General features: G+C 34.4%; 1 protein-coding gene across 1 annotated transcript; it reads left to right on the top strand.

Moving 5' to 3' along the window:
* Positions 1 to 411: 411 nt before the first annotated feature.
* On the top strand, positions 412 to 87598 carry LOC129220347 (TWiK family of potassium channels protein 7-like). Its single transcript, XM_054854752.1, has 3 exons — positions 412 to 2529; positions 85331 to 85552; positions 87025 to 87598. The coding sequence occupies exons 1-3, from the start codon at positions 2028 to 2030 to the stop codon at positions 87573 to 87575; spliced, it is 1275 nt and encodes a 424-aa protein (XP_054710727.1). The 5' UTR covers positions 412 to 2027; the 3' UTR covers positions 87576 to 87598.
* The last annotated feature ends 31793 nt before the right edge of the window (positions 87599 to 119391 follow it).

Genomic DNA, 119391 nt, shown 5'->3' on the forward strand with positions numbered 1-119391 from the left:
ATATCAACTCCATAAGTGCTAAAATTTCGTCTGACGATTCGGCAAAAATATCATTCAGCGAAATTCGGAGTTCCATTCAGCACAATTATCATCATTTGGCAAATTTTGGAGGTTCATTCGGCAAATTGAGAAATTTCGCTCTTCCAAAAATTTAAGCTCAGAGCACCCCATATAATTGTTTTCTTCAAATCATCGTTACATTATGAAATAATTTCCCCGAGAAAACTTCCAACTCTTCTAGACAGAGGGCGTAATAGTTCTGCTGCCGACATCATAATGTGCCAACAAACTAAACAAAACAAATATAAAATATAAAAAGAACGAAGAACGAATCTTTTCCCCTCACTGTCTCTTCCTGCTAGAGTAGCTACGGAATGGAGTAAATCGTTTTAACTCGGTAGCAAGCGCCAAGTTTTAAGTTTTTCTCCTCTTTGTTTTTAATTGTCTCCGGAGAACAGTTAATTCGTTGCACATCTTTAAAGCAGAACACGTGGTAAAACATGCGCGACATCCTCTGAAATACTCTGCAGTGGTCTGTAGAAGAATGGTGCTCATCTTAAAAGATGTTTTGTTGCTTGTGTTTACGTGCGTTTTATTTAGAACATTTTCGTGTGGTGAATTTTTTTCTAGTTGACTTCAAATAATTTTTGTTCGTACACCAATAATTCGAAGAAATTACGCATCTAAGTTTGTTGTTTAATTGAAAAGACTTGCGTACTAAAAGTAATAAATGAGAATAATTATCAACTATTGCGTTTAGAGTTGATCTTAAGAATTCATCGTATTTCTTATTACTGGTAAGCTCTATGCACTTTCACTCGGAACACACATCATTTGCTTCTTAGAAAGCACACGAAAATATTTTTTGGAATAATTATTTATGAGCTGAATAAAGAAAAAACCATTCAGTTCTTCTGAAACTGCGTGTACTGAAATAATTTAATTTTTTATGTGTACAAAGTCGAAATATAAGGAAAAATATTAAATGACTCTGATCATCATAGTTAAATTTCATGCAATTTATCTTCCAATGCTGATTTACTATTTGTATATAACCGTACATGTTATGATTCTGTATCACATTATTGCAATTATACCAAATCGAGGCTATATTTATAACTTTGTTAGAAGTAGATCACAGTAATAATTATTTATGTTTCAAGTGTTTCATTGATGAGAGTTTCCTAATCGAGACTATTTATCATCTTATCAGAAGCAGATCGCAGTAATAATTATTTATGTTTCAAGTGTTTCATTGATGAGAGTTTCCTAATCGAGACTATTTATCATCTTATCAGAAGCAGATCGCAGTAGTAATTATTTATGTTTCAAGTGTTTCATTAATGCGTATTCGATTACATTTATCATTTTGTCAGAAGAAAATGGCAGTAAAAATTATTTATGTTTCAAGTTTTTTATTAATGAGTATTTCTTAACTCAGACTTTCGTTATCATTTTATCAGAAGCAGATTGCAGTAATAATTATTTATGTTTCAAGTGTTTCATTAAAAATACTTTCCTAATCGAGACTATATTTATAATTTTGCCAGAAGCAGATCGTAGTAATAATTGTTTACCTTTCAAATATTTCTTTAATGAGTATTTGATTATATTTATCACTTTGTCAGAAGCATATGGCAGTAATAATTATTAATGTTTCAAGTTTTTCATTATTGAGTACACCCTAACAGAGACTATATTTATCACTTCGTTAGAGCAAATAAGTAATATATTGCTCATTTAGATGGAATTTGCTATCAATTTTTAACTGAGTTTATTTCGGTTGAAGTAATTTTTAATTCCAGATTTTGTCGATGCATTTCGTCTTTAATTTTATAAATACCTTTACCCATTCAAAGAGGCAATGAAGAAAATTTCAATCACATTACTAATGGACGCTTTAAAATTTAATTATTTATTCTTGGTAAAATACGTATCAAATTTTTAGCATAGGCATCATTTTGTGTGCATCGTTAAGATTTCATTCTTTTACAATGCATTGAAACAAAAAACACCAAGACTATTTGATGTGTTCAAAAATTTATAAGCTAAGCGCAAAAATATTCGAGCCAGAAAAAAGCTCTGATCAAATGCTTCAGAAACCCGATAACAGAATGGCAAATTGTAAGAACGCTTCTAAATTAGCCAAGTGCAGACATTACTTCCGCGTGTTCATCACGCACTTATTTTCACATGTCGGACTTTGTGGCTTGGTTGTCGGATACGCCATCGTCGGGGCTCTAACTTTTGAATCTCTGGAAGCACCCAATGAGATCAATCAGAGATCCACCATCCAGAAAGACCGAGAAAAATGTTTAAAAGATCTGTGGAATATTACAGTCAACCTGAATGTTCTGTATGAGGAGAACTGGACGATTTTGGTTGGCTCGAGGCTGAAACTCTTCGAGCAAGAAGTGGTGAATGCGGTGAAAAACGAAGGTTACGATGGTAAGGAGAGCAACGACGACGAGCTGCAGTGGTCATTTTCGGGTGCTTTACTGTACTGCATCACAGTGATTACGACAATTGGTAAGTTTTCTTTGAAGATTTTTGCATGCAACAATTTCAGATGAACGGGTTAGAATCTTAGAGCAGAAATTAGTAAATGGAGTGAGCTAGTCCAATCATTTGCTTAGAAAAAAACAGACAAAAACCTCAAATCACGTGACTCAACGACGACGAATGGTTGACACGCTTTGCATGAAACTAGGGAATGAAACCTGACTTCTTCCAAAGCTTTGCTTTGAAGTCTACCACGTGACTTGGGGTCTTGGCTTCACGAATGAAAGTCTTCACATCCTAAATTTTATCTCTTCGCGATGGTTAGAATGATACAGGGCTGGCCAAATTATTAGGCCAAAGAGTTTTTTTTTTTTTTTTGTACACTATTTGCACTAAAATACTATTTATTTTACTGTTAAAGTACAGTACATACTGTACACTGATTATTACGTTATTTTAGCATAATTTAATGTTTGCAGGTGGCAGCACTGTCTGCTTTGTTTATGTTCTTTGTTTGTCTACCTACCAGGAACATAAAATCAATCAGCTTAAACAGTTCACTACTCCTTTTTATTAGTGTGTTCCGTTATATTTAAAGTTAGCTTTAGGTAATTAGTGAGTATGTGTATTGTGAGTATATATAATAGGTAGTCTAAACTATTTTTTATCTCCTTTTTTAAAAAGTTAAGAAGTGGTGTAAACCTTGTGAAAAGTATGCCAAAAAGAATTAAAATGCTCATCAAGAACAAGGGAATGCATACTAAATATTAGATAATTATTTCACTGTTCGTTAATGTGTCTATAGTTATGTAATCAATAAAGAATTTGCTTTTAAAACAGTCTTAGTCTAATAATTTGGCCAGCACTGTAGTTGTGTAAGTCAAAAATGTTATAATTCCAGTTATGGATTTGTGCGCTAGTGTGTGTGTGGATTCCTCGTTAGATAACTCTGTGAAATGTACCAATTGCACGAAAACCTGATAAAATATATTGTCCTCTAGCCGAGTATGAAAATTGACCATTAACCTAAACAGCTGATAAGATTAGATTGGCAACGGTGTGAGTCGATTTTTTGATTTTTGAATATCACTCAACTGTGCTTTCTTAAGTACTGATACATAATAAATTACAGGGTAAGGTAATGGATTGTTGCATCTTTCCAATGTGGTACTGCTGATGTTTCTTTCTAACTTTTCTTTTTTTTTTCTTTCTTTCTTTTTTTTTTTTTTTTTGTTCTTAAATTGAAAGATTTTTTCTCTCCTGATTTTGGTCTTTACATAGCAAAGTAGGTATCGATTTACATGCGGCAAGCTTGGTTGGGAGGTTATCTTGACCTACGCAGCCACATTTCATACCTACTGATCATGATGTTGCAGTATGTAGTTTATGGAGGCTTTTGTTTTATGTACAAAGAGTAACGAATGGAAGTAGAGCTGCAATAAAATGTAATAGAGGAAATTTTGCTTTTACGCTTCTATCACACATGATTTGACATTTTGCCGTGAACCGGTATTTTCTAACCTTAATGTGAGGATTTCCTGTTTTTCTTTCTTTCTTTTTTTGAGCAATCCCATTGCTTATTGTTCTCATTTGACTGTTTTGAATTCTTATGATCTTATTCCCCCCCCCCGCCTTCCTCTGCAGCACCACCGTCGACGGACCGCGGCCTCTCGATGCTGCTCCTCTAGCGAAAATCGTTTCCAGGTTGCGTCCACATCCTACACACACACACACTTACATACATACACACACACGCACACACACACGCACGCACACACACACATACACACTCATGCCTGCACACAGACACAAACACACACGCCTACACACACATACACACACACAAACATACACACACGCACACAGATATACACACACACAGACATACACACAGGCGCACAAGGACATATACATACACACACGCACATATACATACGCACACACTCATGCCTGCACACAGACACAAACACACACGCTTACACACACACACACATACACTCGTGATTGCGAAAAACATAATTTGAATACAAGATGTCAAGATTCAAATTATTATTCCCCCCCCCCCCCCATCTTCAGGGAGCTATCCAAGAATGAGTTGTTGGATGATCTTGATATTCGATGATTTCCTTTTTTAAATTACGAACATTTGTTCATTCCTTTTTTTTCTTGCATGTTTTCCGAAATATTTTAAAAGTCAAACTAACCACTTAACTGTTTCGGTTGTTGATTATATTGTGTCCGAAAATAAGTACATTTTTAATAAATAATTTTGTGTTTGAATAAATTACATAAACTCAAAGCTGCGGTCAAAATGCATCAAATATTGCATTGATTTATTAATGTTAATAACTGACTACGCTGAGTTTTAACTCAGCGTAATTTAATTAACCTTGAAGTTAGTTTTCAGTAATTTTCCGATCAATAATTTCTGGAAAACTATAGACATCGACTGAAAACACTGTAAACTAAAAAAAACTGGACAACAACGGGTAAATCGACGGAACAGAGGTTTCTTACTCCCGAACTTTAATTTTTGTGACGAGGAATTCTTAATTAACTAAGTGAAATTACGAACTTAACGGAATGATAATTTTCGAGCATGCTGGCATGATTACTTTACATCTGATGAAAAGCGACATGGAGTATCATTGTTTGAAAAAAAATAAAATAATAATGCAGCATTGTAACACTGGTATCAATTTTGCCGAATAAGGAATTTTTGGAGAAGCTGCAGAGGCATCCTATCAGGATGTCCCTGCAATAGAATGGTGTTAAAAAAAAATAATAATAATTAATTTGAATTCTGACATTTTCAATTCAAATTATATATTTCGCAATCACGAGTTGCATCAGGGCCTTTACTCATTGGAGTTATTGTTTCTAGAAACGGCTCCCGCCCCCCTCCCCCCACCAAGTGTGCCCCTCCTCCTGGGCGGTTATGTGTGTATAGTTGCGTGTGTGTGTGCGTGCGTAGACGCGCGTGCATGCATGTGTAGGTTTGTGTGTGTGTGCGTAGACCTGAGTGTATGCACGAAGGCGTGCGTGTATATGTGAGTGTGTATGTGTGTGAGCATGTGTGTGTACAGGACATGGACGCCTCCGACCAGGAAAAGCGGATTCCGACGCGCCTGCATAGGCCGGTGGGTGGTGGTGCTGCAGAGGCCCCTGGTCCAAGCTGAAAAAGGAACCATAACGCCAAGGACGATCAAGTGAGAGCAATAAGCAATCGTGATTGCTCAAAAAAAAGGGGGGGGGGGGGGTTCCTTACCTGTATTCGGGCAGAAAAAGACTTTTATTGTGACAACCGAACGATGTTCGGGCAAAAAAATTTAAGTCGTTAATGGTGAATTAGAGGAATGCCACATAAATAAATCAATGTTTAGAATGGCACTAATTATGAGTTGCTATAGGGGAAGGGGAGAATCGACATTTTAAGGACTGGTCATGGCCAAAAAAAGTCTAGATCCACAGCCGAAGACAGCAATAGTGCATTGCAATAGTAGTTAGAGCTTGACGGAGAGATGGAGGATGACCTTGAAACGAAAACATCATTTGCAATAGGTTGTTTGTTATTATTTTGTAATAGTAATGATCAGCGAGAACCCGCCGCTTACTACTCGACGCTTTCTCGCTGATTCTACCAATTACAAAAGATGTTTCTGTTTCAAGGTCATCCACCATCTCCCCGTGGTCAAGCTTCACTTCATATTCTCAATTTGATTTTTCAAGATTTTGAACATGAAGCTTTTTTCCTCCCATAAAATTGAAAGTTTTTGAGTTTATTTTTTTATTACGCATTTTTAAATACTTAAAACTTATCTTTTTTTTACAGAGTTAAAATATCTTTCTTAAAAAACAACCAATTTGAAAATTTAAACTGCGTTTCTTGAAAATTAAAAAATTTTGAAAGCTCAAATGGAACTAAAAAAAAAGATTATATCTAAAACTTTAATATAAACGCAGCGATGAACTAGTTCGAGATAGTGAAAACCTTTTTACATTTTTTCAGATTAGACTTCGAGGTAAAAGAAAAATCGAGACATACATATAGTGTCCACACAATATTATTCTCACGCTGATTTGCGTGTTCATTTTTGACTTGACTGTTGTTCAATAAGAAAGCAAGATCAGAAGCTCATGAATACATTCATAATTGAATAAATCATGCGCAATAAAAGGAAACGGTTTGCCTATAGATACATGTTCTGCGAAATTCCGTGACCGTTTATGAGCAGTAAAAATGCAAGTTTAAAAGTATTTTTCCGAAGCAATACTCTGCTTTCAAAGCAGTAGCTTTATCAGACAAAAAATAGATCGTTGTAAAATGGTGACAGAAATGAACTTTCGGTCCTCAAACCCCAAAACGTAAAATTAAATATAAAGTTTTGTATAAGGGTCATTCCATGCGAAATGAGCAAATCAGCTGTGGCTGACATGTCACAGATTTCAATGAAAATTTTTATTTAGGTAAACCATGCATATCTCCGAGGGAATGCAAAGTATGGAAGCTTAAAAACTGTTTGTTGCTTTGTTATTGAAATTAGAAGTTGATGCTTACGCTATGCCTAAACTTTCAGAGTTCATTGCTGCCAGTTTGTGACTCAATAACTCCATAAGTTATAAACGTACACTTAAAAAAATAAATATTTCCGCATTCTATAAACAATTCTCTATTTAGAAAAAGCAAAGTAAAATTTATTCGGATCTTTTTATGAATCTGAGATATTAACAAAGATTGAAATTTTGCCAATTTACTTCAGATTTTAAATCACTCTTCTAGCTCTTTTAATGAAAAAATAAGAGTAAAAATGATTCAGATTGAAAAACTATCTATAAGTAACTATCTGCTCTAATTTAGAAACTGTTTATGAATTTTTTAATGACGAAATTGTACTTTAAAAAATCGAAAATTTCCAAAAATTTCATTTTTTCCTCTATTTCGATGTTTTTTTGAAGATGAGGGAATGCTCTAAATTTACTCATTTTTTTACGTAACATATTGAAGTGTCTTTTAGATACTACTAAATTTTAATCATTGGTATCAGCGTATTTTGTTAATAGAGTAACTTGACTAAGGTAAAATTCCATTAGTTACTTCTTTTTATTTTGTAAGTTTAGCAAACCTAACCATTTCTTTCGTGTTTCATTTTCTCAAAAGCATGTTTATGAAGTACATGCTGAAATATACATTTTTTTTAAATTGAAATAAATGTTAGTTTTACTTGCTTTTGCATCATTTAGTCGTTTATCTAGTTCTTTGAATTCTCATAATTTCACATAATTGTTAATCCATACAGGTTCCATACAGTATAAACTACTAATCCATGCCCAAATATTTCTAAGTTATCAAATTAAAATAATTATTTTGAAAATTACAGTGTTTTTTCAGTATAATGTATTATATAGGGCACATAGGTAATTTAAGAAGGTGCCATGACGTTTTTACATTTTTACTTTCTTCTATATCTAATATATAGAAGAAAGTATTGTTTATTTCTGTTTTAGTGTGTGAATTGACTAGCAAAATTGCTAATTTCAAAGACCTAAATCTTTTTTACAAACCAAATAAAAAAAAAATACTGTGCATAACATGTATAGTACTTGAACGGAATATTCAATTGGCCAGGAAATTTTATTTTTAATTCCATCCCCTTTTGGTTTACAGGGGTCTAAAAATGTCATTTTTTTCATTTTTCTGATTTTTGAGGGACTGTAATCTATAAAGGGTACACAAACACACAGCAACAGTAACACATTCTTTTTAGCATGGTTTCAGTGATCAGTTTTTGTCGTACTTCATTTTGTGTTTCCGTCCCCTGCGTGAGTTATCTCCCCTTTGAAATAAGTAAAATTTTTACATTTGGCTTTGAACTTTAACCTGTTGCCATTATTTCAATTATTAACTTACAGCTACGTAACTCAGCATGTAAGACTATCAACTTATGCACTTTAACATCAAAGCGTTAAATTAACTGTCATAAATGTAATTCAAATAGATTTTGGCCAAAATGCAAAGGTCTAAAAGTCCCATTTTTGACTACGAAAATCACTTTTGATGACCTTTAAAAAATCAAAGGTCCAGTTGAGAGAAAAAATAAAAGTGGTTTCAAACATCTTTCATATGCAGCTTTTAGGAATATGAATTTCAAAAAAAAATTTTAAATGGTCGAGCGCACCCATCCGTCAAACACATATGGATTGACCCATAAAACAGAAAAAAAAATGCTGCTTTTCTGAATTTTATTTTACGTTTGGAAATCAAAAACCAATTTCGAGTTTCTTCAAGCAAATAGTAGAAACACAACTCTATATTCTTGTAAAATTTTAAAGTTGTCTGAATTTTCCCTCATTTGAATTTTTGTGTGTATGTGAAGGGGAAAATCATCATTTTACAAAATGTCACTAAGTTTGAAACTGATTTTGAAGACAAAGGAGTTAAAATACAACTTCAAAAGTAAGGTATTTCTTTTATGATACTTAGCATATTATTGGGTATTAATTTCATCAAAGCTATCTCATTCCTTAAAGATTGAGATTAAAAAATAAAATGCTTAATTATGAGAAAATTGAAATATTTTCAGTTTTTGAAACTCGGTTAAAAGTTAACTATAATAACTTTGAAAATTTTACTGATATCAGATTGATTACCCTACTTCATAGATTGCAACAACATATAACTTTTATGTTTTCATTAAATAGTTAATAATATACAATCCTTCAAAAGTGAAACATTTAGCATTGTAACTATTCAAATAAAAAATTTGAAGCAAAAATATTTTAGATATTTTTATATAGGCATAAAAGGAACCTGTATACCAAATTTCATAAAAATCTGTTACCATGCGGCCACCACTTTTTCGCGAATTTTACTCATTTCGTATGGAATGACCCATAAAGTAAATTAAATAGTGTTTATCTTATATTGAGTATATAAGTTACGTACAATATGCTTGTGGCAATATAATCTAGTTATGATGTTTTTTTACTTTATTTTACGTAGTAAAGGAGTTATTTTAAAAGCGGAAAAATTTCCCCTCAAATTTCGGTTTAAATTTCCATTTTACTCATCCTCGAATGAGTAATGTGCATATGCACCTTTGAACGTTAGGGCAGCCAAAATATCCATTTCGACCATCCCCGAGATAATTACTACGAGTATTCGCGTGATGTCTGTTTGTACATACATATGTATGTATGTGGGCATGTGTTTATGTATGTATCTGGCACAACTCAAAATGGTATGTCGTAGAACGTTGAAATTTTGAATGTGACTTTGAGTGGGGTCTAGCTGTGCACCTTCCCTTGTGATTGAATTCGGATGTTTCAAAAAGGGATTTTTACTGAATTTTATGCAGTTTTAGATCACAGCTGCTAATAAAAATTAACATTACTTTTAAAAGTAGAATTATCTACGTTTACCAGTTTAATATGTGTAGAAAAATTTCTAAGAAGTTATTTTTTCAAGAAGTGTTGCTTTTATTACTCGTTCATGAGTATAATCTTTTGAGCTATTAAAAAACTTTGATTATCTACTAGACTTAAAAGGAAGAAGTGTAGGTCCACACCAGATTTTTCTTTCCAGTCATATTGGTGAGCATAGAGGAAAAATTGGCACACGAAACAAACTGTCATGTTCTTCTTTATTTTTCACTTTTTGATGTAATTTAAGTAATTCCTTAAAAAAGTTTTTTAAAAAGCATGAATTTGTTTCAGATAAACTCAAGTTTTCACAATCAAGGATTGTAACAAGATTTTTGTTTTCTTCGATATGTTTTTTTTTATTTACTTATTTATTTTCTGTGTGCTTTGCAGTTGATTAATTTGTGATTCTTACAGCATAATTTTGCATTAATTTCGGTCTATCTCCTCAGATTTTTTTATTTACTCTATCATACGAAAACAACAGCGAAGAATTGCAATATTTTAATAGATTTACCATAATACATGACGTAATGCTCGAAAAATAAATTCAATAGGCAATAAAAGACGTGCCACTCTCTCATTGCACAGTTGTATTATAAAATAAAGCATATGGTGAAAACATTTATGATTGAAAAAAAAAAAAACCTATTTATTTTAAAACACACAAAATGAAAATGAAAAACATATTCTAAATAAAAACATTTAAACATTTTTGATATAAGAAACTCTTAATTTAGATGGGATGAAAATAATAATCACTCATATTTATCGTATCTAAGCGTTTTTCAAATATGTACGGAAATAAATAAAGATTACACAATCCGAAAGAAATGGCACCCCCACACATTTTGCCATTATTTTTAAAAGCTTTGTAATATTTGCTCTGTCGTCAGGTCCAGATTTAGACTTAACGTGGCTCTAAGCTATTTCAGGTATGGAGCCCTTTTTTTAGTTTGAACAACGTTTCTCTCGGTGGTGTAAGAGGCAATCCTCCCCCCCCCCCCCATTTACTATGTTTGTCTCTTTCCTCTGATACATACAGCAATACTTTTATTTTGTTGATTGTGTTTCAATATGTTTTCCCTGATATCCTGTTTGGATTAACCTTAAGCGAGGGAATGGTACCAGAGAGTGACTTAAGACTCCCCATTAAGTGGAGTGTAGAATATTCCAATTGAAGGGGGCCAGGGGTTTCTACACCGGAGGAAATTTTGAAAAATAGATGTAAAATTCTGCGTTTTATAAAAGCCTTATAAGATGTAGTTGGAACTACAAAAATATCAGGACAGAAATAGGCAAACAAAACTTTTTAAAAGTTATATACTCTTTTGAAAATTTAGATAATACACTAAAAATTGTTTTTGATTCGACAATTCAATGACAGCAGTTGGCAGAGAAAGAGCGCAGGAAGAGAAAAGACTATGCAAATGCATTGTTACTTACTCACATTGGCTTTCGGTACAATTAGTTTTTAATCACACCTCCAACTCACCGACAAATACAACAATGAATTAAATATAAAATGATCATTAGTAGAAAATGATTTAAAAGAAATGGTGTACAGTTTCAGAAAATAAGTAAAAAGAGATGGACATACTGCCCCTTTGAACAACTCATAATTTATACACTGGATTAGAAATAAATTTGAAGTCCACTTTGCTTTGGATTTTCAAAGACTTATCTAATTATTGTCAAGGACTCTAGAGCAATCAAAACTTTTAACGCACTTCATTTGTACTTTCCAGTCTCTGATGTTTTAGTACTTGATTGTAAATTTTTACAGTCCTGTTCTAACTTTGTAAGAAACAGCTATCCGAAATTTAAAAGGAAAAAGAAACTACAGATTTCTCGTGACAACAACTTTGCTTCAGTTGCAAGTGGGGCAGAAAACGAAAAGGAATCATTTTATCATTTTTTTTCCCGTGCTAAACAGATTGACTATATGCAGAAGAAGTAAGCTAAAAGCAAGCAATAACAAAAGAATTTCCAAAATACTGCATTCGGAATTGCATAAATAGCAAGATATGAAACGCGTGAATCACAAAAGTTTGCAACATGTCTCAGAATTGTGAGAACCATGGTTTTTACACTTTTGGTGCAGGATGTAGCATGGGGCGGAACTTAACATATATTGGCATTCCTTCTCCCTACCCCCTCCTATTCATGGTTTGTAGCCACACTTTACCAAATTTCACCCTTTTTCCAGAACTAGAAAATAAAATAAATTTTTTAAGTACTTTTCTTTTCTTTTTTTTTTATATTTTGAAACGCTAATCAATGCTAATTTTCAGGAGTTGGGGGCCCCTAACAAAGCAGGGGCCCTAAGCTATAGCTTGCTTAAATTGTACGTAAATCTTAGCCTGTCTGTCGTGTTAACAGTTCAACCGGGACTTATTTATTGTTACCAAAACCAACCTTACGTGGTGACTGTACGTTCAGACCCGCAACACTTACAAATCATTTTTTTAAGCTAAAAAAACTGCATACTTCGATACATAATGTGTTCCTCAGACTCAAATATGACCCAATGGGGTTATTTCCTTCAGTCAAAAGTACTACTTTTAGTCACTGAAGTTGATACAGTATATTCCAATCTAAGTTGGCACTGAAGGGAAAGGTACGAGATGTGTTACTCCGCGATGAGAAGTAGTTCTAGTAAATTTGGAGGTTTAAACGGGTGTAAATTCCCAAATGATGTAAAAAAAATAGAGATTGTATGTGGTTGAGACATATAGTTGAAGTTGTTGTGTGTTAAATATACTTAATTTATAAGAATTTGATTACGAAAGGAAAATCAAAGCGCCGTAACTCGACTTTGTCTTGGCGAAGACTTGAGTTTTCAAGGTTAACCTTGGCGGGCTTCCTGTGGAACGGCAAACCCCCCAGAACTCGTTTCTCCCCACTTCGCATCGCCCAAGGAAAAACATCTGATTGTCATTATGACTCTTGAAAGAACTCTCCTTATTGTGGTCAAAGCATTTCTGCCTGGTCTTTTTTCTCATTTATGCTTTCCATCGTTATTTCCAAGCAATTGAATACATTTTTAAAAACAGTTTTCGTGAGTAAGAAATAAAAAATGAAATGAAAATATTAATTTTCAATTATTTACTTGCTGCAATTACAAATACAATGGGATTTTTTTTCTTTGAATTCGAGATTTATTTTACTTGGTAGTTTTAAATAGCTTTCGTTTCTTACATAATGAGCCCAAACTTCAAGAAAATTATTGTGAAAAAATGAAAGAAACCCGAATTTTGTTTGAATGTAACGAATACTTGTTGTGTACAAATCCTTGCTACGGCAAAAGTCGTTTTTTTCTTCTTTTCTTTTTTGGATCGTTTGAAACGTTTATGGAGGAAAAAAATATAATGCTCTTACACACGTATGTACAGATTCACTATTACAAATTTACACCGATGAACTGCTGGATGAAGAAGTTTTGCTTTTTCACTTTAAATTTGAAACATACACATCTCCCTTGAAATACGAAATTAATTCGCCCCACCCTCCCCAGGTTTAGAACCCCTGCCTTAAATTAATTTTTTATATTAAGTAAATTTACTCATTCCCAAAATATACCTATAAAGTAGGCTACATTAACTACGCTAAGGGTTAGTAAAATAATTTTTAATAAACTGAGTTTCGGGGTTAATCATATACTTTCACAGTCACGCAAAATTGAGAGCCATAACTTTTCTATTTGCACAAACCTCGATGCATTTTCGTTTATTATTTTTAACTTTTTTCATAAATAAGTTGAGCTTAAAATCGACCTTTTTTTTTTTTTTTTTGAAAAATTCAAAATTAATATCTTCTCTGAGCTCCGAAATGCAGTAATAGCTAATTGTTCCCATGAAGTTTCTAAAATTTTTTATTTGAATAAATTATTTTAGAAAGGGCAATCTTTTTCTTTTTTTTTCGAAAACTGGTTATTTAATCTTGGATCTTCACCGTTATTACTAGAGTATAAAAGGAAAACGCGTGTACAGGGTTGAAGTATGTTATTTTAGATAATAAAACAACGCTGAGTTAGACAAATTTGCCGAGAATTGCAGACAGGTGTTTCGGGGTTTCAAGGAACACCCAGTTTTAATGCAGAAAAGTGAGCACGATCTTTTTTTTTTTCTCGATGAAAAATGGGATCCTTGAAACCTCAAAACAGGTGTCTGTAACGAATTATCATTGTTACATTTTCTTTTACTTTTCTGCACAAAGGTACTTCTTTGATTTATATACATATGTATAAAAAGACACAATGGCACCTTTTCCGAATTCCGAAGAAATGGTTGGCATTGGCACAGTTGGATTTTTAAATCAGAGGGATTATGGAAAATAATCTATAAACATTAAGAGTTCCTTTTTTGTTGCAAAGATTTAAACGAACTTAGGATGCATTTCTCAACTCCAGAGAGCAAGTCGAGTTCATGTGAAAAATTAAAGAGAAGTTATTCAAAACAGAGGTAAAGAATATGGGGGGTAACAAAGGTTGCAGATTATTTCTAATATGCAATCAATTTTGTCCCGAAAGCTAAGTTTTATTTTTAAATGGCAATTTCAGTTTGATTTAGTCATTTTTTCTGAAAGCACAAGTTGTAAAGAAGATAGATTTATATATACATAAGATATGGATAAGAGGAGGCACATATGGAATACCATTTCCATGTCAGAGGCAGGGTAAAAGATCCACTTCTTAACAAACTAATAAAATTGCAGGCAAGGACTGAAAATTAACTTTTTTTTTTTTTCCGCTAAAGGCTTGTTGATGAACAGCCTTTAGCGAATTCTGAGGATCTGCAATAGAAAAACGAAGATGCGCTTTGGAGAACATGCATGATAGTTTTTCATTTGTTATACTTCTGAAAAGAACGCGGTTCTTTTCTATGCCTTTGGTACCCATTATTACTATGGATAAATGTTCACAGCTGTGTGCTAACGTTCTCCTTACATATATCAACTTCGGTCGTCTTATTTTTCCTTTTGAAATAGATGATATATACATACTGGATGGTCCGTATTTTGACGAGAGGGCACATGCTTTTTATCAGCGAACGAAGAAATCACCAGAGACAGAGTATGCGTCTTTCAGAGCATATTCTCTTCTTTTAATTATTACTTTTTATTTGTTTTCCTGCTAATTTTTTAATCATTCAGAATTATTTGTTAATTACTTTATGACCGATAGCTCTCCGCCGCCCGCTGTAAAATGAAATCCCATTCACAGCCTTGCATTTGTGATAAAAATATGATGAAATATATTTGAGACAAATGTAATTTCTTTGAAAACTTCAAGGATAGTTGTTTCGTTCTTGGTATTTTATATTTTATTTTTCCCTCGCCAAATTCGGCAAGTCGCGCCGCTGACTGGCACGCGCCCTACGCAGAGTAACCTCGTTTCCTTGACAACGGCTGCAATTCGGCTCGCCTAGCTTTCCCTTCAGTGCCAACTTACTGTGAAACGAAGTATAGAATGAGCAAAAACAAATAACATGGACCCAGAAAATATTTTCATTTTCCCAACATGGAACTTTTAATTACTTTTTTTTTAAATGTCCGATTTTTCAAACAAAGCGTGATCTTTTTATGACGTCCCAAGTGATGTCCTTCGGCGTGCAATCCACTGGCGAGCTGAATGCTTACGTTTGCTGTCTACCGCGTTTCCAGGTTATGATAATTCAGAAGCGAATTAAACATTGCGCTCTACGCTTGCTATCAACCATATCGTTGTCACTACATATGAGTAAAGAAGCGAATTAAATATTGTGCTCTGCGCTTATGGCATCAGTGAATGGCATTTCATCACTTGTGATGTCATGTGCAGAAGCGTAAAAAAAATCCTATTCCTATTCCTATTCCTATTCAGAGTCACAACTGACTACAACTGTATTTATGTCGAGGACTGCATACTTAGTGCCTTGCCTCCATTATTTTATATACCGATAGATGGCAGCACCATCACCGGATCGAACAGTTTATGAGAATTTAGAACTAGTGCAGGAGCTAATAGCTACCTGGTGCTAGCACCCCCCAGAGGTATCGTTTCACTTGGAGGACATTGAGACCACGAGCATATTTAACGTCGCCCAGTCCCCTTTAATGACGACGGTGGGTCTTCGACCATCGAGGTTCGAACTCAGGACCCTCCGGCCCCGAATCCGACACTCTACCGATCGAGCTACCACGGCCCCAAGCGTAAAAAAAATGAAATTAAATCTGCGCACTGATTAAAATAATTATTAAAAAATACTAAACTTTGTCAAATAATTTAAAAAATGGTCAAATCCTACGTTTTTAAGCATGCTCTTTCAGAAAAAAATACCTTTAAAATTTCGGAAACGACCACATTAGAAGCCAAAGTTTAAAGTTCCAGGATTGCGCAGTGAGTCCACGTACGAATACATTTTCTTTTAAACTAACTATACAAAGTGACTGAGCATAACAGAATAAGTTAGCGTTGAATGCAGTCAATTATTTTGCCGGTCGGAGTGTAATAAACTCACCTTACCTAGCGTGAAAAAAAAATCCTATTTTGTGTGTGTGTAACTTTTACAATACTCTTTTTTTTAATTTAAATATTTTTTTTTCCGTATGAAATAGTTAATTTGTAATTTCGTCTTCTCATTTTTTCATTATAAAAATTGCAAAATCTTTTTTTTTTCTCCCAGAAACTGTATGATATTTACATAAATAGCTTCATATGTATACTAGCGGCACTCGCACGGCTTTGCCCGTATAAGAAAATTAAAAGATTGTTTGCTTCACCTGTATATTTACAAAGTATGAATGATGAATTTCTCGCCAATTTGCTATGTTAGTTTGCTTACCTATGTTATGGTAATTTGCTCGCCTATGTTATGGTAATTTGCTCATCCACGTTATGGTAATTTGTTCGTTCATGTTATGGTAATTTACTTGTCCATGTTATGATAATTTGCTCGGTAAAATAGGCTTAAAATTGGAATTAAAAAAAAATCGAATTTTCGAAAAATCGCTTCGAGGTGCACATCTCCATGCTACAAACTAATTTTGTATCAAATTTCGTGAAAATCGGCCGAACAATTTAGACGCTATGCTTGCCACAGAGATCCAGTTAGCCAGACAAATTTTGAGCTTTATTATTAGTAAAGATGTAATTACACCTAAGGAATTATTTCAATAGCATTTATATAAATATAATTCAGACATTGATTCGGAGTTATTTGGCATTTTTCTTCTTCAATTTGCCAAACTCTGTAAAGTGCACACAAGGGGTGCATTCGGAAACAACTATCGGTCGCCTCGGTGCAACCGCAATCGTTCGGAAACGCTTGCGGTGGAACCGGTGACGTCACTTAACCGCGTTCGGAAACGCTGCGGTCGTTTTCTGGCGGTCGATTTGGTAGCAACCTGTCGCACCGCTGTCTGGAAACGGTTTTAGCGAGATCACAAACGTCAAAGTCTGTGTTGGCCAATCCGGTCGTGTTTCTTGTTTTGATCGTAACGCACGTGACTTTCCTATTATGAAAGTCACGTTTTGATTGGAGTGTCGTTTGCTGCTGAACTAAAACTACCGCGGTTTAACCACGAGCGTTTGGAAACATAGCTGTTCTAGCGGAATTGCGAGAGAATTTCCAAATACGTCATAACCACACCGGGTTAACCACGCGGTGTAACCGGTGGATCATTTGCGAACGCAGCCAAGATGTGTTGTAATGTTGGAGTTTTGCATACCCCACTTCCCCTGTTACGTGTGTGTTTAACAAAAAAAAAAAAAACTCACCACAACAGTTACATGTTAAATATCCCTGATCCATCTGTTTTTTATGCGTCAAAATCTTTTGGGACTCGATAGTGTTCGAAAATTGCGAATAAGCAAGCTACTTAATATAGAATCAGGTGCAAAATATATGAAACTTGTTGGCACGTTTTCAGAGCGAATAGAAAGTAAACAATATTGAGAGTATTTTCTTATTTTTCATTTATTTTTAAGGCACGCTGGTGTGGTTTTTAAAAGTTAAAATTGGTTCTGCGCTAGATATACATCCGTTAGCAAAACTCTTTCTTTACCAAATGGATCGTCAAATTATTGGTACTCTTCCGACTTTCCTTTTCAAACGGAAATGATTACGTAGTGAACAGATTAGAGGTGATATTACGAATAACGTGATGCTCAAGGGCGATAGTAGTTGCAGGTTTCAAACCAAACAAATAAATAAAGTAAAATAAAAAATCAAATAAAAATAATATCAAAAATTTAAATTAAAGTAAATAAAATTAAAAATAAATAAATAAATAAAAATAATAACATTTGTAATAACAATACTAATGTTAAATCAATATTGGGGAAAAAAAAACAGACTTACGTCATGTTACTTGTAACTGATTTACTCTCAAGTACTACTATATGCACAAACTAATTGTTTATAGGATAGTTAAAAAATTTTCATCTATGTAAATTGATTTTTTCATGAAGTTCTACCCTTTCTTACATATGGCGTTTATTGAGTCTTCCACAGAAAAAGAAAATTCATTTAAAAATATCTACTACAGATTTTAAACTTAAAAAAAAAATGTTTATACTTATCTCAACAAGTTTAGTTAAGTTTCCTCATTTCCTTCTTTATTTGAGAACTTTTATAATCAATGTCTAGAGATCTCAACAGTTTTTATGCTTGAAATAATTTTTATGTCTTTACAAATTTCGCACATTTCATTCGTTGTTCGTGAGATAATGATGAAATTTTACTTGAAAAATTAGTCGATGTTGAAAATTGTCTAATTTTCTTCCTTCCTACATAGCTTTTGTATTTGATATTACGATGTATTAAACGTTTCATTTATTGGGATTTTATTACAAAACTTTTATCTTTTAACTTCGATTACGCTTTTTTCGTTGTTTTGACCTTCAGATATCCTAAATTACTTAGTTATTTTAAATGTATCATTTGTAGTTTTCGTTGAACTAATAATTTTAATCTTCAGTTTTGAAAGTTGGCTTAATTGTTTATATGTTTGTAATGACATTTTTATACAGATTGTGTGACATACCTACCAAGAGTTTTAGTTTCCATGACCAAATTTTGTGTTAAATTAAATTCCAAACATTTCATTCGTCTCTCTTAACCTCATTTTTAGCCTACTTTCCTAGTAAAAGTCAGAGAAAGAAGAAAAAAGCTTGCAAGAAGGCTTAATGCATCTTAAAATTTCGCAAAAAAAAAAAAAAAAAAAAGTCAAAAATAAATGTAATAATTGAATAAATATCGAAAACTAAAAAATTGGAAAGTATGGTATTGAAATGGGGAAACAATGTCTGTCTGTATCCCCCGCCCCCTTAATAACCTTTGAATAAATAGTCCGATTCGATTTTTCTGTTCGAAAGATTTCAGAGAGGACACCTTTCTCCCGTGTATCATTTTTTTTGATTTGAACAGTTTTTCGTTCGATTCAAAAAAAAAAACCTTAACATTAGCGCCTAAGGGGAAATTCAAGGAAATTATAAATCCTGAACATAGAGGCGAATTTGCTTTAAACAAATTTTGTACCAAAAAGTTTTTGAAGAAGAACGTGCATAGAAAATAGTTTTTTGGTTTGAACAATGTTACGTTCAATTTGAACAGTTTAAATCCCTTAACATTAGCGTTTTAGGGCCGTCGACTGCGAATCCGACTTCATGAAATTTAAGTTAAAACAGTCTGTGGTTTGATTTTATTCATATTTTTTCATTGTTTATCTTAAGCAGACTTTACATTAAAAAGGGGGGGGGGGTGAAACTACGTTTTTCAGGGGGGAAAATGCCTAATAGATGAACTTAAACAGTAAAACTTCATCTAAATACAAAATTTCAGGATTACTAATTCCCATCATTTAAAATTGATAAGAAATAAAAATACCACAGAGGTACATACTGTAAATATAATTTTTATAATAAGTGTAGGGTAAACCGGGGCACGTTTACGTGGATTTTTTTTTCCATGATATTCTAAATTTTATGTTTTAACTTAGGAAATTTTAGACATTGCGGTTTTATGAAGAAGTTGAAGGAGTATAAAATGGTATATTCATTTGTTGCTCAGTTTGTGTTCTTAACCGGTAAAAAAAATGTTTTTGAGTCCAAGTCGGTTGAGTAAAATTGCCCTGGACACGGGACACGTTTACGCATATTTATTTTGACACCTAACGTGGTTCTGTTTGTGTTCTGAACATAATGTTTTACCATCGTTAAAAAAAAAGCAAATTTATTACAGACTAAGTAGTGTATAAAGTAAAAGCTGAACGGGCATGAAGACAGCACTACATGATTGTAAGCTGTAAGATACGAATTTGCAACGCAATTAAAAATTAAATGGTGATTTTCAAAACTAAATAGCCTGAAAATACTAAAAAGTTCTAAGATAGTTCGGAGCGAAAAAAGCGCCAGGGCACATTTAGAAGTAAGACACAGTAAGAACGTGCGTATAAAGGTGCTCAGACGTCAACGCGTAAACGTGCCCCGTCACCACGTTTAGATTTATTTTTAACGTGCAAACAAAGTTAATAACATTTCAGTTCATACAAATACAATTCTCAAAAACGGATAAAATTCTGCTACTTTTTATATATTTATTTTTTCTTAACAAAGTATTATTTATTCGCAATAAGCTTCAAAATGTTCAACTCAAAAATTTACTCGACTTGATAGAAAACAGATTATTATTTCTGTATGCTAGACCGAAGCTTGACAGATGTGTCTCAAAAACTTGTGAAGATGTTTGCTAGGAAGCAGCATCAATATGTTATGACTGTTGGCTCTCCAGTTATAACTCGTTTTGAAAAAAGGGCACTGTGTAAACGTGCCCCGGTCCACTCCACTGGTAGATATCGGCATAAAATCTTTATCTTTATTTTCTAACCACCGTTTCTTTTTTTTATGGATATGCCTCGTATTACCTATTCTAGAAAATCACCAGACATAATATCACGGGTGCAAATTTCTTGCAGTGAAATTCCATTTGCAGAAACAAGAAACTCAACGAGTAGGGTCCTATCAGAATACGTGATTGTAAAAAACATAATTTGAATGCAAGACGTCAAAATTCAAATGATTCTTTTTATTATAATAACATTTTTATTCTATTAAGTTATTCCAAATGTGGCTGTAAAAACTTTACTGTTATAATGACTTTTCCATGTTTATTACTTGATGCCCCAAATGTAATTTGTTCCTTTGGGACATTATTTTTTTTTATTTATTATGTTTTCCAAGCGCAGCATTTTTGACATTTTTATCTTTAACAGCATAGTCTCTTGAATGTTTTTTATTATCATATGTCAACTATTTCATTTTAAAATTAGGTTAAATGCAATATTTCCTTTTTAGCCCTTCTTTTATTTTACTGTTTTGATATAAATGTTTTTCCCTAATAGTTTGTGGTGACAAGTATATCTTTCGTGACTTCGTGTTTGCGTGAAAAGTTTTGTATTATATATGATGTTGTTCGAAGAATTTCTACCCATGAGTTCGTGACCAATTTTTCATTTTGTTTTAGGTTCTCCCTAGCATTTATTTCAGTATTTTGTTGGTTTGATTTATTCTAAATGATAGTGTATTACAGAATAAATAAAGGAAATCGGAACAGTTCTGAAATTATTTGGTTATTCGGTAAGAGTATAGTATAGGGCTACATTGGAGCTTGGAAACTAAATATGTACAAATGCATAAGTTACATCCAGAAGCAGGCTCTGAGTCTAGAAAGACGATCTCAGTCAGTTTGTCATTCTCCAATGAAGATCAAGAACCCTCTTAAAACTATTTAAGCCATTGCAAGTTACTGCTGTTCCTGGTTAACTATTCGAAATGCTTGCAACCCTGTTGAAGAAGTAAGTTTTCCTGATATCAAGATTAGCTTGTGATCTAAAAAGCTCCAAAAAATGACCCCTAACTTAGCCATCTTTAAAAACATTTAGCCTATAAATATTCTTCATTTAAATAAACTTAAATAGTTGGATCATTTCCCTTTTTACTGTCCTTTGCTCAAGATTATACACATTAAGCTTTCTTAGCTTGAAATCATATTCTAAATTAGAAAGCCCATTTACTTACGTGTTTATTTTCTAACGTGGTGAAAGCAAAAATATCAATATTGGGGTGGCTCTGATATGTTGAGCTGTGACCTTGACACTGTTTACTTATTTTTGGGGAGTTAAATGAAAATGGGATACACTACACATGTATTGGAATATTTTAGGAAAACTTCTAAGAAAATAATGCAACACAATTCAGCGCCAGTTACCCATTCTTATTACCCCCAAAAGAAGGTAAATATTGTCCAGGTCCTATTTCAACTTATCATAGACACACTGTACGTTATCACCCACCGTGCTTGTTCACTATAGATTAATTTTATATTTAATGGAATTATAATGCACTTAAAAGGATTGATGACTGATATTTGGCGAATTATTTTGTGGTTCAATAGAGCTTTAATGTAGTTTATTTTAGTTGGCGTATTCTTTTACATTCTGATGGAACATTGAATGGTTTTTTGGGACCCAACTAGCTTATTTCGCGAATTCAGAAAAAAAAAGCAACATTTATCGCAAATTATATCATTGTATTAAAGCAGAGGACTAAGCTAAAATCTTTGTGAACAATCTTTTGCTATGCAATCAATAGGAGCCTTTGTTATCTATAGTTTTTACAGGATTTACATTGATCAGAAAATGCATAGAATCAAAAGAAATACACAGTCGCAAACGCAATAAAGAAGCTCTACATGCACACAACATGAGTGGCTGAAAGAAGCGAAACAGGTAAAAGGCAATGCAAATTATTACACAAAGACGATTTCACATGACATTTTAGTTTTTAAGAAATGTTTGTAGCAGTTGCTGAAATTTGTGGCCTGCGGCTGCATTCATGTGTTGAAATTAGTAACTGATTTACCATACCATAATTGCGAGGAACCCCCGCGACATAAGGATCCAAAACAGTGCATGACAAAAGTTTCGCGTTTGACAAAGAAAGAGGCTGCCAAAAATGCATTGTGAAGGACCCCACAGCTGACTCTGAAGCGCCCTGGTCTGGCTCCACGTCCACTTCCCGGTAGAGCAGCGCAACTGGAGAGAAAATAACCGGCGCCTACTTTTAGAATTTTGAGGGTTTTGACTTCCGACTCTGACTCCTTTAATGCAAAATCAGTCTGACTCCGACTCCGCAGCCCTAAAAGAAATCCACCACTGGTAGCAATGACAACATATCGACCGCGCAGTGATAAGCCATTCAGACGAGCTTTCGTCAACAGTTGCGTTGTTGTTGAGGCGGATGTATTAGAGCATGGTCCCACTAGATGGCGCTGGTGCTTAACGGGCTTTGGCAATTTATTACTTTTCTGTGTTAAAGCGGTGCATCTCAGGTATCCACCAATCAATGTCAACGTTTCACAGTTTGCTTATTTTTGATTGGATGTCGCCCATTTTGACAGCAAGAGGCGCCACAGGGAACACCTGCATCCACCAATCAATGGCAACGAAATGGAAACAGGGGTTCCCAGTAGCGCCCTCTTTGTTGCCATAAGTTCCAGCGACCGTCACGGCCTATAAGAAGTAAGTGTGGACATTATTAGAGCTACGACAGGTCGCAACTTTAAACAATTGCCTTAAACATTTCTTAAAAACTAAACTGTTGTGTAAAATCATCTTAGCATAATCATTGGCGCTCTGAACAGGGCAGGAATTCTCAATTTTCCGAATGGAACTCCAATTTTTGCCTAATGGAACTCCAAATTTCGCGGAATGATTATCATTTTGCCGAATAAGGAAATTTTTCGGAGATCACCGTGACCTCCTATCGGGGCGCCCCTGAGCGCAATGAATTTGCATGATCCATTATCAAATACCACTCGACTTTTCCATCTCACAACGCTTCTACGATTTCATCGGCTGCTGCGGCACCATCATTAGATTTTTGTAATATAGCAGGTAACAGATTTTTCATTTTACATTTAACAAAGCCTGTGAAAAGCAAATTCTGCGTGTAAGCGAACCACCCAGGCATTACCCGCGGGTAAGAAATGAGACAACAGTTCATGTAGGTCAAACATGAGCTCTTAAACGTGTCAGTGCCCCGTGCAGACGAAGCTCTTTCTTAAAATAGATGGAACAAAACGACGTCTTTCACACGATTAAAATAGTAAAAGGAGTTTGAAAAAGGTACATTATAAAATACCGAGTGTCTCTCTCCCTCTCTCTCAAAACAACATTGTCAATATTTACGGCAACAAAACTGAAGATTTGGGAGTTTTAGGCTTGGTTTAGCTGGCGTTATCTTGAACAAGATGCAAAAATAATCTAGTTTATGTCTACCATATTGGTTTTAGATGTGCTTCTTCCTTCTTCTGCTCTGAAAAGCCCAAATTGTTCAACCAGTTCTACGTTTGAATCGTTAAAAGAAGTCTCGTCCCACAAAATGAGCACTGTAATTTTAGTCATTGTGTGCCATTTTCCTTTTCTGAAGAAATGAAAACTGCGGACTCGAAGGGAAAGTGATCGATTCCGGCTGCAGGATTTTTGGAGCCTTTGATTCCGATTCCTTTGCCCTAAAATCAGACAGACTCTGACTCTAACTCAGCAACCCTGGTGGAGTTACGGAATTGGAGGGAAAACGAACGACTCCGACTCTTAACATTTTAAAGACTTCGACTCGCGAGTCCGACTCCTTTACCCTAAAATTAGTCCGGCTCCAATTCCGAAACCAGGAAGAAATGTCGTCTAAATACAAGCAGCTGACGTACTCTATAAATGGACAGAACAGTGTTCATAAAATACACCGCCAACTTAGTCATTCCATTCAAGAACTGCAGTTTCGTGCCGAAGCGATTGTTCGGTTCAACTCGAAGATTGAAGGACAGGGCATGGTATTTTCAGCATGGTATTTTCAGCAAGTTACCGCCCTATAGTGAGGGTTTAGGGCGGTAACTTACAGAAAAAGAAGTGTTCCTTGAACTATTCTTAAAATGTGTTTATTGTAGAAGTAGCAGTGGCGTCACTACGGGGGTGAGGGGGTGGTCTGCCCCGTGTGTCACCGCTTGGCTTGAGGGGCAACACTCAAAGGGGAATTGCAAGTTTTTGAAAAATCTAAAGCCAAAATGCATTTTTAAGACTACACATTTAAAAAATTTCCGGGGGGGGGGAACCCCCGAATCCTCCTCCTTCCCACCCCCACATCATGGAGTGAATAGGATAAGGTTCATATTGTTAACACTTAGGTCTTGTAGTGACTTCCTCCTCAACCAAAAAAATTAACCCTATTATCTTTCAATATGTTTGAGATACGTTTGAAACAATTAAGGGGCCATCAGTTTCATACACTCCCTTACTTTTTTAACATCGCGACGGCCCTGCACATATTCGTCTAGGGCAAGTTAAATAAAAAGCGTTCGTAGTTTTTAGTTTGTTTTTGTACATTAGCCCACTCAAATGTAGTTGTTTCTGAAAATAGGCTTTCGTACATTAGCATACTTAAAATTTCGTTGCAACACAAATGCAGTTGTTTCTGAAAATTTTATGAATTTCACCGTTTGCATAGAATATTAAAGCCTTTTTTTTTCTTCTGTGTAATGGGGGTGGGGGTGACGCCACAAATTATCGCCCCGGGTGTCACCCATGCTAGGTACGACACTGCTAGTAGCATTAGCGTATCTCTCTCGTAAAAAATGGCTATCTTGAGGGTTCACATCAAAAGCTAAGGAATTGGTGGAGATAAGTAGTATTAACGGCAGCATTACATAATGAAATCTGTAAGACCGTAAGGTAAAATCTCAAACCCTAGCCAAATTAGTCGTTTTGCATATCTCTGGACATTTACTCTTCGTTTGAGGAATTTAAATATAGGGTATAAAGATTTGGTCCAGTCAGTTTGGGTTATTAAACACACAATAAGTACAAGTAATAAAATGTACAAAACATTGCAAATTTGTGTCAACATGACTTTAAATTCAATTGAATTTACAGCTACATGGCCATGACTTCAATCTAATTTACAACACTCAAGGGTCCAACAAATCCTGGGAATCAGGTCACTCTGGTGACTAAAAAAATATTTCGGAGGCTAGTTCTTTTAGAAAACCTGAATGTTTCAACAAACTGAGAGAAATCAATTTTTTTGCTGCTCAAAATTTTCTCTTGCGTAAGATTTTAACATTTTTGTCAGTGACTAGACATAGCCATAGATTTGGTCAAATTTACAAAAAATTAGCCATGATTTTTTTAAATTCCTGGTGATTATTTATAATGATTTGTACATGTTGCGGATGTGACGCTATACCTTCACACCCGCAGCACGCACAAACCTTTTTTTTTTAATACGAAGGAATTTTTTAGAAAGTTGATACTTTACATTTGGTATATAATGGATCCTTATATGTAACTACATCAAAATTAAAAAGTTAAAATTCCAGAAAAAAAGTGCAAGTATATGCGCAAAAATGTCACACCTGCGCAAATGGATTGAGCATGAGCATGTTTGATAACCCCTCTTGAATACAGATTAGAAGTTTTTGGAATTTTTAGTCCTGCATATTCTATGCAATATAATAAGTGATAGAGACCTTGTGATGCTACGAAAAAAGGAGGAGGGAGGGTAGACAGTTTTTTTTTTTTTTTTAGATCAAAAAAAAAAAAATAATAATAATAACTCCATATCGATTTCTCACCTGGTTTAAAATGAGCCTAAGTGGCAGGATGACTTTAAACCACGTTAATAATTCATTTTAAACTGTTTTTAACACTAATTATTATTTAAAATTCGATAATTATACAAGATTTTAGGAGTTTTTCTATACTTTTTAGGCAAGTAGCTGCAAAAACAATACCAAAATATGAGACAAGCAGATGAAAATAGAGGGATTGTGTATAAAAGTTGACTTGAATAACTGTGCTGAATTTACAATTCGTGCTGATGTTTATTGAAACAAAGTAAATAGTGAAATACACAGATAAATGTGTATGTACTGATGTAAATATTCTTGAAAACGATGCATATCATCACATTTTACCACAAAAATTTGTAAGCCAAGTTCGTAAAGTACTATAATGCGAAATTAGGAAAAAGTTTTCATCGTCCGCATGACTTGCGTGATGAAAATAATTATGGTAATTAGAGCATTACTTTCACCTAGTTAGTAAATCATAAATCATTAACTTCTGCTCATGAAAATGGTCGAATTAAGTAGATTAACTGCATGGCATTTTTCTATCCTTTCTTATTTTAATAGTTTTTATTTTACTGGCATTTAGTGATATGAAATGGGTTGGTTCGGGTTATTCAAAGTTTTTAAAGCGGTTTTGTTCTTAAAACAAAATTCAATCCTTAAATTTAAAAAAAAAAGAGATAATTTTACTTTTCTTGTACAATATATGCTTTGCCATGGAAAATATCTCATTGTAAGAACGCCAAAGAAGGCCAACCTAAGTTTCAAGGCTCGCTCATTTACTGTTCAATTGACTCCGATCTTAATACATTCATCAAATCTCATAAAAAAAATAAGAAAAATATCATTCCATGCAAAAATTTAAGTTTAAATTATGCTTGTCAGCATTTTAACAAAGAAAGGCGATTTGGCGATATTGGAAACCCGATCTCCAATCATATCAACTCTGAAAAAAGGCCAAAAAGTACTATCAACCTAAAAGACACATATATAATTCATTATTGTTAATATAAAAACATATTAAACGATATTATGTAAAAACATATTTGATAAACTCAAAAATATTATTAAAAAACTTTATATATCTACTTCAATGGAAAGGCGAAGGATCAATCGTCACATTCGATTTATTGATAAGGTGTTATTTTCTGCTTTTTTTTTTTTTTTTTTTGGTAACTCCGGCTCGCAGTTCGTGCACATATGTGCAGCATAGGCAGGACAGGATCATATCCTTCATCCACGGTACGCAGTGACGGTACACAGTGAAATTTTTATTTCTGAATTCGTTATTTACACAAATTATACTTTCTAAAACAATTAGCAACTTTTTTTTATGTCTACTAGTGCACTACAGTGAACCATGAAGAAGCAAAGTTTAGTATATAAGATCAGACGATTTTGAGAAGATTCTTTTGTAATAACTGTTTTGCTACACTTTTGCCTGCTGATAACGAACTGCTCTTGGATAACGACTTCTCATTAGTTAGACTTTCTGCACTAAAAAAAAATGTGTAAAGTTAGCAGTATTAATGGGTGTAACGTTTCGCGAAATCTGAAGTGCATCACTAGAAGCATCATTGTTTTAAAAACTCTAACTGTTGGAGGAACCTTGCACTATGGTTTTAGTAGAATTCAAAGCGCATGCGTAAAGATCAGAATTGGCGCAGGTCATTCGTCTCTTAGTGCAATGAAAATGTGTTGTTTGTGCATTTAAATAATTAAATAATTGGTGTATATTGGTTGTTAAAAAGCATGAACTTGATAAAGCGTTCAAGAAAGTCAGATGAAAGCGTAATTTTTGGTAAAGTGTAACATTTCAAGCAACTTCTCTGTAAGCATACAGAAAGAACTGGTGTAACCATACGCAGAACTTAGTAAAACGTTACGCTATAGTTGCATTACCACGGTGAAACCTTCCACAAACGATGTGTAACTTTGCACCAGTTATATCAGATAAGTTACTCCACCGCCAGCTAAACTGCCACCGATTTTATGGAGAAACGTTACACAAATTTTTTTAGTGTGATGACGAGGAAATCATAATTTACCGAAGTTTTGCTGTCCTACGTAGAAAAATTAGGGGGTTGCCCTTATGGGTTTACACGGCCTTTTTGGCACACCTACCTTATGTGTAACTTTTTAGATAATTGTTGTGGAGATATTCCACAAAATGGTCCAAAATTTTGAATGGTTCGAAATTTCTTTCTTTTATAATTTCAGATCCTGTTAGTTGCTTTTCGTCGAAAAAGCTTTAACTGCCCTGTAAGCATGAATGCACTGGAATTCAGTCGTTCAATTTTCTATGCTATTAACTTAAATCGGAGCAGTATAACGTATAGACGTTTTGTAAATAAATTCTATCAATTTTGTTGCAATTGGGATACTTATGTCAGATAAAATATTCACTCGAAGAGGAAATTGTATTTGAACAGGCTTTCGGCTGATTTTAGTGAAAAATCTTCGATACTCGACCGTAATGGCGCCTACCGCACATGTGGTGTACATCTGATGTTAACGCATTGACGGAAGATAAGTTAAACTGACTTTTCTTTGCTGTTTGAAAGTTGTGGCGGAAATCCTTGAATCATGTGCAGAATAGTATTACCTTCGCTTAACCGATAAAAGGAGCGTACTGTAGAGAACTTGTGCAGGCCATTCACTCTTTTGGTTAAAGAATCGTCACTCTATCGATTCGGTTGTTAAAATCAGTTGCTTAGGCTGAGCTCACGATAAGTGCGGCAGCCATTAAATCCTCTGCTTCCATTCCTGTTTCTGTAGATTGCAGTTTTAATGGCTTCACAGTTTATTTACCAAATTTTTTACATACAGAAATGTGAACAAAGTTTCAATAGACGCTCAACCTTTCTCAACCTCTTATCAAAGAAGCACAACAAAATAAAATAATAAATTATCTGCATGAGATTTCAACTATCTTTTATGTGAAAAAAATAGTTCACATCAATAATAAAATGTAACAATGTCAATAAAATGCAGCATATCAGTTTAAGAAGTTCTAAACCCCATTGCCTAAATAAGTAAAATTATATCTTCACGTTTGAATTTATATTATAAATCAGTTAGCTCAAATTAATTAAATCGTTTTTATCGTACTACATTAACTAATATTAATTAGTTAATTGGTAAAAAATTAATTATTTTTAAGTTATTGTGCTGATAAACTTTGTAGTCAATATCATTCATATACTGATTTTTTTTAACATTAACTCAATTGAAATTAAGTGGGAGAAAATTAATTCAAGATTGTATTTAATTATCCCCCCCCCCCGGTTCTGATAAATATTCTGGTCGCAGAAAACACTAAATGAAATTGCGATGAACCGATTGACTTCAGTAAACTGATATGATTTCAGTCTAAATCATGGCTGTTTGTGATTCTTGTAAGAAAAATTGGGAACTACCAAGAATGGATAATCAGGTTTTGTCATGAGGTCCTGGTCCCTCAAATGCGACCAACGATAGCCTAAAACTGCGTTTTGGGGATTAGAAGTTCGAAAGTTTACCGGCGAGAGCTTTAGATCTCCAAATTTGTTAATCCCAAATGAGACACGTGTCTTTCCCCCTTTTCTCTGAGCTCACATTTTACTAATGAGCCTCTGCAAAAAAAAAAGCTGAATCCTCCCTTGGTAGCTGTGCATAAAATTATCACTTTCCTTTTAAAAAAAAGAAAGAAAGAAGGAAAGAAAGAAAAATTGTTGTCGCAGCTTTACACCACAGTACAGGATAATCTCGTTTGTACGGACTAAATGGGATTAAAAGCATCCAGAGAATCGAAAATCTGGAATATCCGGGCCGTATGGGTAATAAGCAATGATCCTTAAATAAGTACATGAGAGTAGCCAGGATTCCCGTTAGGGAGGGGCAAGCATAAGCGCCACAAGATAGCGGTTTGTTGCCCCCATGCGGACCTTGAAAATTGCTTGAAATTATAGTCCTCCTCTGCCCCTAAAGAACATTTTATGCTCTTTGTGATCAAATGAGGGCAGAAAAAGCAGTTACAATGCTCTCCCTCCGAAATTTTCGAAATTAAAGTCTTAAAATTGCAATTTAAAATTATCTTAGGTGACATTTGGAAAGAGTGTGGGAGTTAGAGGTTCTTTTCTGGGAAGGGACAACTGCCCCTCCATGCCCCCGTCCCCTCCTTTTGGGTACGCCCATGAATAAGCAGACTCGCCGTTTATTACGATGAAAAAAATAAAGCATAATTTTAAACAAAATTACATAGACTTTTTTACAAATCATTAAAAATACTTAAAAGAATTACATCATTTCTTAATAAACAATAGGTCCCCTCTCTTCTGTTTCAAACACGTGTGGAGTTTCAATGAAGCATGTTCATTGTCCACACTGTTGCATTACCATTAATAGATCAAAATAAAAAGCAAACGTTAAGTGTACTAGCGTTCTTGCTATCATAACTTAAAATATAAATATGAACATATTTTTTTTAAAGAGGAAATGAATCTCATCAAGACTATCCGGCTGAACGAGGGCTGAATATACGAGATTCTATTGTAGTTTTTGCTTTATTTTTAAACATGGAAACCCTAACTCGTTAAACGGTGATTTTTGTAAAAAGATTAAAAGGAAAGAATTCTCGTAGCGATATCTCTTTCTTTCTACGGATAAGTTGAGAAATGGAAAATATTATTTCTCCTTTCAAAACGAACTAAACACTTGAGCTGTACACTGCACATCATAAGTAGCTCACTCAACAGCAAAAATGTTTTTTTTTTTTTTTTGCTCCTTTTTTTGTTCATGAAAAGCAGCCTACTGAACATAAACTGGCAGAAATTTATGTCCTGTTTCCTTTCATTAACTGATTTATAGTTGCAGTAGGTGCCGAAAAGAAAATAAATTCTGATCGTTGAAGGTTTTCGAATTCGTTTCTAGCAACAAATCTTACAGAAAACAGTAAACTCAGAAGTAAGTCATAATAACTGTTGAGTTTAAAATAGAAATTATGTTGCGTGGAAATTGAAAGAAATAGTGCTAGCTGTGTCTTATATTCCAGTGAAATGTTTTGTTCAGAATTATTCTACCGGTTGACGCTTTCTTACCACTAAATGCTATCCTGAACATCTATTTTGTTAATGCGTATTTAATGATTACATGATATTTTTTTCAAAAAATGGATCAAATAAAGTAATCATTCTGGGTAACTTTGAGTCACATTATTTCTCTATTTTAAATGCCCCACTCATATGCTAACAGTTTTGCAGTATTTGTTGGTATAAAATGGAAGAAAAACTCCTCAAGTATAGTTAAGTTATCCAAAGTTAAACAAGAAGTTCCGTCTACAACTAAACGAGCCTACTTTCCCGTATACCCATATCTACTTTCTAGTATCTGATCAATATTCTCAAAAATAGCTAAAATCGCAAATTGTTTGAAACATATTTTTTTAATATTTTAAGCTGATTTCTAGGAATAAAATACGCCTCACTCATCTAAAAAATTAGATGCGTAAAAAAACAAATAAATAAACGAACAAATAACATAGCAGCACCTTTTAAACAAAGCAGCTAATTCGGAACTTCAGCGCTCGAATACGCTACCTTGCGGTGATTTACAAAACTGCAAATGAAACTAAAACATTGCCACGTTGCGTTCCACGTGTGTCTGTTGACGTAAACACAGGCAGTTTGTTCTGAGTATTTATTAACGCAATCGATGTGTCTTAGTTTGCTTTCAGCTACAGAAATTAATTCGTCCCTTAGTAGTATTCTCGAGCTTCTCAAAATAATGTTAGTTTTCATTATTTCCTTAATAATTGGTGAAAGCGAAAATTCCGGATTAACAAACTTGGATAACGTTATTCAAGGTAAAAATTTTTATTGTTTTGTATGAATTTGTAAGAATATGGGGGGGTTTTTTAATCTTAAATTAATTAAACTTACCATATTTTACAGCAACATTTAGTTGGAATGGACACTGGACAGTATGCAAAATATTTTCTTGAATATTCGGAACTCCAGCGCTCGAATACGCTACCTTGTGGTGATTTACAAAACTGCCGATGGAACTAAAACATTGCCACGTTGCGTTCCACGTGTGTCTGTTGACGTAAACACAGGCAGTTTGTTCTGAGTATTTATTAACGCAATCGATGTGTCTTAGTTTGCTTTCAGCTACAGAAATTAATTCGTCCCTTAGTAGTATTCTCGAGCTTCTCAAAATAATGTTAGTTTTCCTTACCTCTTTCAAAAAAGTATTAAATGGTGGAAGCGTAAACAAGAAAACTCTGGATTAACAAAATTGGATAACGTTATACCAGGTAAAATTTTTTATTGTTTTGTATGAATTTGTAAGAATATGAGTTTTTTTAATCTTAAATTAATTTAACTAATCATATTTTACAGCAGCATTTAGTTGGAATGGACAGTATGCAAAATATTTTCTTGAATTTATTATCGTAGAACAAAATGAAAAATGTTTAATCGAGAAAGAATTTACTTTATTCCTTTTATTCTCAGCTGAAAGGTTTCGTCAAATTTGTTTAGGGTTATAGTTTTATTATTGTGCGAACAAAGTAGCCTTGGCGAGATTTCGCGTTTTTAGTTAAACCATTTTTAATTTTTATCATGAGTGGAATAAAATGATAGTAAGATTACAGAATTCGATAAGTAAAAAGAAATAATGGTCAATCAACTGAAAAGAAAACTACCACCATATATAAACTGTGAGTACACATTTTATTTATTTTGTTCTGAGTGAATTTGAATAAATATCAGTTTTTCAGTTCGATGAGAAAAAAAAAACGAACTTAACAACATTGACTGGACACTTTTAATTAACCTAATTCCACATAAATGATTTAAATAACCTTTGTTACTACAGTATCCTACTGAAATAGACAGTATGCAAATAAATTTTCTTGAAAATATTTATCGCAGAACAGATTGAAAAATCCAGAAAGAACGTTAAGAATTTGAACAATAAAAAATAAAAGTTCGCCAAAAATCTGTTTATAGGGTTATGGTTTTAAAATTGTGTGAAAGAATAATGTATCTTGACAAGATTTCGCATATCAGGTAAATCATTTCCATGACGAATGAATTAAATGCATGATTTCTTTGGATATCCAATCATATAGTCATAGAAATAAATTATCTAGTGTTAAACGTTACTCTTGACAGTCTGCCACGTATGTGCACTATGTGACAAAAATGTCAACAAATGCCGGAAATGTCACGAAACTGAACTGAATATGTACTAATGTATAGAAGAAACGGTACAAAATGAAAATGCCGTTCGAAGCGAACCAAAAATTTATGAATTCCGAATTCAACATCGTGAAAATGGCTGCTTCAGAACAACTTACTGTGTGTTCTGCATTAATTGTTTACTTTCGTAATACTTTTTGGTTTCTAATCTCTTTCTATATGGGTCAGAATAACCAAAAGACTTTGAAAAATCTTTTCAAATGAATAAAGCGAAAAAATCATACATAACAACAAAAATCACAACACTTTTAGCATTTTCTTCGTTACCACATGCGTTTGTTTTAGTTTTTAAGTCGGCCATTAGACAGTGACTGCAGTGCCCCCTATAGTTCGTTGGAGTTGCGAATATTATCGTTGTAACAAAATGAATAACCGAGAAAGAATTTACTTTATTCCTTTTATTCTCAGCTGAAAGGTTTCGCCAAATTTGTTTAGGGTTACAGTTTCAGTATAGTGCGAGCAAAGTAGCCTTGGCGAAATTTCGCGTTTTTAGTTAAACCATTTTTAATTTTTATCATGAGTGGAATAAAATGGTAGTAAGATTACAGAATTCGATAAGTGAAAAGAAATAATGGTCAATCAACTGAAAAGAAAACTACCACCCTATATCCGTGAGAATTTTGTTGATGATTTGCATAACATGACACAATTAAATCGTAACTCAGAAATTAGAAAAAACGAAACAGAAAATTTTTAAATTAACCGATTCGGGAATTCGAGAGAAATAACTCAGCTACAAATGGAAAACATTAAGCGCTAGCCAAGCAAGGCAAAAAAGTATCTTCTTTCGATAACAATTTGTAATGTCATATTGAATTTTCTAGCATTAATTGTTATTCTTGTCAGGCCACAATTATTATTTAGTTTTTCAAGAATTGATAAATATCGAATTCAACATCGTGGAAATAGCTGCTTAGAACTACGAACTACGTAGTTTGCATTAATCTTTGACGTTTAGTAATGCTTCTTGAATTCTCATTTCTTTCTACGTGGGCCAGAATATCCACAAGACTTTGAAAATTAATTTAAAAAGAATAAAGCGAAAAAATCATACGTACGAACAAAAATCACAACACTTTTAGCATTTTCTTCGTTACCATGTGCATTTGTTTTAGTTTTTAAGTCCGCCATTAGACAGTGACTTCAGTGCCCCCTATAGTTTGTTGGAGTTGCGAATACAATTTTTCCATTAAAAATTTTTTTTTAACCGCTTTCAAAAAGAAAAAAAATAGTAATTAAAATTAATAAGTTCGTTAAAATAAATACATCATATTAAAAAAAAGAATCGTTTGTTTTTCCCCTGTTGCCAAAAAATATTTTTTTAAATGAAATAAATAAATAAAAACAATAAAATGTCAAATTAAAGAAAAAATTTTCATTGTCAAAAAAAAAAAAAGAAAAAAAATCGCCTGCGCATATCTTTATGCAGAAACATAAAGGACTTCGAGTTTTTCTGCCGAAAACTGAATACATAAATTAAAACATTAGAGTGAAAATGAAAACAAGTCACACTAACAATAATTTTCTCACAGTAAATACCATTCGGAACTCCAGCGCTCGAATACGCTACCTTGCGGTGATTTATAAAACTGCGTCTGCACCTAAAACATTGCCACGTTGCGCATCACGTGTGTCTGTTGACGTAAACACAGGCAGTTTGTTCTGAGTATTTATTAACGCAATCGATGTGTCTTAGTTTGCTTTCAGCTACAGAAATTAATTCGTCCCTTAGTAGTATTCTCGAGCTTCTCAAAATAATGTTAGTTTTTCTTATTTCTTTCAAAAAAGTATTAAATGGTGGAAGCGTAAACAAGAAAAGTCTGGATTAACAAAATTGGATAACGTAATACCAGGTAAAATTTTTTATTGTTTTGTATGAATTTGTAAGAATATGAGTTTTTTTAATCTTAAATTAATTTAACTAATCATATTTTACAGCAGCATTTAGTTGGAATGGACAGTATGCAAAATATTTTCTTGAATTTATTATCGTAGAACAAAATGAAAAATGTTTAACCGAGAAAGAATTTACTTTATTCCTTTTATTCTCAGCTGAAAGGTTTCGCCAAATTTGTTTAGGGTTATAGTAGTTTTAGTATTGTGCAAGCAAAGTAGCCTTGGCGAGTTTTCGCATTTTTAGTTAAACCATTTTTAATTTTTATCATGAGTGGAATAAAATGATAGTAAGATTACAGAATTCGATAAGCGAAAAGAAATAATGGTCAATCAACTGAAAAGAAAACTACCACCATATATAAACTGTGAGTACACATTTTATTTATTTTGTTCTGAGTGAATTTGAATCAGTTTTTCAATTCGATGGAAAAAAAAACGAACTTAACAACATTGACTGGACACTTTTCCTTAACCTAATTCCACATAAATGATTTAAATAACCTTTGTTACTACAGTATCCTACTGAAACAGACAGTATGCAAATAAATTTTCTTGAAAATATTTATCGCAGAACAGATTGAAAAATCCAGAAAGAACGTTAAGAATTTGAACAATAAAAAATAAAAGTTCGCCAAAAATCTGTTTACAGGCTTATGGTTTTAAAATTGTGTGAAAGAATAATGTATCTTGACAAGATTTCGCATATCAGGTAAATCATTTCCATGACGAATGAATTAAATGCATGATTTCTTTGGATATCCAATTATATAGTCATAGAAATAAATTATCTAGTGTTAAACGTTACTCTTGACAGTCTGCCACGTATGTGCACTATGTGACAAAAATGTCAACAAATGCCGGAAATGTCACGAAACTGAACTGAATATGTACTAATGTATAGAAGAAACGGTACAAAATGAAAATGCCGTTCGAAGCGAACCAAAAATTTATGAATTCCGAATTCAACATCGTGAAAATGGCTGCTTCAGAACAACTTACTGTGTGTTCTGCATTAATTGTTTACTTTCGTAATACTTTTTGGTTTCTAATCTCTTTCTATATGGGTCAGAATAACCAAAAGACTTTGAAAAATCTTTTCAAATGAATAAAGCGAAAAAATCATACATACGAACAAAAATCACAACACTTTTAGCATTTTCTTCGTTACCACATGCGTTTGTTTTAGTTTTCAATTCCGCCATTAGACAGTGACTGCAGTGCCCCCTATAGTTCGTTGGAGTTGCGAATAGCTGCGGAGTCGAAGTCGGAGTCAATCTCATTTTGGGATAAAAGAGTCAGATTCGGGAGCTGAAGATATTTAATTCGAAGATTCGGAGTTGGAATCAGTCATTTCCCTTAGAGTCTGTAGCTCTGCCAATGTTTGCGGAGTCGGAGTGAGACTTATTTCGAGATAAAGGAATCGGAGTCGAATATCCAAGAGTCGGGCTCAGTCATTTTTCCTCCGTGTATAAATTTTTGCCAAAGTTACGAAGTCAGAGTCGAAGTCGGGGAGTCAGAGTTGGACTAATTGTCGGGCACAGGAGTCGGAGTTGGAGTCAGGTGCTCCAAAATGCTCGGAGTCTGAGTCGGGAGTTTGTTGTCAAGAGCTATTTCCAACAAAATTTGTTTGAAGTAAATCCGCCTTCAAGTGCGAAATCTACATTGACTTTCAGTGTTCCGTAGGCGCTAATGTTAAGGGATTTGAACTTTTCAAAATTGAACTGAAAAATGTTCACATCAAAAAGTTATTTTATATACAGTGGCTCCCAAAAGTGTTCGTACACTTTGAAATTTTTTAGTAAAACCAAAATAACTCGAAACTGAATTCGAATATGAAGTCCAATATTTTTTCACATCATTCCTTTATCATTCTAAATACAACCTATTGGTTTTTTCAAAATATTGACGGATCTTTTTTTAGAAATGGGTCAGAAAACGACTGTACAGAGAAATAAAACGCCACAAAAGTCATCGTACACTCAAATATTTTCGAATAAATTCATGATTAAAATTATCATATGCCGTTTTATTAATATTTTTGCAATGTGTTGACCCTTTTAAGTCATTTGGCTTTAATTTTGTGTTTATTTATTCCTTAATATTGTGCTTATTAGTGTAAAATGGCTGGTATTCGTAAAAAACCGCAAACACCGTTCAAAATTTGAATTTTTTCCCCACAGTAGTGGTAAATTGGTTTGAAATGTCTCCAAATTAGTTAATTTATTTGTTTGTATAGTAAAGTGCTAGATAAAATCCTTGAAATAAAAGAATCTGACCGAAGACAAGGTAAGAAAAGGTCAACTGGCAAAGTTAACAAAGCGTGATCGGAGGTTTAAAGTTAAAAAAATTATGAAAAATACACATTTGAGTGCTGTAAATGTTTCTGCAGAGTTAAATGAAAATTTTTACATTTAATTTTCATCTAAAATTGTTCGCCAAGTTCTCTGATTAGCTGGATTAAATGGGTCCTCTTCTCGCTGAAAATTTCTTGGTCGTGCGAAAAACAGAAAGCTTACGCTTTTCGTCGCTAAGTCAATGATAAATAAGCTCAAAACGTTTTACAATTACGTCTTACATACAGATAAAAATTAATTCAACATTTTTGGTTAAATTGTTGAACAACTGTAAGTATAAGAAAAAATTAGGCACTTAATCTTAAGAACTTATTTGGATCAGTTAATCAGGACGGTGTGGAGGTGTTCTAGTGTGAGGGTGCATATCAGCATCAGGACTTGGTAGTTTGTAATTTTTTGATGAAATAATGAATCATGCTGTTCCTTTAAATATTTTAAAAACCAATTTTGAACTCTTAGCCAAAAATTTGTTTATTGAAACAACTTTGCTTTTTTATCAAGATAACGATAAGAAGCACACGGTTTTCAACATTTGCGCCTAGTGCCACGAAAATTATCCTAAAGTTTAGAAAATACCCCCTAAATCTCCAGATTTTAACTTAATGTAACGTATTTAGAGATATCTGGAGGCTAGATTACGAAAATAGGGCTTTAAAACGAAAATAGAGCTAGAAACAGTAAGACTCGAAGTTTGGTAGAACACTTACTCAGAAATTACGCAAAAAAAAGAAAGAAAAAGAATGAAATCTATTCCCAGACGTTTAAAAGGTGTTATGAATACTGTATGATATTTTACTAATTAATAACTTAATCAAAAGTTAGATTATTTAATAATATATAGACATTTTATAAAGTGTACGAAGACTTTAGTGAGATAAAATTTCCAGCACTTTTTGGTTTTTGATTTTTAAAAAATTAAGTTTTAATATTTTTTAAAAACTTTTCATGTAGTTTTGTTAAAAATATAGTTAAATACCTATTCCGAAATATTAATTCTAACCAATTGATTGGGGACTATTTCGTTGAAGTCGTAGGTGTACGAAGACTTTTGGGAGCCACTGTACATGTTTTTCATCAAAAGCTTTTTCCTACAAAGTTTGTTTGAAGTAAATTCGCCTCTAAGTTCGGAATCGCTTTGAATGTCCCCGTAGGCACTAATGCTAAGTTTTTTTTTTTTTTTGAACTGTTCAAAATTGAACGAAAAATAGTTCAAATCAAAGAGTGAAATATTGGAATGAAATGTCCTCGCCGAGATCTTTCGGACAAAAAAAAAATTGTTCCAATCGGACTATTCACTTAAAAGTTATTGGGGGGGGGGGGACGCAGACAGACCATGAGACATTTTCCCCCCTCTCAATACCCTACTTTCCAATTTTTAGTTTCCCGACATTTATTTAATTATTTTTATTCTTTTATTTTTGAGAGGTTTTTTTTTTTTTTTTTTTTTTTTTTTTTTTAAAGATGCATTAAGCCTTCTTTTATGTTTTTTAGCCTACATTCCCAGTAAAAGTCAGAGAAAGAAGAAAAAAGCATGAAAGAAGGCTTAATACATCTTGAAAATATAGCGAAAAACAAAAAAAAGTCAAAAATTAAAAATAAATAAATAAATAAATAAGTGTCGAAAAATTAAAAATTGGAAAGTAGGGTATTGAGATGGGGAAAATGTCTGTCGGTCTGTTGGTTTACTGGGGGGGAGGGGGTATCGGCTATGTAAGAAAGGTAAGTCTAAGGTAATGGCTCAGCAGTGCGATTCCTGTATTCATACTAAGTAGGCACGAAATCATTTATTAAGCAATTCCTATTTTTCTATATCAAAGCATGCATCAACTACTGAAAATAAAGTGTGTCAATTATTAGATGTTGCCGCTTTAGTTTAGTGTTACTGTAACCCAATGTCTTTTTTTATTAAAAAAAAATGTACATTCATTTTATTAACCTAAGTATTTTGATGCATTACAATAGGAGACTAGTTGGTACAGTTATCACTTATCAAAAGTTTCTCCTAGGATGAATTCCCTCCAAGCTATGTTAAAAAAACAGCAAAAAATTAATCTTTAAAATATCAACTAACTGGTTGTTTTACTTTACTCTGTTTTCTGAAAAGTATTAGGCTTACTTGGGACTTTGTGTTTTAGAAAAAGACACTCTCCAGTACTCTAGTTCCCCTCTTTGAATCCGCTTTTGCAGTTCTCTCCTCGCTTTTCCTGGTGCCTTTCTTCAAGTTCAAGTTTTAAAAAACGGAGGAATTTTCCTGTATTCTATTCTGAAAAATTTTAGGTACACTTGGGTTTTTTTTTGGGGGGGGGGGGAACGTTCCCCCAGTTCCCCTCCCGTGGATTCGCGCCTGCCCGTGTTCCATTTTTGTCGCTACGATACGAAGATTGTTATGTCTCTGTGAGGTTAACCCTTCGTAAGACCTTGGAAGCGATTGCCAAAATTTGATAACAAAGCCGAGAGAACACATGTGAAATTTCCATTGTCTTTCAAACTAACAAACGGTACTGCTTTCCAGCTTTTCGTCCAGCCCTTGAATTTTCATTAATTCGCCCGATTACTTAACTTGTCAGTGGCATGCCGTGTTTACTTTTCCCCAGATAAATAGCAGCCAGGCAGGTGTTTTTCAAGCAATTTTCTATCGGATTCGAACCATGAGAAATTCAAAACTGCGGATGCCTTATGATGAGTTAGAAGTTATACTTCTAAAATTCGTTTTTTTTTTTCCTAATTAATAAGGGGTTGATTTCTAGTCAATTAGTCCACGTTGTTGGGTGGCTTTCTTATTGCACATTGGCATCTACTAGTACGTAGTATGCATAAACACAGTCAAAAGTTCCTTTCTTTCCTTCTTTTTTTTAGCTATCTTTTTATGTGTTAACTAATAAATACTAGCGCTCTTTTTCAATTCCAATGGTATATTTCAATTGGGTAAGTCTTGGTAGTTACCTATGCAACACTTAAGTTTACGGTCCAAGCTTGTAGTTCCAATCCAGCTTCAGTGTTGTAAAGGTGCGTGAAAATGCTTCGTATCCTGGTCAATATCCCGCGACTTAAGTCTTTGAAGTATACCATTTCAGCGAAATCCCGTTACAACGAATTTGAAGGAACCGCAAATTTTGTTCGTTGTAATGGAATTCAAATAATGTAATGGCAATGGGGAAACAGGACTGAATGTAACCAGGGTCGTGCACAGGGGGTGGAGAAAGGACACTTATTAGCCCGGGCCCGAGCAAGAAGGAGGGGCCCAATATTTTTAAAACTAGTCGTGAAATATAGGGGTAAACTATATGGAGGGGGTCCCGGAAAAGTCATTTATGACGGGCTCCAAAATTTCTGTGCACGCCCCTGAATGTAACTGAAAGGAGACTGAAAATATATTTCATTGAAACGGAAATTTCGTTGTATTTATATTTGTTGTAACAGAATTTCACTGTATACATACACAGTCCAGTCACATTAATGTGAACATCTGTCAAAAGCCAGAATAACCACCTTTCGCAGAGCGGACTGCTGCGAGACGTGCAGGAAGAGGGTCACTTAGGTCCCTGAAGGGGCTCTCTGGGATGTTGAGCCATGCCGACTCTAATGCCGTGGCGAGCTGCGCTAGATTACGCGGTTGAGGATCCATGGCGCGAACAACTCGATTGAGATGGTCCCACAGATGCTCGATTGGGTTTAAGTCAGGTGAGTTTGCTGGCCAGGGGAGAACGGTAAACTCATCCTGGTGCTCTTCGAACCACGCACGTACACTGGCAACTGTATGGCACCTCGCGTTGTCCTGCTGGAAGATGCAATCATTCTGAGGTAAAACAATGCGCATGTAGGGGTGGACATGGTCCGCAAGGACAGATGCGTACTTGTATTGATCCATCGGGCCTTCCACAATGATCAGTGAACCCAGAGAATGCCAGGAAAACATTCCCCAACCATAATGCTCCCACCTCCAGCTTGGACCGTTCCGGCAATGGTTGCAGGGTGATTCCTTTCAAAGGTTTCACGCCTTATACGCCAACGTCCATCTGTGCGATGGAGCAAAAAACGCGATTCATCTGAAAACGTTACCTGTCGCCACTCAGTGGACGTCCAGCTGCTGTACTGGCGTGCAAATTCTAACCTTCGTCGTCGATGAACAGCAGTCAGCATAGGTGCACGAACCAGGCGTCTGCTTCGGAGGCCCAGACGCAGCAATCTTCGCTGAATAGTAGTTTGGGAGACACTTTTGGTAGCCCCTTGGTTCATTTTGGTGGTAAGTTGCTCAACGGTAGCCCGTCTATCTGCCCGAACGCATCTCCGCAACCGTCGTTCGCCTCTGTCATCTATGGCCCGTGGTGCACCGCATTTGCCACGTCGCTGATTTTGGACAGTCCCATTTTGCCATGCACGGTACACTTTTACCACGGCGGCACGCGAACAGTTCACAAACTCAGCCGTTTCGGAAATGCTTCCACCCTTGGCCCGAAAGCCAATGATCATGCCCTTTTGGACGTTGGATAAATCGCTTCGTTTCTGAATTACGCCAACAATTGAAATGTTTTCCGAAGCCCTCACACACCCTTTATATACGCTCAACTGCACTGTGCTGCCACCTGCCTTCTGTGACTGGTTATTTAACTCTGACGTGGAAAGTACGTGGTGGACACATTAATGTGACTGGACTGTGTTCTATATTTCAGTCGCGTATATCTCGAAAACGGAAACGTTGCAAAAAAATTAAACCTTCACCATCAGATTTAGCGCCGTAGATTATACATACGAACCATGAGCCAAAGTTTTTTATGCAAAACAAGTAACTACCGTTTCTTTGTTAGAAGTGAGTATTAACATAAACAAGATAACATTTTTTTTTTTTTACATTTAATTTTCTTTTGCACGTATTTGTTACTTATCTGTTTGAAAAAAAATATCGAAACTTTCAAGAAACAGAACTTTTCCTTTTTCTCACCAACTATCTTTTTCTCATTTAGAAACTGAAAAATTACAGTTTAACAGCTTGATTTCAGAAATTATTATATAAGCAGCAAATTTAACATTATTGTAACGAAGGAAATTAATATTACTAAATATTCCACCTAATGTAAAAATGATAACTAATTTATGAAACATATTTTTGAGCTTTTTTAAAAAATGCATTTTAGTCAACTTATTAGCATGCGCACAGTTTTCAAAGCCATAACACCCAAGCTGTAGTTATGTAAAATTAACTACTATCATTTTTCATTTTTACTACTCGTTAGCAGGTAACAGCATTTATTTTTTTGGCCAAGGTCATATGGGTGTGTCCTTTAAAAGTCTTTAGCATATGAAGTCATGCTTTATCAACAAAAGTTGAGTGTTTGAGGCTTATCATTTTTTAGGTTTTGTGATAAAAGTGCATAAATGAAATGCAGTATTTTCAAATTTTCCGAAAAATTCTACTTTTTTAAAAATGTCAGTTATTTCATTTGGAAAAATGCTTTTGAATGGTTTTATCGACTCAAATTTTCGTTGTCTTTTTATAGTTAAAAAAAAAAAGAAAGGAAGGAAGAAAAGTAAAGGAAAGGAAGCAGAAAAAAAAAGAGTTTTAAATCTCCTGTGCGAACGTAATATAATTATGAAATTAAAAAAATAATAATAAGAAGAAAATATCAGGAATGACTAATAGCTATTAAAATAAAAACCAACCGGAGAACCGTTTGGGTTTTGTTTCTTAAAATTGTAGATAACTCAGACGCAACACATGGGATTTTCTTCACTAATTTGATTTCGAGAAAATATAAGATTTATTGTTGTTTTTACGAGAAAATATTAAGTGATTGCGTTTCCTTGTTTATTTATAGAATTTCTGAGCAAATTTCATTGTATAAAGTTTTTTTCAGCTTATATTTATTACAAAGAAAGTCATTAAAAAGTCTTCAAAACCTATAAATTATCTATTGATTTCATTAATTTCATGCAACATCTATTTACTTATGTGCATTCACAAAGTGTCATACATCATCTCACCCTCTCCCCTCCCCTTGCCACATGTCACGATGTTCTATTACATTCTCGTATTGTTTTAAAAAATGTTTTTATTTCGCTAAATGTTATGATGACACTTCCTGTTACCCCCTCCCCCTCCCCCTTTTCTCAAACTCACAATTTCAAGAACTGGTCTTCCTCTCAAAGCGTAATATCACTTATGGGTGACTCCCAACGTTCTTTGGATGGATGCTTTCGAATTTGGGGACGTCCAAAAATGATATCACACTTTTTAAAGTCATTTTTGACCCCTTCCCCCTTCTTCCACAAAGAGTCACATTTCATCTTACCGCCTCCTCTCCCCTGTCACATGTCACGTTATGTGACAAAAACATAGTGTTACAGTGTAACCCCGATTTTGCCTATTCCGTCGGACTTGTGATAGAAAACGCGCTAAGCGGGGGAAAGTAAAATCGGAAATGGAAGTAAAAATCTAAGAATATTGTTCAAAAATTGAGTTTCAACACGGACTAGGGGATGGAGTCTAATCTTTACTTGTTTTTGTATAAAATTTTATTTATAGTGCGTTCTGTTATAGCAATGTTTTATAAATTTGCTTCTTGGTTTGCATTTGAAAAATTAAAATAATTTTAGACTTTTTTATGCTTTGACAATAAAGACAACAAGACGGAACAGAAAGAATACCAGAACGGCTTCAAACAGCTAAGAACTAAATTTACCTCGAAAAAAAAGATCCAGAAAAAAAGTTCATTCGAGTTTTGTAAAGGAAATATGATTTTGATTTGTTTAAAAAAAAACGTATTAATCGGATTTTTCAGAAAAGGTTTAACGAAAAATTTTCAGTGACGATCAGAAAATGGCGTCGAAAGCGGGATAACGTATGAAACGGACAATGTAGAATCGCGGTTCCAATGTATTTTTTAAAAGTGTAATGTCACATTTCTTGCTACCCCCCCCCCCCCTTCCCTTTGTCACAAACTTACAATATCCCGTCCCCCTCTTCAAAGCATGACATGATTTGTGGCGAACCCTTTGAGAAAATTTTATTAACAGAATATTTGCGAAAGGGAATGGCTGGCACATGCTGTTATTAGAAAAAAGTGTTGACAGATTTTTTGAATAATTACTGAGACTGAAAAACACACACGCAAATATTTTTTACTGCGACACCAATTTAAAGATAGCAGCTCTGATACAAAATATTATTCATACAATTTTACTTTCGAGTTTCGTGTAATTCATGAGATTGAAAAGAAAATAATAATTTAATGATGTTTTTTCCTCCGTTTACTCGCTTTGGAATGTTGCCACATTCAGACACCAAAACGTGCAAACTATACATATTTAGGATGGATGACATGGAATTTGCTTTGCGTAAATAACCATTACCCACTGATGTCTTTTGTCAAGCGATATGTAAATATATCCAGAATTCAGAAAACTGAAAGCTTGATGAAAAGTTAAATGTTGTTAGTAATAATGATTAATCGCTTGAGAAGATGCGTCTGTCTTTCAGTGAACAAAAAATGCTTTTATTTATCGCGTGCTGGATGTCTGCTAAAAACAACACTTCGTTCTTCAACGGCAAACAGTTTCTTCGCAACTGACAGGTTATTTTAATATTGTGGGTATATTTTAGCTGATGTTTCTATATTTGACTCTAGTCTATTTTTCTTCCAGTCCTCCCGCGAAATGAGAAACTGAAATTTGTCACTTTGGAGTTTTAATTTTTTGACTGATGTGTTCGCGAAAATTTACAGCTTTTAATTTTCAGTTGAAAACAAAGGAGTATTTTCCAGTTATTTTGTGATTTTAAAGATTTCTTCAAAGAATACCCTGAAATACATCAAAGATATAAAACTTTCCCTTTTGACTTTCAACTTAATTTAAAATATCTCGATTTGAGAAATTATTTGTAATATTATTCAAATATACTTTTCTTTTAATGGGGTAACTGCAAGTTTTTTTTTTTTTTTTTTTTTGAAAAATAACTGAAAGCATTAAACATTTTCCCATTTTATTCTCTTTGTATTCCACGAGAAGATAATTAAGACAAGTTATTTTTGGTTTTATTAATCCCCCTCCAACGTTCATCACTTTTTTTTTTTTTTTTTTTTGTTTAGGAAAGGAGCTCAGAAAATGTTCAGGGGGCGATACTAGAATGCTTTTCTTTGTCTCACTTTCGATGTATTTCAATCATAAACAAGAAATAAAAATTGTCCATGCATAAATACAAAATTTAAATTAAAATTAAAACTTACTGATTCATATCAAATTGTGAGGCAATACATCGTGGATTCCACCAGTAATAACTGTGCAATCTCAGACATTTTGTAAATCTCTTCTTCATTGACAAATGTTTGTTTTCTCATTTTTATCTCATCTTAGCGGTCGTATTCATCCTTTTTGCGTTTATATATCCCTATTTTCTACTCTTATTTTCACCCATGTTAGATCAATTTCTACTATGTTTATTCTACTTATTCTTTTATCTCTTCATTTTTTGCAAAATTTTGGGAAAGTCTTTTAATTTTTGATATTTGATGAAACATTTAATAACATTTAATTACACAAGTCTACATTTCTTCCTTTATGAAAAAGTGTTTCAAGTTTTATGGGTACCCTACATTAAATGGGGTGTGCTGATCACGAATCTGAGCTTAGTTTTTTTCCAGCACGTCAGGTTTTCAAGAAAAGTGTGTTTGGAAATTTTCATAGAAACTGCTAGAAATACTGAAAGAATATTTATTGAAATTATATTTAAGAGAAAATTCCTCTACAAAATTGAGTTGTTCATTTAAAAAAAAAAAAAAAACAATGCGTTTTATCTACAACTAGCAGTACCCGCACAGCGATGCCCGTGCTAAAAATTTAATGGAAGTTCGTTGAATAAAAAAATTAACGCCCCCTCCTCCTCTAATGTAAAATGATCATTTTTCTTTGTATAAAATGCGTACACACCTGACACCTGTTCAAAAAGAAAACATTTAAGTTTCTTTGGGATTTAAAACTTTTCGTCAAATCATTAAAATAGATTTACAGTTGCTTTAAAACTCTATTTAGCGAGTGAAGCGGTTTTTACTGCAATTTAAAATACTTCGCCAAATGAAAATAAAAAATAAAAAAAAAATTTAAAAAAAAAAATCAAATAATATCCTTTATATTGTTACAAATTCTGTAAATAGTAATTATTGTCGTAACGTAACCTGTAAATATTTTCCCGTAATGAATATAAAGCCCCTTTACATTCGGCCGAAGTATACGTCCCCCCTATTCTTTTTCTTCTTATTTCATTCACTGATTTTATCAATGAAAGTGTAGAACGGTGTAGCATTTTCTGGAATATTTGAGAGCTCTCTTTTCGGAGTGTATATAAGCCGTTACGCTGGATAAAAAGTTTAGTTTCGATTGAGAATTTGTACTGAGAGTGTATTAGCTCTGTTTATTGCGAGGCATTTCACTGTGTTGTTTTCGTATTTGGAAGTAAATACGTGTGTGACCGTTGAGTTTACGGTGTTGAGTGATACTTGTTTAATTGCTGATGATTAATTTAGCAGTTGTTGACGCTCTTTCCTGTACACAGTGTAAATAAATTTCCTGTATTTTTAATCAAGAACTGTGTCGTCCTTTCAAGAAAGTTGGAAGCCGCACCAGATCTGTTACAATATGTAAAAATAATTCCGCAACTCTATTGTTTACCGCAAAACTTGCCCAGCAACGCTATCATAATCGATCCGTCTAACGAAAAAAAAAATAACATCCCGTGGAACATTCAAAAATTGTCGTCAGAAAAAAAAAAGAAAACGTCGTACATTTCACTCGGATCACAAATCAAAAGTTTCTTTTCCTTCAAAACAAATCGCCAAAACAATGAATTACATTAACGGATTCCTTAAAACAATAATCCTAGACTGAACTGCTCAGCGCCAAACACGCCAAGCCGCCACCACACTACCGGAACCCCGCCCTTTTGCGAATGAAGCGAATGTTTTTTCTTTGGCAATAATAAATGTTTCGAAAAACAAACAAAAAGGTATAGAATCACATTAACAATAGCTTTATATATTAACAGCTGCGTTGCCCGGTCTACCTTGAGAATAAAAATTGTGTCAAGTGACATATATTCAACAATCAGGCTTAAATAAAAAAAATTAAAAAAAAAAAAAAAAAACACCATGCAAAATTACTCTTCCAAGCAATGACGACAGATATTGAAATACTTTTAAGAAATTAAAATGCGAAAGATGGATTTTAAGAGCGTAACCATGGAAACATAAAATAGAATAAGTTTGAGAAATAATTAAATAAACAATGGATTCAAAAAGCGTAACCGTGGAAATGCGAAAATAAAATGGTTGATAATTTGAATCAAAATGACATATTTCGAAATTGATTTAAAAACGCTTGTAAATTTTTATCCTTTGAAGATAGAAGCTAATTTTTTCGACCTAAGGTCGAGAGAGATCTGGAGTAAAAAATTTCGCTTTTTCCAACGGTGTCAAAAAGAAAACTGCGGGAAAATCCCTTCACTTTCTATTGATTGATTTAATGAAGAAAGTATTGCCAAATTTTCAGCTAAGCCTAAAAAAGCTCGAGATAAAAACGCAAATTGCTCCCGTCGTAATGAAGTTAGAGCATTGAAATAAATTGCTTAGAACGCGAAAGTTTATAACCTTTTCAATGATATAAAACATTAATATGTGCAAGTAATTTTTCACCCCTTTAATAGCTAATAATAGGCAATTTACGTGAAATTTGGGCCTAAATTGGAATAAAAACAGAACTATTTATCGGATTTTTTTCGAATTATAGCCTACACTGTTAAAAAAAACCTGAAAATTCAGGTAGTTTTCTGACTGATTTTAACAGAATATTTCCGTAATGCTTCAAAATGTATTTTTTCCTTACAAAAACGTAAACATCCCGACGAAAACGGAATTTTTCCATTTCTAGGGTTGCCGCTGTGCTGTACTTTGCTCCGATTAGTCTTCAAGTCATGATAAACATCGCTTATTGATAGTGCTTATTAATCGCACTGTTACATTCTGCTAATTAAAAGCATATTTAGAATAACAACTCAGATGCTGTAGACAAAATAGATAGCTTGCTATTTCATGTCTGGAGAGTAATATACTCGTATGTCGAAATTGTTTATAAGCATTTGAACTTTGTAGGTTTGGAAAAATGTTCGCGCCATTTTTAGACTGGCAGATGTGTTTTGATCGCCCTGGTGATTTGATGTGGTTTTTACCGAGTCAGTATTAGAATAATTTTGTGGTTTTAATATTTTGCTCAATACTTTGAACAATTCTATTCGTTAGTCGTATTGTGTGCTCTAGCAGTGAGAATAGTTTAAGGATCTCGTGTTATCAATTTAAAATAAAGCCTATTGGATTAGCTGTATCCAGATGCATTTAGCACCGCTGGTCATATGTAAGTGTTGTTGAATATCTTTGTACATGTTAATACAAATGTATTTTCCTTGTTAATATGCATTTGATAGAATTCCGATGATAGTTTATTTAGAATTTATACAACTATTATAGAGTTATTTTTTATTGCTCTTACGCATTCTTGAAAGTTAATACACTAAATGCCATTTCGTATCTATACCGGAGATTATCGTGGTGTGCGAGCAAGATAGGAAAAATCACTCTTTTTTTTTGGGGGGGGGGGATTCGCTTTATAGTTTGGAATACTGAAAGTAACTATTTTAAATCTCTAAATAAAGGTGTATTGTTGATCTTTAATATATACAATGAAAGTTTTGGCTACAATAAGTACTTAATTTAATTTATTAAGATCTTATCCAACAACTTATTTGAGATTATTGCAAGTTTCTTGGAAAAACAGTTCGGGTAAAACGAACTGATTGATATATGCTTAAGTAATAATGATTATGTACTAAAAATCTACGTTGCGATTCCAATGAGTGAAAAATTTGGATATCATTGGGGGGGGGGGGGATGTAGCATCTGAACCAAAAATTCTTCACGTGCATGTCAATGATTCTGTTTTTAAACACAATAGATATGCGGTACTCTCTATCAGGTATATTATTATATGATAACGTCAACCTGCTTTTAATAGCATTTTATTTGACATATTCTGCAAATAAAAATATCATATTTTTCATGTATGTTTTTCCATGCCACCCCAGACAATGTACGACGAAGGGAATATCGAACAGTATCAGCAGGGATAATTGGTGTCCTATTCAAATCCATCAATTTTTCTGCTAGTACTATTTGATTAATTTGACTCATCTGAAGTTGATGTAAAAAGTTTTGGCCAGCAAATGGATGCTTGGTATGTTAGGTAAGTTCTCTCTCCAGATGTTAATTTAAAAAATTTTTGAGTAACAAATGCAAATAAAAAAAAGTAATATTTTTATAACAGTTAACTATATCTGTATTATATATCATTTAAAAGAACTAAATTTTTAATGAAACGAAAAGTCAATACTTGACATATCTTTTTAAATATTTTTTTTAAATAAAATCTTTTTACATAAATACGGGAAAGTGAGAAATGGAAAAAATATCGCAATGAAAAAAAAAGGAACATAAATTCTGTTAAAACACAGAAAGATCGTAAATGAACGGAAAAATAAGAAATGGAATTTTCGTTCAGTCACGAGAAATTTATAAACGGAAAACTACAACTACGGAGAAATAAGAAATGGAACTTCTGTTAAATCACGGAAAGTCATTGAACGGAAACGTAATATTTACGGCAACTTTGCTGCCGGTACTTTCTCCGTTATTTTCAGGAAATTTTTTTAACAGTGTATGTTACTCAGTAAGAAGGCACCTTTCATACAGTGAAAGAATTTTTCAAATAGGTGCAGTGGTTCCAGAGATTACCTCGAACATATAAACACACAAAAATCCGCCCTCTCTCTTTATAATATTAGTATAGATAGACAATCAATGGGAATAAAATTGGTTTTATTGTTTTTTCTTCATCGGTTTTGTCGTTTGAACTTTCATCTGATGATTGCTGTTGGATGGTTGGGAAAAGGTGGAGGAATGAGCATTTCTGGTTCATGAGGTACAGGTCGTGTAGCAGCTGGTAAATCAGGATACTGAATTGTATGTTTATTTTTCGAATTGAAACCCTTGACATCGCAGGATCAAAAGTAACAGTCGTCTTCATGGTTTTTTGGTTTTCTATATTTCACAGAAATGCCAAAAAGTAAAGAGCTACGTGTACCTTTTGTCCATTTTCTCAGTAGTTAAGCGCACTTTGTGTGGAGCCCAACGTTTGTCCTGATCACCAAGATTGGCACCGAAGTATGCGTGATAAGCTTTCTTGATAAATACTGCTACGTTTCGTTGATGCTTTGTTATCGTTAAATTACCACACATGTCACAAAATCTATCAGGACTGTTTTTACACTTTCTTCATGACATTTTGATGCACTAAACACTCAGAAAACAAAACACAACTCGATGCTACAAGCACCTGACGCTAACTATTTCGTAAACAACTGCCGATGCCGTCAAGTTGACTTTGACAGAAATAAAAATGAAAAAGTGTCGCCACTGAACTGAAATAAACATAGCATTATACTAAAAGATTTTTAATCGCTGTATTAAGGCTTCGTCAGGGGTCACTAGAGAAAAAGAAAACCAAAAAATCAACTCCGGGGGACTTCATGAGGCTGAGATACAGAAGGGTGAAAAAACTCAACTTGTTCTGTCATGTAAACTGTCCTTAGTCGCGAGTAGATGTTAAATCCCGGTTATCACAAATTTGCCATTTCAACTGCGCTTGCGCGCGGACTCCGCTTTTTGGGCTTTCTGTTTTAAGATTTTGTGTAGCTTGCTTATATTTAGGTTGAGCTAGAGTACAAACAAATTAATGAATGCGATTAGAATATTTTCACAGCGATTTCGAGATATATTATATGAAACTACGTATATGAATACCTGATAATCTTTATAATGTAAAGCTAAAAATGACACTTCAATATTTAGGTTTGAAAATATTTACTTAACGTAAACGTGAAACACATTGTGTACTTCAAAAATTATTGGAATATGAGTACAGATGTTCGTCTTTTGCGGATATTTTACGTTAGGCGTAAACAGCTGTATTATAGATTTTTATTTAGGTTGATGGTTCGGTTTTGTATTAGAAGCGATGCTGCAATTCTAGTACGCTCTTCTCAGGATGAAAATTTGGCCCTGAAAAGGGTCTTTGATAGAAAAATCAAACTCCGAATCCATTAATAATTTAGACTCAAAACTCAATCTTTACCGAGACCTAAAAACTAAATCAGAGAAAGCTTTGTGATTTCTAATTTTTATTTCTTGCTTTCTCATATTTATTAACAAATTAAAAATGTTTAATTAATTTTAGCAAGATTTTTGAAATCAGCTATGTCCGCGCGCAAGCGCAGTTGAAATGGCAAATTTGTGATAACCGGGATTTAACGTCGAGTTTAGTCGCGTATTTATTTTCTTTCGTCTTTCTTGACGGTGGATATTTGGTTTTGTTGGTGGCCGACATTTGGTTTTCTTCGCAGTAGGAAATTTTAAAGAAATAATTTCAATGCAATTTAGGAAATATCAATAAGTTACTTTTTTGCTTTAATACAAAATATCTCATAAGTTATTTTTTTTTTAATTTGTGAAAAATCTTGATGTGATGGGCTCAAACAAAATTTATATTCAAAATCAGCGTACTCGTATTAGCTAAGGACGCTTTTCAAATTCAAAATCCAAAAAACATGTAGGCCTGTGTTATCGTTTCAGAACAAACACCCTGATTTTCATCACATAAATTACACTACACATTTATCGATTTTTTTTCTCATAAAAATGTAATTAATGCCTTAAACGATCTAACGGAAGTAAAAATCACTTGTTGAATAAGAACAACCAGCCGAAAAAAAAGCATATTTTGAGAAAAAACCATAGAACTCATGATAACTTAATTTTAAGAAAAAATATTAAAGTTTGAAAATTTCTTTAAGTTGATTTAGGTAGTTTTGAGAAAATTACAAAGTGAATAAACAAATAAAAACTAATCATCAAAAATTATATTCTTCCCTCTGTAGATGAAGTACTGTGTTACTGTTCTTAATAAAATAAGCATGAAATGCTATCTATTTTTATTTATTTATTTTTTTATTTTTATTTCTTTGTTATATTTGTTTACTAGAGGACCCGACAGACGTTGTTCTGTTCAAACTTTGTAAATAGAAAAGTTGAAAAATTTCAACAAACTATCAAGTGTTTGAACCTTTTTCTTGAAAAAAAAATTAAAAAGGAAATGTTTTAAGCTGCTTGGTTGTCAGAATGCGTATATTTATTACAACTTGATTTATCTAATGCCCACTGAGCGTTGTTTTTATTAACTACTTTTTTTCGCGTACTTGAAAGATCTTCATCATAGATTGCATTAATTGTTCCTTCAGCCATACTCAAAGGATAAAAATCGTCCTCAGATATTAAGTGTATAAAACTAACTGCTCATTTAAAAAAACGGGAAATCCCGTTGTAACGTCTCCCATATGAAAAAGAATAAAACAATTGAAAGGATATCGTTTAAAAAAATGATAAAGGTAAAAACAGTTCCCTGAATAAGCGAAAACCACTCCCCCCCCCCCTTCCCGATGTAAAATGAACATTCTTCAACTAACATGACTAAACACTCTTTAAGAACACAAAACAAATTTTTGTAATTTGAAATATTTCGCCAAATAAACAAAAAATACTATAAATTACATTAACAGTAGCTTTAAAATGCAAACAAATTATCCCGCAACTCTATTGTTTGTGACCAAAGTTGCCAAGCCACCACGTTACTGTAATCCAGCCAAAAGAACGTATGAGTCTTGTTTCTATCTTTATTAGAACGAAAGATATAATTATTTTTGTTGCATGTATTTACCTAACATTATATTTAAATTCAAAACTTTAAACGCGTTTTTCTCCATGATGCAATTTCTCCCGATTTTTTGCATTCAAACTCTTATAAGTCAAGAACTGATAAAGATAAAGTAATGAAATTAGGAGCATATCTTTTTTAAACAGTTTACTTTAATTTTTATTCGGTAAATTCGATAAAAAAAAACCCCATTTACTTCAAAAAATATGATTAAGAAAAACGTATCTTTTAATCTTTCTTAAATTTTTTTTTTTTTTTTGAATTAATATTTTTAAATTGCCGAATAAAAATTAAAACTTATATATTTGTGCATAATTTTTTGAAAAAGAATTTGAGAATTGACCAAGAATATTTTGAGTTATAGCGATTTAAAGCAACTCTATTTTTTTCAAAACAAGTTTAATTTAAATTTTAAAAAAAGCTCTTTATTTATGAAATGATTTTGCTCGTTAAATAGATGGTGAATCAGTGCAAAAAAATTCAAAACTCTAAACTGTTTAATAACATTTTTTCAAAATTTGTCTTGGACCCCCATAAGCATGTACCCAAAAGCAGAGTGCCGAATAATAGGAATTCTTTCACAAAGAAAACGATGAGAGCTAAATAAATGAGAGCAGCAAAGAGGGCCAGCTTCTGAAAGAAGCAATGGCCTGAAAACATAGAGAAAAGCTTTTTCAACGAGCCAAATGGTAACGGAAGACTTTCAGTTGCAAAAAAAAAAAAAAAAATGAATGAATCCAGCAGTTATTGTTATTTCACGGATATCGTTTTAACAACTTACCTTTAAAAAAGATCATTGCATCATTCGTTTCGCAAAATCCATATTCATTTGTCTCTTTTCATCACTCTTAAAGCTTATGTAAAACGGGAGTAAATCCCATTCTGATGCGGTAAATCTCTTTAAAAACCCTTTGAATCCGAAAACATCCCTTGGCGAACAGCCATTCAATTCCTCGTGCGTTTCTGCCTTGTTCAAAAGCTTTAATGGATCTCATTTGTTGGGTTTTATCGCACCTTCAGCGGTGTTTATGATGTGTTAAAGCGTCTGCATACCTTTTGTTGTGGCGCATATCCAAGTTTTAATTGGTATGCGAAGAGGAAATTTTTCGAAACTGTTTTTCCTACTGATCAGTAGTTTTTCTTTTAAAATGTTATGCTTCTGCTGCATTTTTAACCCGTGTTCATATGTGCCCCAAGCCTGTTCACATGTGGCACATATATATAGGGCACTATGCTATAGAGGCACATATGAACAACTGAAAACGTTTCTTAAAAATACCATAAAGTATCGAGATAGTTTTTTTTAATCCCCCCCCCCAAAAAAAAAATCCATGACACAAAGAAAAGTTTATTCAATCATAGGGGCACTTTTGCGTTGAAAAATTGATAGTATATCTTGAAAAATAAAGAAATTTAAAAAATTGTTCATATGTGCCCTCTTTTCCCCCTATATATATTAATTGATCAATGCGATCTGCCTAATCTTCCATAATAAAAATTGGGCCTTTTATTAAAATAAGAGCGAAGACCACTGTGATAGTGTTTTCATTGCACAATGAAACTACCTAATCTACTGGCTGGTTTTGGAACTTTGTAATGTGCTAAATATCATCGTTTTCAAAAACTAGCAAAAATGTCCCACTTGGCAAAGTTGTCATTGTTGACGGTAGTTACCTTAGCACGAGGATTGACATTTAAGAGGATCAAGTAGTGACGAGTCCTCATATGTATAAATAAACAGAGAGACAGTATGTATTATGACTCTCACAACGTTTCACACTCCAGGGTCCACCGAATCTCTCCCTGTGCGAATTGAATGAAGCCTGAAGGCAGCTCTGTTTGTTGATCCAGAGAAGGAACCAAACAATCTCTAACCAGAGGAATTGATTTACAATGTGAACTTAGAGGACTTTGAGACCACGAACATATTTAACTTGGCCCAGTTACCAGTGACGAACCCGGCGTATCTTCGACCAGTTAGCATTGAACCTCTACCCACCAGTTACGAGTCCGATGCCACGCCTATCAGACCACCACGACCTTGATAGCGAGGCACCCGACATCGAGAGAGTAATTTCTTGGAGGCATCCGAATGTTGGCATCGATAACCGTCACAGTAGATTATTGGTGAAGCAAATCGACTTTCTTTTCCTCATCCCTTTTCCAACAAAGGGAACGGATATTACTTCTTCCAGTCAAAGCGAAACTATATACTACGTTATTTATCTCCACCCACTTCTGCTGTTGTTGTGTGCCACCTAGGCTGGCAACTTGGGGTGCGCTGCTTCACTTTTCCAACTGTACCGTAATTTGGTGTGTAATCCAAAATACAGTACACACATTCCATAAGGACCTGTTTATAGGGTAGGCAACCATTCATTGCACAACAACACATTAACACAAAGAAAGGACAAGGACAGGAGAGAGAAAGTACGTCCATGCCTGAGCCGGAATTCGAACCCGGACTTTCTTGTCACAGTCAGACTTCTCTGACCCCTAGACAAGGCAGGCGGCCCCACTACCGTTACTTCGAAAGAATGACCATCAACGCGTTACTCCAAACTTATGTCTGGGGGGGGGGGAGATAACCCTGCTGATTCATTCCTTACTTAATTTATAAATTAAACAAACAAGGCATCTTTTCGATAAATAATACGACGTTTTTTCCGTGATGAAATACATTTTAATGTTCTCTATCTGAGAAAGAGAGAAAAAGATTTTTTTTTCTATTATTAACTTAAAATATTTCAAGATAAAAATCTTGATGATTCTTAGCCTAATTCTCTCGATGGAACCAACTCCATCAGCGAATTTTCACAAACTGCGTCCTTTTTTTTTTCCACTGCAAGATGAACTTGGCCTGTTTCTGTCTCCAAAACTCACACTGAACTGACAATCAGTGGGATGATCACGTGCTTCCTGAACATAGAATTCTCCGGAAACAGGTGACATCTTTAAACTTTCGGTTCGCAGCTTGTCAATTAGTTGATTTCGGGGTGGTGGATACCTGCCAGATCCACAACACTCGTGCAGTGTTTAAGAATAGGAACAGAATTTAAATGAAAGGCTTGTTAAAAATTGGTGTTGAGCTAGTGTTTACTTTTTACTCTTACAGTCTTAGTCTACCTTCATTTCTTTCTCTTTTTTCCCGTATATTCGTTTAATGTGTAAGTCAGTGGGGAAGTCGAGGGTGCAAGAGGAGCACCCCTTCTCTTCTCCCCCGTTTTTAATTTTAGCCTCCAAGCATATCTCCCCCCCCCCCTCTCTTTTATGTTCCTACGTTACCTAAATTTCAGTCAAATTTATTTTGACATCTATAAGCGTTAATCTCCTCCTTGTTATAAATCACCATCTATGTTTAATTTTTTAAACTTTTCTTTTAATTGCATGAAGTCCCAAGCAGAAAAATAATTGAATGAGTAAAAGAAATGAAAAAAAAAAATGTGTGTCATAAAGAAATACGATAAAAGTGACGAACCCGGATAATTTTTTCTAATTTTTTACATTTTGAACTGTTACTTCCCCCGCATGTTTTCTCTCACACCACGCTCTTGTTTTTTCTGCGCCTGGCTTAGGCATATTCACAACAAAATTGTATATTTTAATGAAGAAAGTAAGTATTACAATCAACGAGAAAACTAAACAATACTCGAAATCCGCTTTTTATTGCCAAAAACAATGAAAAATATTAGTAATTATGAAGTAATTTTTTCTAATAAAAGTTAACAATCTAATTTGAAATCTGTTTCTAAGCTATGTGGATTATGCTTTAAACTGATGACTTGACTTGAATGCTTGCTTAATTTCATTCTTGAAATTAATTTGTTAAATTTGTTAACAAAACCAACCTCATAATTACTATTATTTTCATTGTTTTTGGAAGCAATCAAAAAACAACTCGTCACTTCTGTCATACAAAAGCTTGCGAATCAGAATTTCAAAGCTCTCGCATGCTTCACTTCAAAAAAATTTCTTGGTATTTTTGAGGTAGTAAAAATTTTAACTGCATTACTGTTTAAAAGCTACAACGTACTAACCATCCTCATATATGTAATAACCAATGCTCGAGTAACGCTCCTGACGTCATCAACAATGAAACTCGTACCACGCATGGTAATTTAATAATATGTTTTGGTAATGTTCAGCATGCAGGAATTGCTTAGAACGCGGAAAATTCTACCCTTTTCAACGACATAAAATATTAATATGTGCAAGTAATTTTTCACCCCTTTAATAGCCAATAATGGGCAATTTACGTGAAATTTGGCCTAAATTGGAAAAAAAAAGAACTATTTATCGTTTTTTTTTTTTCGAATTATAGCCTATGTTACTCTACTCAGTAAGAAAGCACCTTTCATACAGTGAAAGAATTTTTCAAATAGTTGCAATAGTTACCTCGAACATATAAACACACAAATTCGTCCTCTCTCTTTATAACATTAGTATAGATAAACTAGCAAAATACCCGGCGTTGCCTGGGTCAGTAATAATTATGAGAAAAAATCGTTACTTGTTTTTGTTTTCTGTTTTAAGTGAAAGAATTTAAAACACATCTTTTTGACGTGATTAAAAATCGAGTTTCTTCCTTTCCCATAAAACTAAAATAGCAATAAGTATAAAGAACAAAATAGTATTGATTTAGAAACGAAAGCACTATATTTAAGCATAAATAAATTTCCAAAACATAATATTAATCTTCCCATGTTTAAAAAGATTAATCTGTTGATACTTTTTTTTTAACATGGAGTCTAAAACCTTCTCTGTATGGCTATTGAAGTACGAAGTTTTTAAAAAAATGTAGCCGCGCTCGTAATCCCCTTATACTTGCTTTAGTTCTTTTGGGAAATTTCAATCATTGTGGGCTCTTGGTGCGATTTTACCGAATTTGCGGATCGTTTTGGGATACCTTCGATGATGCTCCCCCCTTCTTTCCTTACTTTGTAAAACGATATGATATTAATTTTCGTTACAGAGATATTATCGCCAAATGCTGAGATACTTTTGGTCACCATAAAATGGCGCTAAAGAGTTTCATCCGAAATGTTTCTAAAATAAGTAGTAAAATTTGGTGATTGTTTGAAATTGTGCAAAAAGGAAAATTAATGGAAGTTTTTGTGCTGTTTATGGATTTGCCTAATTTAGTTGCTGGATTATTTAACACAGTAAAAAAAAAAGTTTTTTGAAGATTCTTTGATTGGCGCTATTTTGTTTACATGGTGAAAGCTGAGAAACATTATAACGTAGTCTTCGGCTTCAAAAACAGCAAAAATTTTGGCAATCTGCTGGATGATTGGATAGTGAGTAAGCGTTCAATCAGCATAAATAATAATAAAAACCATTAATTACAATAAATTTCCGTTTGAATGGAAAATCATCAGCCAAATCATGTATTATTTGCAAATCTTATGCAAAAATCTTACTTCAAGATTTGACTTGAGAAAAGCCTTGAACAATCACGAAAAGCAAAGATAGTCAACAATACAACAATTGTCGCTATCGACAGGGAGTTGAGATGATACACTAAATACTGTATTGAGTTGAGGAAAGCCTTCGAACATGGAACTAAAAAGCTCATAACTCGTTTCTTATTCTACTTAGAAATTTCGAACAGGTGCCATCTTCAGCAGAAAAATCAGAGCTTTCGATGGACATATAATGTAAATATGTGCAAGTATTTTTTCATCCCTATATTAGAGAATTTACACGAAAATTGTATTTTATTGCCCTCCAAGGGGGGTTTGCCCCCCATAACGGGACGAAAACTACCCTATGTGTTATTCTGATGCATAAGCTATATTATTGTCAAGTTTCATCAAAATCCGTTCAGTAGTTTTTGCGTGAAAGAGTAACAAACATCCATACATCCAAACATCTAGACAAACTTTCGCATATATAATAGTAGTAAGATAATAGCCGATGAGGAAGTAACCCGCGTGTTTCAACAATGAAACTCGCGCCACGGTATGAAAATTTGATAATATTTTTTGGTAATATTTGACATGCAGGGAAATGCTTTATTGTGACAAGGCTGAACTCGATTCGGCAACTTAACAGTTTTACTGGTAAGACAGTGTCATTTCAGGTGAATGAAGAAACGAAAAAAGGGTCAACAACGAGTGCTATCTACTGAAGTCTAGGGTTAATCCAATGGAGTTAAAATTTCAACTATCAAAATATCACCAAACAGGCAATTGCTTCGTTCAAATGTAGAAGCAATTTTCCCCCGTCATATCTTGACGGGCAATTTTCTAGTTTAGTAATATCTTTTCACATATTAAACTAATTCAAATAGGCAAATTTTGCACAAAATATTTCTGGTTTCAGAAAAGAAAGTTTAACAACAACATCTTCGTTCTTGAATCTTATTCGAAGCTAAAACCAAAAATGTTTTCTCGAAAAAAATGATGGAAATATTAAACTAAAGTTTTGCTCACTGCTACGTCTGTAACGTAGCATGAAAACACTGGATGGCAGTGCATTCAAATATACCCGCAGGCAGAATTAATTTGACTAGTGGTATAACTCCATTAAGGTAATGATTTCTGTCAATCCTGGTAGTGGACACATGACAATTTCATCCTCCGAATTCTTGGCTCCTGATTATGGATAAGTAGGAAGACTTATTTCTGATGAAAGGGCGTTTGTTTTAGTGAAAATAGCATCGAGATGAATGACCTGTTAAAAAATTGAAAATGAAAAACAAATGAATTGGAACGTTTTGTATTATACAAAAATAAAATATTCAAATTAACTTACTATGATTTAAATGCTGTTCAAAAAATCTTATGCTCTAGCTAAGACAGGTTTTAAAAGTCTTTTACAGTAAAAAATGTAATACTCAAAGTCTAATTATTTTTCAACAAATCGCAATACTTAACAGGCTATTTTGGATCTCACTCCCAAATTCAAACACAAAAAAAGACTTTTATGGTAATATTTAATTTGTTTTAATTGAAACTGATCATGATTCTATCCTACAAACAGTTTCATATTTACTCAGCGGAAAAAAAATCCTTCATTTTGTGAGTATAAATAAAAAAATAAATCAACAAATAAATACGTACACTGCAAAACACACAAATAAACAGAAAATATCTTGGAGGTGTTGAAGACACGACAGCGACTCCGAATTGCACAGCATTGCAATGATATTAATGCCTTTTTCATGTAATAGAGAACGTCCTATGAGATTTCGACAGAATATATATATATATATATATATATATATATATATATATATATATATATATATATATATATATATATATATATATATACATAAATTTGAATTTTTAGCATCTTGAATTCAAATTATGTTTTTCGCAATCACGAGCGTGTGTATGTATGAATGCGCGTGTTTGTTTGTGTAGACGCATGTATGTGCGTGCGTGTATATGTGTGTATGTATGCATGTGTGTCCGTGTTGTGTATGCAGTGCTGTGTGCATACGCGCGCGTGTATGTGTAGGCGTTCGTGTGTGTGTATGTGTCTGTGTGCATGCATGTGTGTGTGTGTGTGTGTAGGAGTGTGTGTTTGTGTCTGTGCGCAGGCCTGAGTGTGTAGGCGTGTGTGTGTAGGATATGGACGCAACCTGGAGACGCTTTTCGCAAGAGTAGCAGCATCGTGAGGCCGGTCGACGCGACGGTGGTGCTGGTAGAGGGTACTGGTGGGAAAATAAAATCAGCGTAGAATCAAAAAGTCAAGTGAGAACAATAAGCAATCGTGATTGCTCAAAAAGTTTTTCCTTATAGTTGTACTGACGGCATTTGAACAGTTTTTGCTTTAAATGATAAAATCTGTGTTTCTAAGTACAAATTTTCAAAATGGTTTCATTCACCTGTTCCATGACTTCAAAGACCATATTTTTAATGCAGAGAAAGGCTTGTGCCTTCGACGCTAAGTAACATTCTCCATATGAGCCTGTTTGTTTTAGTGCATTGAAAAAGTGTTTCATTGTAATAAAATGAAACTTTGTCCTTATTTCGGAGTTTTAACATTTTGCTATCAAGGATGACTTTTCGAGGGAGAAAAAACGTTTAAATTTTCATTTACAATCGTAACACGAAAAAGGTATTTCATATTTAGAAAAACTAAACTAAACAAACTACACTGGTGTAAGAAATTAAGAGAATTTCAGCTTTGGTCTTCTATTTCCAGAACTGCTGGACCAATTTTAATGAAATTTGGTATGTATGTACATACATTGAAGCAATACAAATAGTGATTGCAATACCGGTATATCAAACACCGGTATTTCGAGCTATTTTGCAATTTCGAAATACGGGTACCTATTGAGGTAAAATACCGGTATTTTCGGTATTAGCTGAAAATAATAAATAGTTTCGATTAAAGATTTTTTTCAATTTAACTTATTAAATATCTGCTCATATTTTAAATGTATATTTCTTTTTCCATGCTACAGAACCAAAATCAATCTATTGATGTAAAAATTTGGCTTCAAAAGCACGAACTGTAGAATATCATTAAACAAAATGTAGCTGGAAAATAGCAAAATGATGTTTTCATTACTAGATGGTGAGATGAATCGCATTCATTTTTGTGCACCATGTTTTTATTTTTTTCTATTTCCCTGATCAGTATCTTTTCCTTTTGTGAAAGTAAATTTCGAGTGTAATTTCGAATGTATTTGTTCTATGAATAATTTATTCCAACTATCAATTGCAGTAATATTTCATGATATTTTCTCTTTAAATATTTGTCTCAACTGTACTGAATTTTGGCAAAAAACCTTTTTCTTGTTAGAAAAACAAATGGTAATTTTTTGTTACTGATATTGGTTTGTTATCATGTCTCGCTTTATACTTGGCAAGATTATATTTAGAAATTATATAGTGCCTTGAAAATTGGCATAGATGATACGCATAATCATTTAACACATATTTTGAGTCATTTACATAAGCATAAATTGTAAAGAATTTTGAAAAGAACGCGAAAATGAATAAGAGGAATTAATTTCTAACTAAGAGCAAATTTCGTCAAGTTTTTCGTAAATTTCAAACTAAAGATTTAATAATAAAAATTAAACGCAAACCTCTCCTGCTCAAGAGTAAATTATGTTAATATTGGAAAAGTATCTTCTTTCGAAAAAAAAATACAATTAGCTATAAATCTAAAAAATATACATAATAAAAATACAAAAGAAACACACACGCAAAATGATTTTTCCAAAAATAACACGCAAGAGACCGAATTATTTGAAAATGAAATACTTCTAGACAGACGAGGTGTATCGCGCATTGTTAACAGTACCACCGACCTGCGTGAATTCGGAACATCATGTGTTTTACTCTTATTTTATTTTTATTATGAAATTTGTTCCTTCATTTTATATTTGTTCACAATACGTTTTCAAAAACAATACATTTTTTGTACAAAATTATGAAATGTGGCGACGAAACAATATGCTTTCAAGTATTTTTTGAGAAAATTCAAATGCCGGTATTATTACGGTATTCCGTATCACGTTTTAAAAATACCGAATAACGGTATTGAATTTTTGCTCCGGTATTGCAATCCCTAAATACAAATTACGATCCAAAATTTAAAATACATACGCATGATCATAAATAACACTCGTTAGAGTCGAATGGTATGGATGGTATGAAACAGTGGCTGCAAAATTGAACAAAACAAAATGCGTTAGTAGGGGATATGGTCCTCTCTAAAAGATATATAGGCCTCGCAGTGTGACTCAATACTAGAAATGAAGCAGCTTATGGGCTCGTTCAACAACGTTGTTCTCAGGCTATAGATGATCCCCGGAGGTGCGCTGCGAGTTGCTACCCAAGAGCGTCCCAGACATACTCTATATGCTTGGAGTCCAGAGATCTGCTTGGCAAGTCTATCCAGTGAATATCCTCCCCTTCCAGAAATTCGTTCACCAGAAGAGTTCTATGTGGCCCTGCATTAACATCCATTAAAATTATCTCAGGGCTAACAGTGCCCCTCAAGAGGTGAGCATAGGGCTCCAAGAAGACATCCCTGTACCTCGCAAATGTCACTGGTATAACCAAAAGTGTAATCCATAAGTTCTGAAAAACGTGTCCCAAAAAGTGGGTTACAAAGTGTTCTAAAAGAAGAGTCATGTGTCAGCGTTCAATAAATATTCTCAAATGCGTTACACAAGTGTAAAAATGTTTGCTTAGTTAAATAAGTGTTTAAAAAAAAAACAGAAAAGTTTTTTCTTTTTTGTAAGATTTTACAAAGCGTGTGCTTCCAAGTACTCGTTTAAAAATAGGGGACACGTGTCAGAGTTTATGAAGCGTTTAAAACGTGCTCAAAAAGTGTCCGAATACCGAAGCTGATTAGAGTCAGAACCTGTTAATGGACTCCAGCAGTCAAAAATGAAACCCTTGGACCAGCTTAACTAACCTCACTCTTTCCATTAGTTCGATGTTCAATTTTAAATTTTCATTATTTTTTAACCAATTGATTTTTGTTTGATCAATTTTATTTTTTTTAGTACTTCAGAATTTTTAAATAAAGTTAGGCCTTGTAAACTACCTACCAAGGAGCAGTTCACAAATTATGTCACGCTTTTAGGGGGAGGAGGTTCGGGAAATTGTTTTAGTTTTGGATAGCGGAAGGGAGAATGTAACAAGAGGGACGTCACCCATCTATAAAACAGCGTGACATATAAAAAGGAGGCGGTAAGTTTGTAGTATGACAGTTTGAAAAATAGAGGACATGGTCAAACATGCTAAAAAAAAGTGTGACATCATTTATATGGACAGCCTCCAAGAGGTTCTTTTTTTTTTTTTTCAAGGGGTCCTCATTAAATATTGATGCACGAAAGGGGTCCGTTGGCTGAAAAGTTGGGGAAACCCTGATTTAGGGTAATCCCGAAGTCTCTAAGTGATTTAGTTACTGAGATATTAGCAAAAGCAGGCCTCCGAATTTCCGTGACAAATATGCCAAGTATAATAAGAGTGCTTAAAAAAGGAGAGAAATGACTATTAGCAAACAAAAAATATCATTCCTTGAATCTTTCTAATGAATATAAAATTCGTATCTTTACTGTAAAATAAAGTATTTCGCTAAAAATCATTTTTTAGTTGCCACTTTTTCTTCTTTGATAAACCACAACAAAAATGTTTTTTTTTTTCTCCTGTATCTGATAACGAGGTAACCGGATTTCACAATAAATAGTCTCCAATCTATTTTAGTGTTTCATCTAAACTTTTTAAAAAGCTGCGGTGTTACACTCGATGACATTGTTCGCAGACCACTCCGCACGATAGAGGCGATAATTTTGCCGTTTCGGTGGCAACAATGAGCGCACATTCTGATAACAGTTGAAGTTTGACGTTGTTTATGAGAGCTACGACACTTGCTTTTTAAAGGGTAGAGATTTTTTATGGTGTTGTTCCCAAGATGGCATCTCTGAAAATAGTACCAAGGACAAAACGATGTGCGAAAATATCACAAGAGTTTGTACAAGCCTCAAAAAAAAAAAAAAAAAAAGAAAGAAAGAAAGAAAGAACGAAACAGTTCTTCTTAATTGTATACTATTTACATTAAAAGACACATAATTTTTTTCACCTCTCAGTTTATAGGGAGCAGTGTACCAGTAGATAAAAATAAAAAAATCTTATTGATGAATTCGTCCTCACATTTAAATGAGCATCACTTTCAAAAGTTTCAAATAGAAACAACCTATTTTTGTAGTAAGTATTTTTGTAGTAACCCCCTATTTTTGTTCCGGATTTGTGTTAAACATTAAACTTGAACCTTGTGTGACAATTTTTGTGTCACAAGGCTCAGTCATTGCTTTAGAATTAGATTGAAATTGAAGAATACAGTTCGTTACGTCTAAGTGATCTTTGATAATTTTGCTTTTAATACTTTTTTTTTTTTTTTTTTGAGCAATCACGAATTGTTTATTACCCTTACTGACCAAAGTTGATGTTGCTCCGATTTTTCAGATTGCCATGACGACGAGAATAATTCTACCTTGTTGTTTTAATATTTGGTGGCAAATCGATGGTGACGAATCGATTGCGTTCATTCAAGGCTTAACTTAAGCAGATTTTACTTTTGAAAAAGGGGAGTTTGCAAAACTAACTTAAGCTTAACTTAAGCAGATTTTACTTTTGAATAGGGGGAGTTTGTAAAATAGTATTTTTTCAGGAAAAACATCATCATAGATGAACTTAAAAAGCAAAACTTCATCTAAATACCATGTTAATCCATCCTAATGACCAATTCTTTTATGGATATGCTTCGTAGTACCATTCCAGAAAATCACCAGTCATAATATGACGGGTGCAAATTTCTTGATCATTTTTATTCCATTCAATTTGTAGAAACAAGAAACCCAACGAGTACGGTCATATCACAGATCGTGATTGAAAAAAATATGATTTGAATTCAAGACGTAAAAATTCAAATGAATGCTGCAGGTTGGATGTTCTTTTCCTTTTCTGTATTTTATTTTTCTATGCTTATAATGCAGGCATAAATGTGCCTCGGAATCGAATTATTTATAAACAACCTTCTCGACTTTCCACTATCCTTTTTACGTGAAAACAGTATCCAGCCCCAGGCATTCATTTGAATTTTGACGTCTTGAATTCAAATTATGGTTGCGATAAAAACCATTAGGAGAAACAAGAAACCCCAACGAGTAGGATCCCATCACAGTTCGTGATTGTGAAAAACATAATTTGGGGAGTCAAGATCTCAAAACTCAAACTTTTTTTTTTTTCTTTTTCGAGCAATCACAAATTGCTTATTGTTTAGACTTGACCGCTGAATGACTTTCGCGTCATTTGATTTATATTTTTCTATGCTTGTAATGCAGGCCTCCATGTGCCTTGGAAGTGAATTTATTTATAAACGACCTTCTCGACTTAACAAAGTCCTTTCTACGCGAAAACAGTATCCAGCACACAACATCCAGCATCCAACACATAACATCCAATATCCAGCCATTGGCATTGATTTCAATTTTGACGTTCTGCATTCAAGGCGTAAAAATTCAAATGAATGCTGCAGGTTGGATGTTCTTTTCCTTTGCTGTATTTTATTTTTCTGTACTTATAATGCAGGCATCAATGTGCCTCGGAATCGAATTATTTATAAACAACCTTCTCGACTTTCCACTATCCTTTTTACGTGAAAACAGAATATCCAGCCCCAGGCATTCATTTGAGTTTTGACGTCTTGAATTCAAATTATGGTTACAATAAAAACCATTAGGAGAAACAATAAACCCCAACGAGTAGGATCCTATCACAGTTCGTGATTGTGAAAAACATAATTTGGGGAGTCAAGATCTCAAAATTCAAACTTTTTTTTTTCTCTTTCGAGCAATCACCAATTCGAGCAATTTATTTACAAACGACCTTCTCGACTTAACGAAGTCCTTTATACGCGAAAACAGTATCCAGCACACAACATCCAGCATCCAACACATAACATCTAGGACTCGACCGATGCATCGGCGCCGATGGTTCAACAATTTAGCCATCGGCATCGGCATCGGCTGCCGATGCTAACTTGTAGGAAACATCGGCCCATCGGCCTTAAAAACATCGAAATGCCGATGGAATTGGCCGATGTTTTTGAAAAAAAAAAGGACCTTTGTTGTTTTACTTTTTAATACAAAGTGAAGGGAGTTATTATTTTCAAACAAAATTGTTTACTTAAATTTCAGTATGAATTTCTATTTTAGTCACCCCTGAAAGAGTTTTTAATACTGCATTCAGGTACCAAACAAGTTAATTATTGCATTGTTTCTTGCGGCTGGATGTACTTATATATCTCTTATAAGACATAACTCAAAAATGGTAAGCTGTAGAAAGGCTAGATTTTCGTATGTGGGATGTGCGCACGTTCTAGTTGTGCACTTTCCTTTTTGTTTTCGAACGGGTGTTCTAAAAAGCCTATTAACTGATTTTTTGTGGCTATTACTTATTTCAATGCAAAACTAATATAGCGTCTCAGACTGACGATCATTTGGTGATATATTGCAGAATTGGAGACCATGGAAACAAATATGAGATCGCGAAACCGGTTTTGTTTCCTTTTGTTACATTCCCGTTGAACCGACGGTAATTTTTCATTTTTCGATATTTGTAATATGAACCACAGTAATGCAGTATTTTCTGTATTGGTTCGGCGGAGCTACAAGTTTGGGGACCGTCGAAATACATTTTGGGGCCCTATTTCTCTATCACAGAAGTTGTAAAACATTTATCATAAGCATTTAAAAGGGTTTTTCTGCTCAATGTTTATGATTATTTTGAACTCTATTTTTTACGACTATTTTTTGTATTTCCGAGAACACTTGCGTGCCCCTCCTCCCACTCCCTCAATTTCTGAAATTAAACTCTAGTTGTAGTTCTAAAATGTTTAAAACTAACACCATTCATAAAATTAGAGATTTTTTTTCAAGCTTTATCTATTGTTTAGGAAGAATTTCAAGCATTAATGTAAGAAATTGATTAAAGACATTTTGAATGGTGACATAATTCGAAAAAGAAAGGGACTTATGAATTTTTTCTTCGGAAGTGCTGAAGTAGATTCAAAAACTCTTTCGAGGCGTTGGTGGTAGCGGTTCTGTACTAAAAAAAATTAAGCCGAAGTTGGGACCGAAGTTTAACGTTGTGAGTTACTCCAAAATCAGAGGGTGACCACCCTAACCCACCCTCGTCGTTTCAAGCATTTCTTAAATATTTAGCGATTATTTATTTTGGTCAAGAAATGTCATTTTGTGTATTTCTTATACTTGTTTCACCTATATTTTGTAATGCGTCATCTTTTTTGCATCATTAGTAGCGATGGATTATTTTTTCTGTTGTAAGTAACTATTTTTATGTATTTATATAAAATCAATGAATAAGTTATTTTCGTTTTCATCATATGTTTAATAATATGTTATAAAAAAGTTTCAAGGATTTTCTACAATGCAATTTTTTAAATTTCAGAAAAATATTGTTAAATTGAAGACTTTAATTTGAACTTGTTTGTAGTGCTTCATAAAAGATTAAACAATCAAATAATTCAATATTACGTGTACACTGTACATACATCAGATCAAGTAATATATATATTCAGTTATTAACTTGGTGTAAATATTGAGTTTGTTTATTGTAGCTACGTTCTAAGAACCTCGCTCTTTTCATGGCTATTTCTTTTTTCCGCAAAATTTATGTCAGTTATACATTTTATGAAAAATGCGAACTTTTCTATTAATAAATTTTAAATAAGTATAAAAATATTCCTATTATGATTTAATATTGTAATTTATCTGTTACCTTTTTTGCTTAATTTGATGACTAAAAAATGTCTACGTGCAATCTTTCCACTTTAATTGCGTAATTTGTTAACGATTCCATAGTATTATTCTTAATTTTTTGAATGATTAAGCAACATAATTTAATGTTTTTTAAGTATGATTAGTTTACCTAAATCCATACATTTTTACAATATTACTGAAATTTTAGTTATTTGTTCAATCAAAAAAAAAAAAAATCAATTGGTTATTAAACAGTCTCTTTGTTTTTCTTCCTTTTTTTTTTTTTTTTTGGCTGTTGTTCTTTGTCTTCCATTATACAACAGTCAAAAAAGGAGATGCATAACTATACCCTATACAGATTGTACGTAGTACGATCCAAAAAGTTCGGTGAACAAGTTGTATAAAACCTTACCCGGAATAGTACACATCACCGAAGCACATCCACCTTCAAAAGGTTATCTTGAGGGACTATGTACTTCTGCCAGTGTTCATATAACTTTTGGAAACACTCTTGGAAACCATTTTTCGCTACCTTCTGTGATGCAGCTTTATCTTCTCCTGACGGAAGAAAGCGGCGTCCATGCAAATGTTTTTTTGCTGGGAACAGGGAAAAGTCACACGGAGCTAAGTCCGACAAAACGTTATGTTATTTGTTTGTCATATCAGAGTATTGACCAATCGAACCGTGCATCCTCAACATGAAAGTTGCCTTCTTCCCCACGATGAAGTTAAAGCAGCAGCGCAAGAGGCCTTACAGGAGGTTGCGCTAAATGTCTTCCAGGAGTCCTTCTAAAAGCTATACGAACGTTGGCAGAAGTGCATAGTCGTATTTTGTTGATAAATGTACTTCGGTAATGTGAACTATTCACGGTAAATTTTTACGCAACTTGTCCTCGAACATTTAAATCATACTACGTACGTATAAGTTTTCAACTTACTATTTCATAACTTTTTGAGTGACGTAAGTTTACGCGCATGAAGACATCACAAGAGAATTTGCGATAATTAACTAAGGAGGCGTTCAAAATGGATATTTCGGTCATCTATATGTTCTTAGGTACATATGCATGTACCTATACGCCGAATAAAACTTGTGAAGTTTAAATTGGATGATCGTTAAATAAAAATTTAGATCGAAATCTGATTTTTTTTTGGGGGGGGGGGATTATAATTCCTTATTCGAAAAAAGGAAGTAAAGTGAAATGAATCAATGATCCTTTAAATCCCTGACAATCTTATCAATTTATTTATGTTAGATTCTTTTTTTTTTTTGCCATCGGCCAACAGCATCGGCCATCGGCAATCAGCCATTTGGAGGAAAACAATCGGCAATCGGCCATCGGCCATTTTTGAACAATCGGCCAACAATCGGCATCGGCCCATCGGCCAAAAAATGCCATCGGTCGAGCCCTAATAACATCCAATATCCAGCCATTGGCATTGATTTCAATTTTGACGTTTTGAATTCAAGTTATTACTACTATAAAAGCCATCGGTATAAACAAGAAACCCATCAAGTAGGGTCAACGCCTCTTATATCTGGAAGCCTTCTCACGAGAGAGTCACGAGGTCAACATGAGGCCAGTTCACTCGCGCCGTGACTTGGCGGAAATCGGTCCGAAAAGCACCGTGTTTACAAAGTTGCACCAATTTAAAAATTAAATAAAAAATCGACGCATCTTTTTTGCTTTCAATTAAATCACTGATCTAACAGAATTTTAACTGCCCATTTTTACTTCACCTCTCAAAATCAATTGAGGCAGTGAGAAGCAAAAGAATGCAAGTGGCAAAATTAAAAACTTGGAGATAACCAATACAAATGGTAGGTGAAACTCCTCTCAGTCTTGGGGCAAGAGGTAGTACTAGTAGCCCTGATAGATGCTGTTATACAGCATGATTTACAAAAACTTTTCAATGCAAGTCTACCTAGGACCTTATCTTTAAACGCGGTTTACTCAAAACTTGAAAATGTCCACTTACATCCCTTTGCTTCTCACTGCCTCAATTCTTGTACTGATTTTATAAGAAAAACTACTGCGTTTTCCAGGGCTGAAAACAAAATAATTTCAAATATTACTTTTACACGTTTTTTGAATTTAAAATAGACATACAAGAAAAAAAACCAGAAATCTGAATATTAACTAATAAGCAAAATTATTTAGAGCTGTAATATTTTTTATGCAGGTTTATAAATAAATAAAAAATATTTGTAAAGATTCTTGTGTTCTTTGAAGTTTCCTTAAATTGTCTTGAATAAATAATTGTTTTTGATTTCTCAACTTTATCTACTTTGGTACACGGTACACACACTTTTCCTTCGCTATAAATGTCAAAAATATGCAACTAGCTTAAGACCTTTGGGTGTAGCCTGAGGCGTACACAAAACTTTTGGGGATCGTCACAAATGATTTTTCCAAGCCCCCTCCAAATCGTTTACTCCATATTTCATCCATAGTTTTAAAAACATTGGAACCCTTTCAGGCTCAGGCCCTGGCCAACAAGTGTCCCCCCCCCCCTCCTGTGCACACACTCCCTGGGTGTAGCTTTGCAGTTTTGGCAAAATGCTATAATTAGTTCAAGAGGAAAATAATTCAGTATAACTACAGACAAATGAATAAAAGTTCCTCATATGTTTTAAATTACATATCAATGAGCACAAAAAGGTTTAAATTGTTTAAAGGCAGTTTGTTTTTGTACGTATTAATGTAATTTTTACTTAAGGTACATTTTGTACAAATAATCCTTTCTTATGGAAACGGTTCTGGAATATATTTGAAAGGGGGAAAAAAAGGGTATTATGTTTAGCATATGTTATGTTTTCAACTATTTTATAAAAGTGATACTCAAACAAAGACAATATTTTAAGAACAGTAACTTTTATTTGAATAGAATGATTGCTCATAAAAAAACAGCTATTACCATTTATGCTACGCATGAGGTCAAACAAGAGTTAACGCTTTAATTATTTAGTTAATAAGGACTCACAATAAAAATTAATATGCAAAAAGTAACATTCAGGCTGATACTTCACTAATAGAGATGGTGGTCTACAATTTTTACAACACCCATATAAATTCTCATTTAGAGCACCATTTAATTTAACTGGCTCTGCTTTCATTTGTTAAAAAGCATCAGCAATGATGAAATTATTAAATAAATCGAAAAATGATGGTATTTTTTCTCTAAAAAAGAAGGAGGGGGTAATGAAACTGTTCATTTCACTTCATACATTATCCAAAGAAATTCCATAGTCTGCAACTAATTAAAAGTAAAACTCTCGACGTTTTCACAATAATCTGCGATGTACATCACCCCCCCCCCCCAGCGTCACACTGTTCCTATTCCCTGGGTTGTAATTTAAATTGTAAAATAGTTAAGGAAAATAGAAACTTTTTCTCCAGAAGCATAGTTTCCTTTGCAGCCATAATCTGCACGTTTAATAGGCATTTTTATTCATTCAAAATAATCAAATACTAACTATCAACAGAAAAAATTCATCATACACGAGCTCTGAACTTGGCGTAGCCAACAGCCAACGTATTTCCTTCCTCTCGCATGTTCTCATACACAGTCCAGTCACATTAATGTGACCACCTCGTACTTTTCACGTCAGAGTTAAATAACCAATCACAGAAGGCAGGTGGCAGCACAGTGCAGTTGAGGGTATATAAAAGGTGTGTGAGGGCTTCGGAAAACATTTCAAACGTTGGCGTAATGCAGAAACGAAGCGATTTATCCGACGTCCAAAAGGGCATGATCATTGGCTTTCGGGCCAAGGGTGGAAGCATTTAAGAAACGGCTGAGTTTGTGAACTGTTCGCGTGCCGCCGTGGTAAAAGTGTACCTGCATGGCAAAATGGGATTGTCCAAAATCAGCGACGTGGCAAACGTGGTGCACCACGGGCCATAGATGACAGAGGCTAATGACGGTTGCGGAGATGCGTTCGGGCAGATAGACGGGGTACCGTTCAGCAACTAACCACCAAAATGAACCAAGGGGCTACCAAAAGTGTCTCCCAAACTACTATTCAGCGAACATTGCTGCGTCTGGGCCTTCGAAGCAGACGCCTGGTTCGTGCACCTATGCTGACTGCTGTTCATCGGCGACGAAGGCTAGAATTTGCACGCCAATACAGCAGCTGGACGTCCACTGAGCGGCGACAGGTAGCGTTTTCAGATTAATCGCGTTTTATGCTCCATCGGACAGATGGACGTTGGCGTATAAGGCGTGAAACCTCTGAAAGGAACCACCCTGCAACCATTGCCGGAACGGTCCAAGCTGGAGGCGGGAGCATTATGGTCTAGAGAATGTTTTCCTGGCATTCTCTGGGTTCACTGATCAATGTGGAAGGCACGATGGATCAATACAAGTACGCATCTGTCCTTGCGGGCCATGTCCACCCCTACATGCGCATTGTTTTTCCTCAGGATGATGGTATCTTCCAGCAGGACAATGCGAGGTTCCATACAGCTGCCAATGTACGTGCGTGGTTCGAAGAGCACCAGGATGAGTTTACCGCCTCCCCTGGCCAGCAAACTCACCTGACTTAAACCCAATCGCGCCATGGATCCTCAACCGCGTAATGTAGCGCAGCTGGCCACGGCATTAGAGTCGACATGGCTCAACATCCCAGAGAACACCTTCAGGGACCTTAGTGACTCTCTTCCTGCACGTCTCGCAGCAGTCCGCTCTGCGAAAGGTGGTTATTCTGGCTTTTGACAGACGGTCACATTAATGTGACTGGACTGTGTCTTAACCACGTGTAGTAACCACGTGACCTTCTCTAGCTCACCCCCGTAAGCCATCACCGCACTAGAGACACCGCATTGACTCTAGTACTGTAATGCGTAAGCAGGCTTCCAGGTACGGGAGGCGTTGGTAGGGTCCTATCGCAATTCGTGATTGCGAAAAATATAAAATACATTCAAGACCTGAAAATTCAAACTTTTTTTAAAAAATTTGTTTATGTTTTTAATATTTTTGGGGAAACTTCGAAACACATGTAGGTTCAGTTTTTTTTTTTTTTTTTTTTCCCCTATAAGTATTGATATCAACACGGTGCAAAAAGGGAAATATTTGTTTTATAAATCAGTGTACTGAATATTCAATTACAGCAACACTTTGCACTGTTACAAATGAATTATGCTCAAACATAACAACTAGTTTTTATTAGCCACAACAATTCGAATCTTCTAATTACTGATAAATTCGGAGGAATTCCTTTCATTTCTTTAAAAGCTGTGTAGATTGAATCTAAAATAAGCATTGCTTTCTTTTGACTTGTGATTAATTTTAGAACTATTAAAGTATAGCTACCTCTAACATGACGATAATGTGGTTAATCTCTTCATTACATTTTTTCTCTACATAGTATAAATTGAAATCGCCAAAAAGCGTCTGTTTATCTGAACGCGCAAAGCTCGAGAACTACCCGGCCGATTGCGCTGAAATTTTCACAGTATCTTTCTTTTAGCCCCGGAAGGTTTGCAGCCCAGTTCGAAAAAAATTCGACGTGTAGTTCTTCTTTTATTCCAATTTAGCCCCAATTTTCAAATAAATTCCCGAATATGGGGGGTGAAAAATTAATTGCACATATATTAATATTACATATCTTTGGAAAGGGTAGAATTTTCCGCGTTTTACGCAATTTGTTTCAATGCTCTAACTCAGTGTTTCTTAAATTGCGTTCCGCGGAACCCCAGGGTTCCATGGAGATCACTCAAGGGTTCCACGAAACTTGTATCTTTTTTTTTTTTTTTTACAAACCGATCAAATTAGTCACTTAAAAATTAGGTTTGAGTTCGTCTCTAATAAGTATTTTCCGCTGAGAAAATATCAATCGTGGATTAAAAAGCCATTTTATTGTCAATGTGGCCTACAATTATGTCAGCTCTTCAAACCGACTCTTTTATTGAAATGGCAAATTATCCTTCCTTGCACCAGAAATTTAAAATAATACCATCCAGTGAAATTCTGGTGCAATTTTAAAGAGAAAAATCGTCAATTGTCACAAAATTTCTTGTTGGCATTTTTACTACTTGCAACTAAATTTATGTTTTCAATTTATCTGTGAACAAAACTACAGTGGCTCCCAAAAGTCTTCGTACACCTTCGACATTCAATGAAATAGGCCCCAATCCATTGGTTAGAATTAATATTTCGGAATAGGTTATTTAATTATAAGATCTATGATCTATTTTTAACAAAACTACATGAAAAGTTTTTAAAAAATATTAAAGCTTAATTTTTTAAAAATCAAAAACCAAAAAGTGCCGAAAATTTTATCTCACAAAAGTCTTTACTTTATAAAAGGTCTATATATTATTGAATAATATAACTTTTGATTAAGTTATTAATTAGTAGAATATCATACAGCATTCATAATACCTTTTAAACGTCTGGGAATAAATTTCTTCTTTTTCTTTCTTTCTTTTTTGCGTGATTTCTGCGTAAGTGTTCAACCGCACTTCGAGTCTTACTATTTCTAGCTCTATTTTCGTTTTGAAGCCCTATTTTCGTAATTTAGCCCTCAGATATCTATAAATACGTTACATTAAGTTAAAATCTGGAGATTGAGGGGGTATTTTCTATATTTTAGGACAATTTTCGAGTCACTGGACGCAAACGTTGAAAACCGTGTGCTTCTTATCGTTATCTTGATAGAAAACAAAGTTGTTTCCAATAACCAAATTTTTGGCTAAGAGTTCAAAATTGGTTTTTAAAATATTTATAGGAACAGCATGATTCATTATTTCATCAAAAAATTCCAAACTACCGAGTCCTGATGCTGATATGCACCCTCACACTAAAACACCTCCACCGTCCTGATTAACTGATCCAACTAAGTTCTTAAGATTAAGTTCATAATTTTTTCTTCTACTTACAATTATACAAAAATTTAACCAAAAATGTTGAATTAATTTTTATCTGTAAGTAAGACGTAATTCTAAAACGTTTTGAGATTATTTATCATTGATTTTGCGACGAAAAGCGTAAGCTTTCTGTTTTTCGCACGATCAAGAAAATTTCTGCTGGAAGAGATCCCATTTAATCCAGCTAATCAGAGAACTTGACGAACAATTTTAGGTGAAAACTAAATGTAAAATGTTTCTTTTAACTCTGCAGAAACTTTTACATCACTCAAATGTGTATTTTTCATAATTTTTTTTAACTTTAAATCTCCGATCACGTTTTGTCAGCTTTGCCGGTTGACCTTTTCTTACCTTGTTTTTGGTCCGATTCCTTTCTTTAAAGCACTTTATCAAGCACTTTACTATACAAACAAAAAAATTAACTAATTTAGAGACATTTCAAACCAATTTACCGCTACTGTGGGAAAAAAATTCAAATTTTGAATGGTGTTTGCGGTTTTTTACGAATACCAGCCATTTTACAGTAATAAGCACAATATTAAGGAATAAATAAACAAAAAATTAAAGCCAAATGGCTTATAAGGGTCAACACACTGCAAAAATATTAATGAAACGACATATGATAATTTTAAACATTAATTTATTCGAAAATATTTGAGTGTACGATGACTTTGGTGGCGTGTTATTTCTCTGTCTCTTTGTTTTCTGACCCATTTCAAAAAGAAGATCCGTCAATGTTTTGAAAAGAACCAATGGGCTGTGTTTAGAATGACTTAGGAATGATGTGAAAAAATATTGCACTTCATATTCGAATTCAGTTTCGAGTTATTTTGGTTTTACTAAAAAATTTCAAAGTATACGAACACTTTTGAGAGCCACTGTATATATTACCACAGACAAAGTGCTGAACCTGATCTGAGAATGCAACTTTTTTTCCAGAAAGCCTGATATTAAGGATGTATCTGTCATAGTAAAAATAGGAACTACTCTTACCATTTAAATAAAAAGTATAGTATTCAGAGAAATTCGAATAAATTTTTAATTTAGTGTTTTTAGGTCGAAAAATATTTTTTGAAAACAAAAAAGCGCTTTTATTGAAAATAAACCATTCCTAGAATGTTGCATGCAAACTATGCTTTTTAGGATAGCGCAGGGGGTTCCACGAAGAAAGTGAATATTTAAAAGGGTTCCACTTATCAAAGAAATTAAGAAACGCTGCTCTAACTTAATTGGGGCGGAATTAATTTGCATTTTTAGCTCAATTTTTTTTTTAGGCTTAACTGAGATTTAGGCACCACTTCCTTCATTAAATATATCAATAAAAAGTGAAGGAATTGTCCCAGTTTTCTTTTTGACACCATTGGAAAAAGCGATATGTTTTACTCCAGATCTATCTCGACCTATGGTCGAAAAACTAAGCTTCTATTTCCAAAGGGAAGAAAAGTAATAAGGCTTTTTAAATCAAGTTCAAAAAATCTCATCTCCATTCAAGTTGTTAACCATTTTATTTACACGTTTCCATGGTTACGCTTTTTGAATCCATTATTTATTTCTATCTTTCTCATTTTTACTTTACCTTATTTTATTCTGTATTTCCATGGTTACGCTTTTTAAACCCATATTTCTCATTTTAGTTCCTTAAAAGTATTTTATTATCTGTCGTCATTGTTTGTGAGGGAAATTTTTCATTAAGGTTGTTTTTTTTTTTAATTTAAGCCTTGTTGTTGAATATACATCACCTGACACAATTTTTAGTTTCAAGGTAGACCGGGCAAAGCCGGGCAATGCAGCTAGGGCTCTATATATCTATTTCGGAGCTTAACTCACAAACTACTTTGGTTACCACGATGTGTCAAGATTCTGGTACAGTGTCTTGGCCTTACTATTATTTTATGCATTGGATAGTTTGAAGAAACACCTCCAAGTGCTTCACATAAAGCCTGTTAAAAATAAAACAAATGTGGCTACACAAATAAGTGGGCAAAAATGCCGCGTTGTACTTGTGATATGCAAACCTATCTATAACAAAAATATTGTGGGAACTCAAATAACACCACCAAAACCGCCAATAAAAACCTGCGGGTAAAAAAAAACATTTAAAAAAAAGCTGAAAATATATTCTAAATATTAACTTATTGTTGGTTGTATGTGTGGGGTATCAAAAGTGTATATAGATTTTTGATCATATTTATATTTAATTTTTCGATGCCTTTGCATATTAGTCTCTTAAGAAGTGATTATTTAAAAAAATGTGTTTGATTATCAATGTTAATTTAGAAAAATATGACTTTTTTGCTGTGTATATATACACTATGAATATATGAATATTTGATCCATCACCAAGCTGTTGACTATTTGATCATTTAACAAACTATTGAATATATGAATATTTGATCGTTCAACAAACTATTTGACTATACGATAAGTTGATCGACCACCAAATATTGACTATGTGAGCATTTGATAGATCACCAAAAGGTCCAATGGACCGTGACTACTAACCATGACTTATTATGAGTCCGACCGAAACAATGATTCTACTAAACAATGATAGCGACAAGTCACCTACGATGTCTATCTAATTCCTGATGATGAAGAATCCTAATGACGAAAATGACGACTATTCACTTGTAGGGACCGATGATATTCACTGATGATGATGACTACTATGTTCAACTCAACAGATGCTCAACTCAAATGTAATAAAATAAAGCGATCCAAATAAAATAGTTTTTGGCCTAAGATTTGTTTATTTTGTTGTTAGTACCAAAGAACGAATTTTAATAGCTTCGTTTCAGTATAGAGACAAGAAGGTGCCTAAAAATATCCCGCTATAATTTCTTGGAGACTTTCAGTTCTCCAGGATCTACAAATAAATTAATCAGACATCTCTTTTTTTGGGGGAGGGGGGTCGGCAGGGGGGGAGTGCATAATGACGAATTGCCTACTATCCTCACTTGACCAAAAATGATGTTGCTCTGATTTTTTAGATTACCATGACGATGAGAATAAACGAACTCGTTGTTTAATATGTGTTAAGAAGACAAATTTTCACCGCCATGGTAACAAATCTTTTGCGTTCATTCAATTCAGTTCTTAAGCAGATTTTACTTTTAAAAATGGAGAAGTGTGTAAAAATTACTTTTTTTTCAAGAAAATTATCAACATGGATGAATTTAAAAAGCAAAACTTCAACTGAACACAAAATTTCCTTATTACTAATTTCCAGCATATAAGTTTGATAAGAAATAAAAATACATAACGTTAAACGCTGTAAATAATCTTTATAATAAGTTTACTGGTGGATATCGGCCGTAAAATCTTTAATACTGCATCCTAATCACCATTTCTTTTTTATGGATAGGCTTTGTATTACCTATTCCAGAAAATCACCAGTCATAATATGACGAGTGCAAATTTCTTGGTCATTTCTATTCCATTCCATTTATAGAAACAATTAACTCAACGAGTAGGGCCCTATCACAATTCGTGGTTACGAAAAACATAATTTGGAAACAAGCCGCAAAAACTCAAATGGATGCTAGATGTTCATTTTTACTTCCTTTTACCAAAAAAAAAAGGAAGTATTGTATTCGCGAAAAAAATTTCACTCAAATATCGACCTTAATTTCCATCTTTCCCACCCCCGAATGAACGTTGAGTTTTTTTTTTTCGACCCGATCACACGTAGATATATGCCTAGGAAAGTAAAGACACCCAAAATATCCATTTTGACGACCCCCGAGTTAATTACAACGAATTTTCTCGTGACGTCTGTATGTACGTATGTATATGCGTATGTGTGTATGTATTTTGCATAACTCAGAAACGGTATGTCCTAGAAAGTTGAAATTTGGTACGTACACTCTTAGTGGGGTCTAGTTGTGCACCTTCCTTTTTGGTTGCATTCGGATGTTCTTAAGGGGGTCTTTTGTCCCTTTTTGGGGGGAAATCATTGTTAATTTCGATGTAAACTCAAGTTGTGTTATAATTTGTCGGACACTTGGCGATATATCGCCAGTCTTTTGGTCGCCAAGTTTTGTCGCCAACTTAGCGACGAATTTGGCGATTTTTTTTCTTTTTTTTTTTAAATTTGGTTTTAATTTGGCCACTGTTGGTGATATTTAGAGAGTAAACAATTGAATCACATTAAAATCGCCAATAATGGGGAAATGACATTAAATTGGAGTAAAAGGAAGTCATGTGATGCAGCTCATTTTCTCTTTTTTTTCTAAAAACTAGGAAGCAATCTAACTATAAAAGTATGCAATATCCCTTTCGTGTCCTTAACTTACTGTTTGTAATAAAAATATGTATTGATGGTTTTAAAATAATTATTTAAACTTTGTAATGAATTCAGAAAATAATATCCCAACAAAACACTAGCGCAGCCAGAAATACCTTCTGGAGGGGGTTTTTGATCAAAACAGCCCTTTCTTAAGCATAAACTACTGCATTAAAATTTGCATTTATGTTAAAACCAATGGCTCTAGGGGGTGTTTTCACACTCAACCTCCCCCCCCCCCTTCCCTGCACCACTGCAACAAAACATAAATGCAAAAAAGGAGTCTAGTCCGGTCGAAATGAGGTTCAGGGTAGCCGGTTCGATGTCACCGACAAAAAAGTTCAGATCTAACGGGTACCAAGTTCCACAGCAGTTGCTCATATTAGATGTTGGATTGTCTCATGGTCTTCAAATTCATTTAGAAAGTAATTTTTTACTTTCTTTGATACCGGATTTCAAACTTACGACAAGTAATAGTCGTCAATAAGCTATTTTCAAAACGTTTGACTATTCCAATTATTAAGTAACTGTGCCCCTTACTGTTGAGTTTATTGAAATTCATAAAAGTATGATGGTTTCATAAAAGTGGTTTTCACTCCCTAAGATACATAAAAGTACAACAGCCTGAAAAATTTTATTACATATATTCTCAAGTCATTCATTATTAACATGAGTAAATTCGTAAATTTTCAAGTACAGAAACGCCAATAAGAAAGCGTTGAACCCTAAGTCGTGACCAATTTTGTGTGAAAGAGGAAATTATTTTTCTGGAAAAGCTGTATCGGAACGCCATTCCGGTATTGCTTTTCCGGAAAATTTCCGGGCCCCAATGGGGTGGTTTCCTTCAGTCAAAAGTACTACTTTTAGTCATTGAAACGGATAGAATGAGCAAAAAAAATTACATGGACCCAGAAAATACTTTCATTTTCCCAACAATTTTTTTTAAATTAATTTTTTTAAATGTCTGATTTTTCAAACAAGGCGTGGTCTTTATGACGTCACAAATGACGCAATTTGGCGCATCTTTCTACTATGTTCCCACGTTATGATAATCAAGCAGCGAATTAAAATTGCGCTCTACGCTTGCTATCAACCATATCGTTGCCATTACACGTGAGTAAAGATGCGAATTAAATATTTTTTTCTGTGAATGGCAACATTGAATGGCATTTCATCATTTGTGATGTCACACGACAGAATTATAAACAATGAAAGCGCAACGATTTAAGTATTTTTTTTTAAATAAATTTAAATAAATTATTTAAAAAATGGTCAGATCCTATGTTTTTAAGCAGGGGCGCCGACTTGCAAAAATTATTGAGGGGGCCGGACATTACCGGGGGTTTAGGGTGTTATGTAATCCCTCGGAGGTCCCCCACCCCAAATAAAGGTCAGATTTTTGTACCTTGAAAATGCCATATTTTCTAGTGTGTATAATTTTAACAAATAAACAGTATGTGACACGGCGTTTTCGAGGTAAAAGAATGTAAAAATTGGTTTACAAATTCTCTGGTTCAACTTTTAAATCATATCACTTGTCTTAGTAAGAGATTTTTTTGTTCTATTTTATGGGGAGCCGTGCAGTGCCGTAGCTAAGCATTGATATTATAAGATAGGAAGAACACTTGACTTGAATGGAAAGGCATTCCCAGAGACGCAGACTTTTTAAAAAAAGGGGGGGGGGAACCGGGGGAAATTTTCTAAATTTGAGATGAAAAATAGTGAGTTTTAAAGTTTTTTTAAAGCATTTTAAAGTCATATAATCAACATTAGAACCCCAAAAACTCGACAAACCTGACAAGTATTTTTTGGCTTTGAAAAAAGGAAAAAATAAATACAAACACGCACAGTATTTTCGTAAAAAGGTAATTTAATTTACGCATGTTTTTTTTTAAGACCAGTTTTTTCATTAGTTATACCGGCTAACATATTCAAGTGTAAACGCACTCTCTCAATGTCTAGGTTATTTTTGAAAACTCAATTGATTTTTCAAAATTTGTTTCACTTCTGTTTAATAAAAGCAAGCACTCTTGTTCAACTGCAATGATCTTTGCGAGTCAAGGTGATGTAAACCGCCCAATAATGCAAGATTGCACCATTTCACAAACCTCAATGTAAAGTGCCTTTGGGATTTTGAAAGTATGCGGTGAGCTGGCTTCGTTTTGTTTTCATACTTTGGTATACGTCGATTCCGAGGAAGCGAAGGATCATCATTTTGTGAAGATTTTTCTTTTAAACACAATTCCCAAAAGTACTCAAAACTATCACACCTCCCATTTAATATACAAATCAAACCCTCATATAATTTTTACAGATCAGCAACACTTAAATGAGCTCGCCGCAGCGCTGCCCACCGGCAACGGATTTGACCCGTAAGTTCGCGCACTGGGACAAATTTTAAGTGTGCTTGCAGCACTATAACACCATCATTATTCACACTACTCCTTTTCCGTTAACCTGTTTACTACCGTAATAATTATTTGTTTTAACTCATTACTGAATGTATTTTACAAGGTAAACTATCTTCAAACAAGGAAAATAAAAGATAAATTTATGAGTTTAGAAAACATAATATAACTAATACTTTTCTTGATTTATTGGAGGGGCTGTGCCCCCTCAAAAATACTTTTGAGGGGGCTCGGGCCCCCTCAGGCCCCATGGAGTCGGCGCCTCTGTTTTTAAGCATGTTCTTTCAGAAAAAAAACTTTTAAAATTTTGGAAACAATTCCATTCAACGCTACCAGTTTTTTTTTTTTTTTGGCGTCAAGTTAAATCATTACACTAATAAATGGAAAGATGATTGTTTTGATTATCGCGTTACTTCGTGCCTTGCTCACCATCTCTGATTGCCAGACTGTGTGCAGATCATTAGTCCTTTATGAAGAATGTGCTGATTTCCCAACTTCTCAATAAATGATTCTAGAAAGATACCTTGTTTATATTTCTGTCCCCTCCGCTGTCAAGTCTTCTTTCATCTAGCGGTGCCTTTAGATTGCATATTTTGCGTCAAGGACTTCTTGCCCCTGATTGTGCCACACACATACTTTGACGAATGCTTGGACAATATCCAAAGAAAAGAAAGCAAAGGATGTGAACTTCGGATAACGAATGAAGCTGAAATCGGTTTGACAACATTTGGTTCGTCTAAAGAACATTTAAAACGTACACGTTATCAGGACTGTAAATAAAACAGTTTCAAGCTGAAAAATTGCCACAAACTCTGTTTTGTGAACACTCAAAATGCAGAAAATTCTGTAATGTGCTCTTGGAAGAAGTTTGAAACTCGCTGATAGGAAAATATTGAGAAAATATTTACATCCTCCTTATAGGGTAAATCGGGGTACATCGCCCCTGTATTTCTTGTAACTATTTCTAGAAAGCAGTCAAACGCACAGTATAGGCGCAAAGTGAGATTTCCTTAACCTTTGTATAGCTTGATTACTTTTAGCTGCCAAATCCTTATTTTGAGTTGAGTGCATATAATATTCCGGCAGAAATATTTACGATAAAATAGTTTTTGCCCTCCTAAATATCGTAACCATACATAATTTTGAAGTCAGAACTAAGTATAAGGTTTGTATACAATACTGTGTGAGTGCATACGTCATTCCTTTTTATAAAGTCTGGCAACTATGGTGTGCAGCGTCTGAACCGTACGATAAAGGATACATGCCGCACCACGTTCCAGTATGTATGCTGCAGTTTCTCTTTATGTGATACCAGTATAACTAAAACTGAACATTATCTCACCATGTCTTGTTTTAATATGTTACTGACTTTTATATTACTGCCGTAGATTTTGTGGTTTTGATTAGTGTACACAATAAACTTTTTTTTTTCTTTTTCTTAACAACAAATCTTTGAGATCATTTGTTTTCGACATTTTGACGAGTAATTAAGTGCTAGCACCAAAGACACAACACAAGAGGTGATAAATTGATCTAGTCAAGCTCTGATCAGCATACCTCAAATCAATTTACAGCATTCAGAACCCTGAATTAACAGTGTAAAACCGTCATCACCTATTAGGAACCGAAATGAAATATCTCATTCTGAGTCTTAGCACGTAATAAAGAAAGGAAGCAGTACTTTTAGACGCTATTAGTATTGCAAATAAAGCAAATTTTGAGAAAAGATTCCAAAAATGTAAGAAGTTCGGGAAAAACGAGCTAATGTGTGCATCACATGACTTCCTTTTACTCCAATTTTAATGTCATTTTCCCATTATTGGAAATTTTAATGTGATTCAATAGTTTACTCTCTAAGTATCACCACCAGTGGCCAAATTGAAAGCAGATTTTAAGAAAAAAAATCGCCAAATTTGTCGCCAAGATGGCGACAAAACTTGGTGACCAAAAACTGGGGATATATCGCCAAGTGTCCGCCAAATTATAACACCACTTGAGTATACATCGGAATAAACAATGATTTCCCCACAAAAAAGGGCGAAAGACCCCTTTAGAAACACCCGAACGCAACCAAAAGTGGAGGTGCACGACTAGACTCCACTAAGAGTTTACGTACCAAATTTCAACTTTCTAGGACATACCATTCTTGAGTTATGCGACATACATACGCACATACGTACATACGGAAGTCACGTGAAACGTCGTCGTAATTAACTCGAGGAATGTCAAAATGGATATTTCGGGTGTTTATACGTTCTTAGGCACTTATCCGCGAGTGGTCGGGTTGAAAAAAAAACTCAACATTAATTCGGGAGTGAGCAAAATGGAAATGAAAGCCGAATTTTGAGTGAAATTTTTTTCGCGAATACAATACTTCATTTTTTTGTAAAAGGAAGTAAAAAAGGATGAAGAATTTAGTTTTCAATGAGGTTAGCATGCCATGACAGATCATCAGATGTAAATTAATGTTCGAATACTATCAAGTATATAACTTTAATGTAAGGTCAATCAGGGTCGGGGATTTTTTAAACTTTAAATTTAATATAAGTGCTTTTTCTTCCACCAGGTTATGGCAACATTGCTCCGAAGACAGACGTCGGAAAAGTTGTGACGATATTCTACGCTCTGTTTGGTATTCCGTTGATGCTTCTGTGCCTCACCAACATCGGAGATCTTTTGGCCCGATCGTTCAAATTCACCTATTCTCATCTTTGCTTCTTATGCAGGAACCCCAGGAGGACGCAGCCGATTCCGATTCAGAAACAGCAGGTTGGAGAAGTGACGAAAAGTAAGAATGGAGCATTTTTATTTCTTATTCAAAATCTCCGCAGTTCTTTCTAATTGTTACAACGAAGCAACTGCAGTCGTTTAATCAATAGTTTAGCGGTGTTGAAACCGATAAATACCATCAAGTCCCGAAACGTGACTTTTCAACATAAAATCTCATTCTTTAACTATTGTTATTCAAAAGTAGTAAGCCAAGTATTATTTCTTGAACTTTCAACTCCAGGGTTCAATCCTTTCACACACACACACACTTGGCAGACCAGTTAATCATACTGCCGTGCTAAGCTCAAAAGTGGTACCTGCGATCGAGTTTAAATTGAGATATTGCATTTTAAAGTTTCTGATTCAGACGCCACAATTTCAAAAAATTTAAAAAAATATTTCCCACCCTCTCAAATTACTATGTAATTTTGTATTCTGGTAAAATACGTCACAAAGAACCACCTCGGGTCAATTACTCAATTTGGTTTAAAAGCTTTGATACGACTTCTGTGTTATCATGGCAGCATACTTCCTCAATCTTGATCATCTTGGGTCAGAGCTCCCTTGAGAGCATGTAAAACGGGAAAAGAGAGAAACTTTTTATGGTTATGAATACCCTATTTTTTGAGAAGTGATAGCGTAGGTAAGCAAAGCAACATGATATTCGTGTCCGCTTCACTGTTACAAATTCAGGAAAATTTTCAGGTAACTGTTACGGTAAAACGGAGTGTCTGCAGTAAAGAAAAACTTTATCGTAAAATGTACGGGAAAAAGTGAGCGATAGCAGCGACAATTTGAACACCACGTGACTTATAGTGCAAGGCATAAATTTCTTCATCTGCGTTAATTTTTCGCGTCCAACTTGCATGGTGGATGGTGGATAGCGAAGCGCTCTTGAATCTCGAAGGAGCTGCAGGTTCGGACCTACTGCATGAGCTTCGTTCTTTTTTTCCTCAGTACAACTAGCCACAGCGCAGTGTTCTCATTTTTTTTCTACCGTAAAATTTTACAGTATAGTAGGTAAATTACGGTAGTAAGTACTGGCAACTTGGATGCCAGTAATTTTTAACGAAAAATTTCCGGAAAATTTTTAACAGTGTTGTCTTGGAAAGACGGGAAGTAGCGCTCCTTAGAGAATGATACTTTTTGGAAACAGGAAACCTTTTTGACTGAAACGATTTCTTTCTAAAATCATGCATAAAATCAAAATTATAAAAAAAATATCTGCTCTTATAAGAAAAAAAAAGATTTATTTTTGCATAAATTTCGCGTATGAGAAAGCTTTGATTGAAATGCAATCAAATGTTAAAGGAACAAAAACTCGACCTATTAACTTTCGTCTCAATGAATAGAACCTCCCATTTAGCGGAGAAACCGTAACTGTAACACGTTCTGACGATAAACTGGCGATTCCCTTTATGTATCCGCTATCACTTCTCGTAGAACAGGGTATAGTGGCCAACTTTGTCTAAATCTTGTTTTATTTTCCAGCTCCTTTGGATAAACCTATGGAAATATCGACATTAGAGCTCTGCAATGGCGACGACAAAACCCTCAGCGGAAACTCCCCTCCCCTCTCATCTTCACCAACAAAATCACAAATCTCCAACAACACGACCAGCGTCGTCGTCATGCCAGAACCTACACCTGTAGTCGTCGAGCGCGTATATCGCGACAACTCCACAGCTGAGGAGCAACGCGTGCCGATGTACATGGTGCTACTCCTAGTAACGGGATACATCTGTGGGGGTGCTGTCCTGTTCTCTCTCTGGGAAAAGTGGACTTTCCTAAACGGTGCTTACTTCTGCTTCATCACCCTTAGTACCATCGGATTCGGAGACCTGGTGCCGGGATCGGACATTTTCGATGCTCAGAGCGGGCAGGCAAAGCTCATTATTTGTTGCATTTACTTGATAATGGGCTTGTCCATCATCGCCATGTCGTTTAACCTTGTCCAAGAAGAAGTGGTGATCAAATGCAAGAATTTGGCTCGGAATTTGGGACTGCTGAGGTCACAGCATGATGACGACGATGATGATTAAACACATTTATATATCTCCTGTAAATAAACATAGATTGATGTTTGATGTGTGTAGATTTTCTTTTATTCATTTTACACAGTTTTAATTTCTTGCTATATAAACATTTAAATTGCTACAACCAGGTTGAAAACAGTGGGAGGTTTAGGACTAACCCTTATTACTTAGTACTCCCGGATCCGAGCATACGCTTTTTTTTTTTTTTTTTTTGAAGAATAAATCTTAATATTGTACAACTTTTTATAATACGATAAAATAACAATAATAAAACAATAAATTTAAATCCGAAGTATTTCTTTCCCTTTATATATGTAGGGATAGATTAATGTGTGTATGTGCTCTCTGCGTATGTTTTTGAATTACTCTTTTCCTTTTCATACCCCTTCCCCCAACAGCAACTTTCTCAAACCCCCAACCCAAACTTTCCAATGTATATTTTTGTAGATTTCAAATTTTAAATTGAAAGAAGAAAAAAAAAATACGTTAAAACTTAATTTAGTTAAATTTCTAAGATTAATATATTAAAACTAAATGTATTTTATTTAATTGTATTTGAGTCCAACATGTTATCACAGCAGTACCACCAAAAAATCAAAAATTAAAAATTTGCACTTATTGCCGTATTGAACTGGAAGTGCGAACGTTGATTATTGCAACCACCCTGTACTACCTACTGTGTAGCAACCGTAACTTTTTTTTCTTAGCACATGAACTGCGTTGAATGAGAAACAGCTTTTACAGAATTTATTTACTTCCAAGAGAAACGGCCAAGAATTGAAATGGAAGTGAAAATTAAATTCAAAATCTCGCTTTCTTGATTGAGAAAACTTGAATTTGTCAGAAACAAAATCAATTTTTTACAATTTGTTTTTTAAAAGTTACACTTTAAGGGATACTTGCATGCTAAAAGACAAAATACGTGGGGAATTTTCCAGTCGCATTTCGTACAACAGCAGTTTGTTTTCTCTTATACAAACTATAAATCTACCGCTACCTTTTTATATTCTCTAGGAAGGGCAGTATCCCTTTTAATAATAAGAATGTGAAAGTTGTGCATATATTAGAGATCTTAATAAAACAATGAAGACGTTACGACATAACGTAATGGCTTTTTAAAATGTTTCAAAATATAAAAGTTTAGTTTATAAAAAACATTTTTTTTTCTTCCAAGTATTATTCAGCCACATTTCTGTATTCTGTCTTAAGTGAAGCATTTAACATCGCTACTGTTCTGTATACCCATAAAACAAAAAAACAAAAATGTTCGTCATTTTTCACTATATGATATATGATTCTCAATCGTCTGTCTGAAAGCCATCTGCTGTCTACCAGATGTCAACTGCAGTTAAACACTTTTCTGTTTCAAAGCATTGCTAAAACACATTAGGTATTTTATAAGGCATACAAAATACTTTTAAGTAAGAAAAAAAGCCTGACTAAATACTGTTATTGAATTCACAATCATGCATGTAAAGCATTCCAAAGTTTTTATTTACATTAATACATTTAAGTTTTATTTACATTTACAGTGAAATGAAAATAATGAAAAATAAAAAACTGAATGGTGTATGTTCATTAAATAACACAAGGTTAATATTAGCACCCAGCACTCATATATATGATGTTTATTAGAAGGCATGTGGTTGAAACAAGTTTTCCCTCAAAACTTTTCGTTGTTAATATATTAATAGAGTTTAAATGTACTTGTTTCAAAAATGAAACAAGTTAGCTATTACATATGTAAGTGTTGATAACACACTGCAGTATTTCATATGGTACATCAGACTTTTAAATCACAAAAGAAATATGCTTAACACAGCTCTTAAATTTGCTATCACTTTTGCAGATAAAACAATCGTTAGCTTTTATTCCCATTAACACATTTAAGATTTATTTACATTAAAAGAAAAATGAAAATAATAATAAAAAGGCTGAATGCTCTATGTTCATTAAATGACTTTATCCGAATATTGCAGCTGCAGAATTCACCAGGAAAGAAAAATGGCAGGGTTTCCAGAAGTTTATGATCTAGCGTAACTTAAAATACCAAAAAAAGTCACGTATTCCCCTTTGAACTTTGATTCGCAAATGAAAGAGAATTTTTTGAAATGAACTTAAGTGCATTTGTTTGTGAAATCTAAACTACTTCCTTCCGTACCAGGAAGTGCAAGGTACAAGGTACCAACTGCAAAAACCATTGCACAAACCAAAACTAACAAAACTAATATTACCCTTCAGGAGGTTATTATTGTTATTCTTGCTGGAAAGAAATATGCATCTAGTGCCTGATGGTGCAAAAAAAAAAAAAATAAAATAAAATAAGGCTGTTTTACAAATACTTTGGGATAAATAAGGTCTAACCCATTTGGCGATCTTTCCATAATTTGGCAGTCATGAGTGAGTTTGGAATTAACAAATTTCGGCCGATGACACTAGAAGTTTTCTTTCTAATGTGGCTGCGTTAGGCTATTTAGTAGGGTGGTTCGAAAAATTCGATTTTTTTTTTCTTTCGGAATCGCGTTATTTCTCAAAAGTTGCAGTTTGGTACCTTCAATTGGGGAAAAATTATAAAAAATAATTCTAAGTTGACATCTTCAGTTCGCGCATGAGGCTAAAAATTTGGAAAAATATGCTTAAAATTTAATTTTTCAAAAAATATTAAAATCAGTTTTTTTTTTTGTAACACGCAACACCATAAATTGTCAGTATTTAGTCGACTCTGATTTAAGTACCCGAAAATTAGTCGGACTCCGATTTCGTAGATTTGGAAAAAATTTAGATACGGAGGGAAAATGACTGACTCAAGCTCTTGGAATTTTAAAGTATTCGACTCCGACTCCTTTGTCTCAGAATGATTCCAACTCCGCAAACATTGGCAGAGTTGCGAACATTGAGAGAAATTGGCCGATTCCGACTCCTTGAATTAAAAACCTTCGACACCCGACTTCTTAAGCCCAAAATGAGATTGACTCCGACTCCGTAGCCATTGCCTTTACTGTGAAATAGTTATCGTTAATATGATTTTTTATTTTCACGCTAAAGTATAAATTAATGTATATTTCAGTTTTTGACAGAGAAATTCGAAGTCTTTTATCTACATAAATAAAAATTTGGCGAGGAGGTACTTGGGCCCCCGAGAAGGAACCTAGGGGGTTTTTGAACGCCAAAAAAGGTATTAAATGGCTCTTTCTACCCGAAATAATTATCCGACTTCTTTGATTCAGATCCCATTCGAAAGCCCGCGAAAAGCACCCATAGAGTCCAAGAGCCCATTCACTTCCTACGATTAAAAAAAAAAAAGGGCTGTTTGGCGACTTATCTTCTCTCGCTCTCTCTTTTTTTTTTTTTTTTTTTTTTTTTTTTGAGCAATCATGATTGCTTATTGCTTTCATTTGACTGTTTTGATGTGCTATCATTTTATTTTCCCGCTAGCACCCTCTGCAGCATCACCGTCGACCAGCTCCTCACGATGCTGCTCCTATTACGAAAACCGTCTCCAGGTTGCATCCATGTCCTACACACACGCATACATACACAACTACACACTTGACATAATTTTTATTTTCGAGGTAGACCGTGCAAAGCCGGGATATGCAGCTAGTGTTTTTGAAATAAAAAGATAATATCATACGATTTTTTTTTATATATAATGAAAATTATTTCCTTAAGTTGACATTTATTGTTTTTATTTATTTTTTGAAAGTGCATTTGTTCTTTTTTTTTAATTATTTTTTGGGAACAGGGGAAGAAACGATAATATTTTTTTTTATTTTGATAATTTGTATTTGTTTTAATGAGTTCATTAATTTTTATTCTTTTTGAAAGCGATTCAAGACTTTTTTTAATGAAAAATAATATATTAGCTGATTTGTTTAAAAGGTGCTACTATTCTATTTGTTCGTTTATTAATGTTTTACGCATCTATTTTTTTAGATGAGCAAGACATATTTTATTTCTAGAAATCAACTTAAAATGTTAATAAGCTATGTTGGAAATAATTTGCAATTTAGCTAATTTTGAGAATATTGTTTAGATACTAGAAAGTGGATATTAATATACGGGAAAGTAGGCTTGTTTAGTTTTGGATGGAATTTCTTGTTTTGTTTACTGCTTCCACTAAATGCACCTTGATTTTGAAAACCAATTGATACGGACTGCTCAACATAGCATATTTGACCTATTCAGCATTTTTGCACCACATTGTACTTCTCAGTTATATTTTAATAATATACTCGTAATAGAGTTAAAATACATTCTTATAGCGCTTGTTGCAATCAGTTTTTTTTTTTTTTTTGTTTATGTGAAACGTTTTCTATTTTGAAAGGGGAACTCAAAAAAACTTCAAAAAAATACTTGCATCCCTTTGCTTTCCACTGCCTCATATGAGCCTTGACATTTTAATGCAATGAAATGAAAATCGGCCTGACAACCTTGAAATACAAAACGCTGTGCTTGAACAAATATCAAATACTTATTTAGAAGTGAAGTTTCGAGTTAATCAAACTCTCACAATTTACAGAAAGTACGACTTGCGCAGCCAAAGAATGAGAAATTGGATACTCAATGTATTTAATTACTTATAATATTTAAGAAAATGTCTTGTTTCGAAAATCATAAAATACAATTATTTCTTGGATTTCATAATTAATTTGGGAAGTATGAATTCACTTAAAACCATCTCAACACTTTCAACAGCGTCTTTAGCTAAGTGATAATAATTTTAATGAAAGCAATGAATCATTACATTACTATAATTTTGATTGGCACTCCGCAAATTCCATTTCATTTGACCTTTAAATGAAGCAAAGCTCTGTACCATCTTAACTTTGAACAGCATCTTCAGCCAATTGATATTAATTTTAATGAAAGAAAAGACTCGTCTACTATAATGGGGTGGTTTCCTTCAGTCAAAGGTATTACTTTTAGTCATTGAAATGGATAGAATGAGCAAAAAAAAAAAAATACACAGACCCAGAAAACACTTTCATTTTCCCAACAGTTTTTCCTTTTAATTAATTTTTTAAAATGTCCGATTTTTCAAACAGGGCTTGGTCTTAATTACGTCACAAATGATGTACTTTGCCGCATCTTTCTGCTACGTTTCCACGTTATGATAATCAAGCAGCGAATTAAAATTGCGCTCTACTCTTGCTATCAACCATATCGTTGCCAATACACATGAGTAAAGATGATAATTAAATATTTTGTTCTGTGAATGGCAACATTGAATGGCATTTCATCTTTTGTGATGTCACACTCCAGAAGTGTAAACAATGAAAGCACACCGATTTAAGTAATTTTTTAAAAATATTAAGCTTGAATAAATTATTTAAAAAATGGTTAGATCCTATGTTTTTAAGCATGCTCTTTCAGAAAAAAATACTTTTAAAATTTTGGAAACGACCCCATTATGATTGGTACTCCTCAACTTCCATTTTATTTGACTTTTAAATGAAATAAAGCTCAGTTACAACGCGGAATCGGTATCACCCTGAATACCACATAATGTTTCTTTATTCTTCAGCATTAAAAGATCATTTTTATGAGAGAAACCAGCATAGGCTCTCACCCTCTCACGTCCAGTCCGACACGATTCAGATGAGAATTCATATACGGTTTCGATTTCCCCGTAGGCTTTAATTTAACATTTTTCCATGGTGCAACTTTGAACCAAAAGTTATTAAATCGAAAAATTATATATGAGAATGAGGTGTCCTGTCTGAGAATTTGCAATCAGAGAGGTAGTTAAATTTGAATAGGGCTAATCCTTCAATAGCTATTAAGCATGGGCATAGACGTGCGCACAAGGATCACGAGGGTACCGTGACACCCCCATTAGCACATAAAAGTGAAAGTTAATACGAAACTGGCAAATATTTTATGTGTTTCGGTTCATTAATTTCATACCTCATACGCTTTAAAATCCTTCTTTACGCGAAACTTTTTAATTTCCCTTTCGTGAGTATGTATGAGAGCCTTTCTCAGCGTAGTATGAACTTCTGAATGGCTTAAACCTTCTGGTACAGACGAACCCCCATTTCTGAATCTCTGAAAGCGCCTGTGAGCATGGGTGACTTTGATATTTTGCAATATATATTGAAATAACAAATTTATTATTAACTTTAATTTATTCAAAAAGATATTTTATAGACATACTCAACCTTCTTAAATCGTTTTGACACAGTACAAACAGTAAACTAAAAATATATTCTCACTTTATGTGCTGTCCGTAAACGATGTCACATCTTTCTGGACATTTTTAACCATCCTCTTTCCCAGTGCGTGATTAACGCACGGTCCTATCGCTATCGGTCCGTGGACCTGGGCACAGTGGCGGATCCAGACGATCCTCTTGGAAGGGACGATTAGCTAATAAAATTAGTGGGGGGGGGGGGGATTTTTTGAAGTTTAAAAACTGAAGTATGTTTTTTATTGTTTTTATTTTTGATAATATTTGTGATTAATGGAATTTAATTGAATTTTACTAGTGCTTTGAATACAAAGAATAAAAAGTTAAAACGTCAAAAAAAACGAGCTGATGTGTGCATCACATGACTTCCTTTTACTCCAATTTAATGTAATTTCTCCATTATTGGCAATTTCAATGTGATTTAATTGTTTACTCTCTAAATATCACCAACAATGGCCAAACTAAAACCAAATTTAAAAAAAAATGTAAAAAAATGCAAAAATTAGTCGCCAAGTTGGCGACAAAACTTGGCGACCAAAAGACTGGTGATATATCGCCAAGTGTCCAACAAAAACACAACTTGAGTTTATATCGAAATTAACAATGATTTCCCCCCAAAAAAGGGCAAAAGACCCCCTTAAGAACAACCGAATGTAACCAAAATTGAAGGTGCACAACAAGACTCCACTAGGATTCCACGTACCAAATTTCAACTTTCTAGGACTTCCCGTTTTTGAGTTATGCGAGATACATACACACATACACACATACGCACATACATACGCACATACATACGTACATACGGACGTCATGAGAAAATTAGTTGTAATTAACTCGGGGGTGGTCAAAATGGATATTTCTGGTGTTTGTACATTCCTAGGCATATATCCACATGTGGTCGGGTCGAAAAAGAAACTCAACATTCATTCGGAGGTGAGAAAAATGGAAATTAAGGCCGATTTTTGAGTGAAAATTTTTTCGCGAATTCAATATTTCCTTTTTTGTAAAAGGAAGTTAAAAAAAAGGAAATTCAAAAATTTGTACGAATTTAATACTTTTTTCTATATATTAGATATAGAAGAAAGTAAAAAAAGAAGGGGGTAAGGGTGGCAGTATCAAGTTTTTCCCTTGCCTCAGAAAAATTGAAGATCCACCATCGGGCTCTCTTTCGAAAATTTTATTCTAAAAACGTTTTCATGACTCTTTGGTGGTATATGGAGGAAGGAAGATCTTGAGGCTGTTCTACGGATTTTTTTTTTTAATGGATGCCTTTCAACATTGTGATTGTTGGACCTCTTTAGTGACGTAAAAGGAAAAGAGATGGGATTCAATTAAATTTCGATATTGGAGTTCCGAAATACGATTTCAGAGGATCTTTAATATTGCTTGGGAAAGGGCGGTTCGAAAGCTTTCCCCCAAAATAATTTCGGAAATGAAGTCGTAAAGTGCAATTGTGGGCCATCTATGGTGACATTAATGGAGGGCATGGGTTTCAGAACTTTACCCTAAAAATAGTTTGATACTGAAGGGACAAAAACGCAGCTTTTGACGATTTTTGATGATTGTGGTAGGTAAGAGTAGAAGGACATGAGAACCCTTCACCGGAATTGTTCCGAAGCTGAAGTCCTAAAATTATTTGGCGTGAATTCAGAGAACAATTGACCCTTTTCCCTCCATCCTTGAGATTAATTTGGCTTAGCAGTAAAGTATTGGGTAGCATTACAAACGTCCATGGATCAAACATCGGCATGGACACGCTTCGTTCACTCTCCTGTCTGCTTCCACATCCGTACGCCACATGTTGGTGACCCTGCTACTCAACAAATGGTGCCATGTAACGCAGCAGCAGGCCCCACATCAACAGCAACAACCTTCAACTGGAGTCTCGTTGCTTACCACCCAAACGCCTGGCTTCTCGGGGCCCCATCTGATCCAAATATCGCCATCTCGCTTTCTAGCGTAATCACTTAGGGCAAGTTACATGGCGTACATTCAGAGAGCACTAAACCCATCTTTGCCCTATGGCCTTGAGGTCATTTTGGCTGAACAGTAAAGTACCGGATCAGCATCACAAAATCCGTTGATCAAACACCGTTACGGATACATTGCTCACACTTCTCGTCCACAGCCCCGTACACCACAAAAGCAATTAAAGACCATCTTTTATGACGTTAGAAGGGACTGGTTTCGGAATTTTGATCCGGAAATTTTCGAAATTGAAGTCTAAAAAGGTAATTTTAGACTAGATCCGGTAATTGGGGGTTCAGAGGGGCCTGCCCCCGACATTTGTTCTAAAAAGGAGTCTTAAAAACGCTATTGTTGGCCACCTTTAGCAAAGTTCAAAGAAGCGATGCAGTTGAAGAACTTTCCCTCCACATTTCAGTATAAAGTTTCCAAACATACAATTTTAGACAATCCTAAATGACAGTATGGGATAGAAGTTCTTCCCCGGCAAGTTTACAGAGTTGAAGTTCTAAAAACAAAACTTTAGGCCTTCTTCATTTGTGACAAAAAAAAAAAAAGATTTTGGACCAAAATAGGGCTGCTGATCTACAAAGAAAACGAACAGAAAATGACATCCCTTGTCCAGCAAAAACTGCCTTATCTATAACATTCGAGGAGCCATCAGAAATTCAGTGGATTCCCACACTGTTCGCTGTCTGTTTACTTTCTTGCCACTTTTTCCCTCTACTTCTTTTTCTTATTTCCTGTATCTACTCCTCACCTCCTACTAACAAAACTCATTAAAACGACGAGCCACGATTCAAATCCCTCCACCATCTTTCTGACCACTCGGATGGGGGTGATAAATCTTTATTGGGGTTTGCTTCGTGTTTCCTTCCCTTGATCACATGGTCTTAGAAGAAATTTTTTTTCTTGGAATTGAGATCAAGGTCGAATCTGTCCCCTGCAAAAAATGTATGTTATTTTCTATCCAAACACAGCTATTTGAAGTTTGAACAGCAATCTTCGGACAAAAAAAAATCTGATTCAAATTAACCATCATTTTTAATTTCTCCAAAACTTCAAGGCCTATTTTAATTCTTTTATGCTAAGAGTACTGCTCTCTTTTTTTTCGTAGAAAAAGGCATTGCGATATACAGCTATTGGAGGTTCTCTCAAAAAATATTTGAAGACACCGTCATTAGAAAAGTACCTCTCAAATTTCTGTTCCCTTTAGGGGGGGGCGTAATTCTTTTAGCGCCATCGACACTAAAGTTGAAATTGGTACCAGGTATTTTTTCTTTTCTTATGTTTTCTCTTAGCCTAAACATGAACCTTAAAACGGTTTTGAAATGTATGCGTTTACAAAACTAATTGAGTTTTTCACTCAAATGAATAATTTTAAAATGACTTTTTTTCCTATCTTTTTTCACTGGTAAAATAAGCCTTTGTCGAAAAAGCGAATATTATAAGAAAGTTTTCGGTATTTCATTTTTACTTTTCATAGTTTTCATCAACTTGCTACGAGCTAAGTTAATAAATAGAAAAACATTTCAGTCGAAAATAATGATATTGCGCTATTGATAGTATAAATTTTCGACCACATGAAAATAAAAGTATTTTACTATTTATTGACAGCTCACAACATAAAATATTTTATCCAATTTTTTCTAATATATTACGTTACTTCTAAGATATATGACAATTGAAGAGAGGATTCTAGTTTCTCACTCCCTCTCCACCGAAGAAGAAACATCTTAATTTCGTTCTTTGATTATCTTTTGGCTTAGAAGAACAGTGACCAAAAATGCAGTAAAAATGCACTAAAAATTAATAACTTAAGTTCTGAAAATTCAAAACTTTTCTTGTTTTTTGTAGCAAAAATTTTGAAAATTTCATTGTTATAAACATGAGTAAAATTTGCATTTAAATGAATGCGTACATTGCTGAAGGTAGACGTTACTGGTATAAATACTGAAAACTCGAAGTTTGGTTGGAATTCTGAATTAATGGTAAATTTAAAATGGTTCACAAATATTATGGGTTTTTTTTTTTTTTTTTTTTTTTTTTTTTTGTAGTAAAAACCGCACTACAAAGAAGGCATTGAATGAAGCAATCGGCCTGGTCGAATCATGAGGTGGTTATACACAACTGTATTATACAACAAAATCTAGTGGAAAATTGTAGTTAATTAAAAGTTTGTGTGCTGAACCCTTGGAACAAGAAACTGTGCAATATAATTGATAATATTTAAATTGAAAGTTCCCAAGAAATAAATGAGTTACATTAAATTATATAAAGTTAATAATTATATGAACAACTTTAGTTGCTTCAAATTATTGTATTCTTGAAACATTTCTAGCTTTGAAACTTCCAAACATAAAAAAATCGTACCAGTTTTTAAAATCTACGGGGACAGATGTCGCAACAATGAGAACCCTTTAAGAAATTTCTTTTAAAATTATATTTTATTGTATTGTTATTAGTATAAAATTTGAGTTTTATTTATTTAAATATATTGATGTAGCGATAAAAATTTACTCAATTCCCAGTCATTGATCAAGATTATTTATAATAATCTAGGATTATAAAATATCCAGAGAATTATAAAACCTAAATAAAAGCTGAATTTTTAACTTTTAGTTTTTATAAACCTAAATATGAGGAGAATGCCCCTTCCTTGCGCATCTAATTTTGATCTAAAATCTAAATAATTCTCTCTAGATAATTAAATTCATTTACAAAATGAACATTGATATAAGACTATAAAAGAAAAGTGAAATACATAAAGTTTTGATTTAATTTGTTATTTTAAAGAAAAAGGTTTTTCTGTGTATTATACGTCAATGTGTGACTTCACGTACATTGTTAATTGTACTTTTATTTCTTTGAAAATTGAATCGTACGGCTTACTTTGCCATTATTCTTCTAGAAATAAATCAATTTGTTCTTCCTTATCTTTCAAAGATAAAAACCGATTTAAAAGAATACATTTTTCTATTCTAGTATTTTTTCTTGATGCGCTCAACTATTTCATCCACAGTGTCCAAGATTTCAAATATGTTTGTTTGGTTCGCTTTTAACGGGATAAGATTCTCATTTAGAGATTAACTTTTTATTTTCAGTTATCTTATTGAAACACTAAAAATACGCTTATTTGAGACGGTTTTTGACCGCATTTTTAGCATTTTGAACGTCAACGTTCCCGAATTTGAACATAAAAAAAAAAAAAAAACACACACACACACACACAAAAGTCAACTTTAAAAATTAAAAACTAATGTAGTACAACCAGTGATTGAAAAAAAATCAGAAGTAAATTCAAAATACATTTCCAAATTTTTCTGTGACTGAAATCCGGAAATATCCGATTAGATTTTCTTTCAATGTTTATTCCCTTTACACAAGCCATGATTTTTTATATGCATATAAGTTTGGCATCTAATACATCGTTTTCAGCCACATGTGATTTAAGAGAGCTAATATTTAAACCTGCTAATTCTACAAATAACAGGGTTGACTGTTCAGGTAAATTAGTTAACAACTTATTTTCAATTAATAAAATAAATAGAGTTAAAATAAAAAATAATTAATTTGAATTTTGACATCTTGAATTCAAATTATGTTTTTCGCAATCACGAGTGTGTGTATGTAGGCGTGTGTGTTTGTGTGTGAGGGTATATGTGTTTGTGTGTAGGGGGTATGTGTAGGCATATGTGTTTGTGTCTGTGTGCAGGCATGAATGTGTGGGTAGTTGTGTGTGTATGTTTTTTTGTGTGTGTGTGTATGTGCAGGTGTCTATATGTATGCGTGTGTGTAGGTGTGTGTATGTGTTTGTGTGTGTATGCGTGCGGGTGTGTGTGCGTGTGTGTAGTTGTGTATGTATGCGCGTGTGTGTAGGACATGGATGCAACCTGGAGATGGCTTTCGCTAGAGAAGCAGCACCGTGAGGAGCCGGTTGACGGTGATGGTGCGGAGGGTGGCGGTGGGAAAATAAAATGATAGGACGCCAAAAACAGTCAAGTGAGAACAATAAGCAATCGTGATTGCTCAAAAAAAAAAAAACCTTTACAATAAGTTTTGCTTGTATTTTCAAAATTATTTTTATCACCAAAAGTAGATTTAATTTTTTAAAAGAAACGCTCTTTCATTAATACTATTCCTGCAAAATTTGCAAAAAATCCGCTTTTATCGATTTTCATTGTTAAAACGTTTTTTGCTTAATGCTGATAAAATTTCACAGATAATATATATAGAAATTATGTTGATTAACAAACACGACCGATAAAAATGAGCATCCATAAACTTATTCCTTTAAGGTAGAAAAAGGGTTCCTTGTAACTCCGAAACACATGTTTGCTATTTCCTGAAAAATTTGGCTATGAACTTTGTTTCGTCTTCTTTTACTTTTCAGCACACAGGCATTTATTTAATTCTTACTTATATTCAGTATTTCATTCTTTTTATTTTTTAGATGGAAGGCTTCCCATTTCTTTCTACATTACTAAATTAAAGTTCCCGCTTTCAAAAAAAAAAAAAAAAAAAAAAAGGAGGGGGGTATAACCCCTTGGTGATGGTTCTGCATTACATCAATCTTCCCCCTCAATAATGAAGAGCCAGCGACGCCCATGGTTCAGAACTCTCGCCCGGAAATGCGTTGATATTGAAGTTCCAGAAATGCAATTTTCAACGGTTTTTTTTTTTTTTTTTTTGTGATGTTAGGGAGAGAAATTATGAGGTATTTCCCCGAAATATTTTGGAATTGAAGTTATAAAAACACGATTGTATATCAGACTTTGCTAGCGTTAAGGAAGGGATGGGTTCAAAGAATCCTCCCAGGCAGTTTTTTGAAATGAAGGTCCAATAACGGAAAATATTAGGTGTAGTATAACGATGACAAAAAAGAGACAGGACTCTTCCTTGAGAAATTTGTTGAATTCAAGCCCTAAAAACTAAGCTGGAGGTGAATTTTGTGATGTAAGGGGCGCAGGGGGGAGGAGGTTGGTGGTCTGCCCCCCCCCCCCCCGGAATTTTCTTTGAATTTTGAAACCTTTTTGGGGGGGGGGGGCGATCCTGTGGATCTGCCACTGCCTGGGCACCAAAATGACCTAAATTTCTCTCTTTCTTTGCTTTTTTTTAAATAACTACGTTGAAAATGAGCATATTTTCTTGTGAAAGGGGCACCAAATTGTACCAGAATCAGGGCATCATTTTAGTTTGATTGGGCTCTGCTTCTCCGTTTGTCACAAAAGGTCACTTCACCCTTCGCTTTTCAGATGTCATGCTATTTTTCATAAAAATGTTTGACGTCACACTTCTTGTCAGGCGCGGATCCAGGATTCGGCTCAGGAGGGGGCACTTTTTTTTTCAATTTCGGCGCTCCCACACTCCTGGCGCCCCCCCCCCCCCCCTCACCAAATGAATTCATAAAGAGGAAAAATCACATTTTTGTTTGTTACCCACATCGTCTTTACTTTTGAACATTGAACTATTCTCCCGCTAGAGGAAAAAAAATATTATGTAAAAATGCATTGCTACTGGAAGCGAAAAATAATTTAAATAAACTAATGTAGGACATAATGGGATTTTATAGTGGAGTTCCCAGAACGAATGTCACCTAGGACGTTAATTTGTGGTGCCCCCCCCCCTTCCCTCCTCACTCTCCCCAACAAAAAAAAAACTTAGAACAAGGTATTGTGATTTGTTAGTGCAATAAAAGTAATTGATACGCATAACGTTTTCAGTGGAAACAATTGTTTTAGTATAGCCTTAAATAACAAAATGTAAAAATGCAAGCACGGATGCAAGGGAGAGGCGATGGGGGTGATAATTTGAGGGATTGTCCACCTGCCATAAACGCAACTTCAGTCGATCTTCGATAAAGTTAGCGGAAGGAGAGTGGGGATTCTTCAAAAATAATTCAAAATTGTAGTCTTAAAAACGCGATTGCATTCCATCTGAAGTTCCAAGAAGAGCAGGTGCACAACTTGGAAATAGTTTTTTCTTTTTCGTTTAAAAGGGGGGAGCACTTAAAAAATTCCCAAGACAGATAGTATATATGTAATATATAACACACATACAAAAACTAACAGGACCGTTGGGAAGTCAAAACTAGGAGATGATCTTTGGTAATGTTAAAGGAAGCAAATGTTCGGGGCCCTCCCCAGAAGTTTTTTGAAATTTATGGCTTAAAAACGTGATTATAGACTGCACTTGTGGATGTTAAAGAAAGAACTGTGGTTTAAGAAATGTCACCGATGCAAATAGGCTATTATCAAACGGTAAAAAAGTCTTAGAATGCCAAGAATTATTAAACTACTAGAATACCGATTTTTTGAGTCGATTTATCACCCCCCCCCCCCCCCAATGTTTCAAAATTGAAGCTCCAAAAACGAAAATTTTGACAATCTGAAGATATTAAGGAGAGGGGGAGTTCCAGGGGGGACTCTTATCTGGATGTTTTTCGAAATTGTAGCTTTTAAAACAAAATTTTTATTATTCTTTATTGATATTAGAGGGACGGATTTTAAGAGTCACTCCCCAGGAATTTTTCAAAATTGAACTCTTAAAAATGCGGTTGTAGGCATTTTTGTAGGTATATTTGATAAGGTTAAGGGCCAGGTAATTTTTCGAAATTGAAGATTCAAAATAGCTACTTGGACGATCTTCGGTGTTGTTAGATGACGGGGTGTTCGGAAGCTCTTCCTGCTGAATAATCTCTACAAAATTAAAGAACAGGAAACAAAATTTGAGACTACCTGTAATAATTTTCGATGGGGGGGGGGGGAGCTTCACGCACAGTATTCTTGTTTTCAGAAGGGAGGTGGAACAAATTAGCTGACCAAGAATCTGCAACTGTTAAAAGTTTTTAATTTAAAGATTTCTTTTTAAAATAATTAAGGTTTTTTCCTAACATTTCTTTTCCTTGATAAAATAACTTTTCTTTCCCTGAGACATGTTCTTTTCTTCCTTTCAGTAAGAAAGAATACTTCTTAAGAAAAAAAAATCAACTCGGCATTCTGGGGTAGATACGGGTCCTGTAGACCCATCCTCTAGTTGCACCACATAAGAAGAATGTAAAGACTGCATAGCGCAGCCAGAAATACCTTCTGGAGGAGGTTTTTCGATGAAAAATATTTTCTGGAGGGACTATTTTTTAATCAAAAATACCCTTGGGAGAGGTTTTTTGATGAAGTGGATTTTTTGATCTAAAATACCGTTTAAAGGTGGTTTTTTGCTCAAAACAGCTCTTTCATGTGCATAAACTACTGTACTAGAATTGGCATTTATGTTAAAACCAATGGCTCTGAGGGGTGTTTTCACCTCCAAACCCCCTACTTCTAGATATTCTTCAAAACTTAAGTCATAAAAACGCAATTGTAAACTATCTTTTGTAATGTTGAAGGAAAGAATGAGATTTATGTGTATTTTTTTGAAAAAGTTTTATGAAATTCAATTTCAGACGATCTTCGATGATGCTTCGCAAAGAAAGTTTAGGAGGCTCTCCCTTGGAAATTTTGTCGAAAATAAAATTCTAAAGACGTAATTGTAGTATCTCTTTGATGACGTTAAGCGTTAGTGGAATTGTTTGGATTTGGAACTTACTCCCGAACATTTTTCGAAATTGAAGTTTCAAAAACTCAATTTTTGACGATCTTCGGTGATGGCAGAGAGGGGAGAGGTTCGCCCCTTCCCTTGGACATTTTTGAAAACTAAAATCATAAATGAAAAACACAATCGCAAGCCAGCTGTAACGATTAACGAAGAAATGAAATTCTGAACTCTCTCCCGGAAATTTTTAGAAATTGAAGTCAATGATGGAATTTTTGACGCTCTTGGATGATGTTAGGAAGATAAAGGCTCCCCCGCAGTTTTTTTTATTACTGAATGTTAAAAAACGCAATTTTAGATGATCTTCGATAATAATCGGGAAAGGGGGTGGGGGGTCAGAGATCTCAAGCGGAAATGTTTCAGAATTGAAGACCTAAACCTGTGTTATAACATGTAACCAGGATACGTTAAAGGTTGAATGATTAAAATCAATCGCTCCTCACTTGAAAAATTTCTGTATCCGCTGTTGAGAACGGGTAATTCTCATGATATTGCGCCCCTCTCCGCACTGGCTGAGAAATGGTTAATGAAATTTAAAAAAAAAAATGTCTTTCTTTTGCATCCAGTTTCAAAACTTCCCTAAATTTAAAGGGACACTCATAAAATGCAGATATTGCGAACCTAGGGGGCGCGGGAGCCCCACAGATTGAGAATCGGTAAATGAACCAAATAAATTTTCCAAATGTCTTTCTTTCTTTTGTACCAAATTCCAAAACTTTCCCCCTAAATGTCGAGCCAAAACTTATAAGTTGCGAATAGTGCGCCCCCTAGAGGGGAGCAGAAGCGGCCCGCTTCCCGCAGGTTGAGAACCGATGAATGAGACACATAAATTTTCCAAGTATCTTTCTTTCTTTTGTACTTAATTCCAAAACTTCCTCTCTAAATTTCAAAGAAAACTCGTTAGTTACGGATATTGCGCCTTCTAGGGGAACGCGCCCCGTTCCCCACAGATTGAGAACTGGTGAATGAATCAAATAACTTTTCTGAATGTCTTTCTTCTGTACCCAATTTCAAAACTTTCCCCCTAAATTTGGAGGGAATTTTTTTAAGTTACGAATATTGCGCCCCTAGAGGGGCGTGGAAGCGCCCTACTTGATATTGGCTTAGAATCGGTAAATGAGACAAATAAATTTTCTAAGTATATTTCCTTCTTTTGTCCTAATTCCAAAACTCCCCCACCCCTATATTTAGAAGGAAAACTCATTATTTGCGGATATTGCACCCCAGGGGACGTGCCCTACTCCCACACATTGGGAACTGGTGAATGAACCAAATAAATTTTCCAAATGTCTTTCTTTTGTACCCAATCCCAAAATTTTCCTACCAAATTCAGAAAGAAAGCTCATAACTGGCGGATATTGCCCCCCCCCTAGAGAGGCACGGAAGCGCCCCACGTCATACAGGTTAAGAGCCATTGTCTGTAAGAATCAGGCAGTTTAAAGCATTTGTGATTGTTGACATTTTTAATTTTTTTTATTTTCACATATGTTGTTCCTTATCATAAATGTAATGTAAATCCAAAATTTGAGCTTTGTCTGACTCGCCATTTTTGAGAAAATAATTTTTTTTTTGTTTAGGGGGCGTGGCACATTTTTGCCGGTTTTTCAAATTTGCAGATTTTAATGTGCTTGTTGCTTGAAGCGCCCTTATAATGACATGGATTTTTTAATTCCATATTACTATATGGTCTTGTTAGATACTGTTACAGCTGTCAAATCGGTGACACTACGAAGGCGACGCCCACAAACTCCGTTTAAAAATGACCGAAAATGAATTTTTTTCTATATTCAAGGCCAATTTTCTCAAAGCGCCTTCATGATGACACCAACATTTTTAGATCATTTTCTAGCCACACTTACATACATCAAAAATATGTATCAAAATCGGTGTCACTATAAGGGCGCCAGCAGATATTGGAACTTTTATTCAATAAATTTCACAAAAACACAAATACTTAGAATCTAATTACAACTGTCGCCCTCATAGCAGATATCTGATACTACATTAGGTTGATAACCAACATGTTTGTCTAACATTTGCACAAAAAAAATCGGTGTCACTCCTATTATTTTTGGAAATATAATCGTTCCAAGTTAGTACGTTATGGCGTTTTTTTATATTTATTTATTTAATATTTTCACACCCAGATTTTTTTTTGTACATATTTATTTTTAATTTAACACAAAGAAGTGTACCTCATAACATAAACAGCTTAGGGCAGCAAGAGAGTCTTTTTCTTGAATAGAAAATGCCCGTTTTGATATAGGTACCAGGTGGATCTATTGTGCATAACATGTCTAGACTATTATACCAATACTCGTCTTGTTTTTTCCGGCCAAGCAAATTTATTGATTCCAATTGTTCTTGACTACGACATGCATTTGACATAAACTTGCAAATGGTCAACTTCTACTCTTTTTCTGGGATACCATGTTTTCCCATGCTTTAGTGTTACAAAATTAGCAGTTTTCAATAAGAGATGACCGTCTTTCTGAAATTGGTTTGACTTGATTCTTAATGTTTTCTTCGTTTTGGCCTACGTTATCCTAAAATTCAGTTTCAGATTCTGAATGTTCGCTTTCTTCAATATTCTCATTTGATGTATTGAGAATGCATTCGTTTTTTTGTTTCTTCCATCGAAAAAAAAAGGATAGACATGCATTTGACATAAACTTGCAAATGGTCAACTTCTAGGGTCTGGTGGGGGAAAGTGGTCAATGGGGTAAAGTGGTCATAATTCAAATAAATGGCTATACCTTAGAAATAAATGTTCGAATGAATGTGAAAATTTTATTTTAGAGTAGTGCAGTTAGAAACTACATTTTGAATACAAAATTTTACAACTGGCAAAATTTTATTTGGTAAAAAAAAAATATTTTGTGTGATTATGAATTTTTATAAAATATAAACACCTTTTTCAACTTTCTTGGGAAATTTTGTTTGTTAGAATTATGAACAGATTGACTGCGCAGGAAGCTTCCTACATGTCTCAAGAACTCATACTCATTAGCAATTAGCTGAATCTATTTTGAATCATTTTTTAGAACAATTTTAGTAAGATGGGGTAAAGTGGTCATAATATTAGGCTTAACGAATATTGTTCTTTTAAAATCACTTAATCTTTAAGTATAAGGCAGATATAAATTAAATATTAATTTCACTTAATATGTATTGTTTTTACAGTAAACAAGGTTAAATAATATTGATAATGCGCATGCATACGCATATACTCGTGTAGGCACGTATATATACGTATTCACATAAATGCACCAATAAACACGTATTTGGGTATCTCGTAGTATTTTTTATATATACAGATGTACATTCGACTATTCACGTATATATCCTCTTATACTCGTACATATACGAACACTTATATACTCAGGTAGACACGACGTATATACGCGTACGTACTCGAGCTGACACTTACATACTAGCATATGATATACATGTATGCAGGGTGAGTTTAAACTCTTGGGCAAATTTTTAAAAGGTGTTAGAGAGGAGGATAAGAAGTAAGAATCATAAGAAACATATGGCCACAAGCTCAACGCTGACGCGCTACATGCACGCAAAGCCAGAAACTAATGAATGCAAAACAGGTCACAAATTTATTACAAAAAAGACAATTTTACACAACGACTTAAGAAAGTTTTAAAGTGATTGATGAAACTTGCGGCCGGCATCTGTAATACATGCGTCGCAATCACTCTGTTGCAATTCCGAGACTCTTGAAAAACTTTCATCAGTCGTTGCGCCTTTGTTGCGATGCGTGTATTAGAGCTACTATAGGCCTTACTTTTTAACAACTGTCTAAATATTTCTTAAGAACTAAAATGTCGGGTAAAATCATCTTTGTGTAACAAATTTGTGACCTGTTTTCATTCCATCGATTTCTGGCTTTGTGTGCATGTAGCGAGTCAACGACCATAAGTTCCTTATGATTCTTTGCTTCTTATCCTCCCCTTTCACACCACTTAGATTTTGCCCAAGATCTTGGATTCACTATGTAAGCATACATGTATATTAGCGGATATACTCGTAGATATACGTGGATACATGTACTGGTGTTTACACGTAAATGTACGTATATACGTCTAACAAGTATAGAATCGTGTTTACACGTAAGCATACGTATATACATGAGTAGACACGTACCAAACAAGCACTGGATATATCCGCGAGTTAACTCGTGTATACCCGTATGTGTATGTAAGTACACTACTGGCAGTTAAAATTGCTACATCAAGAAGGAATAGTCTGAATAAAACAAATTTTGCACACGTGATGACAACATTTACACTAGAAAACGATTACAAAATGAAAGCAAAATGATCATTTATTACTGGAAAATCTCACATGAATGGAGGTTTAAGTACCCTGTTGCGCCACCTCTAGTTGGAATTTAAGAACCGATACGGTCGAGCATTGAGGTACAGCAGTTTCGTACGATGTCTTACGTCTTCTCGTACCACAGTTGCTGTAAACGCGCCACTAATTTGATCAAACTTACAGGCTGTCCAATTTACCGTCTCAAGTGATCCCAGATATGCTCAATTTGTGACAAGTCACAAATCGCAGACCAGAGCATCACGCAGATCAGAGAAAGTGATAATGCGGAAGAGGAAATTCCTTTACACCCTTGCTGTGTTTGACCGAGCATTGTCATGTTAAAAAATGGTTCCTAGGAGCCCCGTCGTGAGTGCTAACACGTATGAGTTTGATCGAATGAGTGGCACGTTTACAGCAACTGTAGTACAAGATGACGCAGGATATCGTAGGAGACTGTTATGTCTCAATGCCCGATTGTTGCGCTTCAAGTACATCGTACATTCACGCTAGAGGTGGCTTAACAGGGTACTTAAACCTCCATTTATTCGAGATTTTTCCAACTATAAATGATCAATTTGCTTTAATTTTGTAATCACTTTCTAATGTCAAATTTTATTATCACGTGTGTAAAATTTAGCTTCATTCTGGCAATTTCTTCTTGGTGTAGCAATTTTAATGGCCAGTAATGTATCTATGTACACTTATATATGCGTATATACGTCGACTATACACGTATATACTCAGAAACTCAGGTATGCACGTATACACTCGAGATACATGTGCAAACACGCTAATGCTGTTCGTTTTGCGCGTATATACTAGCATATACACGTGACTCGTGTAGGCACGTGTACATCCCTGTAGGCAATCACGTATACATGTTTATATGCTTGTGTATACACAAATATACTTGAGTAGGCACATGCATGCATGTATCTGATGTATACATGTATTTATTCATATATGAACATGTTTACTCTTGTTTACACGACACGTATATACTCGTGCATACCCGCATATACTCGTACATATACTTGTAACTATAAAAATAACTGAAATATACAAATAATAGGGTTATCTGTAACAGTTTTGCAGCTGTTTTTAACTATGACCACTTTCCCCCATGCTATGACCACTTTCCCCCACCCCATGGGGTAAAGTGGTCATAAATACAAAAGGAAATGAAAATGTTATAAAACTACTTAAATCAATATTTTTTTCCCTGAAATTCAGTGTACGTGTTCTTTAATAATGCAATGTAAAATAATAACAAAAAAAGTTGAAGTATTTAAAGAATTTATTGTATTTATTATCCACCTAAGTTGAAAACCTACTATTTTATGACCACTTTACCCCACCAGACCCTACTCTTTTTCTGGGATACCATGTTTTCCCATGCTTTAGTGCTACAAAATTAGCAGTTTTCAATAAGAGATGACCGTCTATCTGAAATTGGTTTGACTTGATTCTTAATGTTTTCTTCGTTTTGGCCTACGTTATCCTCAAATTCAGTTTCAGATTCTGAATGTTCGCTTTCTTCAATATTCTCATTTGATGTATTGAGAATGCATTCGTTTTTTTGTTTCTTTCATCGAAAAAAAAGGATAGGATTTGTTTCATAGTACAATACTCTGAAGCAACGAACAGTTTTTTCCCCGTTACGAACTGCATTTCTCATCTACTGTGCAACTTGACAGGGATGTTGTTTTTTCCCAGTATTTTCACCAATCGTAAATTGTTCTTATAAATACTCCTTCTGCTTTGAAGTGAACATGAACTGAGCTCGTAAAGATAGGGACCGTCCAATTTCATTAAATTGAACTTTTGGCAATGCAGGGGTATTTATTAGTTGTAAATTTGAAGCATTCATATAAGATGTTTGTAAGAGCTTCTCTCTATTCATCTTTCGTATAAAATCCATTTTCAAGTTGAGGTCAAATGTATGTCAAGAACAATTGGAATAAATAGATTTGTTTGGCCGAAAAAACAAGATGAGTATTGGTATGATAATCTAGACATATTATGCACAATACATCTGCCTGTACCTATATCAAAACGGGCATTTTCTATTCAAGAAAAAGACGCTCTTACTGCCCAAAGCTATTTATGTTAAAAGATACACATTTTTGTATTAAATTAAAAATAAATATGTTCAAAAAAACTATCTGGGGGTGAAAAGATTAAATAAATAAATATAAAAAAACGCCATAACGTACTAACTTCGAACGATTATATTTCCAAAAATAATAGGATTGACACCGATTTTTTGTGTGCAAATGTTAGACAAACATGTTGGTTATCAACCTAATTTAGTATCAGATCTCTGCTATGAGGGCGACTGTTGTAGTTAGATTTTAAATATTTGTGTTTTTGTGAAATTTATCGAATAAAAGTTCCAATATCTTCTGGCGCCCTTATAGTGAAACCGATTTTGATACATATTTTTGATGTATGTAAGTGTGGCTAGAAAATGATCTAAAAATGTTGGTGTCATCATGAAGGCGCTTTGAGAAAATTGGCCTTGAATACAGAAAAAAATTCATTTTCGGTCATTTTTAAACGGAGTTCGTGGCCGTCGCCCTCGTAGTGACACCGATTTGACAGCTGTAATAGTATCTAAGAAGACCATATAATAGTATAGAATTTAAAAATCCATGTCATTATAGGGGCGCTTAAAGCAACAAGAACTTTAAAATCTGCAAATTTGAAAAACACGCAAAAATGTGCCACGCACCCGTAAACTAAAAAATTTAATTTCCCAAAAACGGTAAGGCAGACAAAGCTCATATTTTGCACAAACATTACATTCATGATAAGGAACAACATTTGCAAAAATAAAGAAAATTAAAAATGTCAACAATCACAACCTGCCTGATCCTTACAGACAATGTCTCTTAAGAACTATGGTGAATGAGACAAATACAATTTCCAACTATCTTTCGTTCTTTCTTTTTGGTATTTAAATATTCGTCCGGGACGCCTTCTGCGCCCCCTTTCTACTGGCGCCCTTGATTTTCCCAGGGAGGGGCAATTGCCCCCCCCCCCTTTGGATCCGCGCCTGCTTCTTGTTACTCAACTCCTCCCTAAACAAGAGTGACATCATTTGTGGACGACCCCTTATTAAATTTGGAAAAAAATGATTAAAATTTACGATGGGTAACTTCTATTATCCTCCCCGTAAAAAGGCCGCAAAGAAAGGTTAGCGTTAAAAGCAATAAATACATAGAAGAAAGAAGCCCTACATTGGATAAGTGAACATTTCTTAGCTCTTCGTATCATGCATTAATCGGGTTGTTTTCATCAGTCAAAAGCACTACTGTTAGGCACTGAAGATGATAGAATGAGTAAAAAAATAACATGGAGCGAAGAAAATCTTAAATCTTCAAACCGTTTAATTTTTTACATGTCCACTTTTTCAAACAAGGCGTGATCTTTATGATGTCACAAGTGATGCACTTGGGCGCGTATTCATTGGCGCGCTGAATGCTTATGCCTGCTGTCTACCGCGTTTCCAGGTCATGATAATCATGAAGCGAATTAAATATTGCGTTCTACGCTTGCTATCAACCATATCGTTGCCACTACATATGAGTAAAGAAGTGAATTATATATTGCGCCCTGCGATAATGGTATAAGTGAATGGCATTTCATTACTCGTGATGTCATGTGCAGAAGAGCAAAAAATGAAATTAAATCTGCGCACCGATTCCAATATTTTTAAAAAAATATTCAACTTTGTCAAAAATATTTAAAAATAGTCAGATCCTATGTTTTTAAGCATGTTCTTTCAGAAAAAAATACTTCTAAAATTTCGGAAACGACATCATTCATATTTTGTAGTTAATTTATTGAAGTGGGTTTAGAAAAATAAAATTTAAGGATTTAATCTAATCCGCACACTGCTTCTCTATAAATGAAAAAGAAAAAAAAAATGCTCATAATTCGTTTTAAAATACAGTAGCGCCCAATTAAAGCGAAGTAAAATGGACCAAATAACAATTTCTTCCTAGCCGTAATTTAGTAATAAAACGTTAAATAATACACAGTAAAAGCGAAGAGATTGAAACTATTGCGTTATAACGTAAAATTCGCTATGAACGGGTAAGACTATATATGCATTATTTCTTTGGGATCGTATACAGTGCTGGTCAGAATTATAATGACGACTAAATATTGCACAGAATTATTCCTCCCACCCCCCGAAACATTTTCATGAAATTTGCATAAAAATTTTTCTTTTTGTTATTCTAGAAATCATTGTGGAATGCAAAACATATCAAAACGCGAAAAAAGAATGATTGCCATAATAATATAAAATGACATATTAAAAACTGGACAAAATTATAAGGATAATCCATGTTTTGTCCTGAGACACGTAAATAACACTAGTCAACACCAAAAATGCACCCGGCTCAAAAATAGCTATTCCCAAGGTATTGTGCCTCGCTAAACACGAAAATCACCATGAAAAGTTGAGATTAGCTCTAATTTTCAAGATACAGCCAAAACTATAGGATGGCGAATTCTCACTAATGTTTTTTTTTTTTCCTGGCAGTAAGATACACCCCCATGAGACTGACTATCTTCTAAACTTCGGCCCCTGGTCTGGATAAAAAAAATCATACTACAAAAAACCGCGATGGACGTCACAAGAAATTTAAAATCGGGAAAGAGAAATGCCCAAAATCAGCCTCTATTGAATCCACCCATTGCTGCTTTCACACATACTTATTCTGCTGGGGATCAAGGACGCCCATATAGGGGGGCAAGAGGGGGCTCAAGTCCCCCCCTTAGAAACTGGAACCTCCTTGCTTTTAGTACTTTTTTCTTTGCAAAAATGTAAAAACATTTCTTCTCTAGCCATCAATGAATAATTTATTTAAAATGTCAAACTTTAATAAGTCTAATCTGCACTGAAATCAGTTTCTATGAGGCAAATATCCTGCTAAACCATGGGGAAAATATCTGAGTCCCCCCCCCCCTTAAAATTATACATATGAGCGCCCATGCTGGGGATGATGAAGAACTTCGTGAAAGCTGTGAACAAAGACAGTTTTTCAATACCCTACAGAGAAATTTCCATGATAATATTAAAGCTAAGGTTAAGAAGAGAATTTTAAATGGGGCCCTTCAAGTACACGCAATTACGAAAATCACTGGTTTTGAATAAAAATTCTCAAGGGAAGAAGAAAAACACCCAGGAAGTATTTTAACGGTTGTATTACAAGTATTTCTAAGCAGCGGAGAAGACGAGAAATAAAAACAGTTGGTCAAACAATACGGACATTTCTGTGACCATTGACGAATGATGTGTCTCTGAAACTATTTTCTTCACTTCTTCCAGGACATTTTGCTTAAAAAAAAGCTATGAAGAATGGGCACGAGGAAAGGTTCCACAAAGATATCTTTACAATGGGACGCAGATTTCAGGGTCATTGGGATGAGTTAATTCTCACCAAAATGCTGCTGAATTATTACAAGAGATAGAAGAACAACTAGTTGTTCTTGGACGTACAAAACGCAATCCAAAATGAAGCGTTTACAGCAATAAGCCGAAAGAAACCGCACTGCTTCCCGAAAAATAAGCATTATTTTATAAAACAGGACCTATTTAATTGCATGTATTGCATGAGATATTTTTTTTTTCCTTTTTTAGATTACCTTAAAATCAATGTGCGATTGTCGTGTATCTTTCTCTAGTGGGTTTATATATATCTTGAAAACAAGAGCTAATAAAAAAAAAATCCATTACAATATTCGTTTTTCTTGGCCCAAAATCAGTAGGAATCGGCTATTTAAAACCAGGATGCAAACAAAGAGTTCTTTTTTGTTGACTAGTGTAATTAATAAATTCCTTCTTGTTCTCCATCACTTTTACGAGTCTTAACGTCACAGGTTCGACGAACGCTCTTGGAAATTTTATCGAGACATTTTCGATGAGGAAATGAAATCCTTGATTGTTTGGATATTAAATACAATTTTTGTATGCTTTGTGTACCAGAATACCTCAAATTTTCCATTGGATTGTTATATCGAGCCCCCTGGCCGATCAGTCAAGCATTTTCATGAAATTCGCATTAATCCATGAGCTTGAGAAACATGCAATAAAAAATTTCCCTGCTAGAACAAAATAGTCTGCTTTTGTAATTAACGCTTCTTCTCATTATAAATTACCTCAAAGTCAGGGCCGCGCCGTCCCTATGTGCAAGGTCGCGCGGCGCACGACGGCGCCAGAGTCAAAAATGCGCTGAGCTCCACCAAACAAAACTGCTCCAAATGAGGGGAAAATCTCCAAACAAAAAATAAATAAATAAAATTGAACTTTTCAGTTTATCTATAAAAGTACTTGTGAAATTATACTGCTCATTAAAACAAATGTCTTCCTTTGCTGCCTATCTATAAGAAAAAAAAATGCCTTGTAAGTTTCAGTTTCAGATTTTAAAGTAGAATATCCTCTGCAGTATTATCCTTTAATTTAGAAATATAATCAGTCACCTCTTGTTCCGTTGCGCAACCAGAGGGGGGTAGGGGTCCAGAGGACACCCTTTTGGTTGCACCGCCATGTGAACCCTCCGCTCCAGAATGCTTAGTTGAATGTTTTTCAAAAATATTTACTTCTGAAGGGGGAAGGGGGGACGCGTCTAACAAAGTGATTTTAATAAGGAAAAAAAAATAATGATGGAGTAAAACTTTAATTTCTACTAAATGGTAAGCTACTCCCCCTCCGTCTTATTTCTTTTCTTTTTTCTAGTTCGCCTGAAAATAAGAACATTTTCAAAATGCTACCTCTGCCGAATCTCCCCCCTCCCTCCACCCGCTAAAAGCATTACGGAGCATCTCAAATTTCGTTTCCAGATCTTCAATTTCACAAAAGCTTCCGAATACGCAACAACATCACTTGAAACTCCGTTCGAAAATCACTTAAAATTGCAATTTTAGGGCTTCAATTTTGAAAGATTGCCGGCCCTAATGTTACCTTACAATCACATTTTTAAGACAGAAAATATTTGGGCAAGGGTCTCCGAGCTCCCTTCCTTAAATATCGTCAAAAACTAGGTTTTTCAAACATGATTTACAAAAAAATTAAGTTAGAATAGCATCTGAACCCCTTCTCCGCATTTGGCGCATCTTTCTACTACGTTTCCACGTTATGATAATCAAGCAGCAAATTACAATTGCGCTCTACGCTTGCTATCAACCATACCGTTGCCAATGCACGTGAGTCAAGATGCGAATTAAATATTTTGTTCTCTGAATGGCAGCATTTAATGGCATTTCATCATTTGTGATGTCACACGACAGAAGTATAAACAATGAAAGCGCACCGATTTAATCAATGTTTTAAAAATATTAAACTTAAATAAACTATTTAAAAAATTGTCAGATCCTATGTTTTTAAGCATGCTCTTTCAAAATAAAAAAACTTTTAAAATTTTGGAAACGACCTCATTACGTTTTAAGGCTTCAACTTCTATAAATTTCCGCAGAGCGCCTTGTACCTTTTTTCCTCATAACACCACCAAAGACCGTTTAAAATTACGTTTTTCAAACTACAAATTTTAAAAAGCCCGAACCCCTCTTACTAAAAGAGATTTTTGAGCAATCACGATTGCTTATTGTTCTCACTTGACTGTTTTGATGTCCTATCATTTTATTTTCCCGCCAACACCCTCTGCCAGCACCACCGTCGACCGGGTCCTCACGATGCTGCTAATATACCGAAAACCGTCTCCAGGTTGCATCCATGTCCTACACACACATGCATACATACATACACAACTACACACACACGCACGCATACACAAACACATACACACAACTACCCACACATTCATGCCTGCACACAGACACAAACAGATATGCCTACACACATACACATACCCCCCCCCCCACACACACATTCATATACACAACTACCCACACACTTATGCCAGTACACAGACACAAACACACATGCCTACACACACATACACATACCCCCCCCCCCCGCACACACAAACACACACGCCTACATACACACACTCGTGATTGCGAAAAATATAATTTGAATTCAAGATGTCAAAATTCAAATTAATTTTTCTTTTTTTTTCAATTTGTGCCCCCTAAAAATATTTTCTAGTGGCGCTACTGCTCCTGTACTCATGTTTTGACAGGCATAAAAGTTTCATTAATTGTTCATCACTTAGAGATTAGAGAGATATCAAAGTGGCTTTAACTTAGCTATCAAAATGTTTTCTTCTTCCAAAACGCATTATTAGCACATCAGAGGAGCTGCTGAACTCAGAATAATTTCGAGATATGAAGTAAACACGTACCATATTGCGAAATTAAATATTCACACATAATTTTTTGTATAAATAAAATGTCAAAAGTTTTTTTCCAATTTATATTTGTCTACAGAACCTCCCTCCAGGTGTTAACTATATTTTCCTTTAACGCTAGAGCATAAAGGCGCTCAAAAGACATTTGCTCGACGGCGCCGATCAGGCTTGGCGCGGCCATGCTCAAAGTATATCAAAATAACTCTCAGAATTCATTTTGTTACGCACAAAAAGTATGGAAGCAGTTTCTATTCATTGTGAAACCTCTTCAGACCATTACTGAGCCACCTCCAAATCCAAATTGCGAAAATTTCTCTCTTTACAAAAATCATACGAAGCACTGCAACCCATCTGATATGGCTCACCCAAATAGAAATTTTCGTCATCAAAAATAAATGCATCATCCTAATTTTTACATATAATAATGCTATTTTTGGCAAACTCTACCCTCAGACTATTATGAGCTTTCATAAGAGGTGGTCAAAACATTAGTTTTGCTAAACGAACTTGTTCACCTTTTTTAAAAAACACGTCAAACAGTTCAAGAAATGCATCACTTTCAGTTGCTGTTTGCCTTTTGGGGTAAGCTCGTCACATTATCATTAATTTCACTCTCAGAAAAAAGGTGGCCTACTTGTACGTCTTTCTTGTCCATATTAGCTGGGTTTTTTACAAAAATTATAAATGACCGTTCTCAATCTCTTCATCTCTATTGCAATTTGATCTGCAGTAACAAGTCCTGAAATATTAAAAGCAATCAGCACTTTCCTTTTCTCAAACTCTAAAGGTTTCGTACCTAGCAGCATCAATACCAAAAAAAAAAAAAAAAAACTAGTATGTCGTGGCCATCACAAAACTTTCTTCTATATCTTTCTTAAAATTCTGATCCCTCCCCATGCTTAACGAGGAAGCAATATTCCCAACAAAAACAAAATTACACATGCCAAAACTTGACGACCATCCCATATCCTGATTCATCTCAAAAGCAAAGCAAAGAATGAAAATTGAAATTTATTTTTAAAGCCTTGCTTAAAATAATTACAAACATTTATTTGTTAACAAACACAAGATGGCAACAGTTAAAAATTTTAAATCATGGAGATAATATTTCCGATCATTTCCATGCAATTAAAATCACGAGATAAATGCAGACGACAGTCTATTACGATTTACCTTTCTTATTGTTGCAATTATAAAGCTATTTATATTCACAAAAAAAAAAAAAAAAAAATCAGACCCCAATGGAGCAATTGGCGCCAAAATTGAACAAACGCCTGTTTACATATAGATCATGGGTGCAAGTTTGGTAATGTGTTCAAGACGGAAAATATTTTCAGCCCCCCCCCCCCCCGGCATACGTGCTAAAGGAAAAATTTATGTGTATAAATGTTGTAGATTTTAACAATGCCCATTTTTGAATCTGTGTTTAATTTGAATTTTAAGTCTTTAAATTGTAATATTTAAGCGTTATCGTAATTCCAAAAACCTAAAAACCGCCAATAAGGGGGGGGGGGGGTCTGGGAGCTCTCCCCCAGAAATTTTTTTTAGTCCCAAAATCAATATTGGGCGACCTTCAAAAATAATAGAGAAAGAGGGTGGGGGGGACGCTCTGGGTTCTTCCCGAAATTGAAGCTTTAAAAACGAAATTGCACTCCATTTTTCATACGTTTATATGCTTTTTGAATGCATTATCGAAGGGCTGGAGTTCAGGAACCCTACCTTACTTCAGCAATATTTCGAAATTGAAGTTCTAAAAACGCGATTTTAGACGATGTTTTAAAAGGAAGGGGTAAAAGCGTTCGCAGCTCCCCGCCATTAGTTTTTTGCCGATCGTAAACATTTTTATTGCAAGCAATAAGATCGCTTGGGACATAAGATTTTCACTTTTGCAACATAAATCAGTTCTGATCGGAAAGTTTCCCAAGGTAGCGCCAGAAAAGAAGGAAGGGGGGGGGGAGGGTATGGGCGACTAATGATAATGGACTGGCACCATTCCCCCATACAGTCTTCATTTGAAAAAGAATTCTTTTTTAGATAGCAGGTGGTGAAATTAGCAATAAAAAAACCGCTTCAGTAAAGTAGATATATTTTTTAAACGAGGTACACTTTCCAATATTCATTAATTAAAAAAAGAAATAGAGTAACTGAATCCTTACACCAGGCAGGGCACCCGAATCACATCCCTCTTAAGGCACTCAAATATAGCCTAAAGTGGCGTTTTAAATATTTCAGCATCAAAAAATTTTCGGAAGAGAACTCCCGAACCGCTTCCTCTGAGTTCACCACAAATGTCTTAAATTTGAATTTTTAAGGATGCAGTTTCTAAATTTTTTTCTAGGAATAGTACCCTTCCTTACCTAAAACATGACTTATGACCGCCTAAATGTTTTAATACTTTAAATTTCGGAAACTTTTTGAAAGATTCTTCCTATACTTTACCCCTTAAATCATACAAAGATAGCCCAAAACAGAGTTCTTAAAATTTTAGAAACGGAAATATTTCGGGCTGGGCGACGGAATACCCCCCCCCCCCTCCTCCCATTGTGTTTAATAAAGGCAATGTAAGTTTGTGTTTGAGATTTATTTTTCTATTGAAAGAGCAACTCCCCAAAATTTTAAGACTTCAATTTCGAAAATGTTTCGAGAAAGACCCCCCCCCCCTGAATTCCACTCAAAAATAGCCAAAATAGCCTTTCAATACTTCAGCATGGAGAAATTTTCGGGGGAGAGAGCACCCGAACTCCTTCCCCTAAGTTCACTAAATTTAACTTAAATTTGCGGTTCCCCCTTTTCATCACCTAAGTTTTAAGAATTTAAGTTCCAAAATTTATTGAGAGAAAGCCTTCGAATTCCCCCTTATTAAGGCTTTCAAAGGTGACCTAAAGCTGAGTTCTGAACAAGGGCACCCAAACAGGGGGCAAGTGGGGGCTCAAGTCCCCCCCCCTTTAAAATTAGAACTTCCTTGCTTTTAGTACCTTTTTCTTTGCAAAACTGAAAAACATTTCTTCTCCAGCCTATAATGAATAGGTTATTAAAAATATCAAATTTTAATAACTCTTATCTGTACTGAAATCGATCTCTACGGGGAAAATATCCTGCTAAACCATGAGTAAAATATCTGAGCCCCCTTTAAATTTTGCATATGGGCGCTCATGGTTCTGAATACTTCAGCTTTGAATAATTTTCGGGGAAGGGGGACCCCGAGCCCCAAGACGGTCTAAAGTTGCACTTTTAAGACTCCACTTTCGAAATTTCGCCTAAAGAGAGCCCCCTCCCCCTCTTGACATTACTAAAGACAACCTAAAAGTTTTATGACTTCAATTACAAACACTTTTCGGAAGAGGGTCCCAAATTCCCTTTCTCTTAGGTCCATTTAAGTATAGTCTCAAAGAAATTTTAATACATCAGCTACAACATTTTC

This window comes from Uloborus diversus, chromosome 4, assembly GCF_026930045.1.
Source record: "Uloborus diversus isolate 005 chromosome 4, Udiv.v.3.1, whole genome shotgun sequence".
Classification (NCBI taxonomy): Eukaryota; Metazoa; Arthropoda; class Arachnida; order Araneae; family Uloboridae; genus Uloborus; species Uloborus diversus.

Bases quoted from the DNA above. Each gene is read 5' to 3' on its own strand.
- LOC129220347 (XM_054854752.1), top strand. From the start codon at position 2,028: ATGTGTTCAAAAATTTATAAGCTAAGCGCAAAAATATTCGAGCCAGAA. The intron at 2,530-85,330 runs GTAAGTTTTCTT...TTCTTCCACCAG, and splicing joins CACAGTGATTACGACAATTG to GTTATGGCAACATTGCTCCG. The intron at 85,553-87,024 runs GTAAGAATGGAG...TTTATTTTCCAG, and splicing joins GGTTGGAGAAGTGACGAAAA to CTCCTTTGGATAAACCTATG.